The sequence below is a fragment of the Uloborus diversus genome, chromosome 1, assembly GCF_026930045.1.
Source record: "Uloborus diversus isolate 005 chromosome 1, Udiv.v.3.1, whole genome shotgun sequence".
Lineage (NCBI taxonomy): Eukaryota > Metazoa > Arthropoda > Arachnida > Araneae > Uloboridae > Uloborus > Uloborus diversus.
Window position 1 is genome coordinate 3,233,627 of NC_072731.1, and position 144,179 is coordinate 3,377,805.

The 144,179-nt window shown below is 33.9% G+C and overlaps 3 protein-coding genes across 3 annotated transcripts; 2 read left to right on the forward strand and 1 right to left on the reverse strand.

The window, feature by feature from the left end:
- Positions 1 to 3,252: 3,252 nt before the first annotated feature.
- On the forward strand, positions 3,253 to 20,795 carry LOC129227700 (xaa-Pro aminopeptidase 3-like). Its single transcript, XM_054862304.1, has 5 exons — positions 3,253 to 3,303; positions 3,395 to 4,354; positions 10,146 to 10,387; positions 14,416 to 14,536; positions 17,878 to 20,795. The coding sequence occupies exons 1-5, from the start codon at positions 3,288 to 3,290 to the stop codon at positions 18,048 to 18,050; spliced, it is 1,512 nt and encodes a 503-aa protein (XP_054718279.1). The 5' UTR covers positions 3,253 to 3,287; the 3' UTR covers positions 18,051 to 20,795.
- Positions 20,796 to 21,616: 821 nt separating this feature from the next.
- Positions 21,617 to 75,976, reverse strand: LOC129227693 (amidophosphoribosyltransferase-like). The gene is made up of 7 exons (XM_054862291.1): positions 75,759 to 75,976; positions 45,144 to 45,411; positions 44,173 to 44,431; positions 33,785 to 34,018; positions 32,448 to 32,575; positions 26,575 to 26,796; positions 21,617 to 21,984 (listed from the first exon to the last, which is right to left on the reverse strand). Exons 1-7 carry the CDS (start codon positions 75,902 to 75,904, stop codon positions 21,727 to 21,729), a joined length of 1,515 nt encoding a protein of 504 aa, XP_054718266.1. The 5' UTR covers positions 75,905 to 75,976; the 3' UTR covers positions 21,617 to 21,726.
- Positions 75,977 to 76,092: 116 nt separating this feature from the next.
- On the forward strand, positions 76,093 to 100,843 carry LOC129227709 (bifunctional phosphoribosylaminoimidazole carboxylase/phosphoribosylaminoimidazole succinocarboxamide synthetase-like). Its single transcript, XM_054862314.1, has 8 exons — positions 76,093 to 76,498; positions 77,787 to 77,984; positions 81,535 to 81,713; positions 83,157 to 83,361; positions 84,489 to 84,658; positions 93,797 to 93,974; positions 98,589 to 98,747; positions 100,415 to 100,843. The coding sequence occupies exons 1-8, from the start codon at positions 76,489 to 76,491 to the stop codon at positions 100,570 to 100,572; spliced, it is 1,257 nt and encodes a 418-aa protein (XP_054718289.1). The 5' UTR covers positions 76,093 to 76,488; the 3' UTR covers positions 100,573 to 100,843.
- Positions 100,844 to 144,179: the final 43,336 nt, after the last annotated feature.

Sequence of the window (144,179 nt, forward strand, 5' to 3'; positions counted from 1 at the left end):
CACGTTACTCGCTATCAACCAATTGCAAAGAGATTTTGACAAACGTAAGACATTGGATAATGTGACCACAACAAGCAATCTAGACTGCAGAACCAGAATCAAGTGAAAATCTCCCAACCAAAAGAATAAAGAATTTTATTGAAATATTCAGTACTGTAAGAACAAAACTAAAATCCGTGTCTCTCTTGAAGAAAAAGGTATTTAATGGAAATATCTGTTACACTGTTGCAACGAAGGTAAATCATCCCCCCCTCCCTCACCCGAGGAAAAAAGTATTGTCATTAAAATATTCACTCCAGTTGGATACGGATCTGCTGAAACCACACATATATTCCAACAAAAAATAATCACAGATTTTATTTTAAAAAAAAACGCTTTATGTATGTAGAAACGCATTTTTACTGTGCCTCTAATTTCAGTGAAGGGCAATTCCACGAAAATGACAACTTTTACGAAGAACTTTTTTTTTTCATTAACTTTTTCGGAATGATTTTGTAAACGATATCACTCAATATGCCTCATTCAGTACAGCGTTAGGGGCCTTTGCGGCTTTGTGGTAGAAACTATCGAGGCAATGGCTCTCAATCTTTCCATGGTTATTAACTATGGACACGTAAACAACAATAACAGGAGCGTCATATGAACCAAAGGCAACGCTTTTTATTTAATTAAAATATGGTCATTTTTATAGTAATAAATGGACCTTAAATGTTTGTCACTCCACCACAGTCATTCCATCACACAACGCATAAACTTGAGTTTGTCAACCCAATGCAGGAAAAATTATTAAACTTAAAAGTTTCTTATTGTTACTTCTCTATCATGAAATTATTCATCAGTTGAAAGATTGAATTAATAAACGTTTCAGAAAAACATCGTTTTGTTCTTTGTTTTATTCTAAGCAGTCCAAAAACTTGGTTCAAAAAAGCGTCATTTTGTTCAAAGGCCTGTTGTTGGTCGTCACATTTGTATTTGTAAATGGACAGTATTCACCTGACGTCACTGCGGGTAAAAACCCTCATGCAGTGCATTGTGGGAACTGTAGCAGACGAAAATCCGGTAGTACAGCATATTCACCAAATATCCTAAATAAACAAACAAACCACTGACGTAGATCGGAAGTAGCGAGTCTTATTTCCGGCTAAGCGCCAATCTCCATTGCTAGAGATAGGTGTTCATAGCGAAAGCGATTTTGTTGTGCTTCTTTAAAAAGCAGAATAATGTCTTCAATGCATTAAATGAGAAAAACAAACTTAGTTATTGTTAAAAATTATCTTTCAATGGCTGTGACCTTACCGATCCTTTAGTAGATGGATGGCGAATCTATTGCTAACAATTCATGTTTACAGTGTTCAGGCAATTTTGTTTTCTTTCAGTTCTAGGTAGAATCATGTCTTTTGCATGCATGAAATGAGTATAGTAGGCTTTGTTATTCTCAAAAATTGTCGATCCTCGGATCTGATTTTCCTGATCCTTCAAATACAGAAATAAGAAAAGAAAAAAGAAAGAAAAAAAACGAGTCTTCGTTTGTCGATCATTACCGCGATTTCAATGATAAGCATTTATGAATACCTCCTAAACAGAAATAAAGTTGATACAAAGTCTGCTTTCAAGAATCACAAATCTACTGGATTGCAAGTACGTTGTGAATTGTAATTCCTATTCTTAAGTTGAAGCTATTTTTTCAAAGATGGATGCTTTTCTGCACTGTGTTCACACAGAATGGCTATGACAGGGAGTTTTGGTGTCATATTCAATCAATTCTCCTGTTGTAGCTTTTCAGTTCACACACACTTATTGGTTTACAGTTGCTACCTAATTTTCAGGTTTGATATTTAATATATTTTATTACATATTTGTTCATCATTTTCTTTTTTTTTCTTTTGTTTAATCAACTTGCTTCTGTAGCAAGATTGATAGGCATAAAAAAAATTGAAAGATAACAAAATTTAAATTTAATCTCCGAGTGCTTTCTCCAGCGTTAAAATTGCTTTGAATGTAATACCAATAGCTGTACTATGATACTATACTAAAACTTTAATTAATGTGTTTGTTTACCGATTGTCGAATGTCTAAATTTGTTTACAATAAGAGCGCCTAATATTAAAGTACCGTCAATAACTCGAAGTCCCAAGAGACGGGCTAAATGGTTCGAGTTATTGATAGTTCGAGCTATGGGAAGTTTTTTTTCTCATGAGGTAATGAATAGTGGTTTTTTATTTTAATCACACAAATTAAACTGTTTGAAACCCGTCAAAACACTGGAAACTTTCAGCTTTGCAGGAAGCAAATAAAAAATTGTTCAAGTTGAGTTTTTCTAATAATCAATTTAATATAGATCAATATAGATCTTCACACATTACAGTAAAAATACAAAGCTGATGAAATTAAGGTGAATGTTTCCAGCTCGTAAATACCTCGCACAAAGTGTGTTTACCACATAATATTCATTAAGATTCAATCCTTTCGCTTTAAAGCATTGGCTTTGATTCGACGATCAGGACCTTTAGAAATTTGAACATCTTTATTTCTGACATCTTATTTGCTCCTGTCCTCATGCTGTACCCGAAAGCAGAACACCATCCGCTCTTTTTACGAAAATTTTGCGCCTTTGAAATTCATGATTAATTTAAAAAATTCAATCAAATTACAGATACGTAAACAGAGCAATTCGTCGTAAGAAGCAATACAAATAAGACTTCCGCCGGAAGTTTTGAGTGACCCCGTGCAGCCCTGCCACCTAGTGTTCAAAAGAGTAAGCGTGGCGTGGAATTTGGTGAATAATAACACTTGCTTTTGTATGGCCTATAAACTCTTTTTTCTGTTCAAAAATGGGAGGTTTTTTTTATTTTTTAACTAAGAAACGTTTCATAAAGAATGATGAACGATTCATTTGATACGAAATACTCTCTCTACTATCGTATTTTCATGGGTTTAAGCCTCTTTGGTTCCTTATCAGAAACATGGTGAAAGCTCGAATTCTCCTTTTATTTTTTCCCTTTTCTTGGTATTTTCCATGCAGTCTTAAGTCTTTTTATACCCTAAGCATGTTCATTATGCGCATGAAGTCCAGCAATCCTTAAATAAAACGAGTTTTTTTAGCACTACCCGCAGACGGACAGCTGATGGGATCGTTTGCGCTATGCGAACGTAGCCTTTGTATCTACCGAAATGTCACTTTTTGCCATTTCTCGATTACTTTATCGTGACCGTAACTGGGAGAATCAAATATAAACAAAACCATGCCTAAGACTGTCCTTTAATTCTCGCTGTTGGTATTATCGAAGATGAACGCAATGGCGGGTAATCTTAATTTTTTTTAAATGCATGCGTATTAAGTATGGAACAATGTACCATAGTTTTGGCATTTAATTTTATTTATTTATTTTTTTAGGTTATGCCTCTCGCGCCTTCTGGAAACGTAAATGGTTTTCTTCATCAAATATGAAATGGACATTTTTAAGATACTTTTTCAATGCTAATTACTTTCTAAATGCTCAACCTACTTCTAAAACACACAAACATTTATTAAAATCGAATGAAATAAATCCAGGCTTATCAGTGGATAGTTTTCATGAGCGGAGAAAGAAACTTATCGAGTCAGTTAGAAATGATGATAGTACTTTTGTAAAAAATGAAGACTCTCATTTAATAGTAATTCCATCAAATTCAATCGCTTATATGAGTGACAATATACCCTTCCCATTTCGACAAAACTCTGATTTTTTGTATTTAAGTGGTTACAAAGAAGCAAACTGTGTTTTACTTTTGTGCACCTCTGCTAATGAAAGTTATGACAAATCGATTCTATTTATACCGAAACCTACTGCTCATTCCGAGCGATGGGAAGGAACGAAAATGGATCTGTCAACGGTATCGGACTTCCTCGGTCTCGACGAAGCCTTTTATTTAGGCGATTTAGAAGTGTATTTGCAATCTTTTGCCCAAACAAATAGAAATTTCACTTTATGGTACGATTATCTGAATTCGCCTTTCCAGCAACTCCATCAAATCATGAGAGACTTCATGGCAGCCTACAAGGGGAAAATTTCCGTGGAGTCCCCTCGTTCAGTTTTGCACGAAATCCGTTTAATAAAATCAAAGCGGGAGATTGATCTGTTGAGAAAGTCGTGCGACATTGCGGCCGAAGCGATGACCGAAGTCATGAAATTCTCGAAACCATCGATATCCGAAGCTCACCTGTTTGCCAAGATGGAGTTTGAGTGTCGTATGGGTGGAGCCGATCGACTCTCCTTCCCTCCCGTCGTTGCCGGGGGTGATAGAGCCAACACTATTCATTATATTGATAATAATCAACTAGTAAATGATGGAGATATGGTTCTAGTGGATGCAGGTAAGGTTCCAGTTACTGTTAGAAATCTTTTAAAAGATTACTTTTTAAACTTTAGTTACTTTACTTTTTAGAAAGTTTAATTTTTTCTTTAAGACTTATGTGAAGATGTACGCATCGATAATATGTACATAGATAATGAATGATAAACTTAAGGTTAACCTTTTCTTCTCTTTTCTAGGAATTAGTGCTTTTCATAAACAAAATTGATTCTCACTTGCAGGCCCATGTCCAGATTTTCATAAAGGGAGGGGTTTTAATCTTACCAGGGGGGGGGAGAGAATTCAATCCCTCACAACCTTTATTAGTTTTACTACAAATTATTGATCCCAGTATGGCGTTTATGCACCTGTAAGTACTGCTGTACCCCCCTCCCCCCTCTTCCTCTAGAAGAATAATTCTGGCTGCTGAAGTGACCAAAGTATTCCTTCATTTTACTGATTCACTTTTATCAAACCTTGTTTGTTTCTTTTTAATTAAATCTGTTAACTATGCGGTTTATTGCAACAAGTATTAAAAACTCTCCACGAGTTCTTTTTATGTAAGAGAATGCATATCAGATTTTATGTTCTGAAATAATGCTTAGAACGAGCGTATTGTAGATGCAAATTACATTACTAAACACAATCACTAATACATCTTCATAGCTGCAACTCATGCCAAATTCATCATTACCTCCTTACAATAAGCAATATTAATGCTTTCTATTGGTAGGTAATTCAACGGTTCTACCACCAGTTTTTCCAAAACATTATTTCAGTCGGCAAAGCTTTAACAGTTGTAAATTACATAACATTTGAATGTTATGCAAAAATTTTTAAGTTATAGGAGAAAAAAATGCAAGCGTTTAGGTCCAACTGAGTTGAATTAGAGGGGAAAAAATACAGAATTACAGAGTTAAAATTACAGAAAAACTTCAAAGAGAAAGGGGGGGGGGAACGTTCAACGCAGGCTTTCACATTAAAGTTAATTTAAGTCGATCGTTTTCGTCATTTGACATACTTTTTTCTTTTTTCAATGGGAGGGGTTTAATCCCTAAAACCCTCCCCTTGGACACGGCTCTGCTCACTTGGCTCTCCAGAACTAATTTTTCATCAATTCCCTTTTATTTTACAAAGCTTGAAGTTTTTTTTTCATCACTATATTTCATTGTTGTCCCCAGGCCCGGCTCTAGGGGGGGTTGGCGGCCACCTGGGGCGTCAGATCCCTATGCAAGTGCACACGAAAAATGTAATTGAACCTTACTTTTAGAGAACATTCCTAAGTTTCAGTTATGGATATGTTATGCGTATAAAGTGAGAAGACAAAAATAAAAGTATGATTAAAGGAATGAAATAGAATTTCAATATTTAAGAGTCGACTCTTTTTAATTTTTTATTTGTACAGTAGGCCCTAAAAAGGCCCTTTAAAAAAAAAAATCTGATTTTTACTAGTCCTGTTTGGTTTTATTTATGCAAAAATTAATTATTGTAAAGTTTGAACGTTTAAAAGTAGCTGAACATCTTCAAAGTTTTTTTTTTTTATTGTACACAATAAATACAAAATAGAAGAAAACTCAGGCTAAGAAAGTAGTACAATTTTATTTCATTAAAATTTCGAATATTTTGTAAGTTGAAAATTACAATACAACAAATATATTTAAATCATTATGAATGTGTTTGTGCTGCTACCTTTCAAACCATTTTACACAAATACAGCAATGTTTTTGGACAACTTGCAACCAGATTTGAAATTGATCTTCAATGGTTATTGTTTTCCAATTAAATTCTTATTATATATTAATTCCTTTCAGCAAGATTATTAACCATTGGCCTCTTTCAATAATTTTTAGTGCTTTGTGATAATCCTCCCAGAACTCACAGATTGGTTTCATCTACAAAATTTTGCATGAAGAAATGCATTAGGTAAATCTATTCTTTCGAGTAATGAAGCTGATCATGTAATTAGGAAGTCCTCAAATTTCATGATATTTTTAAGCATCATCATTTCCTACTTTACTTCCGTAACAGCTTTAACCAATTGTCGTTTATTCAACAGTGGTTCTTTTATTGTCGAAAAAGGGCCATTCAATTTTACTTACTTCTTCATCGATATTTTTAAGCTGCAATTAAGATTTCATTAAATTAAAATAATTACATAGTGCATTTTGAAGTATAGAAAATGATACCCAAGATTTTGAATAAACATATTCATCAAATGCAATGAAATCCCGTTACAACCAGGGTTGGCAGGTTTCTGCCGAGGCGGTAAAAACCACTGGTAGAAACCGGTTAAAACCGGCATGGCAAAAACCCCTTTTTGCCATATTTATCTTGAAACTCAAAAAATGACATAAAATCAAATCCTGACATACAATAGAAAATGTATAAGAAAAATAATTGAATATTAACCCAAATACAATTTTTTTACAACACTATCACCATTCAAAATCAAATTTTACATTGTTTTCACACTGCTGCAGCCTGTAACAAAATACAAGTTTTGATGCAGTTTCTAAACCTAAACAATTTCTCAATTTGTTGTGCACAAAGGAGAAATTTGAGAAGATACTTTCAATCCCAGCAGAACTAGCTGTCATTATCATCAAAGAACAAGAAAGATTCACAAAACTTTCATCTATAGCACATTTTTTTCAAACTGGACCACTATGCGGTCGCTGGAGTAGTTGTTACAACTTGATCGGAAAAATGGGTTTCGGGAAAAGGGGTCAATTTGTTTTGTAAAGCTATGGTATAAGTTACATAATCAGGGTTAATATTTGTGAGTAAAGTTCGGGCACTTTCTTATTGATTACATGATAAATTTACTACCAAATACTTTGGATGGAGCATATAGGCGAGTAAATGATTATCAGTAACTGCTTGATTAAGCTCTTTGAGATTAGTTTTATTCAGTTATATTAAGTGTAAAATGACAAGTTCCTGAATTTTAGAGTTTAATGAAATAAAACAAATCTGTATTTATTTAAATATTTGATATATTACACTTTATATTAAGTGCAAACAAAATAATTATAAACAACAAACTGAAAAATTTGTTACTTACAACATTACAAAGATAAAATTTCTAACGCATAGCAATTTCAACGATGATAAATTTTACTTTGCTTTGGAAATGTCAGTCTTGTTATTTAACATATTTTTACACTAATTATTAAATAACTATTATGTTAAGTTTTTGCAATGACAAAATATAGTTATAATTTTTATTTTACTTAATTGCCTGTCATTAAGTAATTACTAGAGCTATTAAAAACGTTTTCTAGTTTTTGCCAGTTTCTACCAGTTTCTGTCGGTTTTTACCGGTTATAACCAGTTTCTGCCACTGGCAGGGCAAAAACCAGTTTCTGCCGGCAAAAAGCCAACCCTGGTTACAACAAACTCCTAGGGACCCATAAAAGATTTCGTTGTAACTGAATTGTCTTAAAATTGGCTTTATTTTTATAAAAGTGTTAGTTTTGCAAATCTACACTCAAATATAATTAAATCTGCAACATTTACCGTTACTAACAATCTAAAATATAATTAGGTATTTATTCTGAAAAGACAAAGAAAAATATTGGACACTGAACTTTCATTCATTGTTCGTCATCACGAAAGATGTTGTTAATTTTCTTTTGAATGAGGGATTTGGTCTCGGAGGACATTATAAAAGATTCTGATTTATGAACATCACTTATACTCAAACTTGCAGGGTGCCTTACCTTTGGTGCACAGAAATCGACTGCATGGCTTGGTACTGGCTTTTGTTGTCCCACATCAACTTACGTTTCAGCATGAGCGGACCTTGAATGGCTCTGTTTCGAAAGTAAAAACGGAGTTTTCATGTTACAACTTGTGAAAGAAGTTTTTTGGTTTCTGAAAACAGCCTTAAGTATAAAATATTCAAATTAACGTTGAAAAAACATTTTGTTCTAATGAAGTTTTGAGAAATCACTTTGTTCGAACAAGATTTTTCATACATTGTCTTAATGGGTTTTAAAACGGGTTGTTTTCTTTGTTGTAACGGATATTTTGTTGTAAAGGAATTTCACTGTTCACCATCTCTTTTACAATCAATTTTTTTCTGCTGAAGTGATAGTGAACTATTTACTGTTAAACATTTATATTTTAAAACAGTACCAGATTTTTAATATCCATTGAGTTTGGGGCAAAGCTCTGGGTACAAAAAACCTTATTCCACGAAAAGGGGATTTATGCAGAACTATTAAAATTGGTTCAAGAGATTCTCGATAGTCATCCCTTGAGTGGGAGTCTTAACGGCAATTTTTTAGTGAATTGTATTCTATCTTCCTTAAAGTCAGTCCTTATTGAAAAGTTTTAATTTTTCTCTTTTAGACTTCTTAAAAATTGAAATGCAATGTTTCATTATTTTTATACAAATACAAAAGTGACGACCAGCAACAGGCTCTGTGCCCAGCTAGACTGGTCCTAGTCAATTTACAATCCCCAGTGAAGATCAATGGCCCTCTTAAAACTATCTACTGCTTTGCTCATTACCACCTCTTCCGGTAAGCTGTTCCAAGGTTCCACTACCCTGCTATAATAATAATTTTTCCTAATATACAAATAAATACAAATACAAATGTGACGACCAGCAACAGGCTCCGGGCCCAGCCAGGCCGGCCCCAGTCAATCAACCAGTCCCCAATGAAGATCAATGGCCCTCCCAAAGCCATCCACTCCCTTGCTCATCACCGCCTCCTCCGGCAAGCCATTCCAAGCGCCCACGACCCTGCCAAAGTAGTAGTTCTTCCTGACCTCCAAGCCAGCCCGAGACCCAAACAGCCCAAAACAATGACCCCCTGTCCCGCCCTCCCCGCAAAAATTCAATCCATTCACATCTTTCACCTTGACAAATTCAAACAACCGAACCATGTCCCCTCCGACTCTCCCCCGCTCCAGGCCATACATGTCAAGCCCACCAAGTCTGGTATCACAATCCAAATCCGAGAGTCTCCCCACCAACTTAGCCACCCTTCCCTGAACCCCCTCCAATACAAAAATATCTCTCCTCAGACAAGGCGACCAAAACCGAACAGCATACTCCAAACGAGGTCCCACCAAACTCCCATACAAAGGCAGAAGAACCCTCCCAGACCTGTCCGAAATAGATCCATTGACGAACCCAAGCACCCATATCCATGTTAGCCTGAGATTTAAATAGCTTAAAACAATGACCCCTTGTCCTGTTATCAGTGCTAAACTTCAGCCCCGTGACATCTTTCATTTTAATAAATTTAAACAACTGCAGTGGCGTAGCTAGACCCGACTTTCGGGGGGGGGTTACTTCTTTTATATATATCTATATATATATATATGTATAATATATATGTATAATATATATATATATATATATATATATATATATATATATATATATATATATATATATATATATATATATATATATATATGTGTGTGTGTAATCGCTTGGAATTTTTTCCTTTCTCTTCTCTCTTCTTTTTCTCTTTTTTTTTGAGACTAACTTTTTTGGGGGGGGGGTTTTTTTGTCCCCAAACCCCCCCCCCTTAGCTACGCCCCTGAACAACTGAATCATGTCCCCTGTCTCTTCTTTGCTCAAGACTGTACATTTTTAGCCTTCTAAGCCTGGAATCATAATCTGAATGAGAAAGTCCATTTATTAGCCTTGTAGCCCGCCTTTGAACCCTTTCCAATACATTAATATCTTTCTTAAGATAAGGAGACCAAAACTGAACAGCAAACTCCATATGAGGTCTTACCAAACTTGCATATTAATATGCTTTTAATGCATATTTGTCTTTCGAAATTAGGCTGTGAGTATCATGGTTACTGCAGTGACTTGGCAAGAACATGGCCTGTGAATGGAAGATTTACAAGTGCTCAAAAGGAACTATATGAAGTTATCCTCTCTGTGCAAAAAGAACTTATACATATGTGTGAACAAAAGCCCAGCCTAGATCATTTGTTTCGAAGCATGTGTCAAAGTCTGGGGAAACAGTTTCAAAACTTAGGCATCATCTCCAAAAGTGCCTCAATAGAAGATGTTATGCAGGTATGTAAAAGTCAGTGCCACTTTATTGTAGATGAGATAATGAAACATTTATAGGTTGAAACAGCTGCACATAATGCACACTTTTTCTTTAAAAAAAAAGGGACTGAAATGTGCGGATGTGTGTTACAAACTGGATATTATTAAAGAGATTGATAAAAAATAAGCAGGGTTGGAGAAAAAACCCTGTTTTTTATAAAGCCCAGCCTATCTGGGTTTTTGACCAAAAACCAGAATTTTTTTTCATATTTTTGATGAAAATCCGGGGCTTTTTGGATTTTTCTAGAAGCGTTTTAATCTCTATCTTTATTTAAACATTGTACGAAACTGGTGTTTTGTTACTTTACTTTTCATAGAGCTATAAATAATTTTAAATCATGCATCTATTTTTACTCAAATATATTGGAAAAAATGTCAAAATAAAAGAAATATGAACTTGAAAACAGTTGGATATTTATATGAAACATGATCAAATTATTTTCTCTCAAGCACGGGCATTTATAAAGAAAAACATTTACTTCTGTTCAAAAATGAATTTTGTGAGTAATTTTTTGAAATCCTAGAATGCAAAATGTAGTAACATATTTTTTTGCAGTTTCATAACTTATGACTAGGTTTTAAAATAAAAGGGGTAATATAAACCACAAACATGCATAATACCAAGTGCAGCAGAATTCATACACATCTCCACTTGTATTACTCATTATGTGATTAAATTGTTCAAGCAGAATTCAACTTTTTATTTGTACGCTTCTCCACGATTCAGACAGCGAAACTCATAGGACTTGGTCAAAGACAACAGAAATGAGTTGAAATCTGAAGAACTGCACAGGGAGTTGCAAGAAGAAGTGGTTGCAGCACTTTCTTCAGATGAAAAGGAAAGTAGTTAGAGAACATTCTCACTGTAGAAATTCAAGAACTTTGTTACCATTGTGATAAAACATAGAATGGTGGGAAAATGACATCATCCTAACTCTACAGTGGTCAAAGGAACATCAACTGGTTCACCAACAATGTTATTGGCCGTTTTAGAAGATCGTCAAAAAGACGGGCAAAAGAAATAACCACCATAAAGGAAGATAACACCTGGAGGGCGGTTATCTGATGTTTTTCTCGAAGATGATTCATCTTCCAAACAGTACAAAATGAAAGAAAGGGGGACTTAATCGAACCAAGCACTAGGACCAGATGCCTATTGTACTAGTTCCAAACGGTAACATCAGCATCCCTCTTCCCCCTCTCCACATTCACACCATCATCAGCTCATCTCGGTACAAGTAAAGTGTAGTCAAGGCATGGGGGGTCAGAGGGGGGCAATGCCCCTCCAGTTTTGGAAGGACTTTATGTAGTAACAACACATCTTCCAAAAAAATTTTAAAAAATCATTTTTTTTCTTTTTTGACTAGTTTAGAAGGACATGGGTGGATTTATAGGAGGGGGGGCATAGGGGCAATGCCCCCCAGTTTTGGGAGGACTTAAAATAGTAACAACACATCTTCCAAAATCTTAAAACAAAAAAATTATTTTTTTCTTTTTTGAATAGTTCAATGAATATGAAGAGAAGCGATTGTCCTTTTCTGATGTGAGAAAAGAAAAAAAAAGAACATTAAATACAAATAGTACAGCTTTCACTGGGGTGCTGAAAATATGCCTATATTCACTTTTTTGGACTGAAAACCGGGGGAGAAACCCCCGAACCCCTTAAAATTGGAGATATTCTATAATCCCACTTAAAAGGGAGCCCTGCGTCACTCTCTTGATACCAGTCACCTCTCTTTAGGCCAATTCAAAAAGGACAGCATGAAAAAAACACATTAATGAAAAATGACACAAAAAATAGTAAAGCATGGCCTTATACATCACAGAAAAACAGACCAAAACATGGGGGGCGGGGGGCATTTTAAAATGTTGCTAAAAAAATAATCCTGCCCCCCCCCCAAGAACTCAATCCTAAACCCACCTATAGTCAAGGCTTTATGCATTTCATGTTGTTTTTCATGGGTTTAAATAAGCAATCATCTGTAATCAGGAATGGATTTATGGAAGTGGGGGGAGTAATGTGGCGTACGTCAGAGAGCACATAACCGAACTTTGCTCCCAAACCTTGAGGTCCTTTTGGTTCAGTGGTTGAAGCACTGAACCAAAAAGGCAGCAGATGTTCTTAATGACGCATAATGTGTTTCAGTCAAAGAATCTGAGGGAAGAATGCAAATCAAGTTTTTTTTCCTTTTCTTACGCCTCATTTGTGGACATATCCCAACCCGGACATGCATTCATTATTCCTCCACATCGTCCACACCACAGATTAATCAAATTTACATTATAACTTATATGAAAAGTTATTCACCATTCGCACAAATCATCATTCACACTGACTTCTGGAATGAATTGTGTATGAGTAGTTAGGTTCCACTGTATTTTAAAATGAGTTTACTCGAGAAGTGGGAAGTAAAATTTTGAGCAATGAAATGTTCATTAAAAATAAAAAAATTAGTAATTACTAAGATAATAAATCTTTCATATAATAATATAGGAATGTGTTATTCAGATATGGTTCCAGTTTAAGGAATATAATGCTGTCATTACACAAGTTAGCTAATTTCATGTGATCTGACTTTTTCACTTGGCAAAAGTGTGTTTCTATATTATCATGTTTTCTAACAATGTAAAATCAAACAAAAGAATATTGATCAAAATTAATTATTTTGGTTAAAAGTTTTGTTTTAAATTGTGAAATCCATATTTGGTTTTTTCATTTATTTTACAAATGCCGGGTCAATTGGTCATTAAACCACGAACTCTCCAATATTTCCCAACAACACAGTTCAAATTAGTTAGTGAGAAGCAATTGTCGAGATGGGGGCATTGTCCATGACTTGTCCAGAGTTACGTAAAGTACAGGTCGGAGAATCCGTCAGATGAAAACGGTGCTAATAAGCATTGAGATAATCATGTCCTGTTAACAGTCTGAAAACAGCCACAGCAGCAGCTCGAAGAGAATTCAGCACAGGGTGTCTTGCACAGTTTTCTCCAGGGTTTACCCTCAGCAACCTGGGAAGCAACATGACGAAACCCATTTCTGTAAATTCTCTTGATCTCTAATTTAGCAGAGTGGAGTGGCAAGGCTCCACGAGTTTTTTTAGAGTACTTGATCCTTTCTTGGATGTCAGCCTTCTCATTTCCAGGCAGACCACAGTGGGATGGTACCCATTGGAAAAGCCACGGTTTCCCATTACCCCTCAGGAGTTTTTTGCAGCTCTGTATATGAGACCCCTAAATTTCATGGTGATTATTAGACAAAGCCTGTAAAGCAGAGGTCGAGTCTGAAAGTATTACTGTTTTTTGGAAGGGATACAGATGAGAAGCAAATTGTTGTAAGGCAACATGTATGGCTTTGAGTTCTCCATCGAAATGGGTTGTGAAAGGTCCAACATGTGAATAAAAAGAAAAATAGTCACAAGATATTCCAGCTCCTGCACCCCGAGAAAAATCTAACAGGGACCCATCAGTGTAAATGTGAAGCTAGTCAGGAGGGAAAAGAGTGTTAATTGTTTCCAAGGCAATGGCACAGAGTTCAGTAGGATTTAGGATCAGGTTTTTTTTTTTTTTTTTAATTTCTAATGTTTAATAAATTTTTCAGAAAGGAAGATTACATTTCTGGATTTGGTATTGATCAGTATAGTTATAATTAGTTTTTTTCTGAAGCAAATGTTTTTAATAGGCAGTAACTTTTGGGGGGAAAAAAACACTTTACCGAGACAGTGGATTTTGTGTAATGGGCCCGGTTAAAAAAAGTTTTTGGAGGTCCTCACTCCAGAATTTTGATATATATTTCCATATACCTTCTTATCACAATGTGTCAAAGTATACTTTTTAACATTTGAGGAAATTACTTTGGACACTGTTATTTGAAGCAAAAAAAAAATTATTCTTTAGTCTTTGAGGTCATGTTACATCCAGCTTGATTTTGTGTTGATTTTCTTATATCCATCAATATTTTAGCAGTTATATTCAAATATATTAAATTTCAGATAGCTTATAATTATTGCCCTCATCATGTGAGCCATTACCTTGGAATGGATGTCCACGATACCAGCCTCATGTCTCGTAGCATCAAGCTGCAGCCTGGAATGGTCGTGACCGTTGAGCCCGGTAAGACTTAGCACACAGAATAATTCTTTCATCTTCTATGTTGTTCAAGTGCGTAAGAAGTTACTTATGACTTCCACTCGGTGGAACAATCGGTACGTACTGGGTTTGAAAGCCCAAGAGATGATAACCTGGGGTAGAAAATAGTAGGATTTACTCACCACAGGTGAGTGACTTTTCTCATGTGTTGAGTGTAGTTTAAGTCAATCAGGTTTTTTAAATAATCTATACTAATAATATAAAGTTGAAGAGTTTGTTTGTTTAAATGCACTAATCTCGTGAACTACTGGTTCAAATTGAAAAATTCTTTTTGTGTTAAATAGTCCACTTATTGAGAAAGCTATGGGCCAATTTTTTTTAAAAAATCAGATTGACCAAAATATTTGTAATTGCAAATTAAATATTTAATTAATATTTTAGTTCTATTAATTCGATGGCGGGTAAGTTATAAAATCAAGAGAGCACTGGCCGACAGTGTCGATAGCTACACTATTGTTGGATTGTTGTGGGCAGCAAATTGATTTTTGCATGTTTTGTTTTAAAAGAGAATAAAAAAAGTAATAAAATAATTTTTGTTAATTTCTTTCTTTAAAAAAATTTTTATAATTCAATACTATCCATAAATTCACTTTAAAATAATACTTTTAGCGACAAATGCATTGAAAATAAACTGTTATTTTTAATGTTAGATATTACTCTTTTTAGATGCTTCTTTTCATTTGAGACTTTTTTCCAAGTATATTTTCTCCTCTTATAGACGCTTTTAAAACTTCTTCAAAAAAATATAATTCTAAATGTTTCCCCTTTGTGTTTGGTTTTCATCACTTGTTTAACCATGTACCAAGTAATTCCTTTCCTATTTTACCTTTAGAAACATAATGCATTTAAATATTTATTTTAGAATAGTTTGTCCTGAAAATAGTTAAAAAATTTAAACTTAATTTTGTACGTTATATTGGAATAAATGGTTCAGTTTGGGCGCTCTAATGGACGTTAAAACAGCATTGCATTTATGGAATAGGGAAGGGGATTTGATGCACCGGTCGCTATAACGGAAGGGTCGCAGTAAGAGAAGGTCGTTCTACAGAGCGTTGACTGTATTAGAATAATATTGGATTTGAGGTAGCAGAATTGTTTAGAGAGGTTCATTTGACCACTATAGTAAGAAAAATTGTTAATTGCAATGTTGTCATGCCCCTTTTGATCACTTTTATCAAAAATTAACTGTATAGGATAATAAATTAGTTTGTACTTGTTGAAATATTTCATATCAGATTATGACGACATTGAAAAAAGAAACATTTAGTCTTCAGAATGCACTTACACAGTAGAATTCCATTTTTACAAAGTTCAAGGTACCAGCAAAAACATGCAAATTAATGTTTTGACATAAATGGACCTGATTTTTGCTGTTTTCTCATATAATTTGCATTGAGTATGCACCCTCCCCCCTATAGAAAATCTAAATGATAGGCCTGAGAAAAACTATTAGGCTATTATAAAATTTCATTATTCTGATATTATGAATGTCGACGAAGTTCCTTTGTAAGTTGAGTACAGGGTTACTAAAGCCTTCTTTTGTGTATGAAAATATAAAAATTATTTTTAGAATCCTAATTTCATGAATTTTTGATAAAAGAAAGTTTTTGTTTAGGCCACTATTTTATGAAACTCCTAAATTGTGGGGAAAGACATAACCGAAAAACAAGCAGGAGTACAGTAGACCCTCGTTTTCGCAGTTTCGATTATGCACAGTTTAAGATTTGACACCTTTATCTTATTTTACACGGATGAGTTTCGGTTTTACGCGGATGCAGCAATGCAAACAGATAAAAATGTTCCCTCTTTCAAAATCCAAACTCTTAAAGATTGCAGATTACACGTAACAACCGCATTTTGGCACGCTAATAATCGAGCTTGAGCCACTGGAGACATTTTATGCGATTGGTTACAAAGCTCTTTCCAGAAGTAAAGTTATTAAACACACACAGTTCAGAACTCATTGGAAGAAGAGCTTTTAGGAGTGAAAGGAGGCCTAAACCATCAAGGATACCGACATTGGTGACACACAACCAAAAACGTTCACATTGAAAATTTTGAGCCATTCCTAGACAATAGAAATGATTTTTCTGATTTGTTAGTGAAGGAAGATTCTATCATGGAAATGACACAAGTGATCATGGATGGGTTAATGCTCTGCAAAGAATTTCAGAGAAAAATTCTTAATGACTACCAAAAGATTATCATAGCCAGCTTCTCTTTATAAACAGAACACGAAATTAATTTATGTTTTCTTTAAGCATGTTGTGCATAAAAGTCGATATAAGTACACATTAAACTTATTATACAATTAGTCATAACTAGAATGAAGTAAATATTGTTGCCTATGGAACCAAACTTCTATTTTAACACTAGTATTAGGTCTCAATTTACGCCGTTTCGATTTACGCAACATTTCCGTTAACACCCGCGTAAAATAAGGGTCTACTGTATAGATCTATCTTGCACTGCCTAAATGAAAGATGGAGGAAATTCGGTGTTATTGTTATCGTAAAAGATGTTTCGAAAACTGCGCTATGTTTTTTTTTTTCTACATTGGATTTCTTTTTGCAAAGAAAATTTTCCAACAATATTGGTAAACAATTTTTCAAAAAACTTCAGTACTTTTAATATGAAAATGTCATTGGCTGTTGAATTATTCAGGTGCTTCACATTAAATGATGTTTGATACATTTTCAGAAACCTATTCTAAGTAATTGTTACTGCACCTGTCAATACTGCAGAATCAACAAGGTATTTCAGTACCCTCAAAACAATAAAATCATTTTTAAGAAACACTATGGACTAGGAATTCTTCTATGCATTGGCAGTTTATTCAATTTGTATGTATCTAATGGTAGACTTTTATAATTTTATTATCTGAATTATTGACTTTATGACTCCTTCCCCGCCCTCTCCTATTTGTGTGCTCATACTTTAATAATGATCCCCTACAAATCCAATAACTGGATCCTCGGATGATTTCACCTGTTGATTATGTTTTGTTGGAAAGTAAGAAAAATTTATTGCATTTACTTGTTTCATTTATTTCTCTCTCTTTTTGCCTAAAAAGAAGAAAAACTTTCTCAGAAACCTATAGAATTTACAATAATCTCTTTTTAGTCTATTAGCAAAGTGACTGCAAACGTAAACTTCATTAATAAATATACAGTTAAGAAAGCTCGTTGAAGATGTTCTTTGCTTAAAGAGCATTTATTTAATTCCTCTACAGTTTGAGAGTCGTTTGAAAATGAAAATGTTTGTTTCTTTACCTAACTTTTGATTTTCTCTTTATTTTATTACAGGAGTGTATATATCAAAAACAGATAGTAGAGTCCCCGAAAGGTTCAAAGGTTTTTGTATTCGGATTGAAGACGACATTCTAATAACTGACGAAGGATATGAAATTTTGACAGCCAATTGTCCAAAAGATGTTAGTGATATTGAAAAAGTTGTTGGTTGCAAATCGAAGGGATGACATGGTGTGTGTGCATTTTAAATTATTGTTCTGTCAATTTTATAAGTGCAATTTTCAAATGTTCAAACTTAATTTTTTCAGTGCTATTGTTGTGATACATTTTAAGTTTTACCCAGACTCGAGCAGTGTGTAATGAGATCTCATGTCCTGACAATCCCAGCACCCACTCCAGTAAGAGTCACTCCGTGGCTCGAACTCAGCCTCGCTCGAGTCCAGTTGTGGCTTAACTTGATGTATAGTTGTATAAATACTTTGAAAGTATTACTACTTACATATTAAAAAACTTTATTTTATAAAATGCCATCATTACTGCTATAGAAATTTCAAAGCAGCCACAATTATTGTTAAAATATACAGAACATTTTCACAGCATCACGACTTAAATTTAGTTTAACATTTACATAGAAGAAAATCAAAAACAAAGACAATTTTTTTATGAAAAAAAAAACAAAAAGCAGTTTATTTTCCAAATTTGATTTCCCCGGAAAATTTTTTTTGAAAATAAAACAGTTACAAGGTCGACAATAATTATACCTTTTGCGAATGGGGTAGAAAGAAATCTTTATTTGTTAGAATTAAAACAAAAGATAAGTACTTTTTAAATACAGTCAATTCGCGAGAACTTGAATCTAAAGGGACCGACAAAAAACTTTGACTTATCGGAAGTTTGACTTACCTCTAGTTTCGGTTTCTGACATTTTAATAATAAAAATCATCGAATATTTTAATTGTACATATAACAGAAGAAATTACAGAGCTTAAAAGTTTTTAAGCACAATATGCACAGTTTAATCAAATATATTGATAGAAAAAAATCAAAAGCATGGTTTTGATTTCAATACTGCTGGAACCACATGAATAGAGCCGATTCTACTTCAGGAAAGGTGCACGTCTTCGTTCGTTTCAGATTCATGGATTCTTCCGCTTTAGAAGTTTCTTTTTTCTTTTAATATCACTGACAGAGTACATATTTGCTTAAACATCTTTAATAGTAAAGAAAACTCACTCTGTCTCTCGGGAACTTATCAGCAAATAATCGAACTAAAGAATGAATGGGAACGCATCTTAACTTAGGTCAGCCTTTGAATAAAGGTAAAAATCAGTTGACTTGACAGCTTAAAAGCAAATTCGTTGTTCAGCAACATGTCAAAGTGTAAACAGTACAGTACAACAAAAGAAAACTAACTCATTTCCACACGTGTAACTCCTTCATCGCACATTGGCTCAACAGGTGCTCTTCTTGCTTTAGAGGTCTATTGTGCAGGAATTGCAAGTGAAGGTCAGTTAATTTTTCTCTCATAATCACTTGTTTGTTTCATTTTTTTTTTTTTTTTTTCGTTATTTCAAAATAAATTTTGAGTCAGCTTTGAAAAAACTTAGAGTTAAAGGAAGTTAACTTCGAGATATTGAGAATAATTAGCATAGAATCAAAGACAAAGGGGTCGGGATTTGATAAAAACTTCAAGTTATCGCGAATTGACTGTATATCCAACTAACATTAAAATACAATGTTGTACCAACAATTTCATCTAAAAGTGATAATCTCTTTTGAAAAAATAATCATAGTTTAGCAGATGTTTTTTGGACACGAAAAAGTAGTTGAAAATCTGATCACTTGAAAATCACTTGAGTAAAATCAAAACACTTCATATGTCTTTTTCGTCAGACTAGAATCATTCTGAATAGAACTTTGTACTTACATCACATACTATATTTTTCACAGAGAAAGCATTTTAAACTGTAACCATTTTCTGAATAATTATGAATTCTTGGGAGGAAAAGTCTGGGAAATGATAAAATTAATGAAAACAAAAGCAATCTTTTAAACCATGTAGGGCATAATTGAAACTAAGTCGATAGTATGCGCTGTTGTTGAATGCATAAAGCAATGCCATTTAAATACAGTCATTGTTTGAAACCGTATCCATTACGGGAAACGTTCTCTCACAAGATGGGGGCCAGACTAAAATTTCTTTGAATAACTGTGACCATGTGTGAAATGGGATCCTAAGAGGACAACAAACATGGCACATGTGTGAGGATATAATAAGCAGGGCTTGAAAATTATATTGCCCAACATACCCGGGGCATGTAAAAAATCCGACCGGGCATGAATTTTTTATCCTTACATACCCAGCTGGGCATGTAATTATTACAATTTTTAAATTAAGTATTTTTAATTTTAATGACTTATTATGTACTATTTATTTAAACTTTTTTTATGTTGTATATTGAAATAATTCTTGATTCAGATATAAAGCTGTGAAATTAATTTTTTGTGTGATTAATGCTAGACAACAAACTCGAATATTTTTATTATTATACAATTAAAAAAGACCTGGGCATGTAAAAGTTTACTCGGGCATGTACCTTTTAGACAAATATGTGCGGTAGGACATGTAAAGTTTTTAAGATTTTTCTAGTCCTGATAATAAGTAGCTGAAAACTTTTGTACATAGATCTAATCTGCAGAGTAGTGTGGTTCAAAAAAACTTTTTTTCAGCTAGAGTCGAGGGGACACCCCCTATTTTTTTTTTATACTTACTTATAGTACTATGCTGTAAAAGTTTTAGCTTCTTACTCAAATTTTAAAAGGGTGCTCAGTGACCCTTTAATTTAACATTAGCCGCAGCATAGAAAATGTCACAAATTTCGAAACATTAAATTTCTCCAGCTATTCTTTCATAATTATTTTATTGCAATGTATATCAATATTACTAGTGTATATTATAATATGCAGCATTGTTTTTTCAGTTCAATGTATTTTTAATCCCTCTCCCCATTCTTAAGAGTTTGGGGGAGGGAGTTGAGCACCCTCTTTCAGTTGAAATAAGAAGCTAAAATTCTTCCAGTATATTACTATCCACAAGCCTAAAAATATTGAGAGGTATCCTATTCCGGCGATACACAATACAGTTGCGACATTTTACATTTGAAAGATACTATGTGATGTCTTTTTTGTTTATTTGGCGAAACATTTTCAATAGCAGAAAAAACCGCTTCACTCGCTAAAGGGTAGGGTTACGGTAGCGTGGTTGCTTCGCACGTTAAGCAATGAATGTTATCTAGGCGGAACTTTTTTTTTTACATGTATTTTTGAACCACCTTACTACAAAGTTCAACTTTGTAGAATTTCTATTTGCAGACCGTACGGGAAATTAAATGCATCTCGGACTTTTCCTGCTTAGTGGAGTTGGTTGTAATTGGCATCGAGTTGAGTTACTTTTGTAGTTATTTTGTAGTATTCCAATCCAAATCCACAGCAATTCCCTTTTCCTATTACACCAAAAAAGAGGTAACCATTGTCATTGTTGGAGACCAACTTACCAAAGTAGTAGTATTCAGCCTCTTCAAGTAGTTTACCGCATTATGAACGCACATTGTGTAACAGAATTACTTCTTTAAATGGGTAGTATATATTCATCAAAGCTTTTCCCCAAGAATTCAATCTTCAGTAAAATCCATCTAGTTTCACAGAAATAAAATCTTGAAAACACTTTAAATATGTGAAGCATGAAGGTCCTTTCAGTAATTTTTCTTAAAACATGTTATTTCACCAAAAAAAAGTGAAATAATACACGTTTGGAAGACTTAATATATCTAGTAAAATTGAAAACATTCATATTTTTTACATATGCCCGTAGAAAAAATAACACATCCACTGGAATCTGAAGAACTACCATTCCAGTTTAACTGGGTAGTTTCCCGTCAAACAGGCCGTGCAATGTCCGACCGATTTTCCATTTGATTTGGCATTTTCCTTTACAGCTTTTACTAAGTTATCAACAGTCAGATAGATCAGGCTGTCGGCTCCTATTTTTTTGGCTAGCTGACTGGCATTCAATTTATTGGCGATAAGCTCTTCTCTGGTAGGAATGTTGATGCCCATGTAGCAAGGATGATGTAACGGGGGCGATGCGATTCGAATATGAACCTGTAAGTGAATTTCTATCAGAATGCTTGCTTGAATTTTTACATGAACGAGCATTTAATGTTATGATTTAAAAACAGCACATACAAATACAGTTTGTACAAAAGTGTATCGCGTGAAACTGCTCAGAGGCCACTCCTATCCAAGGGCCACCTCTATTAAAGGTCAATATTTTTAAGAAGGAAATTTTTTTCCGCTAACATAACATCAATTTACCCCTGTTAGAAGATCACATTGCTGCTTCAGAACAATTACTCTGAGGCTTAGATATCTGACTGTTGCTCTGAGGCAACAGCATGTTTTTTGTTTCCTCTCATTTTTTTCTGAAAAAAAAAATTGCTTTGTCCCTTAATTTTCACATTTTTAAAATCTTAAAACTGGCATTTTAATCTCTGAACTAAGAGATTCCAAGTTAAGCCCAAAATATTAGTCCATGGGAAAAAAAAGCTGAAGGGGGATTTAGTAACAGAATAAATGGAAAATTAATTTGTGGTGGTACTCCTTGCACTTTGTTTGACCTTTGACTTTTGGGGGTTGATTTGTAGTAAAATTTTGACTGTTTATTGCAATTACAAATTCAGATTGGGAAAATTTTACAAAAAAGGAACATGCCCTTAAGCACACATGTTAACAGGTGTGAGAAATACAGTTTTGATAGCAAGGAAAAAAGATTCTGAAACTCAAAATGCATACTTTAACACAAATTTCACAAAAAAATTTCCACCTCAAATTTACACAAAATTATATGCTCGCCGTAGAGATTGTAAAGTAACTAAATAGGATACAATTTATGACAAAGTTCTAAATAGGTGCTCTCTAGGTACCAACTAAAACAACCGACTTGGTTTTACACGGGATCTTGCAACTTTTCAGAGGTGGAAGAGAGATTTGCATTTTTTTACATTTCATGTTTTTTTTTATTGAATATCATTTATTTTTGTAGTTAGTACTTCCTAATGCAATAGATTGAGAAAAAAGCATAAAAGGTAATATTTCTTATTGGAATTTTGGCTTGACTGCCAAATTTTGGAAAACAAATATTTTATTCTGTCAATAAAACATAGGCCGAAATACATTGGCTCTTATTTAATCTTTCAGTGACAACAAGGAAAATTGCCAAAAGTCCCAGTTATAAAAATTCCCTGTTGACAGAGTAGACTTTGGAAAAACTAAAATATCTTCGTACTAACTTCAAAAGTATATTTTAATAATTTACAAATGGGTGTATTTGTCCAATTTTATTCATCGACATTTTCTGCATATCTTGTATCCATTAATAAATTAAATATAACTATGCCGAGCACCGACTGACTAATGAAGGACTTCTTACTTGAAAGCGAGAGCTGTTGGATAAATAATTAACAGTAATGGAAAGTAGCTGTAAAACTATATCACGAGACTGAAATTTTTAGATGTCTCATTTTTTCCTTCCTTTAAATGTTAAATACTAACCTAATTCAAAGTTTGAAGCTTGTGTGCCTGTTAAAAGTACTTAAGCTTTTTGATGCTCTATTGTATGACAAAATACCAGAACTTTGACTGGCAATAGCGCATGAACTATAGGTATAAATCGTACGTTATTTGCAAATATAGCTTGTTAGAGTACGTCCTCTTACGTGAAATACACCGCCTGGTTACCCTGGTGTCTGGTTAGTGCTAATTCTATATTAACTACCAGTTTGTTTGGCCCTCTTGGCTTCCTTAAGAGGTTTCCCATCTCCAGCTCAGTCACTTTCCTATGCCGGGCTGATGAGTGCTAATAAGCATGAAACTGCAGTCCTCAGCTGGAAATGACTGAGCTGGCGATGTATTTCATGTATCTCTGCCTGTGCCCTGGCTATAGGGTGGTAACTTACTGAATACGTCCTCTTAGTTTCTAAAAATTTAGGCTTCTTGCTTTATCCACAGCAAAGTTTCAGGGGGCTCAAAAGTACCTGTACTGGCTAGGATAGTATGGCTATTCTTTTGTTTTAACTCGACTTGTCTTGCTTTTGTTCAACTTGGCGAGGGCTCTATATACTTTGGGGCCTATAACTTTGTGTCCTCAGACAAAGTTCATGCGCCTGTTCTGTTCATCTATGGGCATTTCAATTTGCTTAGGGACACAACTGAAGGGCTTGAGGAAAGAATGTGATATGCCACATGATTTTTTTTACGGTAGGCCAATTTCCAACTTTTGAAAAATTTTACAAATGTTTTAAAGATGTTATACATTCTATATTCTGCAATACTACAACCAAATACGTTTTTCTGATGATGACATAATCCATTGTCATGTTTATTTGAATTATCAAAGCAGCCATTTAGAACAAAAAACTCATTTTTTCAAAAGTGTGGCTTATCACATTCTTGCTCCGAGCCCTTCAACTGTCTATTTTTCATTGTGGAGTAAAACTTTAATGTAATTTCAAGGAGATGCGGCCAGAACATTTCTCTTTACATACATACAACAAAGAACGGGGCATTTCACACCGAAAAATGAATAATGAAATGTAATAGGCCTAAAAACAACAAAGGTATAAGATAAAGGATTTTTATTCCTTGAAATGTTGATTTTTTTTTTTTCAATGAACTAGTCATATATAGATTTTCCTTCTTTTAATTTTTTACAATTTTACTTTTTTATGGTCACCAAAAATAACGTCTAATACTAACAAATTCATGAATTCTTGACATTTAACCAAGTTCAACTGTATATATCGTTGGCATGATGCTAAACTATTGAAAGGGAAAATTGGCACTTTTCAAGAGAGCCAAAACAATATTTTTTCCCCCTCCTGACCTGTTTAGTCATTTTCAATGTTTTCATTTTTATAGATAACTTTAAGCGTAAAACTATCGTTTGAAGTTATTATAACCATTGAGAAGACATAAAATGGAGGGAGTGAAGATTTTCATTCGTGAAGCCAAGACTCCAAGTAATGTGATAGATTTTAATGCACAGCATTGGAAGAAATCAGGTTTCTTTAGCTTGTTTCACGCAAAATGTGCCAACCATTCGTCGTTGATGAGTCATGTGACTTGGGGTCTTTGGGTCAGCTTTTGCTAAGCCAATGACTGGACTTGCTCCCTCTATGTACTAATTCCTGCTCTAAGGTTATAATCAGTAGGTAGCCCTATTGAGTACTACGGCAAACATCAAATTTGAGAAATGTGGTTTTTCACATTTGTTAGCTTAGCATGGTGCTGCCAATATATTCAATTCTAACAAGTGATGTGCCGGATCATTAAAAAAGTAGATCCGCGGATACGGATCCGGATCATTAGTGTCAAGATCCACGGATACGGATCTCATTTTTTTTTAACCCAATTCTACTATCCAAGTGTAAAATTTGTTATGGAAGGTATTCCCGTCAGAATAATGGCAGTTTCTTCAAAAAATGTCAACTGCGGTAAAAACATAATCAAGACTATGATTTACTCTTTAAAGAAATCTCTGTTGAAATTGAGGGAGAGTTCGAAGGAATGGGTCAGCACTGCATTAATGCTTAGATGGAATGTGAAAAATTATTTCTAGCTTACTCGGTAGGTGTAGGATACAAGAACAAGAGTGTAAAGCTGCTACTGGACAGGTTAGAAATAAATTTCCCATTTTATTTCAGCATAAATGCAGCGCTGATCCAATCCACCGAACTTCTTCGACCGACGAAATACAGAGCCGGGAACACCTTTACAAACAGTAAATAGAGAATTTAATCTCGCTTTTTTTAAAGGATGCCGAGAAAAACAAAAATGAAGAATAACAGAAACCCCAAATCAATAACAAATACTAATATTAAATTAAAAAATAAAAAAGCAAAACATGGCCCAGAGAGTCAACCTCATATTAAGATGAATTTCGCGGGTCAGAATACACATTTGTTAACAAATATGAACTGACAACAGGTAAAAATTTTAAATCATTGAGCTTTTTCTCCTTATATTCCGACTATGAAATCGCGAATAAAGGCTTAGAATTGCATTTAAAACTTACTTAACAAGATTATAGCTCCTACTGTATATGAGTTGGAAGTTCAAATAAATATCAAACGCAGAAAACTTCGTTCTTTCAATTCGGGCCAACATTTTTAACGTACGGGTAAATTTTTACTACCATAATTGTGAAAAACGTTAAATCGGTTTTTAATTAATATCTCCAGAAATTAAAGTTCTACAAAAACGAGGCCAAGCTAAGAACACTTTCGATCAAGTTACCTTTTTAACGAAAAATGAACAATCAAAATCGGTTCATCTGCTTAGGAGCTACGATGCCACAAAAAGACACACTGATACATTTTTAGAACTTATTTCCCCTTCCTTTTGCAGGGGAGGATACAAATTGGCTTCTGAAATGATACCTTATAATTTAAAGAGGGAATAAAACCTAATTTAAATGGAATTTAAGTCTTTTATTCAAATATTTAAAAATTTTTAGAATAGAAATGATCTGTTTAAGATCCGTCAAAAAAGATACGGATATGGATACAGATCTTTATTTTTTCTCGGATATCCGGAACATCACTAATTCTAACTGGCATGAGACTGGACATTATATAAAAGTTATAAAAGAAACAGTCATACTTACTGAACTGTAAAATAATAAAAAATAGTTACCTCTGATGCTCCTGCATCCCTCAGTAACCTGATTATTGCCCCTATGGTTGTTCCACGAACAATAGAATCATCTATCAAAACTATTCTCTTTCCTTTGAAATTTGAACTCAATGGTCCAAATTTTTTCAACACTGCCAACTGCCGCAGTCTCGTGCTAGGTTGAATGAAAGTCCTTCCAACATATCTGTTTTTGCATAACACTTCTGCATATGGAATTTTTGACTGAAAAAAAAAATTACTCTAATTTATTTCTCGCATGCATATATGGGTCATATAATCACAGTACAACCTTGTTTATGACAACTCGGGGTTGCACTCTAGATTTTGAATTGTTACCCAGTAAATTAGCCAAATTTTAAAAGTGTTAGCTAAATTTCAAAAGTCTTAGCCAAAAACTAACTTTAACTGATTTTAATGTATTTTTTTCTGTAGAAATATTTAATTAGAGAATGGAGCACAGCTTAATTTTTGACAATCTTATGAGGATAAGGAAAATATATATATATTTTTTAAAATTTCGGAGAATTTTCTGTTTGCCAATAAATTTGTCAAATTAGACTTTTTTTCGCCGAATTTACGATTTTATTCCATTTGGCGCAGTTGCGAATGCTTAACGCACTCCCTGCAACTAACTGGGACCATAGACAATCCGGATGATCGGAAACCTGGCTAATGTGGAGAGCAAATCTTGACAAAAATCAAAGCTATTTTTCACATTTTTTTACAAACGGTGTTTTTCTGGTTTGTTTTCTGGTTCAAATTTGTGTCGTTTGAATCAAGCAGGGGTCTGGCCAGAGGAATTTGGGTCCGTTAACGGACCCTTCACAAAAATTCGATCAACCAAAACGGACCTTTCACAAAATCCCGATCAACCAAAACGGACCCTTCACAAAATTCTGATAAACAAAATGGATCTTTCACAAATTGTTTATTGAAAGAGTGATATCAAAATAACGCATATTTCCCGTGTTTAAAAACAATAATTTTTTTAACCTTTTTTAAAGTTAAATTAGAGGGATGAGCTTATACAAAATCTGCTAATTTTGCAAAAAAAAAAAAAAAAAATCGGCACTCTTGTGCTGCTCCTGCAAGCGATAAGTAACTAGTACTGCCAAATAAATATTGCTTGTTTGTTTCTTTGAAAAAAATTAACAGCTGAAAATCAGTTTGGTTTTAAATAATTTTGCTTGTTTGTATTGTCATAGCTATTTTGCAGCGGTGTTGTTGCAAACTTCTCTGCTCTGAAAAGGCAGCATAGTAAGCACTTTGCCTCCTAAGAACTTTTCTCCCTGCTCATTATTTAACACACAATAACAATTTATATCAGCAAAATGAACTTAGAACTGCAAACGGGTAGTACTGGTGGGGGAAAAATGTTATCGCTTCAGATAGGGTTACCAACTTCAAAATTATCGCCACTTAGCGTCTGGCGTTAAACCTTTATAGTGACTTGATTAGAAAATATTCTCACCTGCTTTGCAATATTTGTGTATCTGCGGTGCAATCTGTACGTGTTATTTTGGTAGAAAATTAAATGGGTTTGATTTTTCGATGCTAACAAGGATAATTAACTTTCAATTAATTCTTTTATTTACCGTTTTTTTTCTTTAGATGCCTACATTTTGAAAAGTGCAATCTTTTTACATCCGATATGAGAATCATATTTTATTCTTTTTTCAAGCGAACTTTGTTTTATTTAGGTACAAATAAATGAAAAGTATCTTTATTTTTGTTACAACGCTTATTTTAAGTTTTTAAAGCGATTTTTTTTTCTAGTATGAGTCAAAAAGTAAAATGTTGAATCAATGGTTTAATTTTATTATTGCTTCAATGTGTCGATAGATATTATTGATATGCTTATCATAGGCCTCTTAAATGCAGTTCTAAACTAATTTTAACAAAAAAAATTCTTTTACAAACCGTTTGTATACTTTTGATGTCATCACTTTTAGGATTGTAATCTCTTTGCATCTGCTATGGGGATGGGATGTTTCGACTTTTTAATGCTTAGTTCAATTTGTAAAGAGGTAAACAAGTAAAATATATTTTTATCTTTTATTAAAATCACGGAATTTAAAAGTTTTACACGAAATTCGTTGCTTTTAAGAGTGTCTTGGGCTAAAAAGTTAAATGCTGAATGCTTGCCTGAATTTTATTATTTTTTTGTTACAATTATTTTGAGTACTATACATACAACATTTCTCATGTTTTTTACCCAATGTAGATGTAGAATGGTATATAAATATTGATTCTTGTTGGGTGCCCATCTCCCTGAGAGCGATGCCCCCCCCCCCTCCAAGTACTAGCAAAACATTCAATAATGATTTTCTCAACAGAAAAGAGAAAAACACTCAAGTTTAAGTTTTGATGATGCAGTATTTGCGCCAGCAAAATTATGAAATTTTGTTTTTACAAAAAAAAATTTTTTTCTTTGAATAGTTTTTTGATTTTTCACAAAATTACTTGATTTTTCACAAAAAACGGACCTTGTGAAAAATCCTGGACAGACCCCTGTCAAGCAAGATCAGCCAAACCTTTTTTCGTTATAGTCCAGCTGCAATAGTGTTTGTTAGATTACCTGAATTTATTGCACAAAATATGCAGGAGCTGTGCAGGGTGTTTAAAAAGCCCTCAACACATTCATAAAATTCATAGGGTTTTTACTTCAAAACAGAAATTACAATTTAGGTAACAAATAAATACCTTTGTGCTTGAAAATTAAATGAAAGAATAACCAACGTTTTAATGCCCAAAAATTGCAAATTACTGCAGACACGTGTTTCAGGGATACAAAAAACCGCTTTTTCAATGCAATTTGGATGAAAAGCCATCTGAGGAAAGACTTTCCTCTGCTCTTTTGTTTAACATTAGCATGTATGGGAGTAATGTAACTCTCCGTCTCAAAATTAAAACTCAATGGCGCAAAACCCATGGCCACCCCATCTACAGGGTTCATACACTTTTGGTTAAAAAAAGTTCCCTGACTTTTCCAGGTTTTCCAGGTTGTTTTTTAGAAAATTCCAGGTTACTCGCTTCATTCAAAATTTAAGTTTAAATAGTAATATTTTCAAAATAATTAAAATTGTTTAAAGTAGCGATGCAGAAGAACTAAAACTTCTCCCCTTAGAAAAAAAAAACTTGTTTTTTTTTCGTTTGTTTTCTCTGTCAAAATTTTAAGTTTTTTTTAAACATTTTGTTCGAAATTGTTTTATTTTGTTTACTATTTGTTGAAAACAGAGTACGTTCAACTTATTTTAGCGTTTCTTTGATGTCACGTGTAATATTATAGCATTTTGCTGTAGTCCTGCAGCAACCTTTTAGCATCCGCTTTTGGTTTACAATACTTTTTATTTTCTTATAAGTAGGTTACACGAAACATATTGAGCAAAATGCAATGCTAAATTTCAGTGTAAATATGATTAACTTGTTGCATCAATCGGCATACCATGTAATGCATAGTAACAAAAATCAACTCTGCCAATCATAGGCCAATGCCAATAATCTTTTTTTTTTTTCACATATTAAAGGATGCTTACATTAAAATTTCAAACTTTCTTTTCCAGAAAGTAATAGTTAATTTTCAAAAATTCATAACTTTTTGCACATTTAATGTTATCTTCAATATTACACATTGATATAAACGTCCAATTCTGTTTCTGGAAGTTTAAGTCTACTTCCATTGTGCAAACGATCAAATATGGCGACAAAGTGAAAAATTTAAAATAATAAGTAGATTTTTGGATTTGTAGTATAAAAGTAGTAATAAATAATTAATAATCCTTAAAAAACTACAATAAAAGCAAAATAGTCAGTATTTAGCACATAAGAGTCTAAATCAATTAAAACAAAAAAAACGGTATGAAGATTAAATTTTGCATTTTTCCAGAAAATAATTACAAATTATCTGGAAAAAAGGGCACAATTTGTGTTGTTTTCAATAGTTTGCATTGCAATTAACATCCAATGCCGTTTTCCGGAACTTAGGCACTTGAAAAAGTCTTGTGTACTTCCATCTTGGGAATGACCAAATATGGCGGCTATACCCAAAAATAAGAAATAACTTTTTTTAATTTGTTGCATGAAGACAATTAAAAAATAATAAATCTTCATGATACTACAATTCATTGAAAAGTTTTTATCACATTTACGTCCGAGGCAGTGAGGATAAGATTAAGTTTTAAGAACAAAATTTTTCATTTCTCAAGAAAATTATTACAAATAATAATAAAAAAACAATTTGCAGACCATTTTTTGTTGTTTTCATCAGTTTTCAATTGAAGAAAACATCCAATTCTGCTTTGTTTTTAGAAACTTATGCATTTTTGGAGCGTATCTACTTCCATCTTGTGAATGACCAAAGATGGCGACTACGTTTCACACGTAGCTGAAATGGTTTTCCGATCAAAAAAAAAACGATTTCCCCCCGATCGACCCTCCCATCTACAGGTTGTGCTTCCGAAGCAGTAAATTGTCTTCTTTCCTGTTGAGTTTGCATAATTGCTGTTCACCTGATTTTTTTTCCCTTGGGAACTACTGAGAGCCAAAAATGGCAGCTGCTGAAGATTTTTTGGGTCGCCACTTTTTTCATTGCTTTAAAATTGTTACAATTTTTTTTTAATACATCGATAAAAATGAAGATTAGATCTTATAAAACGAAATTCCCTGGGAAAAAAATTGGGAAAAGAAAAATTTTGGGGACACATTTGGAAAATTCCTTGACATTTTTGACTAAGTCATTTTCCCTGATAATTCCAAGTTTTCCCGGAGCGTACGAACCCTGAACCGAACAGAATGTTGTGGCAACCCATCTAAAACTTTAGGCAGTAGAAAGAAATGCGTTCCCCTCACTGACTCCATGTAAGAAAATCTTCGCTCTTTTGGCGCATTTTTCGTTGTGAAAAAAAACGTTCATTTTTCGATTGCAGTTTTTAAGTGTCAGCGTCGGTTTAGATAAAAATTTACAATTTTTTTCGTGAAATCACAATAAAAACGAAGACTAGATCTCATAGTACTTAATTCCTTGGGAAAAAAATGGAAAAAAATTTTTTGGAGGACAAAATTTGAAAACTCCCTGACTTTTCCCTGACATTTTTGACAGTGTTATTTTCCCTGACAATTCCCGGTTTTCCCGGAATTCCCGGAGCGTACGAACCCTGATCTAGCTTTACGAGACCGAGGGCTCTGGGGTGCGAAGGCAGATGTTCTTGTTAGGTGTGTCACCGAACATGGAAGCCGCAGGGTTTTGTTGCCAAGCATGCTTGGTACTCATTTCATCGACCCACTAAAGGGATGAGAGGACTGTACTCAGCTCAGAAATTGAACCCAGATCTGTGACATGGAAGCCACTGAGTTAAAAGGCCCACTGAGCCGCTGGGTTTTCCCTCTCAAAACTTATTCCATTACCCCCTGCAAACATCAGAACCAGAACTGCCCTTGGCCTCACTTGATTTGCATATAGCACTTATTAGAAGTGAAATACGAGAAATACACGCCAGCTCAGTCATTTCCAACCGAGGACTGCAGTTTCGTGCTTATTAGCACTCATCAGCCCGGCATAGGAAAGTGACTGAGCTGGAGATGGAAAACCTATTAAAGAAGCCAAGAGTGCCAAACAAACTGGTAGCTAATATAGAATTAGCAGACCAGACGAGTGACCGAAGCAATGGTTCGGTTCAACTTGAAGATTGAACGCAAGGCAAGTTATATTCAGTAAATTAAAATTAATAGTAATTTTGCGCTAATAAGCACGAAACTGCAGTCCTCGGTTGGAAATGACTGAGCTGGCGGTGTATTTCTCGTATTTCTGCTTTAGCCCTGGTACTTTAATGAATATAGAAGTAAAATGTTTGAATATAAAACTGGATGCCTCTCACTTGTTCTGCATATCCAAGAGCGGCCGGAGTTGCGGATTCGGGAATGGCACTGACGACATCTACATCCACGGAGGCCTGCCTCGCAAGTTGCCTTCCGCATTCCATTCGAGCCGTGTACACCATTTGCCCTGAAAGCAAATTATATGTTTTCTCAGTTTCCAAAAGAAAAAAAAAAGATAAATAGATAACTTCATGCAATGAGTACCACCGACTTATTTAATTTTCCATACTTAAAGCAACCTATTATGGAATTGTTGTGATGATTGAAAAAATGTCTTCACTTCTATGATATCACGGAGATATGTCATGTTTTTTTAATGATAATAATAACAATTAATCAACACTTGCATAAATAATTAAATCAGGATTGCCATTTTGTCTGCTTTTTTATAAAAACTCTGGGGCGGCAAGAGAAATTGGACAAAATGAAAATCAACTGATTTCCCATATGTTTCACATATACAATTATTACGATGATGTAATAGAATTATTATATAATTTGATTACATTATTTATCAAAAAAAAAAAAAAAATCTTCAAAATGAATCATTCAGTAGAAACGTGTTGAGTGTATTTTAATTTAATAAATAGACCAAAACAAAATGTTATTTACGTAATTGTGCAACAATGTTTAGGCAATTTTTTACTGTAAAAGCAATCAAATGTAACAGAATGAAATAGCTGTTAAACATAATTTGCATTATTATATTTACGGTAATTGAAAAAGAAAGTTTTTTTAATTACATATTATATTTAAACTTTATTTATTTTATTTAAAAATAAATAAAACATTAAAATAATAATTAGTTAAAAACAAACACTGTCGTTACTAGCAAAGGATAACACTCTGTTAAGGTAAATTTAATGAATACTGTGTATACAACATTGAACATTTATTTTCAAAAAACATAGACAAAATAAGCTAAGTGTGCTCCTTCTTTGAATCACAAAGTTGCAATACATAGTCAACAATTTCAAAAAGTCTTTCTGCTGAATTTTGCTTACAACTTTTAAAACTCAGATTTGCATCACAAAAGTTTGTTTGGGCAGTAGTTTCCGCTTGCCACCTCAAGAAACCACCCCACTTTATGAAGCAATTTCAATCTAATACATTTTGTAAAATATTAAATGTTTGTATGATGGCATTTGATGAACTATTATATTTAAAAATTGCTATAATTTATTAATAAATAAAAGATACAAAATATGCTATTGTTTCCCCCCAAAAAAATAATTTTTCTTTCCTTACGCACCTAAGCTACAGTTTTTCTTTTTTTTTTTTTTTCGCACCTAAGTGACATTTGGATTTTTAAAAAACTTTCAGTTTCTTAGATTACCTTCCATAATGCTATCCGGTCTTGCAAAATAAACATATTCAAATATGCAAAAAGCGGGAGCTCTACATTCATCTGGCCGGGGCATAATACATATGGACCGCACTCCATTTTTTGTTACTTCCACTATTTCTCCGGGTTCCACTTCTCGTAGCAAACGACCAGCAACAGATGGGAAAGCACAGGACTCGGAGGAGATGACATACCCATCACATTCGTCAATGGTATGATCTGGCACTGCAAACAAGATTAATATAGTTACTAGTTTCAGAAAGTAGTATTTAGGCATTAATTTGTGGCAAAACGCAAATATGAACAAACAGTCCAAAAATACATATAAAACTTTTAATTTGCCAAGAACAAAATGTGCATGGGAATATATTTTGCAACAAAAACACTATATGATTTTTTTGGATTTCCTTTTTAACCCGTTCGGGACGAAGGACGCGTCTTTGCGTCAGCGCAAGGTGGTTCTTCAGAGACGAAAAACGCATCCGTGCGTTACGGTAATTAGTATGCAGGCCGGCCTAACGTCGCTTTTCTGCGTTTTGGATTTGGAACAAAATGTTTACTATAAGATGGCGTTACTTATCCATGTTCAGTTCAAATGATTGCTCTCCTGCATTAGTATTTCTCTGTCTGATGTCAGAATGGGGTCTGTCAAGTGTCTGTGATTTATTGGATTTCGTGAAAGAAAATATATAAATATGTGCTCGCAAGTGAGAAGGGAAACGTATACTCATTTTGAACTGGCTCTTTTTCTAGTTTCGGTTCCATTTATAATGGGATTGGAGGGAAGATATTCTAGCAAGGGGTTTTACTTTTATGTTCATTTGGTAGCCATGGTGAACATGTTATCTTTCCCAGGAGGAAATATCTTAATTTATGACTGATCCATCTATGGATCTTTTGGGTCACATTGAAACAACTATAAATTATTTTTGTTGGAGTTCTTCATAAAGTAGTTACTTTCGAAAATCATACACTGAAAAAGAAGGCAAAGAACTTTGACGGAGATGTGTAATTTGCTCAAAGCAGAATAAAAGACGTAACACTACGTATGGGTGTAAAATGCTCAATGCATTTCCTACAAAGTTTGTTTGAAGCAAATTCGTCTCAAAGTGCGGCATTTATATTTGCCTTGAATTTCCCCAAGTTAAGATTTTTCGAACTGTTCAAAATTGAAGGAAAAATTGTTCAAATCAGAAAATGAAATACGGGAATAAGGTGTCCTCACCAAGATCTTTCTAACAAAAAAAAAGGTTCAAATCGAACTATTCTCTCAAAAGTTATTAGGTTGGGGGACAGACAGACATTTTTCCCCATCTGAATACCTTACTTTCCAATTTTTAATTATTCGATATTTATTTAATTATTTTTTTTTTTTTTTTTGCAATATTTTTAAGGTGCATTAAGCCTCCTTTCATGCTTTTTTTCTTCTTTCTCTGACTTTTACTGGGAAAGTAAGCTAAAAAGGGGGGGGGACAGGCAACATTTAAAAAGATTTAAGCGATTAAGAGCTTACATTTTTCTCAAACAGTCATGAATAAAAAGTCGAAGAATCTGATCCACACACACACACATGAACATATTGAAAACGTTACATAATTTGACTCTTAATTTTACTTTAACACTAATGTGCAATAATTCTCATCAGTAGGATGACTAGTAAATGAACACTTAATTATTTAATTTTCAGAAATTCATAACAACATAAAAACTTTTTATAGCTCTGCTTCAGGTTCTTTGGGGGCTCAAATAAAAAGTGCTGCAACAATATTAAATTTTCAAGTCAATAAACATGTTGTTTTTCACCAAATTTTCATTGAGACTTCTTCATATTCTTTTTTATTTTAGACAAATATTTTACTTTATACTCCCTTCTTAGTCCACCTCAGAATTGTTGGCATTCCTTCTGGGATCGGTCCATTTCAAAACCAGTTGAAAGCAAAAGAAGTGAGGGTTACAGCAATCAAGCCTTGGTGAAACATGCTTTTCAGTGAAGTGATGAAGTTAACAATATAAAACAAAATACAACTGAAAACTAAGGTATAACTCCTATTTAATGCATCAACTGTGGAAGTCTTGATTTGCCAACTGCAATTACTACCCTTCCCATTTCCAATCAACTTCATAGTTGTAACTTTTCTAGCAAGTGCCAACAATACTTTGGTAGACTATTGGTACAAATGGTGGCTACTTTGGTATAAATAAATTAGTTTCCAATTCATTCAAGGAAAAAACTTTTGAAATCTCGCTCTTTCTCTCTCTCTCTCTCTTTAGGGGGTGCCCACCTTAGGGGGAGGGGGGTCATGCCGCAGACTGTGCCATTGAAATTTTTAGGAAAAGGTGTTTTGAGGGGTATTTTTCACTTTTTATGGGGCTCTTGCTTTGGAGTGGAGGGTATTCTTGATATTTAGAAGGGGGTGCCTTGGGCAGCACTGCTTTCTTTTTTACTCATGAACTACTCACAGGGTTCATACTCTATTTGGATGAAAAAATTCCATGACTTTTCCAAGACTTTTTCATGACTTCAATGAAAATTTTCATGACCTCGTTACACAAAGAGAATAGCACTATTTAATCTCAAACTTGTTAATATTTGGAAATGAGCATTAGCAAAACGTCCCACAACCTCATTGAAGCACTTACTCGTTGTGGAAAAAATATAAGTGCCCACTTAAAAAACTAAACTATTATTATTTGTCTTCATCATATAAATTTAAGTAAAGTAAAAATACAGGGAAGCAAATATGATGATGCTTAAATGTATGATTTTTTTTAAAAAACAGGCAGAATGATATTGAATGGGACAAAGGTTGAATGAGTCATCATTAAGTTTCAATAAATTTGCTTCAAAAGTTACCTTTTAGTGTCAACAGTGTCTTTAATCATCCACATAACTTGACAGTATTTTGGTTCTTTCAAAGTAAAGCCACATAGTTTAGTTCTTTATGTTTCCAAACCAGATCGTTTTTGAAAAAACGATTCAGTAATGAATCAATTTTCTGATTCAAAAGTATATTTGTTTTGTTTACAAATTTGCATTTTCAAATGCATATAAATTAATAGGTACAGAAATTTCAGAACACGTTTAATTCCCGACATTGAACGTAGCAGTGGGTCGCATGGATTAGTTTAGCGTGCCGTATGTTGGGCACTACTGTTTTAGAGCATTCGAATTCCTCTTTTTCTGTATTATATCGCCTCACTTAATATCTATATTTTCTAAAACATCCAACAAATTAAGATAAACTCCGAAAAATTTAATAATAAAGTTCTTACAAGTGATGGAATCGAACTCGCATGCAACTAGTGATCTAAAATACCCGGGTATTTATTTTTAGGGGTAAATACCCAGGGTATATACCCGGGTAAATACCCAAAATGGGAATTTACCCGGGTATTTATTTCAAAAATTTATATTCAACTAAAATACTTTTCTGTATGTATTCTACTATATATATATATATATATATATATATATATATATATATATATATATATATATATATATATATATATATATATATATATATATATATATATAACCAACCGTATACAAAACAATAAATTTTTGTCCAAAAACTGCATTTTGATCACATATTTAAAGAATAATTGTGTGAAACAACTTAGCAATCTAATATGATATCAGGGCCGATCCTAGGGTGTCGGCCGCCCGTGTGCAAAGACCCAATGTGCCGCCCCCCAAGAGTAATTTGCATATTTTGACTAATCTTTGACGTCCATATAAATATTTCTTCAAATTTCAATATCGAGTTCTAATTTAAAAAAAAAACAGAATGATGAACTTATAAAAAGGAAGAAAAGTTTTATACAGTAGACCCTCGTTTTACACGGGGGTTACGTTCCACGAAAATGCCGCGTAAATAGAAACCGCGTAAATTGAGACCTAATACTAGTGTTAAAATAGGGGTTTGGTACCGTAGATGACAAAATACTTCATTCTAGTGATGACTAATTGTGTAATAAGTTTAATGTGTACTTATATCGACTTCTTTGCACAACATGCATAAAGAAAACATATATTAATTTAGTTTTCTGTTTATAAAGAGGAGCTGACTATGATAGTCTTTTGGCAGTCATTACGAACTTTTCTCTGTAATTCTTTGCAGAGCATTAACGCATCCATGACCACGTGCGTCATTTCCATGATAGAGTCTTCCTTCACTAACAAATCAGAAAGATCATTTCTATTGCCTAGGAATAGCTCAAAATTTTCAATGTGAAGGTTTTTGGTTGTGTGTCATCGATGTCGGTATCCTCGTTGGTTTTGACCGCCTTTGTCACTCCTGAAAGCTCTTCTTCCAGTTGGTTCTGAACTGCATGAGTTTAATAACTTTACTTCTGGAAAGAGCTCTGGAACCAATCGCACAAAATGTCTCCAGTGACGCAAGCTCGATTATTAGCACGCCAAAATGCAGTTTATTACGTGTAATCTACAATATTTAGGAGTTTGGATTTTGGAAGAGGGGAAAATTTTATCTGTTTGCATTTCCTCATCCGCGTAAAACCGAAACTCATCCGCGTAAAATAAAATAAAGGTGTCAGATCCTAAACCGTGTGTAATCGAAACCGCGTAAAATAAACTCGCGTAAAACGAGGATCTACTGCAGTAAGAAATTCCTTAGGTACAATTTATATCTTTGAAGAAAGTAATGAATACCAAATTCAATTAGTCGTAAAAACGCATTTTATAGCCTGTCTTCGGTGACATCAGAGAAAAAACGGAGGAGGGGGGATTGCTCCCAGAAAATTACCGAAATTGGCGTACGAAAAATAGTTTTAGTAATTTTTGGTTGTGTTTGGTTGCAAGGAGAAAAGAGTCAGGTATATTCAAGGTGCATGGAAGAAATTTTCAAAATTGACGTCAAATATCGCTATTTTAGGAACTTTTTCGAGACTTCAGGGGAAAAGTAATGTTGGAGTTCTCTTCTAAAATTCCTTCAAAATTGAAATCAATTCGAAGCTTTATTTGTGACCGTAGCTTAGGAAAGATCGGCACTCTTCCCGAAAATTTTCCGAAACTGAAGTTTTAAACAAGCAGATTTGTGTTATCTTTGTTGACGTTGCTAGAGGGAGGGAGATTCAATCACCTCCCATTGAAATGTTTCGAAATTGAAGTTTAAAACGCAAATTTAGGCTGTCTTTGGTAACGGCAGGGGAACTGGCGGCTTTCCTCCTGCAATTTCTCGACATATTGTTTCAAAAATCCATTTTTGGCTATATTTGAAAACGATAGGGGAAACGTGAAAATATTCCGAACCAAAATATTTTTCGGAACTAAAATCCATTTTAGGCTATTTTTGGGAAGGAAGGGTTTTGGAGCTCCGAAGCGGATATTTCTAAAAGTGCAATTTTATGCTATCTTTGGTGACGTTAACAAAACTGGGAAGTTTCGGCGGATCTTTCGGATATTTTTCGATATTAATATCTGAAAAACACAACTATAGACTTTCGTCCATCTCACTTCGACGATTGATGGGTATATGCCGCACCGGCGTGAAAAATTGCATATGGATTTCGGGGCCCTCCATCGCAAAAATTTCGAAAAAGAAATACGAAAAAGGTCCTTAAGCAATTTTTGATGACATTAAGAAGGACTGTCCTCTAAAAACACATTTTGGATTTTAAAGTCAACATTTTCAGGCTATGTTTGATTAAGTTAAGTTGGAAGGGGTGAATCAGATTTAATTGGGTCCTTAAGATCGGTGGTTCAAACAGCAAAATTTTCCGAAGTCCTAAAAACGCCATTTTAAACCTTCTTTAGTCTTGTCAAAGAGGTCATGGCATCCTTTTGGATCTTCGTTTTGGAGCTACGTTTAAACTTACTACCCGGGGCAGTTCATCCATGATTTTAACTCGAAAAAATGCTGTAAAGGGGGAAAATTACAAAATTTTAGTTTGTCATTCATATAGGTTTGACTCTCAGGGGAGTCGCAATTTTCCAGTCTCTCCACGCATCCGCGATTGTTGAAAACATAATTTGTTGTTCGAAATGCTTGCGAGAGTATCTAATCAGTATAGCTTTTTTAAAATATAACATAAAATGTGTCTTCATTGTTTAGGTCTATAAAAGCTTGGGGGGGGGGGGGTAAACATTAGTGGTCGCCCTGGGCCCTGATTACTCCTTTTAGAAGGCACCCTTTCATGCTTCAGGAGGGGGCCATTTCCCTCATCTCCCCTACCCTGTATCCATGCCTGATTACCGGTTCTGTCATAAATTTTGCAACCAAATGAAGCATGTGTGTAAAGAGTAGATATTAATGGACAATAAACCAACACAATGTTCCTTAACAATCTATTTTTCTTAAACTATGCTATGCTGTCGAAAAATCGGCACTTACTTTGATAATTGAACATTTAAAATTCAGCACATTTATTTGACTTATTATAAGTTATCTTTTGAGAAATTCTCGAGGAATTTCGCTTGATTAAAAGAACTATATGATGCGGCCTACGGCCGCCCTTTGTTTTGGCCGCCCTTGTGCGGTGCACACTCTGCACACCTGCTAGGATCGGCCCTGTATGATATTCACATGAAATGTGTTGGATATGCCTAATCAATGTTGATAGTCAAATTTCAGATATAAAAAGCCATTCTACAAAAAGTAAAAATGTTAACTGGTTACAAAAAAAAAAGCAAACATTAATTTTTTAAGGTCCTAATCTTTTATAACCCAGTAGTAAGTCCCTGCATGACATCAAAATGTAACAAAATGTCGCTCCCAATTTATTATTACTATTTATTTACTTATATCTTTTGTAGAAATTTCCTTCAAACCTAGTTCAAGTGTTCAGGTGTATTCTGCTGCTCATGTATATATAATGGCAAATAACAAAAAGGACTTAAGCATTTAAAAAAAAGGGGGGGGGGAGGAATAAAAAAAAATATATAAACAAAGCCAAAGAAAAACTGCATTGAGATTGAACTCATCCAGCATTGGAAATCTCAAAGTATTCAGTATCAGAACGAGGAAGCAACACAAATGGATAGTTAGGCAAATGCACTATAAATCCAAAAAATGCATACTTTGAAGCGGCAGCCAGATTTTGAAAAGATAAAAAATGGGGAGAGAATGTAATGAAAATACAAATGCCTGGTTTGGAAATAATCATTTACCACTGGCAAAGACAAATTCACGAAAATTATATCAAAATTCTCTTGTGAATTATCCTGTCATCCTATTTAAGTTTTAGAATAGTTCATTCTAAATTCAGAGGGTTTTTTTTTTTTTGATAAGATTTCACTAAGCCTTTAATTAAAAAAATTATAATATCTAAATTTTTATATTTTTAATCTTTTATTTTACGGTTTATGTTTTAAAAAGAAAATCATCACATTTTGATACCACCTAAATGTTTTTTTGCAAAATGCACAAGTACTAGGGGATTTATTATACCCTGCCTTCGGATAAATACCAAAAAATTATTTACCTTCCTACCCCACATCACTAATTCCGTGTATTAAAAATAGTTTGAATCATGAAGTACTAGGGAGCAAGTGCAAATGAGCAAGGCAACAGAAAACAATATTTTTATTATTTTTTTGCTTATTAATGTGAAAACTGTTTCTATATTTGCCACGTTATCACTTAAACAGCAATAAAATAAATAAATAACATCATAGTGTCTTAATAACTTCTCAATTTATTCTTCTAAACATCCCTCATGCTTCCTTTTTTTTTTCTTTTCATTTTGGAAATGACTAACCTAGATTGTGATTTTGAAATCCTGAAGTTCATCATTGAATTGTTTCTACTTCTCCAATTTTGACATTGAAAAGAAAGATTCTTTGGCTCACACGATATGTTTCTTTCATAATTTCATCAAGTCTTTCAATGAAAAATATTACAACCTGTGTAATACATATGTATGTATCAGTTTTACCAATAATTTTATATTTAGATTGAAAAAAAAATTTCCCATTCACTTTTTGCATTTTTTTTTTTTTTTTTTTGTAAAATACCCAGTTTTTGGGTATTTACCCAAAAAATATTTACCTACCCGCTGGGTATTTACCCGATCCACATCACTACATGCAACTGAATTGCTTTTTTTGAGTGGGCGTGGCAAAACTAAGAACGTGAAATTTTGCTACTACAGAATATGAAACATAAGAAGTGTTGAAAATAACAGAAAATTCAAAATAAATGATGTCCAGGCAGTAAAATCACATCGCAAAAAATGGCAAGCGGCTGCGACAGAAGTGGATGCAATGAGATTTCAAAATTCAGATTTGATTTTTGGATCGTTCAATTTTCCACTTTTAATAGCTTTTATGTGCTATGCTGTTAAATCACTCAAGATTTCTAATGCTCCTTTAGTTACTGTTCCTTTCTCTTTGTCCAGGACATTTTCCCATGACTTGAAATAAATTTCCATGACTTTCAATGAAAATTTCAATTTTCCATGACTTTTCCAGGTCTGAAATTCTGTTATTTTTTTTTCCATGACTTTCCAGGATTTCCATGACCCTGTACTCATTCACTGAGGTGTGTTCATTTTCTGGAAGGATAAATATTTTTTCTTCTTTTATTAAAAAATTATTACTAGTTGAACTTTGTTTGACCTGTCCTTACAAGCTGGGTATCTGCAATGGGTCGGGTTAAGAGGAATTTAAATAATGCATCATAACCGGAAAAACAAGTTTGGCTTTCCTTAGCTGAAACTGTTTTCTGCCAAATACATTTTTTGGTTTCTCTCAATTATAAAAGCAAAAGCTCTCTGAAATATAAAAAAAGTTATTAATAAGGCTTTATTTAATATTATTGAAAGAAAACAATCTTTACTTCTGCGCAAAGTTCCATGATATTACTTTACACACACATAATGCAAAAGCCAAAAAAAAAAAAATCACAGTATACCCTTGTTGTCTCCGTAACCATTAGTAACCGCACCATTTCCATTCAGCTGAATTAATTGCCGCACTAAAAGCAAGAGGGGAAAAGTTTAAAGCAAAGCACACAAAGCACGAGCAAACACACACAAACACATGGCATAAATCTACATCTAATCCATTCGTAAGAATCTGGCAATTATTTACGCAAAACAGGGTGGTTTTTTACAAGCAGTTTGTTCACTGAAGTAGGTTGGAATATGTACCCATGAAAACAAATTATTTCTTGGAAATTCACTCACAAGCTCTAAAGAAACTTCTGGTTTCAACAGCGAAAAGTGAGCTTTAAATTCTAACTGCACAGAACAAAATTTTTCTAGTAAAAATGCTGCTGTGGCTTAAAAAGTTGAAGTTCAAAATTAAGCCCTCAACATCAACAAGTAGATTTCTCCATTTATGCTTCATTGTATTAATTCTACTGAGATTTATGAATGGATTAGACAAAGATTAAATAAAACAAACTCAATGCACTTGAGTTGGGACAAAGTAAAATGATTTGGAAGATTGCAGAACATAATAGAAGCTACAAAAATAATTGTTTCAATGTTTTCCTTTTTTAAATAAAGCAGCAACTTATACATTAAAGTATTAGCAGGCAGACTTCAAAAATTATACATACACTTACACATGCAGACAAGACTTGCACTACATGAAGGAAAAAACACACATATATACACAAAATGGGCTTTCAAAAGCAAAAACAGAAAAATCAAAGACATGGCTTTAAATAGAGCTCCAATATTCATATCCAAGAATAATTTAGAAAGGGGGTCAAAATACTGAGCATCACACAAATGAATTGCCACTGGTTTTGATGTGATCTTAAGTTGAATTTATGTCCAAGGCGCGGAGACAAAGTGTATGACATGAAAAAAAAAAGCCTGAAACTTGTGCAGATCTTCATTTCACGAATAGATATAAATAATAGATAAAAATACTGTTTCAGTAATAATTTAAAGCAAAGTCTGTACATTTTTTAATTACTTCAGTCTACTATTAAATTACTTTTAACTTGAAATTAATTATGAATAAAAAATACAATCATTAAAATATTGATCAGAAGTGTTATTAATGTCTCTGCTCCATGACAAAAAGAAATGGAGGTAGGAATCAAATCATTTCTGGGCACATACTATGCTATGAATCTGATGAAGTTATTAAAAATCATTCAATGTACTTTTTGAAATTGAAAATAAAGCAAAATATTTTTATACTTTTAATAAAACAAGTTATTGTTTTAGTTCAATTTTAATTACACTTTTATCAGAAAAGTTTAAAAAAACAGATAAATTATTTAAATGTTCATTTAAAATATTCAATATGATAATACAAGTAAAATTAAAAACTTTTTTTCTTTGGTTTCCTTTTGAAGAGTTGTTATAAATATCAGTAGTAATTTTAAACTGGTACAACTTGGAGCCTAAAATACATTCATCTCTGAGCACATATTACTCATAAATTTGAAATTTACCCAGTGATCCTCTTGGTGGAACTAGTTTCCCTACGCAAAGAGGTCTGTTTCCAAACGGATCCCTCACAGCATAGATCTTATCACCATTCATGATCAATAAAGAGTACGAAGTCTTGGTTCGCCTCATGAGATTTTTTATCCTCGCGGGCCAGTCGGGACCATCGGATTCATCGCTGCTATCGGGAGGGGGCATGCAAAGGATCTGTACCATCAGTTCGCTGTCCGATTCTGTTGACAAACCCACACCTTTCTCGATGATCTGAAATAAATGCAACTTTTTATCAAGTTGGAATTTAAAAAGAGTTCTATGAAATAAGCAAAGCAGGGTGTCAACTGTTCTGAAATTTCAGTATATTTTCAGTATGACATTTTAAAAAATTAAAAATTCGGGCAACATTATTAAAAACAGAAAAAATGTTTAAAACTTTCATTTTTGTGATAAAAAGAACTACTTTTGGCCATTTTTCGTTTACTTATCTTTTGTAAAAAAAATCCTGTCATATATCAGAGCATATTTAGCTATCAAATATCTAATCTAAAACCCCTTTGGCTAAAGAACTTCACTGGGATTAATTTGAAAGCTGGAGGTTTTTTCTAAACTGATACAGTGAAACCTGTGTAAGTTGACCACTTGCGGTGGCTTACTTTAGTGGTCAACTTAAACAGGTGGTCAATTTACAGAGATTGAATTATATGATGTAGATCTAATTATGTGCCTGAAAATAGCGGTCAACTTAGCCAGGTGGTCAACTTTACAGGTTTTACTGTACTTTGATTGCAGACAAATTGATCGAGCTTAGAACTGATGAAAAAACTTTTCACAAAAGAAGTTTTGTGAGTGCTTTAATTTTAAGGCATGAAATTTTGTGAAGAGGCCATTTTTTTTGCAAAAAAGGATTTTGTGAAAGGGCTACAAAGCAGATTCAATTTGTGCCCGAATCAACCCCTGTTTTATTTAAGTTCTGAATTACCTCCTTTCGTAGTTCAGGCGCATTGACGAGCTCACCATTGTGAGCCACGGCAAGTACGCCATGCTTGGTGTGCACGACAAAGGGTTGAGTGTTGAGATGTTCTGTTCCTCCTCGCGTAGAGTATCTGGAATGGCCAATGCCCATGTTCCCCTTGAGCTTATTAAGATCATCTTCTGAAAATGCATGGCTCACGAGTCCTGCCGCCTTGTGAGTCAGGACACAGTTGATTTCACCTTTGCTGGTGGTGATTCCACAACTTTCCTGTCCCCTAAGAAGAAAAGTAACTTTGTGTTATACAGTAAAATTATGATTTTACAACATAAATTCACCTTTCTATGTATACAATTAGTGTTTTTGGAACAAAAAGTACATCTAAGATTGACTACTAAGTAGTGGGGCTGTACCCATGATTCTTTGACCGATGGTGCCCTGATGCCAACTGCTCATAAATTGCTGATAGCAACTTTTTTTTTTTTTTTTGAACGCCCGATGGAAAACTATTTCAAAACACTAAAACGTTTTGAATAATTAAAAAATGTAGTTTAATCGATTTTTTTTTTTTTGCTGCAGACCAAGAAAGAAATCAGATGACAACCAGGAGTGGATACATTCTCAGGAACAGATCCACGGGGGGAAGGGGGACGCCCCCCTCAAATCCCAAGTGTATCTAAAAACTTTCAGAACAGAGAAGGGGATAATAATTCTGATTTTTAAAGGCGCCAGAAAAAGTGAAGAGAGAATTTCTTCACTTTTTCTGGAAGAAGCGGATCCAAGAAGGGGAACTGCTGGAATGTCCCCTCCCCCTTGAAAAAAAAAACAAGTGTGTCTAAAGCTGTTCAGAAAACAGAGTACACGAAAATGTTTAAGTTTTTTAGAATGTAAACTAAGGCACCAGGAAAAGCAATCAGGCAACAGTAGAAGCGGATCCACAGAGAGGAACTGGGGGAATAATTTCCTCCCCCAAAAATCCCATATATACCTAAAAATTTTCACAACAGAGTGTAGGAAAATTCTACTCTTTTATAGAACTTGAAGAAAAGCTCCAAAAAAAGCAATCGGAGAGCAGAGGCAGATCTACAGAAGAAAACTTGGGGACTGTTCCGCTCCCCCTAAAATCTCCTGTGTACCTACTTAAAAATTTTCACAACATAGTACAGCAAAATTCTGTCAGTGGTGGCTCGTGGGAGGGGCCCAGGCCCCATCACTTTTTTTCAGACAATAATTTATAACTTGTAATTTCTTTTTCTTTTTTTTTTTTTTTTGTTCATAGGTGCTTGAAATAAAAGATGGATTGTACCGTATTTCCTGCATATAATCTGCAGTTTATCCGTTAGAAAAGAGTGCAGGAAAATTCTTTTGTTTAATAGAAATTGAACTTGAACAAAGGAACAGGGAAAAGCCAGAAAATGAAACAATTTATTAAAACATTCTCAATTCTAAAACACCAGTAAAAAGGTAAAAATTAAAGTTTGTAGAATCTAAACATGACCCACACCTTCATAAGTACATAGCAGTTGATAGCGGTCACATCTTGGAATGAACTGACTCGAAATAATTTTCTTCCTGTATTAAAACTTGGGTTTGCCTTTTTTTCTTTGTCGCCAACTGTTGGTATAATGGTAGCAGTTCGGTGGACTTGGCTTCTCCTTGCAGTGTCCGGTGGTGGTCACTGCACACTCCCCTACAGTTCCATCAAATTTGCCGCATCTAGCGGGTTGCCGAACTGTCCTTCCAAAGTGTGTCACTACATTAGACACACACAGATTGTTCCGCCCTTTTCTTAAACACAGGTAAACAGCCTGTAGACAAGAAAGCTGGTTTCAACCTGTCGATGGATATTGTCTGCTTTTTTCCTTCAATTTCCAGATCAAAAGTTTTTTTTTTTTTTTCTGATATCACTCGATAAGGTCCATCATACTATGGTTGCAGGGGTTTTCTTGCTCCGTCGTTGCGGACAAAGGCGTAAGAACAGTCTTTTAGATGCGGATGTACAAACACGGACTTATATCCATGGCAGCTTGTTGGGATAGGTTGCATGTTATCAAAATGTGCCTTGAGTTCTTCCACCAGCTCCTTCGGGGTGCCATCAGTATCCGTCTTACTTTTCAGACAGTCGGAGCGTCCTCCCATATACAAGCTCTGCTGTTGTTGCACCAGAATCTTCCTTAAACGCAGACCGGAATCCAAGAAGAACTGTGGGAAGTGCATTTGCCCACTCTTGAGTGTTATATATGCCTTTAGAGGGACCTTTAACAGTCTGTGAAATTCTTCCACTTAGCCATTTCCTTCTGGGTGGTATGCAGAGGACCGAACTCTTTTGATTCTCAAAAGGCACGAGAGAGCGTGAAACAATGCGCTTTCAAACTGTCTACCCTGGTCGGTAGTTATACGAACTGGGCAGTCAAAATGAGCAATCCAGTTTACAAAGCTATACTACACTAAACATCTTGCTAACATCTGTGCCGATATATCTCGAATCGGCACAGCCTCTGGTCAACGTGTACACCTATCTATCATAGTTAAGCAATAATGGTTTCCTTGCAAAGGGGGTAGAGGACCCAGGAGGTCGAGATGCACATGTTCAAATCTCTGATTGGTCCGAAAACTTCCCCAATTGGTGATTTGTGTGTCATTCGTTATTTTCGTGAGTTAAAAATTACTTTCGACCTGAATAAACCACAACTTAATTCCAGTTTTCCAAAATTTGGAATCTTTACTGCTAATTGTGATATTTGTGCCGTTTCGCTGAAACTATTGTTGTCTGCTACACTCATGTTAACTAATTTGTGCGACCAAACTCTTATCTTAACTAAATGCAATTGGGAAAGGTTTTTGAGCACGAGGGATATCCTAAAGCAAAACAAGACAAACAACACTTGCTAAATTCCTGCATTTCCTCTAATTGTACCAAACAGGTTGACCAACCACAGAGAATCGAACAAAAAAGAATCTCAACCGCATGCGTACCTCTTTAGTAAGAATTCCAAATCTATATCATATTTCTCAATTAGCTTCTGTCCGTGTCACCAGTTTGTGGCACTCCGAACGTAAAATAGCAAGGTAAAATAAAACAATTTATCAACACATCTTAATTCTAAAACACCAGTAAGAGGGTAAAAATTAAAGCTTTTAAGATCTTAAACATGACCCACACCTTCACAAGTACATAGCAGTTGATAAGCAGTCACATCTTGGAATGCACTGATTCAAAATCATTTTCTTCCCCCTGTTAAAACTTGGGTTTGCCTTTTTTCTTCGTCGCCAACTGGCGGTAGAATGGTAGCAGTTCACTGGACTTGGCTTCTCCTCGCAGCGTCCGGCGGTGGTCGCTGCAGATAGTTATATTATAGAAAAATACAAAAATTAAATGCTTTTGTCACAGTTTATAAGTTATGCTAAGTTATACGACTAGGAGAAGTTAACTACATAAAAACTCGAGTTCGGGGACTGAATAAATATTTTTCATCGTACTTATTTTTAAAGACTCATCGATATGGTACAATACATTTTTCCAGTTATAGTTCAGTTTATTCGCCTTTCCACTTAAGGGCCATTTCAAGTCTCCCAAATTTCTGTACTTGCTATTTGTATCTGTTTTCCAGTAATCTTTAAAAATAAGCTTCTTTGAACACAAGCATGTTTAAATTGTCTTTTGCATTTGTTTGGTGTGAGGTTGATATTTAAAGCTTCTGCAGTTCAGTGGCGCAACCAGAAGCGGGGGGGGGGGGGGCACAGGGCGATAGGGCCCTTGATCCCCCAGAAGGCTGAGCAAAATGTTTTTGTAAAACATTTCGTATAATTAAAGAAAAAAAATAGAAAGTACCTTGAGAACACAAGGTTATTTTAATTCGGGGAAAAAAAGAATGTCGCGAAAAATATAAATTTCTTTTGAAAAGAACCTTGAAATAAAAATTTTCAATCGTGGTGGATCTTCCCAGTCGCCCTTTTTTAGTCGGTCTAAAGATAAGAAAGTCTTATTCATAGTGCTATTTATTGATTTCCAATTTGTTTATGATGGGGGAAGGGGGGATATGAAATTTCTCATGAAAAAATAACCATAATTATTGAGTTTTACAACGCATCTTTTGCTTCTTAATGCTTCTTATAAAAAAATTTATGCATTATAAATTCTACAAGTACAGTTCTTAGATAATTATTTTAAAAAGTTGGTTAATTCTTCTATTTTTAGGTGCTCAAAGGAAATAATATTTGCAGCAGTGGCTAAACCAGAAAAAATTTTAGAACGGGCACACTTAAAATTTTCGGCATCAAAAAATTTTGAAATTTTAGTCTTATGAACGCAGTTTTAGACGGTCTCTGGCGATATTACGAGAAAAAAAGGTTCGGGGGCCGTTTGCGGAAATTAAAGTTTTAAAAATGCGATTATAGGCGATATTTGTTGATGGTAGGGAAAGAGATGGGACTTTTTTTGGGCTGCCTCCGATCGATTTTTTTTTTTTGTAAAATAGATCTAAATAGATAATCCTTCCGCTAAATTTTTCGAAATCGAAGTTCCAAAAACGCAGTTATAGACAAACTTTGATAATGTTTCGAGCAGTACGGTTCTGGAGCTTTCCCCAAAAAATATTTCAAAATGAAGACCTAGAAAACGAAGTTTTAAAGCGATATTCGGTGATGAAAGATTTAAACGCGCTCCGCATTAAATTTTTCAAAATTGTAATTTTTTTAAGTTCAGATCTTCTACAGGAGCATTCGGGACCTTGTCCGGAAATTTTTCATTATTAACATCTTAAAAACGTGACTGTAGAAGACCATATTTGGTAACGTGAGAAGTTTGGCAATTTTTCAAAATTGAAGCTCTAAAAAAGCTATTTTAAACGATTCTCGATGTTATTAGAATGCGAGGTGTTAGGTAGTTATCTACCCTTTAAAATGTTCGAAATTGAAGTCCTGAAAACAAGATTTGAGATGCGCTTTAAAGGTATTGGCGGAGGAAGCTGACTTCCGAAGCGAGAACCCCATGACCCTCCCCCTGAATCCACCTCTGATACAGCATTATCAATTTCGTCCAAATAGAACGGAAAAATGTAAAACAGAACCTAAAGCTCTCCCTTTCCCGAACATCAAAGATTGTCCAGAATTGGGTTTTGAAACTTCCATTTCAACAAATTGCCACGGGAAGACATAAGTTTCGAAAAACTTTCAAGGAAATCTAATCCTCTCCTCAACTCCCATCATTGAAGATCGTCTAAAAATGTTTTCACCATTGCAATTAGGAAGAAAGTCCAGTTGACTGCACGTTATTATAAGAATTTAATATAAAGCTATTTATAAGCAATTAAATAGAAAATTTAACTTTTGTTCCGAAACAGAAACAACAATTATTAAAAATTGTAATAGCGAAAACAAACCGAAGTAAAAAAAATCGCGTGCAAACGAACCATTCTTATGTACGAGTATGAAAATTATGCAGTTCCTATTTAAATTCAATCATTTGCCTTTTTGAGCAATGATGAATTTCTTATCTATCTCATCTGACCGTTTATTTGATGTTCCTATAATTTTTCAGATTACCATGACGACGAGAATAAGTCAATCTCATTGTTTTTAATATTTGTTTAGAGAGATTAATTTTCGTCATCATGGTTACAAATTGTCTGCGTCAGGGTTGGGTTTTTTGCCGGCAAAAAGGTATTTTTGCCGGGACAGTGGAAAAAACCATGGCAAAAATGGAAAAAACCGGCAAAAATGGAAAAAACAGTAACCTAATTGCAAATAAAGTAGCATTATATTGTTAATCAAGAAATAATGACAATATAATATAAATAGTGCACTTTAATATTTTAGTTATGTCTCTCCATGTTACTTCTAATTTATAAGGTGAAAAATAAATAAAAAACATATGTTGGGATTGCAAAACTAAAGATTTTAAATGTTTGCTAAAACAATTTTTTCAGAATGAGCCAACTTTTATTTCTTTAATTTTATAGTTGCATCTCAATTAAATATATTTTATATAGATATTTAGTATTCTGTAAAAAATGCTATAATAAACAAGCTTATTACATTTTCATCGTAAGTTAATTATTTGTCTTAGATGTTACAAACTGAAATTTTATGTTAATGTATAAAAATTTAAAAGTAAAAATGCTCCATAACTTTAAAAGTAAGCTAAACCTTAATTTTTTTTAAACTATAAAAATAGTTAAATTAAAATTTTATCAAAATCTTTTCATGCTTTTACTTTGATATAAAAAGGAAAAAAAAACCGTCCGTAAGTTGTTAACACAAAATCTATTTTTGCCACTTTGGCAAAAACCTATTTTTGCCGGGCGGTAAAAACCTATTTTTGCCGGGCGGTAAAAACCTATTTTTCCACCCCCGGCAAAAACTTGCCAACCCTGTTCTGCGTTTATTCAAGGATTAACTCAAGCAGATTTTACATTAAAAAACGCTTCACTCCCCCTCCCCCTTCCCTTTTTATGAATTTTCAACTCTCCTGATTTTTAACCGAATCTTCCTCCCACTTACAGTTTATTTCTCTCGATATTTTCGGCGGCAATTTAGTTGATTAAAGGAGTTAACAATTGTATAAAACCTCTACATTTCTTAATTTTTACTTATTGCTTTTAACAGAGCCGATCCTAGGGTGTCGGCCGCCCGTGTGCAAAGATCTAATATGCCGCCCCTCAAGAGTAATTTGCATATTTTGACTAATGTTTGACGTCCATACAAATATTTCTTCAAATTTCTACATCAAGTTCTAATTTAAAAAAGAAAGAAAAAAAAAACAAGAATGATGAACTTATAAAAAGGCAAAAAAGTTTTATAATAAGAAACTCCTTAGGTACAATTTATATCTTTGAAGAAAGTAATAGATACCAAAATTTACTGGTTGTAAAAACGCATTTTATAGTCTGTCTTCGGTGACATCAGAGAAAGGACGGAGGAGGAGGAATCAGGGGAGGGGGGATTGCTCCCAGAAAATTATCGAAATTGGCGTACGAAAAATAGCTTTAGTAATCTTTGGTTGTGTTTGGTTGCAAGGAGAAAAGAGTCGGGTATATTCAAGGTGCATGGAGAAATTTTCGAAATTGACGTCAAATATCGCAATTTTAGGAACTTTTTCGAGACTTCATGGGAAAAGTAATGTTGGAGTCTCCTAAAATTCTTTCAAAATTGAAATCAATTTGAAGCTATTTTTTGTGACCGTAGCTTAGGAAAGATTGGCGCTCTTCCCGAAAAGTTTCCGAAACTGAAGTTTTAAACAAGCAGTTTGGGGTTACCTTTGTTGACGTTGCTAGAGGGAAGGAGATTCAATCATCTCCTATCGAAAATTTTCGAAATTGAAGTTTAAAACGCAAATTTAGGTTGTCTTTGGTGACGTTAGGGGATCTGGCGGCTTTCCTCCGGTAATTTCTCGGCACTATTGTTTCAAAAACCCATTTTTGGCTATATTTGTAAACGATAGGAAAAACGTGAAAATATTTCGAACCGAAATATTTTTCGGAACAGTCCTCGGATAGAAAAAGGTTGGGCACCACTGGTTTAGTGCAAAACAGATACTTTAGTTGAGCAAAGCTATGATACAAAGGTACCGCAGTAAATTTTTCACCGTTTAAAAGCAAGTTGCACTGGCAGAACAAGGCAAATAATTCTGCTTCGGGAATTTCTGGGTGTGTTCAGCACCACTAAACTTTCAAGCTTTCTTCATGTATGTTTTATTATTCAGTGCAATATTTGCAAGCCGAAATCTGTGATTTCTAAAACGCTTATTGAGAAAGCAAATTCCATTCAACACGCATTGATAGACTTTTAGTCGATAGTTATTTCCCGCTTTTTTAGATAGTCCTTTCGAAATTTGTGTGTGATGCTTCATTAATTAAAATCTATACTCGTGGGATTTTTTTACTCCTTTATTTGCGTTTTTCAAGTGGTGACACCATCAAAATCCATCTCGGGTGCCACCAGGGTTGCCAGACGTCCCGGCTTTCAAGGGACAGCACCGTATTTTGAAAAATTGTCCCGCGTCCCGGGGAACATCCATACGGGACGGCTAAAGTCCCGTATTCTGGCTAATAACAGTATTTTACAAAACAAGACATTATTTTAGGGGGGGGGACTACATTTGTGAAGTAAAGAGTAAAACGAAAATTATGTGGCAACAAATGCAAAAGTTGTTGTCGTTTTAAATTGATTTGTATGTTTTTGTTTTGGCGGCAGACCATGAGGCTTACTCAGTCAAATTTCCCCATTGGCTGGTGTGGCATTAAAAAAACAAATTTTGCTCCACGATTCCTTGCATTACTATTTCCGATAAAGTAGTCACATTTAAAAAAGAAAATTTTTCGATTGCACCGTTTCTCTTATAGCAAACGCAAGTAAAAAACTAATTAGCACCTGTTCCTATCAGCGTCGATCTGTATACTGAACATCGTTTTCGTTCTATTGCTTGCTTTATTCTCTGAGATAGAGTTCGTCTAAAATTGTGCTCACCCACAAAACCTGAGAGGAATCTTCCGAAAGCTATAAAAACATGGTTGTTTATCACCCCTTAAAAATACACCATAACCAGTAATTACACTCAATCTCAAAAATATCCCCCCCCCCTTCACTCCTAGAAACCTGTCCCGTATTCACTGTTCTTAAATCTGGCAACCCTTTGTGCTATCCATGCAGGGGTGATTGTGAGTTCATCAAAAAATACCTGAAAGTTTCAAAGCGAGAACGAGGGGGGGGGGGGTAATCACTTAAGAAAATCCCTATTACTTAAGTGCACCTTTGCCAGAATATTAAATAGTTCTGAGTCAAAATACTGTTTGTCCATTTGATTAAATTTTTAATGGGTTACAAAGTTACTTTTGAGCTGGTGTTATACATTATCTTGACATTTGTCCATCTTAAGGCTCTTCTAAACCTCTCCGTAAAATCTGGCACGGCGAAATCACGAAATCTGTGGCAACACAGAGGGTGTATCTGGGAGGGTCTAACTCGATTTTTTTTGCTCTGCTAATTGGTCAGATTTCATGATGGACAGCGTCAATCACTGAGTACGTGAATGGACAGCCATAAATCTAAGCTGTGCCCGAAGGTACTGTCTTTGCGATCGGACGAGGGCAGAGAGAACTGCGAAAGATTCGAAGGATCCTGTTCCAAAACATGTTTCCCACCCGGCCTGTTTCCCCTCCGTAAAAGTCAGTAAACATGTGTTTTCGTTTCAAAGTGTTTCTAGAACTGACTGCTTACGATTTCCGAGAATTTGCTATTCAGCGAAAGGAATAGCAGGGAAAGCTGTCTGAGTTGTCCACTCAAGTTCTCCCGCCAAAGGGTGACAGAAGAAAAGAAGAAAGAAGACCATGTGTCAGGAAATTAACTTATTCTGCAAACTAGAAAATTTGCAGAATGCGTACAAAATAGAATTGAGAAATGAAGGCAGAAAAAAAAGAGAGAAAAGAAAAGTTATAACATAAATTCAAGTGCTTTATTAATCATCTAAATTTCAATATTGAACATGGTGCGCACAAATGATGAACAAAATTTTTAAAAATCGAATTTCCGAAACTACTGCAGATATCACAATAAGTGATACTTGAGAATAAATAGGAACATTCTAAGGTTTTTTTTCCCTTTTCAGTTACAAACAGGCAGGGTTGGCAAAAACCCGGGTTTTTTTAAAAAAGCCCATGGACCCAGGGTTTTTTGGGTTTTTTTAAATAAAACCCAAAAAAACCCAACTAAAGTTGGGTTTTTTTAAAAGAAATGTGGTTTTTTTTGTCTTTTTTTAGGGAAAATGTGGGGTACTTGTATCATATTGTAGCATAAGTATATGGACAAAGTGCAAAAATTATCTTCGGGTAAAAAGCTGGAAAACTAGTTAAAATTCAGAGTTTTCTGAAGAAAAGTATAAAAGACGAAAAAACCCAAGAATGTTAAAGTTTCGGATTTTTTAATTTTCATTATTACCAACAGTTAAGGCAAAGTTACTTCTCGAGTGATAAAATCTATTGTTCGTTTTCAATTACTACATTTTTTTTTGCATTTTACTTTATAGTATTTCATTTTGTTATGCAAAACTACTGTAGAACCTCAATTAGTTTAAATCCCTTTTTACTGAATTCCAGCTTAATCAAGACATTTCTTTGAATTTTATGTTGCCTGTTTTTCTATTTCTGTGTACAGGGTAAGAAATATTAAACTTTTTTGTAAAATAATGAAAATACTGTACCTGTTCTGTTTTCTGTCGACCGTTTGAAAAATCTGTTTAGTATTTCTAAAAAATTTACCTTGTGTTTATTCAAGATTTGTGACGTGTTGGTTAGAAGAAAATAATTTACATGAAAGCCTTTTAGCTAGATTAGTTTCCCCTGTACAATCTACAAATATTGAGAAAATCAGACGTGACAGGACTTAGTCAAGATAATTTGAGTTATTTATTGACCAGTTAAAGAAAAAAGTTAAATACATTTATTTAAAATCTTTCAAGTATATTTTTAATGCCGTTAAGAGTTAAGAAATACTATTAAAGCTCAAAATTCATTTTTTATGTTCATTGTCTGTGGTGAAGAACAAATAAAAAAGAAGTTTAAATTGTGAAAGTATTTAAATTAATTAATTTTTTAAAAAACTTCTCACAAAATTTTAAAAAACCCAAAAGTGGGCTAAATAATGGGTTTTTTTAAATGGGTTTTTTCAAAAAAACCCATTGGGTCCAACCCAATTGGGTCCAATTCGGCCAACCCTGCAAACAGGGGCGGAGGGCGGGAACAGAAATTAATGTTGCGAGGGGGGGGGATGTATAATAGTCATTGAGATAAAAGGCGCAATTTCAAGAACTATCACTAACAAAAACAAAAACATATTCCACTATAAATATGGATGTTATTCTCAGACATTAGCCATTCGCCCTGAATAAAATTTTATCAGTTCCACAATGCTACAAGTTAGAAATAAATTCCCGTTCCTTGAATCTATTTTTTCATATCAACTGATGTATTTGACTGTACTCGGGTTTTCAACGCAACATTTCAATCCGAAGAAAGGAGTAAGTAATAAAAACTACCTAATAACATAACATAAAATCAAGTTACATGATATAAAGTGGAAACAATAGATCGCAATCCGACGGAAAAGGTATTTCTACTTCTTTCATTCGATTTAAAACTGCTCAGGGTTTGAATTTTTTAATGCAGTAATGAAAATAATTGAGATCAATATCATTAAGTACAATAATGACACCTTGAGAACAAAAATTAACATTACACAAAAACGGTGAACTGTGCACTGGAAAATTGTTAAAAGCCATTTTATAACTGCCGAGCACAGACCAGGCATTAAAACAAAAGGTTCGCGTACATTCAAGGAGGATATGATAAAAATTCTAATTTTATCAACCCAGTATGTCGAAGGGAAACATGTTAGGAAATATTTTTTTATCATTTCATTTAACAAAAGAACCTTTCAGTAATTCATGCATTAGAGACGTACCGAGTAGCACTTTGGTCGAGTATCAAGTTCCAAGTTCCAATTATGTTTTAAGAAGAACCACCGACACACACGTGACGAATTTTGAACTCAGTGGTCAGTGGAAGAGTAGTATATACCTCCATGTCCACACACACACACAAATAATAGTTTTAAAAACAAAATTCCAGCCGAAATTTAACTGCGCATTATTGAAAAGATTTGTTTCTGTCAATAATTTTGACAAATAAGTTATTTTTTAAATTAAAAATAAACAAATACATAAAAGGTAGTGTTAATCAAGTTGGAATTAAAACAAATTATATCAATCCATACTTCTAGTCCGCCAAACGTAAATAATGTTTAAAAGCAAGTAGAACAACGTTAAAAGCACAAATGTGCAGGAGCACTGCAGACACGTGTTTCTGCATCACAAGGAACATCTTTTTCAGTGCATAAAATGTAAGCTAATGAATGTTTAATAATACGACTTTTGTCGGATGTCTTCAAATCCATAAGCTCACGTTTTGTGCATTGAAAAAAGCATTTCCTGTAATGCCAGAACACGTGTCTGCAGTATTCCTGCACATTTGTGCTTTTAACGTTGTTTTATTTTTTAAGAAAAGGTACTTTTATGCTGCAAAAATCCATTTAATAACATAAAAATTTCATATTTTCTGTACTTACCTTTTTTGCTCCATTTTTAATAAATAAGTTTCATTAACTTTGGGTATTAAAATATAAGATTTACTCCATTGAAGCATAAAAAAATTCATTATTCTCAAAATTTGAATTGTAAATGATTGCAGTATATATATGCTTGCACTTTTTTATTAATTGTAAAATCTGCTTTGAACAATATTCAATTTTTTACAACTACGCGGTATTGGCCGAGTTCATGATCAAAATATGGCCGAGTACCGAGTACTCGATGCGTCTCTAGCATGCATGTTGCAACAGGGAAACTGACAAATAAATTTTTTTAAGTTAATGACAATGTCTGAAAAATATCTACTTCACACTCTTGCAAAACTCTACCTCGCAATAATCTATTCTGTTGTGCTAGTAATTAAACTTTCCATAGCTGTAATTCTGTGATCAAAATATAAATGTGCTACAATCCTACAAAGCTTTTTTTAAAAGGTTTCTTTTGGTATTTCTGCTTTATTTTCGTTCACGTGGAATAGGAATGAGGCTCTTTTCCGTTACGATTAAAATTTGTAATTAACATAATTTAAATTCAAAATTTCAAAATTCAAATTAATTTTAAAAAAAAAATTTTTTTTGTTTTGTTTTTTACTTTTTTCTATATCTAATATATAGAAGAAAGTATTGGATTCGTGCAAATTTTCGAATTTCGAATTTTGACGGATTCGAACGTTTTGAGGTGTGCTGAGTCCATTTCGACTATTTTTGGAAAATGTCTGTCTGTCTGTGTGTGTGTATGTGTGTGTGTCACGTCTGTGTGTGACCAGTTTTTTGTGGCCGCTCTACAGCAAAAACTACCGCATGAAATCGAACGAAATTTGGTACACATATGTGCCCCTATGTGAACTTGTGCCCATTGGTTTTTGGCGCGAATTCCTCCAAGGGGGGTGGAGCAATGGGACGTTTTTCGAGTTACGCGTGCTTGCTATTCCTCAGGAAGTAACTGGCGGAATCAAACAAAATTTGGTCCATATGTTGGTATTAACAGGAACAGGTGCTGATTCAGTTTTGGTGTCAATAACTCAAACGGGGGTTGAGCTATAGAACGTTTTTCGTCGTCAATTGTGACTGCTGTATCTCAAGAAATAATGAACGGAATGAAAGAAAAATTTATCGGCAAGTAGTCCTTAGTGGGTATAAGAGCTGATTTTATTTTGGTGTCAACAGCTAAAAAGGGGGTAGCGCAATCGCCCGTTCTTTTTTTCCATTGTGAGTGATCTATCTCAAGAAGTAATGCTACGTTCTGGTTGAAATTTGGAATATATGTGAATCCATATGTAAACAGGCTTTGGTTCAGTTTTGACGCCAATCGCTCCAAGAGGCATTGATTTTTTTTTTTTTTTTTTTTTTTTTTGAATAAAAATAGCTTTATTAATGCAACAATAAGAAAGATAAATCGTAATAGATTGTCGTCTGCGTATTTCCCGTGATTTTAATTGTATGGAAATGATCGGAAATATTATCTCAATGATTTAAAATTTTTAACTGTTGCCATCTTATGTTTGTTAACAAATAAAATATTTGTAATTAATTCAAGCAAGGCTTTTAAAATAACTTTCAATTATCGCTCTTTGCTTTGCTTTTGCAATAATTCAGACATTGGGATGGTCGTCAAGATTTTGCATGTGTAATTTTGTTTTCATTGGGAATATTGCTTCCTCGTCAAGCATGGGGAGGGATCAGAAAAAAAAGAAAAATATAGAAGAAAGTTTCGTGATGGCCACAACATACTAGTTTAAATCTGGTTTCAATCTGGCCATTGTTGGTGATATTTAGAGAGTTAACTATTGAATCAAATTAAAATTGCCAATAATGGGGAAATAACTTTAAATTGGTGTAAAAGGAAGTCATGTGATGCACACATCAGCTCGTTTCTTTTAGTGAAACTCGAAGGAAATGAATGAGCTCTATCGGTGTTTTTCGCGGGCTTTTGAATGGCACCAAAATCGAACTGATAGACTAATTATTTCGGTTAGAGAGAGCCATTTAATGCCATTTTCAGGCTTTAAAATTAAAATTCGAAAGGTTCGGTACTTTTTGCATTCAAAAACCCTCCTACGTTCCTTCTCGGGTGCCCAAGTACCTCCCTGCCAAATTTGGTCGAGATCCGACGTAAACTGTGGATTTGTACAGGTAACATACACACACACACATATATAAATATATTCTCTGTTTTATTTATATAGACTAGCTGCATTTCCAGGCTTTGCACGGTATACCTCGAAAATATAAGTTTTGTCAAATGACGCATGTTCAACAATCAGGCTTCAATTAGAGAAAAAAAAATACTACAAAATTTCCCATCAAAACAATCATTCTCAAAGATAGAAAAAAGAAAACGGGAAATCAACAGTTCCCAAAAAAATTAAACGCAACCCTCCAGAAATACAACTAAAATCCTAAAAAAAAGAAAGAAAAAAAAGAAGACTAATCGCCTAATAATAATCAAAAGGAGAAATTTTTACCTCAAAACAAAAACAGAAAAGAAAATTTTATTTAGTCACAACCGAGAAAAAAGAGGGGTAACCTTCTGAACGCTAATTTAAAATGAGATCGCGCAAACGATAATTTTCCGACTTAAAATTTCTGTACCATATATCTTAGCAGTGCTTTTTAATGTTTTCAGGGGATTTTACAGAATTTTTTTTTTTTTTTTCAAAATTCGAAGGAAATGAAGGAACTCTTTGGGTGTTTTTCGCAGACTTTCGAATGGGACTTGAATTAAAGAAATCGGTTAATTATTTCGGGTAGAAAGAGCCATTTAATGCCATTTTCAGGTCCTAAAATTAAAATTGGAACGGTTTGGTTCTTTTTTTTGGCGTTCCAAAAACCACCTACGTTCCTACTCGGGTGCACAAGTACCTCCCTGCCGTGTGTGTGTGTAACGGAAACAAACTGTTGATTATATATAACTAGCGACGATTATTCATAATTTTCAATAGACTTGGTAAATATGATACATTATGTAATGTTTCTCAAATTTACTAGTTTATTCACATAATTTCCTATTCTTCGTGGATAATGCAATAAATTAGGATTATTTGTGGAGTAATGAGATCTTAATTGCAAAAACGGAACATTTTCAAGCAACACAAAAAACCATAGACTAATAATAAGAGTAGACTGAGCTTTCTCATTCTTGCTGATAAAGAAAATTGGTTCATAGATGTATCATGTGACTAGTGGAAGGGCTTGGCGAAGACTTTGGCAGCATGGTTGCTAGATGGCAGCATTATCTATAGTTTGGCACTCGACATGTATTTTAAGACAATGTGTTTTCTTTAAAAAAAACTTCCAGGTGCAGAGATTGAACTGTTTTTCTTTTAGTTATGCATTATTTTGACATTAGTAATAGTTTTTGATCAGTTTTCGGTAACTTTTATTTCATTTGGAGCTGTCAGCGTTGGCGTGAACGAAATGGCGTAAACGTTTTGCGTTAACGCAAAAATGTACTAATCGGTATCTTAAATTGAAACTGTAGGTAAAAATCTTACCGTTTGCTGATTCTTCTTGGTCGCTTGCATCTTTTATTGCTTAGAGAGTTATTGAAATTGACTAAAGAAAATGCACAATTCTATCTAAACGAAAAACTCACTATATTAACAAAATATTTACAACTTAGAATAACAAATTTACAAATCGGACTCCATAAAAGATCCGTGTTCCATCAATTCTATTTATTTTATTTCGCGCTGGCGTTGATCGTCTGCTACGATTAACGCCCGCTGTTGCTAGGATATCCACCAGTCACATGGTTTGGTTTATGAGCAGCAAAAGGGTTGCCATAGCTCGGTCTACTCTTATTATTAGTCTATGCAAAAAACTCAATCGTATAAAAAAAGAAAAATGTCTCGGTTGCAATTAAAATTTCTAATAATATTTCAATTAAAAAACTGAAATGTGCCTTTTTTTGTACATTACTTTCATTTCTTGCCTTGGAAAATGTATATTAGATAATAGTATTAATTCTATAAAAAAAAAGTTTATATTATTAACTATTTAATGTTTACCTAAACAAAACGGAACTTCAAATTTAATTACATATTTAGAATTCTATATAATGTCAAAGTCTTGAAAATTAAAGATCTGAAAGTAAATGCATAACACACAAAACCTCCATATCAAAAAGCAAACCAAGCCAATATTCTAAAGAAAAACATTTTCTTGTAAGATAACCTATTCAGACTCATTCTGCTGTGACTTCCGAACCAACTGTTTTACTAAACTTCATTTTCAAAGGCATCGTTGTGTGTGATATATCTGATCCTTCCAGAAAGAGACGATTATTTTTAATTAATATTGCTAGTTCAGGAACATTGTCAAGCAAAATATTTTTTCTATACAAATTAACCTGATTTTTAGTAAAGCTATGGACTTTTATTGTATTCACCACTACGAGTCAAGAAATATATTTGATAAATATTAAATAGTAGTCGTACCCACACGGCTTTGCTTGTAGTAGAAAATTAAAAGGTCTTATGGTTCGCCTGTATAATTACAAAAAATGTATGGTGAATTTTTCGCCTATTAGCTTACCATATTATGGTTCCACATTATGATAACTTGGTAATTTACTCGTCCGTCGTATGATAATTTTGCTCGGGAAAGTGTTCTTAAAATTGGAGTAGAAAAAGAACAAAATCGAATTTTCGAAAAATTGCTTCGAGGTGCACACCCCACGCTACAAACTAACTTTGTGCCAAATTTCCTGAAAATCGGCCGAACGGTCTAGGCACTATGAGCGTCACAGAGATTCAGACAACCAGACATCCTCCAGACATACAGACAGACAGACTTTCAGCTTTATTATAACAAAGACTATTTCCCAACTTCAGTGGCAATGGGGTTGTTTCCAAAATTAAAAGTTTTTTTTTTTCTGAAAGAGCATGCTTAAAAACATTCGCAACTCCAATAAACTATAGGGGGCGCTGCAATCACTGTCTAATGGTGGATGAAAAAGGTAGAACAAGCAGATGCCGTAACTTATAACCTGCTTTGACGGTGAATGACAGTAATTTTTGATCGTGTTTGTGGGAAGCTTTCTTTTCTATTCTTCTGAAATTACATTACACAACAAACTGTCTGAAGCCTGTAATTTACCCCAAAGAAAGCACGTGGAATGGAATGTTTTACCTTTTTCTTTAGTATTGTTAATCACCACAAGGTAGCGTATTCGAGCTCTGGAGTTGCAAATAGAATCTGACCGTTCTTTAAATAATTTGACTAAGTTTAATAATTTTAAAAATTTATTTTAATCGGTACGCTTTTATTATGTACGCTTCTGCCGATGACATCACAAATGATGAAATACCATTCACTGTTGCCATTCGTAGAGCGTAATATTTAATTCGCTTCTATATTACAATAACGTGAAAACGCAATACACAGATGCGCCTAAGTACATCATTTGTGACGTCATAAAGACCACGTCTTATTTTCAAAATCGGACATGTTAAAAAATAAGCATCTGGAAATAAAAGTTTTTTCTCGCTTCATGTTTTTTTTTTTTTTTGCTTATTCTATCAATTTCAATGACTAAAAATAGTACTTTTGACTGAAGGAAACAACCCCATTTTGAATAATCTCTGCGGAATATGTATAATCGCCAGATTAATCTCATTCTACTGCACATACACTCAGGAGTGGGAAATTTCATGATTTACTCGCCACTTTTCCCCTAATGTGGCTAGTGTATTTTAAGTGAATTCGTTTATATTTTTGCAAATTTCACATCGAGATATAAATCGCAATCACTGTACTTGGCTATATATTTTTTAAATTAATAATTTAATAAAGAAATACATAAATAAAAATGGCATTTCGAATTTTTTTCCCATTATAAGATGCGGTAATTTTCACTGATTTTTCAAACAAAATAACTTCTACATTTAAACGGGGGTACTTATATTAAAACAGCATTGAAAAATATATCACCTAAATAATTTCAAAAACTTATCGAATAGAACTCGAAAGAAGAAAAAAACTGTTCTTTTTAGAACGAGTTTCTTCGATGTCACAGAAATACAAGACCAACACACAAAACGACAAAGAATGAATGGTCATTAGTAGGAATTCAGTAATTTATTGCCTGCCATTGAGGCAAAGCGGAGGAGCGGAGAAGCAGAAGACAAGACCCTGAAGACCCTGGGGGAGAAGAGAAAGTGGTCCCTCAAAGTGGGAGGAAATGGGTGTGGTCTGGTGAAAGGCGTGTTTTTCGCAGTTTTTCACAATTTTTCGAAAACAAGGCTTTACTCGGTGGAGAATATCAATAGAACAAATTGTCTCAGAAACAAACTCAAAATATGTTTTTAAAGAGAAATGTTCAATCTTTTGCGCTCCTTTTTCAGTTTTTCCATATCATTTTTCAAACGTGTTAAAATAGTCGTTTAAAGTTTTAAAATGCTATTAAAAAAATTTCAAAATAACTACAGAAAAAATAAAAAAGCGCATATCTAGTTCTGTGTCATAGCTATCGTTTAAAACAAACCGCATGAAAATATTCCAGTAATTTCTCGTGTTATGCTTTGCATAGGTAGCAGATTTTCCCGTAGAGAAAGCATTAGCGTCGAAAACCAAGATGGACGGTATAGAAGAGCCTTAAGGGATAGGTGTCCATCTTAAGGCTCTTGCAGGTATATTTGATGAGTGTTATATAATTTTAAAAAATTGCGGAGGTAAGGAGATAAAAGCATAACAAAAAAAAACATAATTCCGGTATTTTCGGACATAAAAATACCGGAAATTCGGTAAAATACCGAAACACAATCACCCCTGGTCACCCATGTTATGCCACTGGATTTTTAAAACTACACATCCTATTCATTCACACACAAACTCATCTATACGCATCCATTCATATTTACACAATATCCAGTTATGTCTTAATACAACTTTAGACCTGACTGGAACATTCAGTGTAATGCGCGTGGATATGTTATCGGTCATTTAATCAGTCCCATTAGAGAAAGACCGCTTACGCAATCGGTAGCGTGGTTTCAGTTATCCATCCGTCTGTGTGCTATCTCCCGCACCGCGGTGAAGAAAGGACGAACGATAAAAACATTATTTCAAATTTATCAACTAAGTGAAAAACATGACGCAAATGTTTCAGATGTTACGTTTCTTGAATGTTAAGTATATCTCCTGAGTTATTTAATGTCAAGGGCGAAAGTAAAAAACTGGCTTTTACCGGATGTCTTTTTTACATCCAAGAGCTCACTATTTTGCATTGAAAAGGGGTCCCTTAAAACTCTGAAACACGTGTCTGCAATAATCTGTAATTTTGTGAAACAAAACACTGATTATTACATTTTACTTCTCTGCCCACAAAGGTATTTATTTATTTCTTAAGTAAAATTGGTTACAGTTAGGTTGGTTGTTGGGAGCTTTTCTTTTTTTTTTTTTTAACTTCCTTTTACAAAAAAGGAAGTACTGTATTCGCGAAAAAATTTTCACTCGAAAATTGGCCTTAATTTCCATTTTTCTCACCCCCGAATGAATGTTGAGTTTTTTTTTCCAATCCGACCACACGTGGATATATGCCTAGGAACCTACAGACACCCGAAATATCCATTTTGACGACCCCCGAGTTAATTACAACGAATTTTCTCGTGACGTCCGTATGTACGTATGTATGTGCGTATATATCTCGCATAACTCAAAAACGGTATGTCCTAGAAAATTGAAATTTGGTACGTAGACTCCTAGTAGGGCCTAGTTGTGCACCTTCCCTTTTGGTTGCATTCGGATGTTTCTAAGGGGGGTCTTTTGCCCCTTTTTGGGGGGAAATCATTGTTAATTTCGATGTAAACTCAAGTGGTGTTAAAATTTGTCGGACACTTGGCAATATATCGCCAGTCTTTTGGTCGCCAAGTTTTCTCGCCAACCTTGGCGACAAATTTGGTGATTTTTTTTTTAATTTGGTTTCAATTTGGCCACTGTTGGTGATATTTAGTGAGTAAACAATCAAAAGAGAATAGAGAGAAAGAGAACTATAAAATAGACTATAAAATAGATATCGACGTCGTACTGCACCGCTTCTTTTGAGGAGTCTGTCTTTTAGTTCATAAATGACATGAAAGAAAAGAATCTACAGTGACTCCCAAAAGTGTTAGTACACTTTGAAATTTTTTAGTAAAACCAAAATAACGCAAAACTGACTTCGAATATGAAGTCCAATATTTTTTCACAGCATTCTTATGTCATTCTAAATAAAGCCTTTACTTTTTTCAAAATATTGACGTATCATCTTTTTGAATTGGGTCAAAAAACGAAGAGACAGAGAAATAATACGCCACAAAAGTAGTCATCGTACACTCAAATATTTTCGAATAAATTCATGATTACAAAACTATCATATGTCGTTTTTTTTTTTAATTTTTTTGCATTGTGTTGACCCTTAAAAAGTCATTTAGCTTTAAGATTTTGTTTATTTATTCCTTAATATTGTTACAAATTCTGTAAATAGTAATTATTGTAGTAACGTAACCTGTAAATAGTTTCCCGTAATGAATATACAACCCCTTTTCATTCGGCTAAAGTATACGTCCCCCCTATTTCTTTTTTTTGTTCATTGATAAAATTTGATAACGGTCTACTATTTTCTAGAAGCGTTTGGAATATTTGAGAGATTTCTTTCGATGTTTATAAAGGCGTCCTGCGTGATAAAGAGTTGAGTTTCGATTGAGATGTCGAACTGAGAGCGTATTTGCTCTGTTTATTGCGAGGCATTTCGCTGTGTTGTTTTCGTATTTGGAAGTGAATACGTGTGTAAACGTGTTGAGTTTACGGTGTTGAGTGATATTTGCTTAATTGCTGATGATTAATTTAGCAGTTGTTAACGATTTCTCCTGTACATAATGTAAATAAAGCTCCTGTGTTTTTATCAAGAACTGTGTCTTCATTTCAAGAAAGTGGAAGTCGCACCGGATCCGTTACAATATTGTGCTTATTACTTTAAAATGGCAGGTATTCGTAAAAAACCACAAACACCATTCGAAATTCGAATTTTTTCCTTACAGTAGCAGTAAATTGGTTTGAAATGTCTCTAAATTAGTTAATTTATTCCATTCCATAGTGAAGTGCTTGATAAAATGCTTTAAAGAAAAGGACAACCGGCGAAGGTGACAAAGCGTGGTCGGAGATTTACAGTTTAATAATTTATGAAAAATACACATTTGAGTGCTGCAAAAGTTTCTGCAGAGTTAAATGAAAATTTTTACATTTAATTTTCACCTAAAATTGTTCGCCAAGTTCTCCGATTAGCTGGATTAAATGGGACCTATTCCCGCAGAAATTTTTTGGCTGTGCGAAAAACAGAAAGCTTACGCTTTTCGTTTTAGAATTACGTCTTACCTTACAGATAAAAATGAGTTTAACATTTTTGATTAAATTGTTGTATAATTGTAAATAGAAGACAAAATGAGGAACTTAATCTTAAGAACTTAGTTGGACCAGTTAATCAGGACGGTGAAGGTGTTCTTGTGTGAGGGTGCATATCAAAATCAGGACTTGGTAATTTAGGATTTTTTGATGAAATAATAAATCATGCTGTTCATTTAAATATTTTAAAAACCAATTTTAAACTCTTAGCCAAAAATTTGGTCATCGGAAACAACTTTGTTTTTTATCAAGATAACGATAAGAGTACAGTTTTCAACGTTTGCGTCTAGTGCCTCAAAAATTGGCCTAAAGTTTAGAAAATACCCCATCAAAGTTCAGATTTAAACTTAGTGTAACATACTTAGAGATATCTCTAGGCTATATTACAAAAATACGGCTTTGAAGTGAAAATAGAGCTAGAAACAGTGAGACTCGAAGTGTGGTTGAACACTTGTTACTCAGAAATTACGCAAAAAAAAGAAAGAAAAAAGAATGAAATTTATTCCCAGACGTTTAAAAGGCGTTGTTGATACTGCATGATATTCTACTAAATAATAACTTAATAAAAAGTTAGATTATTCAATAATAAAAAGACATTTTTTAAAGTGTACAAAGACTTTTGTGAGTTAAAATTTCCGGCATTTTTTGGTTTTTGATTTTTAAAAAATTAGGTTTTAATATTTGTTTTTTTAATTTCATGTAGTTCTGTGGGAAATTGATCATCGATCTTATAATTAAATACCTATTCCGAAATATTAATTCTAACCAATGGATAGGGTCCTATTTCATCGTTAGTCGTACGCGTACGAACACATTTGGGAGCCACTGTATTAGTGTTTCCCCCAGGCGTTTTAGGAGGGCACACCGTCCTGACCTTTTTAAGGTTAGGTTCGATAAGCCCTTCCAGAACCTTTTGAAGCTTCCACGAAACTTCATCACAAAAGCAAACTTTTTCAGAAAGGTCATCAAGCATGGCCCTTGAAATGTAACTCTCACGTTTCCGTTACAATTTTACTTAAATATCAGTCTGAATTTTCTTAATTTTTGGCACAATCTTTTAAACTTATCATCAAAATGTTTCTCATTAATTATTTTAAAAAAATACAATAGTAAATATTAAGAAAAATAACATCCATTGAAAAATAATTCCTTTCTACTACAAAATTTCTATTCAGAAGTGTTCTTTTTCTCGAATTAAAAGTGTCCTTTTATCTAAAACTGTCATAAGATGGACGACTAAATTGCGAAATTATCATAACGTGGAACCGTAAAATGGGCACAAGCCAACTGGCGAGATACGAAATTATCATAACGTGGAACCGTATTATGGGTACAAGCCAATTGGCGAGAAGATTCATCATACATTATTTGTAAATATACAGGTGAACCAAAAGACCTTTTAATTTTTCTATTACGGGCAAAGCCGTGCGGGTACCACTAGTGAGTAAATAAATTGACAAAATGTACCGACAGTGCAAAATGTAGTTTCGATTTTATACCCTTTCAAAGTAGCTGGAAAATTTAATAAAGACCAGTTTCCTGGGTTGCTCATGCCCCCCCCCCTCCACTCTGCTTTTCTAATGGTGTATTTTAATACCTCAAGAGCTCAGTCGACACCAAACAAAGTTTATTTCATGTAACTTTCCGTGCAGAGCACTTAGAAGAAAAAGTGCCTTCGAGAGTATCTAATCTCGCTTGACTCGATCCGATTCACTTCACACCGCCTGAATCGGCACCTTAGAAAAGAAGACAATTTGCAATGAGTCAACAATGCTGACTTACCCCTTCTGATTGTTTTCAATCTACTAATCTGATTGCACAAACATCAGATTCGTAGGGCAAAGAGAATAAAAAAAAACTGGAGATAACTTTTTTTTTAATCAGCTTTAGCTATTGAACAGAGCGAGATAGTACCAGGGCCTGATTACTGAATAGGCCAACTAGGCTGTGGCCTAGGGCCCCCAAATGACCTAAACTGTTTTAGCCAATGGTTAAAATTGTAAGGATTGACTGCATAACATAACCCCCCAGGGCCCCCTGTCCCTTGATTTGGTGAGGATTGACTACAGAGGGGCCCTGAAAACCATTTGGCCTGGGGCACCCTACTATCTTAATCGGGCCCTGGATAGTACGATGCTTATCCCTGGCCCTAGCACCTAGCAGGGCTCTTCTGGAAAACTTCTAATACATGCCCTTCCCCTAAATAAGCCCTTGTTTAGATTGCCATTCAATGGAATGGGTTCATAACGCAACAACCAGGTAGGCGTATTATTAACCGAAATCAAGGTGGGAACTTTATGTGAATGACTCAAGCTCAAATGCAACAAATATGTACACTTAAAATCAAACAAACGGATGTGCTTGCAATAAATATTGAGGGCGCGGGAGATAGAGAGAGCTCGAAAACGTTAACATTTTCCCGATTTTAGTCCAAGCCTTTTAAACAGACGCTAAAGTAAATTTTTGCACATTCTGTTATAGTTTTAAATTCCCTCATTGAAACAAAGACTAAATAATTAGTTAAAAGATCGTCTACGCGAAAAGTGCGGGAATAGTCGTATTCGCAAATTTTCACGATTAGTCAAGAATTAATGCTCATTATTTCTTGAAAATAAAAAAAAAAAAGACGAAAAAGAAAAAAAAAAGGTTAAAGCGCAAAATTTTATTGATATTGATTTAGAATAAAAGCAAAAAGTAACAAAAATCGTAACAGCAAAATTAAACCCTTTACAAAAATCGCGATCGTAGAAATGAGCTCTTTTTGTACAAAAGAATAAAAATCGGAAGTTTTTTAACATAAGAATGTTCTTTCCCAGCCTACTTTCCCAGTAAAAGTCAGAAAAAGAAGAAAAAAGCATGAAAGAATGCTTAATGCATCTTAAAAATATCCCGAAAAACAAAAAAAAGTCAAAAATAAATAAAATAATTAAATAAATATGGAAAAATTAAAAATTGGAAAGGAGGGTATTGAGATGGGGAAAAATGTCTGTCGGTCTGTCCCCCCCACCCCCTAATAACTTTTGAATGAATAGTCCGATTAGAACAAACTTTTTTTTGTTCGAAAGATGTCGGCGAGGACACCTCATTCCCATATTTCACTTTTTGATTTGAACTATTTTTTGTTCAATTTTGAACAGTTCAAAAAAACTTAACATTAGCGCCTACGGGGAAATTCAAGGCAATTCCGAACTGTGAGGCGAGCTTGCTTCAAACTCTGTAGGAAAAAGCGTTTGATGAAAAACTTGTATATAAAATATCTTTTTGATTTGAACAATTTTCCGTTCAACTTTGAGCAGTTCAAATCCCTTAACATTAGCGCCTACGGGGAAATTGAATAGTCCGGTCAAAATAGACCAAAAAAAAAAGCAAAGTTCGGAAAAATTCCCATAAAGCTGAAAATTGGTACAGACCTTTATAACATCATTACACATGAAATGTCAAAAGTCCTCATCGATCCGGGTGGAACTAAAATTTTTATTCAAGGTCAAAGGTCAAAAAATCAATTTTTCACATATATACAGTGGCTCCCAAAAGTGTTCGTACACCTACGACTTTCAATGAAATAGGACTCTATCCATTAGTTAGAATTAATATTTCGGAATAGGTATTGAATTATAAGATCTATGATCATTTTTCAACAAAACTACATGAAATTTTTTTTAAAAATATTAAAACCTAATTTTTTAAAAATCAAAAACCAAAAAGTGCCGGAATTTTTATCTCACAAAAGTCTTCGTACACTTTAAAAAATGTCTACATATTATTGAATAATCTAACTTTTTATTAAGTTATTATTTAGTAGAATATCATACAGTATCAACAACACCTTTTAAACGTCTGGGAATAGATTTCATTTTTTTTTCTTTTTTTTTTTTGCGTAATTTCTGAGTAAGTGCTCAACTACACTTCGAGTCTTACTGTTTCTAGCTCTATTTTCGTTTCAAAGCCGTATTTTCGTAATCTAGCCTCCAGATATCTCTAAATATGTTACATTAAGTTTAAATCTGGAGATTAAAGGGTTTTTTTCTAAACTTTAGGACAATTTTTGAGGCACTAGACGCAAACGTTGAAAACCGTGTGCTTCTTATCGTTATGTTGATAAAAAAACAAAGTTGTTTCCGATAACCAAATTTTTGGCTAAGAGTTTAAAGTTGGTTTTTAAAATATTTAAATACACAGCATTATTCATTATTTCATCAAAAAATTCCAAACTATCAAGTCCTGATGCTGATATGCACCCTCACACTAGAACACATTCACAGTCCTGATTAACTGGTCAAACTCAGTTCTTAAGATTAAATTCCTAATATTTTCTTCTATTCACAATTATACAACAATTTAACCAAAAATGTTGAATTTTTCTTCATCTGTAAGTAAGACGTAATGCCAAAACATTTTGAACTTATTTATCATTGATTTTGCGACGAAAAACGTTAAGCTTTCTGTTTTTCGCACGACCAAGAAAATTTCTGCGGGAAGAGGTCCCATTTAATCCAGCTAATCAGAGAATTTGGCGAACAATTTTAGGTGAAAATTAAAGGTAAAAAGTTTCATTTAACTCTGCAGAAACCTTTACAGCACTCAAATGTGTATTTTTCATAATTTTTTTAACTGTAAATCTCCGATCACGCTTTGTCAACTTTACCGGTTGACCTTTTCTTACCTTGTTTTTGGACCAGTTCTTATATTTGAAGCATTTTATCAAGCACTTTACTATATAATGGAATAAATTAGCTAATTTAGAGACATTTCAAACCAATTTACCACTACTGCGAGGAAAAAATTCAAATTTCGAATGGTGTTTGTGGTTTTTTACGAATACCAGCCATTTTAGTAATAAGCACAATATTAGGGAATAAATTAACAAAAAATTAAAGCCAAATGGCTTTTAAGGGTCCACACAATGCAAAAATAAGAAAAAAACGACATATGATAATTTTAATTATGAATTTATTCGAAAGTATTTGAGTGTACGATGACTTTTGTGGCGTATTATTTCTCTGTCTCTTCGTTTTTTGACCCATTTCAAAAAGAAAATCCGTCAGTATTTCGAAAAAACTACAGGGTTTTATTTAGAATGACGTAGGAATGATGTGAAAAAATATTGAACTTCATATTCGAATTCAGTTTCGCGTTATTTTGGTTTTACTAAAAAATTTCAAAGTGTACGAAGACTTTTGGGAGCCACTGTATATCTCTTAAACGATAATTGTCACCGAAAAAATGGAGGTTACAAAGTTTGAAAGGCTCTGCCAATTTTCAGCTCTGTGAATTTTTCCGATTTTTTAATTTTTTTGTTTATTTTGACCTTTGACCTTCCATAAAATTTTTAGTTCAAGTGGAATCGATGAGAATTTTTTTATATGTCATTCACAATGATGCATTTAAAGTCTGTACCATTTTTCTGCAATGTACGAATGTTTTCAATTTTTTTTTTTTTTTTTAATTTCAATTTTGACCTTTGACCTTGAATAAAATTTTTAGCCCGACTGGGATCGATGAGGACTTTTGAGATTTCACTCATAATGATGTTCTTAAGGTCTGTACCAATTTTCAGCTTTATGGGAATTTTTCCGAACTCGAATGTCTATTTTGACCGGGCTAGAAAGTCAATGTAGATTCCGTACTTGAAGGCGGATTTACTTCAAACAAATTTTGTTGGAAATAGCTCTTGACGCCACACACACACACACAAACTCCAGACTTCGGCTCCGAGAATTTAGGGGCACTTGACTCCGACTCTTGTGCCCGACAATTAATCGGACTCCGACTTCGACTCTGACTTCGTAGCCTTGGCAAAAATTTATACAAGGAAGGACAAATGACTGACTCCGATTCTTAGATATTCGACTCGATTCCTTTACCCCAAAATGAGATTGACTCCGACTCCGCAGCTATGGTTTTGACTGTGAAATAATTATTGTTGATCTGACTTGTTTTTATTTTTACGCTAAAGTTTTAATTTAGGTATTCAGTTTTCGGCGAATAAACTCGAAGTCATTTAAGTTTCTACATAAAGATATGCGCAGACGATTTTTTTTTGGACAATGAAAATTATTTCTTTAAGTTGACATTTTATTGTTTTTATTTATTTTGGTAAGTGCATTAATTCATTTAAAAAATTGTTTTTGGCAACAGGGGAAAAAGAAACGATTTTTTTTTTAATATGATGTATTTATTTTAATGAGCTTATGAATTTTAATTATAATTTTTTCGTTTTGAAAGCTGTTAAAGATTTTTTTAATGGAAAAAAGTGTATTAGCTGCTTTGTTTAAAAATTGCTGCTTTTTTTTTTACGCATCTATTTTTTTAGATGAGTGAGGAATATTTTATTCCTAGAAATCAGCTTAAAGTATTTTAAAAATATGTTTGAAAAAATTCGCTATTTTTGAGTATATTGATCAGGTACTAGAAAGTAGTATGGGTATACGGGAAAGTAGGCTCGTCTAGTTCTAGACAGAACTTCTGGTTTACGTTTGTACATGTTTCTAATTTTTCATTAGAATAAGTAATATAAAGCATTATTTGGAAGAAGAAAAAAAAGGCATGCCCTACAATTAAGTTAATGTTTGTAATAACCAACTGATATGATCAAGCATTAAATCATAGAATTATCCAAAATAAAGTTTCTACTATTTAGATTTTGCGTTAATGTAAATATCTAAACATTCTTAAAGCAAAATGTTTTATTTTTTGATGACTTTGTAAAAGTAATATCATGCATTCTTTCCTACGAGTTTATCATTTAGTATACCTAAAACTATTAAATTTTTAAAAAATACAAAAAATTACTTAAGGATGCCCATTAGTCGCCATCATATCCGCCTTTATACATAAATAACATTACTACTGTAAAAAGTTTCAAAAAGCTAGAAATATTTGAAGAACACAGGGGTGCCCGTGGGGGGGGGGGGGGGTCATGGCACAGATTGCGTCATTGTAATTTTTAGGAGGGTTGTTTTTAGAGGTATTTTATCATTTTTAGAGGGAGCTCTTGTTTTTTTTTTGGGGGGGGGGGGTTACGATCTTTAGGGGTTGCACCCTTGCTCTTGGGCACCCTGCAGCCCATTTATAAGGCTTCATTTTAAAACGCAAAAGTATTTTAATAAAATTATAAACTAAATATAATGTAAGATAAATAAATACCTTTGTGCTGAATAGTAAAGTCAGACCAAACAACGTAAGTAGAAGCACAAATTTGTAAATTACAGCAGACACGTGTTTCGGCGTTACAGGGAACGCCTTTTTCAATGCAAAAAATAATGAGCATATGGATGAGGCGTTCCCTGTAACGCCGAAACACGTGTCTGCTGTAATTTACAAATTTGTGCTTCTATTTACGTTGTTTGGTCTGACTTTAAATATAATGTAATCCAACCTTCAATAAAATACATTGCTAATAAACGTTTTACTGATTGTTGTCTTTACTTTTAAAACAGCAAAGGACAACTTTCTCCCGCTCTTCTCTCTGACCTTGGCGACAGCCCTGGTTCAAATGTTTTGTAAAACACTTTTGCATCAATCAAAAAGTTATGCCTAACTTATTTACTTAATTTCAGAACAAAGTATTTCCAATATTTTATTATTTGCACAGTTCAAAAAATTTAGTTCTGAATTACTACTTTACACATAAATTGATAAACATAACTCTACCAAATGAATTCAAAATCCAAATGTATGTCTTTGCATACTTGTTATACTTGTTTTTTTTTTTTTTTTTTTTTTTTTTATGATAATGTTATAAAGCAACTATTTAATAACCAAAAAAAAAACTTTAATATTTTTTTCACAATGTACTGAAACCAGGGGTGCAAGTGGATTCAAGTGAAATTTCTAAAGACCCCCCCCCCCCCCCCTTGTACTTCAAATATGCGGTAACCTAAAATTTTTGGAAATTTCGGATCAAACACCCCCTTTGAAACGAACAAAAATAATAATAATAATAATAAATTTTAATAGTCTTGTTTTATTGTACTGCTCAAGACATTTGGAAGTTTATTTGTTTTAGAAAGGGAGTTTATTTGTTTAGAGTTCTGCCCTTAAATGAAAAAAAAATAAAGAAGAAAAAGAGGAAAAAGGAGTAAGGAAGAGAATGGCAATTAGCAACTATTTCAAAAATGCCTTCTCCAACCGCCCCCCCCCCTCGCATTGTGCTCAAGGAGCGGAAACGTTAAACATCTGAGGCGGAAGCGAAACGAAAAGGAATTAGGGGTCGTCCACAAATGGTCACGTTTTTTTTAACATTATGTTTTGCAATAAAGCGTGACATGCGACAAAGGAGAGGGGGAAAGGTGAAGTGTTACAAAAGGGAAATTTATGCAGGAAAAACAAGCGTGATATTAGCGCCTTATTACTCATAATCCCCCCCCCCCCCCACACACACATAAAATGAAAAGCATTAAATTGTTTTTTGTTTGGAAGGGAAGTATTCATTCAAAAACAAAATGTTTGTAAATTGTTACCAATTCACAGGGGTGCCCCCCCCCCCGCAGGACCATATGACGCACTTAAAATGAAATTAAAAACACTCGAAAAAAACCCTTAAAATTACAATAGCTGTGACTGCGCCCTTCCCTCGCGAGCACCCCTGAAATATAAACCCACTAAATTAAAGCAAATTAAATTTATAAATAATATTCCATAATATTGCGGTGATGCAATAAAAAATATTTTGAGAGATACAATAAGCGTGTAAAAGTTTTACTGACAATAAACTAATTATCCATTTTTTTTTCGCTAAAAAATATTTACGTAAAATTTTGTATGAAAACGTTAAAACTAAATTAAAGATAGCAATGATTTTCAAAATAAAAAAAATGCATACATATTAATATAAAGAGATAAAAATCCGTAAATAACACCGATCGTGTCCCCAAAGTGACAGAAATCATCGTCCCAGACTTCGTACATAAAATATAGTGACCCCGATACACGTGCTCATTCGCACATGTGTTTACCTTGGTGTTTACATTCATTAAACGCTGATCAGACGCTCATTATTTACTATGCACTTTCACACATCTTTTAAACGTGTGATAACGGTGATGCAGTGCATGCTTTCGTAAGCTAAAGATGTATTTCAGGAAGAGAAGATTTCAAAATTACCTGTGTTGCAAGGCTATGAGCCCCAGGTAAATAATGTGTGCGACGTCCAAGTTGGTGGGCCATTCGCCGCTCGCTACGCATCCAAAAAGTCCGCACGCTTCCCTCAGTTCAAAATCTTCCTCCTTCCCTTCATGATTTTGATCCATATTTCCACGATTTCTAAAACGTTTGGAGCAACAAGTAGGATGGAATCTTGCGAGAATAATTCGAAGCGGGCGAACTTTGCGCCAAGCAGCGTCACACGCGAGGGGACGGGGACCACGTGATCTCTTATCTCCTCTAAAGATCTCAGATGTTCTTTGTATTCATGCGCTCCCGCCTTCTCGATGTAAACAAAGCGCACTTTTTAAAAATAATTATGATTGGGATAGACACAAATCACCAAAAGTCAACTCAATCAATCAATCAATCAATTATTATTCTTTCCGCTGATTTTTCTCGTTCTGATCGAAATAAGGGGCACGAACAGAACCTGTGAATGTTAAGAAATTATTCCCAACTCCTTGTAAATTATCTGTTATCTCTCATATTTTCCACTAGAGGTGTTAAGCAAGATCATTGATAAGATTAATGTTATCTTTCTGTTGTCCTCGGAAAGAACTGATTAAGTATTTTCGAAGATTACTTTTTGACCTTCTTGATATCTTTCGAAATTTGCTTAGCTATAAATCTTTAACTTGTACTATTTCCCAGTATTCGCTCCACCCAGTATTTGTTATACAAGACAAACATGCCTTCTGGTAAGTAGTTAAATGTGGGAAATGATTTATGACTTGGTTCGGAAACTTTTACAGCTCAAAAATTGGAAAATCATACGTAAATTGTCAGAATGTATCAAATTCAATGAACTAGATTTTTATTTATACAATATTTCTGCTAATTTGTACTGCACGTTTTCACATTAACGAATGGAATGCAAAAAATAGCTACATTTCCTGCACATGCATGGCAGAAAAACACTTAAATTTCACCCCAAAAAAGCAAAATCAAGTTTTTAAAAAAAATCCTACTTTTATGACGTGAGTTAGTTTAAAAGCACAATTTAGATTGAAGAATTTTTGTATGTACAAAAGCATTAATCACATTCTAAAATATTTTCTTTGCTCTTTAAAATTCAATTTTGGTTAAGTTGTATTAAAAATGAAATGAGTTGTATTTAATTGCATATAAGTAATGATTAAATGATTCCAATATGAACTTTAACATTTTTCATTGGCATGGAGTGGAAAGGCATTAACTTATTTGTGCTAAATTCTTCTCAGAAGAATTAAGAAAGATGTGTTTAAATTTAAAAAAATATATAGGAAGAAATTATTAATATCATGTCTGGACTTAAGTAAGCTTGAAATTTTTGATTCCTAACTGTTGATCAAGAATGTGAAATATAGAAACTTAAATACATTATTCTTTTGACCATTTTCATAAAAATTATTAAGACTACAAGACGGGTTGACAGAATAATAGGTTTCCCATGAAATGTATGAATGAAATAGTTTCAGTTTTTAAGTTTGCATGAAGTTAGAATATTTAAGTGTAATGTCCCTATTTACAGTTTAAGTAGAGTGTGTGATTTAAAATAATCACTAATAGCCTTAAAAGTTCATTACTATTCAAGCAGAGTTGCAGAAAAACATGATTTTTTTTCTCAATTTGCCATAATAATAAATGCATTTATTGGGTAATGCCCATTAAAACTTTGTATTTAGGCACTTAATAATAATCTTTTGCTTCCACTCTCAAATCATACATCATTTTTTGTCTATTCATTTGAAAAAAACGCCAAAATGCCTTTCATCTTTTCTCCTAATCAGGATAGTATTTCTGCATTTTGTAAAAAAATGCGACCGTAGCGGAAGCCCTGCTGTTGCAGAATACTGCAAAACATTCTAGAGTAAGACTTTGAATGATATTTGTGCAATTCGTTTTGTTTTAATTGTTTAACATATGCTGTACTTTAAATAGGAATTTTCCACTCTTTTATTTTTATTTAAAAAATGCTGTAGTTTATAAAATTGATATCCATTATAGATCTGAAAACTGGCAGCTTGATTATTGAAGGGAAAACTAAGAAAATCTTAGAAATATGTGGGGAATCCGACAAAGTGCTGATGGTGTCCAAAGATCGTATCACTGCCGGAGATGGAGTGAAGGCTCACGACATGGAAGGCAAATCGGTTATTTCTACTGCTACTACTGCCAAGATTTTTGAGTACTTGAATGAAGTTGGTAATTATCACCATTTTCGTGTTTTCATCCAAAGCTATGGGTACCAGGTTTCACACCCTGGTTCAATTTTGAAAAATATCCTGACTTGAAGCTGGAACTCCAAAGTTGAGACTTTGTTTCAAACTGGGAAATTCAGCTCTGTGTTATCTTACTCACAGCAGATTTTTTGGGTTTTTAAAAATACATTTAGTTTGGTATTACTTGCTGTGTTTGCTGTTATATATCAGGACCTATATCACAATATCAGAGGTCACATTATCAGGGGCATGCATAGAAATTTTGGGGCCCGTCACAAATGACTATTACGGGCCCCCCTCCATATTGGTTTTACACATTTCTCTCACCCCTCATTTAAAAAAAAAAAACGTGGTCCCCTTTAGGCTCAGGCCCAGGCCAACAGGTGTCCCTTCTCTCTCCCCCTCCCTTCGTGCATGCCCCTGCACATAATCAATAAAATTCCTGAACATTTTTGCATCTTCTGAAATTGGGAGAATTCAAGATCCTTCATGAAGTATTTTATTGCAAAAACAAACTTTTCTCTTAATATTTAATCTGATTGATATTTCAAAAAATATTTCATTATTAAAACGGAGCCTTCAGAATATTTTTCATATTGTAGCAAACTTTTCACAAAATTCTTCCTCTGAAAAAACGAACCGTTTAATCTTGAAAAGAAGGGGGTGCCCACCTTGAGGGGGTCATGGCACAGACTGCACCATTGAAATTTTTTTTTGGTGGTGGGGAAGGGGGGTATTTTTCTTTTTTGTTTAGAGGTCTTAGTGATATTTAGGGGGAATCATTCCTTTGCTCTTATGAGGGTGGGCGCCCCTGCTTTAAAACAGATTTTTCATAACTCTACCTAAGAGAAACTTAACATGCCTGTGAAATTTCATGCACGTTTTATCTGTTTCTTACCCCGCTATCCCGATTATTTGCAAATTTTGACATCAGTCTGCATTTGTTTCTAGGAAACCCATTCATTTAAATTTAATATGCAATTTCACCACTTGAAAATCATCGATAATTTTGTTTTTACCATTGGTGTAAACATTATTAATTTTCTTTTGTGCATGGAAAACTTGTAGACTTGTCATTTTACGAAGTCCATTCAAAAATTTCAACCCTGTTACAAGGGTGCCCATATGCAAAATTGTAAGTTAGGGCTCAGATATTTTCCCCATGGTTTAACAGGATATTTTCCCCATGGAAACTGCTTTTAGTGCAGATTAGAGTTATTAAAATTTCATGTTTTTAATAACTTATTCATTAACAGCTGGAGAAGAAATGTTTTCAGATTTTTGAAAAGAAAAAAATACCAAAAGCAAGGAAATTCTAATTTCAAGGGGGGAGGGCTTGAGCCCCCCCCCCTGGCCCCCTATATGGGCATCCTTGCTCTGTTACATCTGAATAGATTTTGATCAATAGCATTCTTGAAAGTTAGCATCGATTTTTATTAGGCTTTATCTTTGGGTTTATGAAGATTTTGAAAGCTTAAATTGATCTAAAACATTGATAAAGATGTTCAGCGTAACATAAGAATCCCAAAATCAGGAAATCCAGCAGATCCAATGAACGCAAGCGAATGTCAAAAATGATGTGAATTGCACTAAGCATTTCTTCTTCTTCTTTTTTTCACTGTATTTTCAAAATTTTTGCTATGATGTTAGTTGTAATAATTAAAGTATAATATGTATTTTTTAATGTATATTTATATATAACAAGAAGTTCCATCCAGAACTAAACGAGCCTACTTTCCCGTATACCAGTATATCGATTTTCTAGAAATAAAATATGTTTCATTCATCTAAAAAAGTAGATGCGCATAAAAAATAATAAACTAACAAATAAAAGAACAGCACCTTTAAAACAAAGCAGCTATACACTTTTTTCCATTTAAAAAAAAAAAATCTTTAACCACTTTCAGAAAATTTGCTTTCCCCCTGTTGCCAAAAAACAAATAGTGTACTTTCAATATAAATAAAAAAACCACAAAATGTCAACTTAAAGAAGTAATTTTTATTATGAAAAAAATAAATAAATAAAATTTGTCTGAGCATATCTTTATATAGAAACATAAAAGACTCCGAGTTTCTCCGCCAAATTTAGCATGAAAATAACAACAAAACATATTAAGAATAATTATTTCAAGGTGTGGCTGTGGAGTCTGAGTCTATCTCTTTTTGGGACAAAAGAGAAATCTTCGGGAGGCCGAAGGTTTTTAACTCAAAGGCTCGGAATAGGAATCTCACTTTCCCTCAAAGTCTGCAACTCTGCCAATGTTTGTGGAGTCAGATTTTGGGATAAAGGAGTCGCAGTCGAATTTTCAAGAGTCAGAGTCTCATTTTTCCTCTGTGTATAAATTTTTACCAAAGCTAAGAAGTCGGAGTTGGAGTCCGACTAATTTTCGGGCACAGGAGTCAGAGTCAAGAGTTGTTCCTTGAGAGCTGTTTCCAAAAAAATTTGTTTGAAATAAATACGTCTTTAAGTTCAGAATCTATATTGACTTGCAGTTTTTCCATAGGCACTAATGTTAAAGGATTTGAACTGTTCATGGTAATTGAACAGAAAGTTGTTCAAATCAAAAAGCCATACATGTTCTTCATCAAAAGCTTTTTTCAATAAAGTTTTTTGGAGCAAATTTGCCTCTTAAGTTTGGGATTGCCTTGAAGTTCCCCCATAGGCGCTAATGTTAAGTTTTTTTTTGAACTGTTCAAAACTAAACGAAAAATGGTTCAAATCAAAAAGTGTGATATTGGAATGAGGTGTCCTTGTCGAGATCTTTCAAACAAAAAGACTTTGTTTGAATTGGACTATTGACTCAAAAGTTATTAGGGGGGACATACTGACAGACATTTTTCCCCATCTTAATACCCTACTGGCCAATTTTTAATTTTTCGATATTTATTTAATTATTTAATTTATTTTTGACTTTTGTTTTTGTTTTTCGCGACATTTTAAAGATGTATTTAGCCTTCTTTCATGCTTTTTGCTTCTTTCTCTGACTTTTACTGGGAAAGTAGGATAAAAAATGAAGGAAACATTACTTTTGTATGTTAATATACTATAATAATATCAGCAAAATAAACAAAAGTGATTTGATGATTCAATTACTATATAAAGACTTTAGTTTTCACTGATTGAATATATGTAAAAATATTGGATGTATGTAAAAATGTGATATTTTCAAACCCTGATTACTTTAGTACTTATCAAAGTATGTATCATTTCTTTTCCTATCATTATTTATGTCATCATTAAAAAGTTAGAACTTTAGTGAAATTAATCATTACTATGGAGTTTCCATAATTTCATTCTTCCCAAAATGAATTGCATGCCTAAAAAATGTTGACTATTTTCACACCTTAAAAACTTATAACAATATCCCCGACAACATTATTCAACTTCCTTTTTTATCCAGCTTTTTTTTTCTGATTTTCTTCTAATATGCTTGTTTTTCTTAAAATATTGATGTATGATTTTTGTGATTATCAAAATGTCTTGATTAAAAAAGGAATTTTCTGCAAATGAACATATTTCTCATTTTTAACAGGCATAAAAACTCACTATATCAAGCAGTATGATGAAAGATCTCTTATAGCGAAAAAGTGTGACATGATACCCATTGAATGGGTGTCACGACGTCATGCAACGGGGTCTTTTCTCAGAAGGAATCCCGGTGTCACCGAAGGTTATCGTTTCTGTCCGTTGAAACTGGAGACGTTCTACAAGGTATGCAAACTTTCTATTTAATTTTGGTGTGCTTAATTTCTTTGCAGTTACAGTAGAATCTGTAAAATCCAAGTCTTGACAGTCCAAGGGCCCGTATAATTCAAAGTGCTCTATTTATATTTCAAGATCTATATTTTTGAGGGCTAAAAGACGATGTGCGTCCTTTTTCTTAAAACTGCGTCTTAGGTTGTGAGAACAAACTGCAAAACATATATTACTACATAATGGATTTCGGGATTATAAGGAGCCCCTTTTTTTTTTCAAAATGTTGTTAGCAAAATTCATGCATTTTTTTTTTCTTTAATGTTACACAATGTATTTGAGTATGCATGATTTAAAATTATATGTAGCTCTATGGAAAGTAAAAGTAGCAAAGCACTAGTTTGGTACAAATACAGATTGAGATTTAAATTATTCTTGAAAAAAAAAATTTCGGGGGGTTTTTATTTTAAAAAACCTGGCTGCTTGATCAAAACCCCAGGTGGGCTGGGCTTCACTATTGAAACTTGGGATTTCCTAAATGTTCAGGTGCGATTTGATAATCTGAAAAAGAATTTCATATTTTTCTTCATCCAAATACCTAACTAAATCAAGTGAATTCTCATTGCCCATGGGAATGTATTTATTCACTTTCTTTTTACTTCTATTTACAAAAAAGGAAGTATTGTATTCGCAAAAAAATTTTCTTTAAAAAATTGGTCTTAATTTCAATTTTGCTCACCCCCGAATGAATGTTGAGTTTATTTTTCAACCCGACCACACGTAGATATATGCCTAGGAATGTAAAGACACCTGAAATATCCATTTTGACGATCCCCGAGTTAATTACAACGAGTTTTTCGAGATGTCTGTATGTACGTATGTATGTGTGTATGTATGTCGCGTAACTCAAGAACAGAATGTCCTAGAAAGTTGAAATTCGGTACTCGAACTCCTAGTGGGGTCTAGTTGTGCACCTCCCTTTTTGGTTGCATTCGGATGCTCCAAAGGAGCTCTTTTGCCCCTTTTTGGGGGAAAATCATTGTTAATTTCGATGTAAACTCAAGTGGTGTTATAATTTGGCGGACACTTGGCGATATATTGCCAGTCTTTTGGTCGCCAACTTGGCTACAAATTTTCCGATTTTTTTTTAAAATCTGGTTTCAATTTGGCCACTGTTGGTGATATTTAGAGAGTAAACTATTGAATCACATTAAAATTGCCAATAATGAGAAATGACATTAAATTGGAGTAAAAGGAAGTCATGTGATGCACACATCAGCTCGTTTATGATATTTTACGGAATGTAAAAATACATAAGTTGCAATTAATTAATGTGGAATCTTATATGTCTTAGAGTAACCCCCCCCCCCCCCCATGACTGATTTGAAAAATCCGTATGTTGAATTTATGAAAAAGAATTTTATTCTTCACTTCCTGGAGTTAATATTTTCTTCCTCCTAGGATGATGCTAACCATGATCCCCAGTGGTCGGACGAACAGCTGATTTGTGCCGAGTTAGTAGTCGGTGGTTTGAAGATTGGAAGATCAGAAGTAGAGATCATGCATAAGACAACTGCATGTATATTTGAAGTGCTTGAAAAAGCTTGGGCTTCTCTAGGCTGCAGCTTGATTGATATGAAGGTGGAATATGGAGTCACTACAGAAGGTAAGTTCGTGCACTGTACAATGTAGCATGTAACTTCTTTTGGTACTTTTCCGTTAAAGGTTGCTTGACATTTTTTTAAAATTTTTGTAAGCTTTATTTACCACTGTTGCAAGCTAAAAGTTTTGTAGTTGCTGACATTGAACAACTTTAATTTCCCAATTCTTGGGTTGCCATATACTTGTAGCTTGCCTCAAATACCTACCCAAAAATTGGTGCCAGCTCTTAGACTATGCAGACACTCTTCTTATGCGGACAATTTTTAATTCCCTGATTCCAAGGCAAACAACATTAATAAACCCCTATCCTGCAGTCACCCCTCTATTGCGGACAAAAAAAATTGTCCCCTTATGTCCGCATTTGAGGGGTTTTACTGTATATGCATAGTTATCATTCAACTACATCTCTTTTTGGTTCCGATTAATTTCTTTTGAAGAATGCTTATTGTTTCTGTAAAAAATTGCCTCTTGAAAAATTTTATGTAGTGTTTTCCTGGGATTGAATTTTTCAACTTGTTTTGTGAAGTTTTATGTATTGTCAGCTATTTTATGTATTGTCAGCTATCTAGCTAAGTTAAGGAAACCATTTGATGGACTATTGTAATCCATAATAATTTGATACAGAGTTTTTTCCTGACATAAACTAATTATGTAGATGCTTAAGTATACCTTCTGTAGGAGTTAGATATCTGTAAAACAATTTTCAATGTTTTTGCTGTGATTCAAATGATAAAATCTCAGAATTTTTTGAAACTCTTAGTGCATTTGCTTTAATGCTACAAACATGAAGCCTGTATTGAAACGCTACTACACAACAAAACTTTCTATGCATGGATTTGTTTCATAAAGGAAGTATTCTATTTTTCTTTTATTTCTGATTGATTGATAAAATTTAAATATCAAGCAAAATGAGCAGTTAGGCTGACTTGATGGTTGTTTTAAGCTACAAATTAACAAATTTAATTTTCTTGAGTTAATTTCTGAACCTTTAAAACTGCATGGTCTAAAATATGTTTGTTTCTTGTTAGCAAAGTTTAAAATAATGTAACTGCATCAAAAAGCATTGCTGTATTAAAGGATATGAAATGTCTTTGTTAGTGATTTTTTTTTTTTGCTTTCAATACTTTTCAGGTGAACTTGTTTTGGCTGATGTTATCGATAGTGATTCTTGGCGACTTTGGCCTTCTGGGGACAAGCGATTAATGGTTGACAAGCAGGTTTATAGAAATTTAACTACTGTAACTCAGGAGGATTTAGAGAAAGTGAAAAGAAACTTCCAGTGGGTAGCTGAAAAAGTGAAGGTTTGTTATTGTTTTTTCTAGAAAAAATATTGATTGTAATTTCATATCTGAGTTCATGAAGTCTTAAATTCCTTTTAAAAGCTTTTGTTGTTAAGTAAAAATGTAAAATTTCTGCAAATTTTGGAACTTTTGGGAGAAGAAGCATTTTTCCTGGTTTCTTTCTGGAAAAAATAGAAAAATTGAATTTTTGCGAATTAAAATATATGTAATAGCTATATTTTCTTAGAAAACATGAAAAATCATTAAAGATATATGCAAGCATAACTTGTTTTTTGTTCAGAACACCAAAAATTATCTTTTTTAGCCAAATCATAAATCAGCCATTAATTTTGAGTAAGATGTGATTTTTGTAAATTATTAAATCAAATTTTTTGGCAGATTTTTTTTCAGTTTGTGAGATTTTAAACTAAGTTTATTTATTTTTTAAAAAATTTGTTACGTGCATTTATATATTTGTGTGTGCATGTATACACATGCATCAAATGAAAATGTATCAACATATTTACTATCCGATATTATACTAATTCTGTTCCGTGTATACATTCATTGGCCAAGAGAACTAAATGACACTTTGGTGTTCAGGGGGAAAAAATTAATGTTTTCATGCAGGATATTGATTATTGAAAAATTATTTAATCAAAAGATACAATTGAAGTGTAGTTATAATAAATTTCTTAGCACATAACTGTATGCTAAAAATATCAAAATTTTAATTTTTTCCCAAGCAGAAATAAGCACTATCCGGAGCAGGGGGGGGGGGGAATGATTTATTTGTCAAAATTGCAGTTTTTCCCTTATAATTCCTATCGTTATTTTTTTGCATAAAGTTTGTCAAATGTGCAGGAATTAGTTTAAAAATATTTCTGATATATGCACAGGGGAAGATGGTGTACCCATGGATGTTGGACAGAATATTATGGGTATTGTATCAGATACAGGAAAATTATGGGTACAGGAAATATCTTGTTGGGGGAGGGGGGCTGAACAGGTGCCAGCAAAGGAGCAAGTAAAATGTGATTAAAAACTTTTTGCTTTTGCTAGAGTCTAAATAAAAACAAACATGGGCCTTTTTTTTTCTTCTGTATTTGTGGTTTGTATTATTCGTTATAGTTGTATGTATCATGAGAGTATAACTTCATCATCCATAAGAGGCACATGCTGATTTCCTAGGAAAAAGGCATTTAAATATTTTCTCCCGCACGGGCATTGCAAATGGTTTCTGATGTTAACATATCACAGCCATCAACTCTCCGGATTCACTCGGAACACTCCCGAATTTTTATGCCTTCCTCCGAGCTTCCCAATGAAGTAAATGACTCCTCAATTTCCACTAAAACAACGAAATTTCCCAAAAGAGGGATTTTCCAGTGATTTGAATTTCAGGAACACTCCCTTCCGTAAAATTATGCAATCGTAAAAACAAAACATTTTCATATTGGAGTATGAAAGTTGTATATGTCCGAAGATTTTTTGAAACATGTTTATTTCAATGTCCTTCTTTTAAAAGATTTTATTCCCCAAAAGAATGAAGTAAAAAGTTCCCGATTTTTTTCCTGAACTTCCTAAGTTTTTACCTGCTGCAAAAACTACTTATCATTACTTATTAGAAAAAAACCAAACTTGTGCCAAAATTAAAATCTTTTGTTAACCTAAAAGTTGTTTCTTTAACTTAATTCTATTACCAAATTTATTGTATATGTTAGAAAATGTTGTTCATATTCTGTATAAAGTTTGAGCTCTCAAATAGTCACTTCAGGTTTTGTGATGCGTTGGTACAGTTGTTGAAAGGGGAAGAGTTTAAAACTAATATGAGATGCAAATTTTTATGTTCTGAAAAGACTTGCATATTTATTTGTAATAGAAGCTATCGTTAAAACCAAGTACCAGCCAAAAATGTGTGTGCATGTTCTAACGTGACAGGAAACTCCCTTCTTCAGTACATATTAAAAAAGATTTTTTAAACTGATCTAAAAGGGGGGTTTTTTTCTATGCCCTTTATGGTGGTCCGAAAACAAAAATTTTCTGAAATAGTATTCTTCACAAGGCTTGCCCTTGTTCCATGTGTTGTTATAGAATCAGAGAAAATAATGGGGTGAACTGATCTATAATTTGAGGTTGCAGAGATTTAGCACTTAAATATACCGATTTAAAGAGGAAAAAGTGGAGTTTTTAATAAAACAATATTTTGGTGAACGAATTTCACCAATGATATAATTAAGTAGAGAAACACTGAAGAAGAGGTATTATGCATTTAAATGAATCATAATACAGGTTTCTGAAATGCTATTGTTACAAACAACATTCCCTTTTGCTTACTAAGATTTAACATCATTGGCCATTAGGGCACATTCTTGGGTGTTGAATGTTTTTGTCAATGCAGTAAAGCAAATAGAAGAATGCTCAAGACATCTCTTAATAATTTTAGTAATTTGTAATGGTAAATTGATTTGTTTCAAACACACCTGTAGATGGTGAACTTGTAAAAACAAGCAATAAAAGTTTAAAATTTTCAAATTGTTGTGACTCCTAAACTTACTCCAACTGATCCAAATTTTGGTTTGGTAATTTCCTTTGCTTTGTGGAACAGAAACCATTGTTAAATCCCTTGCATATATTAAGGTAGAGGGCGCGTTGGCAGTGTGCGTCAAGTAGGTGCGCACACGTGCCCCTATGTCATAAAAACTGATTTTGATTATTTTTGCCTGTTAGTTGTTAGTTTTTGTTGGTTGTTGTCAGTTGTATTTTCTGTTAATGGTTAGGGCTGTGTTTTCAGTTTCTTAAGTTCATTATATGATTTTATATTTACACGTTTTTAATAAATGTATTGTTTTGTTCGAAATGAGTTTATTGCCTATTGAAATACAGTCCACATAACCTACACAAGAGCATCGTACAGTTTGGTCCGTGTGACCAGGATTGAATTGCGTTAAAACTGAATTGCGTTTCAGTTGTGAACTGCCTTTGAAATTTGAAAGAAATTGGAAATTTGCAATGACGGAACCTGCAACGAAAGTTTCTGATTTAACAATACTGAATAGAAAACGAGGAGCCATCAAAGGCCAAATTACTAGGATTGAAAATTGTGTCAATGCTGAAACTCCGCCCGATTCGAAAGTGTTAGAATTGAAATTGTCTTCATTGAACAACTTGAAGGAAAAGATAAATTCCTTACGAAATGAAAGTTTTTGTAGTCTTCCAAATGACCAAGACATGGAAGATTTTGTAGGAACCTTAACAGAGGTCGAGGATTATCTAGAAGAAACTGAAGTAAGTATCTTCAATTTGTTAAAGATTCAAAATACTTCAAGTAGTAAAGCTGAAAAAGTTAATAGCGAATCAATCGCGAATGCTAAAATCAAGTTACCAAGTATTTCATTACCGCATTTTTCAGGGAAATATACCGAATGGTTAACATTTAAATCGCAATTTATTACTTTAATTGATAGTAATAAACAACTGTCGGATTCCCAAAAACTGTTTTATTTGCAGTCGGCGTTGACAGGAACGGCGAAACAACTGCAAAATATTGATGATTCATATTCTTCTCTGTTTGAAGCATTAAAAAATAGATATGAAAATAAAAAATTGATTGTTCAGAGTCATATATCTGAAATATTAAATGCCAACAAATTAAAGTGTGAAAATCCTAAGGATTTGCGTTATTTAACGGATAATTTGCTTAATAATTTAAGAGCTTTAAAACAGTTAGATTTGAATATGAATGCTCTATCAGAAGCAATTTTAATGAATGTTATGCTGCAAAGGCTTGATGAAGAATCAAAAAAGGTATTTGAAATGTCTTTGGATTGTAATGATCTGCCAAATTGGGAAAAATTCATTGAGTTTTTATTGAAACGTATTCAAGCGCTAGAGAATGTTCAACGTAGTGTTCCCGTTGCAAAATTTAAACAAGAATGTATACCTAAACAAAAAAGTTTCGTGTTGCAAAATAACAATGTTGTTTGTCCTGTATGTAATGAGAATCATTTAACTTATAAATGTAAGAAATTTCTAGATTTACCTGTCCAAGAAAGATTAAATTTAGTTCGTAAATTGCAATTATGCTTTAATTGTTTAAGTAAACATAGAAGGTCAGAATGTTCTAGGTTAGATTATAAATGCCGAATTTGTTCGAATTCTCACCATTCTATGCTTCACGGAGCTAATTTCGCAAAGGTAGATTTTGATGAAAGTAAGAATCCCAAAACGTTTGTGAATAATTCCCGACATAACGTAAATTCGCGTTCAGAGCAATTTAGTACAGTAAAGGCATTAGAATCCGAGGAACAGGTTTCGAATGAAGAAAATAAAATCGGTGCATGCGGGAATAAGTCGGGATTCGCAGAACTGTTTTACTCAATGGGGAAGTCAGTCAAATGTTCTGTTGTCGACTGCAGTTATTTATGCGAAAACTGCAGACGATTCCTTTTTGCCCTTTCTTACAATTTTAGACACAGGATCTGAAATTTGTGCCTGCACACAGGAAGTTGCAGACTTGTTAAAATTAAAGAGTCGGTCGGTTAACTTTTTAATTACGGGATTGAATGGAGCGGATTTAAAAGTTAAAAAAGAAATAAATGTGATTATTTCAAATAAAAGTAAGAGCTTTCAGAAAACTATTAAAATGCTGGTAATACCCAAAATTACGAATTTGACCCAATCCAAACATCTTGATATTTCCAACCTTAAACTTCCACAGCATTTAATGTATGCTAATCCTAACTTTTTCAAACCGCAGCGCGCTCAAGTTTTGTTGGGTGGCAATGTATTTTATGAGTTATTGCGAACGGGACAAATTAAAGTGAAAGACAGTTCGGTAATTTTGCAGAATTCAGTATTCGGCTGGATTGCTACGGGAACACTTAACTATGGGGAAAACAGAAACTTTAAATGTTACGTAGTAGAGGATAAAACTGAAGCAGCTTTAAAGCAATTTTGGACTCTTGAATCTTTCGGCATTAAAGACGATTCAAAACGCTCAGATGAAGACGCCGCTTTAGAAGTTTTTAATAAAACGGTACGCTATAACAACGAACGATATGAAGTTAGTTTTCCTTGGAAGAAAAATTGGAAGGAATTAAATGACAATTTTGAGGTAGCAGAAAGGCGGTTTCAAGGTTTAGTCAAGAAAATGAAACGCGATAAGACTTTGTATATTCAATACAGTGAAATTTTGAAAGAATATTTAGCGAACGGAATAATTGAAGAAGTCAAGGAACCTGAAAAACGCATTGATAGACCTGTTTTTTATCTTCCTCACCATGCAGTATTCAAGCAACAAAGTGTTTATACTAAATGTAGGATAGTTTTTGATGCTAGTTCAAACGACGTTGGACAACTGTCACTAAATGACTGTCTTTGGTCTGGTATAAATTTGAACCCGCATATTTTTCAACTGTTGATTTACTTTAGAATTAACAAGATTGCCATGTTATCGGATATAGAGCGTGCGTTTTTGCAAATATCTCTAAACGAGTTTGATAGAGATGTGGTTAGATTCCTTTTTGTTAAACATGATCCTAGCAAGAATGACAATGTAGAAGTAGTAGTTTATCGTTTTTTACGTCTGACATTCGGAATAAATGTGAGCCCTTTTTTGCTGTCTGCAACCATTAAAGAACATATCAAAAAGTATGAAGAAGCCTATCCCGTTACTACTGAAGTACTCAATACCTGTTTTTACGTTGATGACCTTGTTACTGGTGCAGACAATATAAAGGATGCTTTAAAAATTTCTATTGAAGCAAATAACATAATGAAAAAAGCTAGTATGAATCTCCGCAAATGGATTTCGAATGATGAAGTGTTGATGAAAATGTGGGAAGAACGAGAATTTAATATTTTACCGAGTAATTTCTCAAATAACTGTAACGAACCAAGTAAGGTTCTCGAACTGCCGTGGGACATTAAGGAAGATACTTTCGCTATAGAAGTAAAGGATTTGCTTGAATTTATCAAGACCGGAAAGAATACAAAACGATTTCTGCTGCAAGCAGCAGGTAGAATATTCGATCCTCTAGGATTTGTGACACCATACACCATCAGAATTAAGTGCCTGTTTCAAGAATTATGGATTCGAAAAATTTCCTGGGATGCTGAGCTGCCAGATGACATTTTAAAAATCTGGAATCGCTGGTGCTTTGAACTTCCTACATTGTTAAAACTCCAAATTCCCAGAAACGTCCTTGATTGTGCAGAACTTTCAAGTTGTGACATAGAATTGCATACCTTTTCGAACGCCAGTCCTAAAGCTTACGATGCCGTCGTGTTTGTACTGATAAGATCTGATGACAAAGTTATTGTGAACTTTCTTACATCTAAAAGCCGTGTGGCTTCGTTAAAAAAGATTACTCTTCCAAGAATGGAGTTGCTAGGAGCTTTACTTGCTGCTAGATTAGCAAATGAAGTTGCAAATGCGTTGAAGCAGAAAATATCCCCTGCTATGTACTTTTGGACAGATTCTCAAATAGCACTATACTGGATTAGAGGTTCAGCTTTGAAGTGGAAAACCTTCGTCTGCAACCGTGTGAAGGAAATTCAGGAACTTACAGACCCCGATAAATGGTTCTTTTGCGTAAGTCGTGACAGCCCATCTGATGCTTTGACGAGAGGTATCAGTATCGATCAGCTGTTAGAAAACACAGCTTGGTGGTATGGCCCTACATTTCTGAAATCCGTGAACATTTATTCTACTGATCATCTTTCAGTGGTTCCCGAAGAGGGAGCAATCGATAAAGAACTAAAACCGAACTTAAAAACTGAACCAAATGAACATTTAATGAACTTGATTGCGAGAAATGAAAATTCTGTTTTTGATTGCATACTTAATAAGTCAAATAATTATATGAAACTTATTCGTATTGTAAGTTTTCTTTATAGGTTTATTTATAATTGTAAAAATCCAAAGTCCAAGAAAATAGGTCCTTTGTCTATTGATGAATCTGCTAATGCAGAAAATTGGTTAATACGTTCTCTCCAGGAAGGTGAGTTTTCTGATGAGTTTAAAAGGTTAACAAATGGTAAACAAGTTCACAGCAGAAGTAAACTTTCCTCTTTAAATGTGTTTTTGGATAAAAATAAAGTAATGAGAGTAGGGGGGAGACTGTCCCACGCAGATTTATCTTATGCAACCAAACATCCTATGGTTTTACCTGCAAAACATCCTTTAACAAGTATAATTTTAAGAAATGTTCATCTTAAATATCTTCACGTAGGTCCCCAAGCTCTTTTACATCAAGTTAGACAAAAATTTTGGCCGCTAAATGGCAGGAATAGCTGTAGGAAAATTGTTCGTAACTGTGTGATCTGTTTCAAAAACAGACCTGTTACTGTTAGTCAAATCATGGCTGAATTGCCTAAAGACCGGGTAAATCCTAGTTATCCCTTTTTTGTCACTGGGATAGATTTTTGTGGTCCTTTCTTTATCAAATTTAAAAATCAAAGGAAGGGTGTATTAAATAAAGTGTATGTTGTTGTTTATGTTTGTCTAAGTACTAAAGCAATACATCTGGACTTTGTAACTGATATGACTACACAGGCTTTTATAGCAAGTTTGAAACGTTTTTTCGGCAGGCGAGGAAAATGTTCAAAAATCATTACTGATAATGCTAAAACGTTCGTTGGTGCCAATGTCGAAATCAAGCGATTGCAAAAAATGGTTAGAATTCCTGATGAAATTTTGTCAAACTATTTTCTAACAGAAGGTATTCAGTGGAATTTCATTCCTCCTAGATCGCCCAATTTTGGTGGCATTTGGGAGGCCGGGGTGAAATCGTTCAAATTCCATTTAAAAAGAGTGATTGGCAGTCAAAATTTAACTTTAGAAGAATTTATTACAATTTTGTCAGAAATCGAAGGTGTTTTAAATTCCCGGCCTCTCATACCAATGTCATCAGAAATGGACAATTTTGAAATATTAACACCAGGTCACTTTCTTATTGGCAGACCTATCACTACCCTTAGTGAACCACAATTGATTGATGTTAAGGAAAACACCCTTTCTAAGTGGCAAAGGATTACCAAATTTAGTCAACGAATTTGGAAGTTATGGAAAAGGGATTACTTAACCCATTTACAACAGAGAAATAAATGGAAATTTAGCAAAAATGATGTTAAAACAGGGACTCTTGTTCTCATTCGAGAAGAAAACTTGCCATCGACAAAATGGTGTGTTGGCAGAATCATTGAGACGAACATTGGTCGTGATAATAGAGTTCGAGTAGTAAAATTATGTTTGCCAAGTGGAAGCACACTAATAAGAAATGTTAGAGATGTTTGCATTCTTCCAGTTGAAGAAACTATTTAATTTTTATATATAGTTTTGCAACTAGGATGTTTACTATTTTTGTGCTTGAGTAAGTAATGTATTATTTGTTCTGTTATTTTGAACTTTATTTGTTTGGAATGTTATATTGAAATAGTAATTTCAATTGCGGGGGAGTGTTAAATCCCTTGCATATATTAAGGTAGAGGGCGCGTTGGCAGTGTGCGTCAAGTAGGTGCGCACACGTGCCCCTATGTCATAAAAACTGATTTTGATTATTTTTGCCTGTTAGTTGTTAGTTTTTGTTGGTTGTTGTCAGTTGTATTTTCTGTTAATGGTTAGGGCGGTGTTTTCAGTTTCTTAAGTTCATTATATGATTTTATATTTACATGTTTTTAATAAATGTATTGTTTTGTTCGAAATGAGTTTATTGCCTATTGAAATACAGTCCACATAACCTACACAAGAGCATCGTACAACCATAGTGTGGAGATAAATATTTTTCACATTTCATTTTGGACCACTCTAATTACCCTTCTTTTTTGAACACGCAGTTTAAAACCTGAACCTGAGAGCCAATTTGTTCTTCAGTTGTTTGAGTTAGGAAATCTTTGTTTAAATGATATGTATCAAAGGTATAATTGTATGTGAAACATTGTTCGCTTTTTGTTCATTTATGTTGAATATGAGTTTGAAAAGTTAGTTCTTCAAGGTTTTTTTTCTTTTTTAAATGTTTTTTATTTATTTATTTTTTTAATCCTCATAATGCAAGTTATGTATTGTGAAAAATAGCTATGGTATTTTTAACAGTTATCATTGTTGTATGTAAAGATTAAAAAATATAAACAATTGAATGTACTAACATTTTATTTCAGGAATTTTTACCAAGACCTAAATCACAAGTAGTGATTCTGATGGGATCACCATCAGACAAAGGTCACTGCAGTAAAATCAGAGAAGCTTGTGATAAATTTGGAATCCCATCTGTTCTAAGAGTAACATCTGCACACAAAGGACCCGATGAAACTCTCAATATAATTTCTCAATATGAAGGTAAATTATGAATCAAAAGTGATGCTCATAAATGGGAAAAAGTACAGACACGGCATCCACAAATGTCACGCTTTGAGGGGGAGAAGATTCTTAAATTTGTGACGGTTTGAGCCAAGATTTTGGGAGGGAATAACAAGAAGTGCGACTTCATACGTTTTAGTTGACATAGAAACATTTTTGTGGAGATATGTTTATATAGCATGTGAGGGTAGTGGGACACTTTGTGAAAAATAGAGAGATGAGTCAGATGGGTTGAAAAAGTGACATTTATGACCAGCCCCAAACAGAAACTGTAGTCAAATCACACTTTGTCCCAAAAGTCCTAAGTTTACTGATTTATATAAAGAATGGATATGTTTTTATGAAAAGCTCCAATAAGATTAGATTGTTGTGATACTTTACTTTTATCAGGAATGTGCCAGCTGCGCTAATTGCTCTGAACTGTGCTAATCGCCGATCCTGCTTCAAAAGACCCTTTTCTGCGCCAAAACTGGACAAACTTGCGCCAAAAGGGCGGCTAAAGTGAAATCTATTAATATTGCAGTTCCTTCAGCATACTTGGCAGTTTTTGCAAATTATCATCAAGTTTATGCATTTAGAGCTTGTTTTTATGATTTTTTGACTTAGTCCCGATTTTTTGCGCATTTCAAAATCCGATTGCATCTGCTTTTGGAAAACGTGATCGTTTTAATTTATTATGTGATTCTGTTCCGTTCACTTGAAAAATTTTGTCTTGACCATTATTTTCAACCATTCTTATCTTTTGTTTTCTGAAGACTTGTGAGCTTGTCTTCTTGCGACGCCCACTCGAAAATGTCAATCCATTTGCATCCAAACTGATCTAAGCAAATGCCATCTGTAAAAATTTATATTGTTCACCATTTTTTAATCTTATGTTTCTTAAGTTTTTAGGACAGAAAATTGATTTTTAATTTTGGTTGGAGATACTTAAGATAGTAAAAATCAGGAAATACTCTAATGTTCTGGTAATTAATCTACAGACATTTCAAGTTTCTCAGTTTCAGGCATTTTTTCCGTATTCTCAGGCTGTCTTTTTTTTTTTCTTCTTCACATTTTTCATATTTTTTTCACGTGTGGTTTAAAAGTCCTTTTATTATTTCTAAAAAAAAATTTTTTGTTGTAACTTCATTATTTATTTTGTGATTAAATATTAAACAGTTAAAAATAAAAGGTTTTAATGTTATCTTTGCTGTTTGTTGTCAAGTACAGTGGTGGACATAATTATAAGACAAATATCTAATTTGAGAGATAGTGAAAGAAAAGATTCAGAGCTTAAAAATATTTTATCAAATACGTCAAAAACATCAATTTATAAAACATTATTTTAACAATTATTTCTGTTATCCCATTTAATTATTTTATAATTATGATATTTTCAAGCAATTTAATGAAAAACTTAAAAACATAATTGACAAAATTATAAGACACCAACCGTTTTTTCTAAACACAGTGGTTAACATAGCAGACACTGTTGATCTAAAAGAAAATCCTCTAACATGGTTATTCAATATTTGGTGGAGCCGACATTGTTTTTATAACAGGAAAGATGCAATTCGGCCTTGAATCTATCAATTTGAACAAAATATCGCAAGACAGTTCTTCCCAAGCACATTTCATAGCATTCTTTTGGTCTTCGACACATAAACTGACTCCCATTTTTGTGAACCGCACGAGCTAAGATCCCCCACGGGAGAACATAGATACTTTGCTCTGAAAGTCACTTTTTTGTTTCGTGTAATGCATGAATCCGCACTTTATTGTGCTGAAAGTGTGGTTTCCCCCACAAGAAGTTCACCGTATATAGCTAGTGGATCTTCAAGAAAATTCTTATACTTTTCGAAAGTCATTCTTCAATGCACAAAAACAATATCCATTTTCACTTGAGCCAAAAAACCAGCTCAAACCATTACTGAGCCTTCACCTCAGGCACCAATGAGACAGCTCATTAGTACATTAGGAGACTTCCGTAAATCACGCTAATAATATTGAAACCCTTCAGGACCATCCAGGTTAAACTTTTTTTCATCAGAAAAGAACACAGAGTATCGTTTGGAGGTCCAGGCCATAGTTTGTTTAGTGAAGTTTAGACGGTTCATTTTAGGCCGGCTTAGAAGTGGTGGTTTTTTTCTTCATTTTTTAAAAAATATTTCACATAATAACAGGGTTGGCTTTCTGCCGGCAGAAACAGGCAAAACTTGAAAAGCTGCTTTATTAATTCAAGTAATTACGAAATGATATTTGTTTAAGTAAACTAAAAAATGTAATTCCATTTCATCATTGTAAAAAATAAAACTCATTGCCCTTGATTTAGTTTGATCAGAAAGAGAACTATTTAACTGCAGATGCTCGTAACATTTGGATTAATCTAAAGGACGAGAATCTGAAGTTACAGATTTAAACAGGCAGTTACTGTTTGTCATTTGCTAGCTTATACGCGTCATCTAAAATGCTTGAGATTAAAATTATCATGTGTTCAAGAAGAAAATGCCAGAATTTTACTTGCCAATAGTAACCTCGATTTTATACCTAATGTCACAGCTTTACAAAACAAATTGACCCTATTTCCCAAAACTTATTTTTCCAGTCAAGTTTTAAAATCACCTCAATTACTACATAGTGGACCAGTTTAAAAAATATATACAATTGATGAAAGTTTCATGAATCTTTGCTTGATCCTTGATGGCATTGCCATCTAGTTCTTCTGTTGCGAGAGTATTCTGTTATTTCTCATCTATTCATATTAAATTAAGAAATCATTTACATTTTTAATCCACCTTTTCTTAGAGACAGCTGCAGAGTGCAAAAAACATAATGTTTGATTTTTAATGATGTTGTAATTAAATTGTGCTTTGGCTAACATTTCATTATTTTCCCATACTAAATTCCTATTGGGTATCAAAGATTTCTTTTATGTCATTTTTTGAGTTTTTGCCAGTTTCTGCCACAAATGTGGCAGAAAAGGGTTTTTGCCATGCCGGTTTTAACCGGTTTCTACCAGTGGTTTTAACCACCTCGGCAGAAACTTGCCAACCCTGCATAATAAGCATTATGCAACACTCTGTGAATCGTCCTCCTTAAACAATTCAGTTTCAAAGAAATGTTAATGCCTATAGTGGTCATTTTATTCTGTGTACCGAGCGAGAGTACATGGCGTCTGTCTCTTGAGGACAAACAAGGAGTTTGTCCTGATCTTTTAATCATCGATCCATTAATTCCTCTTTTAAAAACATTTCTAATGGTGCATCTAGAGCATTTAATAACTTTTGAAATATTACTAATTGAAGCACCGTGCCATTTAATCACCAAATTTTACGAATTTCACTTTCTTTTAATTCTGCACCTTGTGGCATGTTTGTAAATGTGTGAAATCGGTTCTGACGCCATAAAGCATGCAGAAGATTTGCATATTGCACATTCTTTTCGAAAAAAAAGCAGGTGTTTTAATTAAAACGTTAGGGTGTCTTCTAATTTTGTCTTAGGTATTTTTATTTTTTTCTTTAATTAATCTGTATTAAAATATCATTACTGTAAAACAATTACGTGTGATAACAGAATAAATTTATGTTTTTGATGCAACATTTTTGATGCAACATATTGTTACATTTGATGAAACATTTTTAAGCTCTGAATCTTTTCTTTCACTATTTGTAAAATTAGATAGGTGTCTTTTAAATATGTCCACCACTGTAGTTCAATATATAATAAAAATAAAAGTGAAAAATATTGAAAAGATCACACCAAAAGCCCATAGATATGCAATGCAGCAAAACTAAAAAGCCAAGTAAATATAAAATGAGCAAGCCTAATTCCAAATATTATCTTTTCCAACCATTTAGGCCCTTTTCCCCCTAGGGACAAACTGAAAAGTGTTGGGAGCTTTGCTTAAACAATTGAAATCTTTATTGCACTGTAAAAAGAACCCATATATAATGCTGAAAAGATTTATCACAAAGACTGATTTTTAACCCCCGACACACAAAAGAAGGGAGTTATAAGTTTGACGTATCTGTGTGTCTGTCTGGCACTCTAGCGCCTAAACGGATGGACTGATTTTGAAAAAAAATTGTTTAAAAGGAGACTTGATCAACAGTTTTCTTATCTAGGTTGCATCTTTGGATAACATTATTTAACGAAGATATTAATTAAAAACCTCTAAAAGGTTTTTGTTTGTTTTTTTTTTTTTTTTTGCAGTGAGAACAGTTAAAAATTTTAAAATTTAATACCAAAATAAAGAGTAGTTTTTTCCACGTCTGATAAAATGTGTATGGAACTTCAATGTTTCATAGAATTCGAATTATAATATTTTTAAAGCAGATTTCAATAACAGCTAAGTTTTTATCAACGCGATTGATAACCAAATTCATTGTTGGCCGACAAGGAAATTAAAAGCAATGATTTAAAATTTTTATCTGTTGCCAATTTCTATTTGATAGCAAATAAAATACTTGAAATTGATTTTTCATAATATAAGGCTTTTAAAAGGATTTTCAATTTTCCCCCTTGATTCTACAGTTGCAACTCAGTCGGGGTTTTAAAATTTTAAATTTTATCGTTGTAATATATTTACCTTTATTTAATCTGTGTTATTTGCAGGCCATGGTCAGCCTACGGTATTTATAGCAGCTGCTGGAAGAAGCAATGGTCTTGGCCCCGTCACGTCTGGTAATTCTGCTTTTCCAGTTATTAATTGCCCTCCTATCACTGCTGATTGGGGGCAAGAAGACATTTGGTCTTCCCTTAGACTACCTTCAGGTAAATATATACAATTTAAAATTAAAAAAATCATGTGGGCTATCACAGAGCTCAGAAGCAATTAGAAGTTTGCTTATCATGTTTGTGTAGCTTAAGTATTGAAAGCTGCTGATCTAGTTGAATTATTAAGATGGCCAAAGTCATTCAATAATGGAAAATGGGGTTGAAAAACTTGTTTGTGTTCTTTATATAAGAAGACTTTTCATTTTACAGTATACATTCAATTCAGAGTGCAAGAATTCAGTCCCCACATCTATTGTGAAAAGCATTTGCATTCTGCAAAAACGCCTTATCCATACAAAAAAACATCTTGACCAGACCACAAACAAAAAGCTACTATCAGTGTGCATGGGAAATTGAAATAAAAATGACATTTTTTTTTTAAATATAATGTTACCAACCAGTGGAAAAAATTGTATAACGTTTATAGTATTTTAAGAATAAAATACTTTTTAATATGTTGGGTGAATTTTTTATCACTCTGTATATCTAATACACTATTCAGTAATATTAACTAATTGTTGACTTTGCTTGGACAATTCAAAAGCACACATGCATGTTATTTTTGTCACCATTTGATAGTTCCCATACCATTAGATAGTAAAAAATTTCCATACTCTATCCCAAAGCTTAAGGCCATTAATGGGTTACATGTTAGTTTTTGATTTAGAGGGGGGGGGTTTGAGCAATCACAATTGCTTATTACTTTCATTTGACTGTTTTTGGCGTTCCTATCATTTTATTTTCCCACCGCCACCCTCCGCACCATCACCGTCGACCGGCTCCTCACGATGCTGCTCCTATAGCGAAAGCCGTCTCCAGGTTGCATCCATGTCCTACACACACGCATACATACACAACCAAACACACACATGCATACATACAGACACCTACACATACACACACACAAAAACATACATACACACACACATAACTACCCACACATTCATGCCTGCACACAGACATAAACACATATGCCTATACACATATACACATACCCCCTACACACAAACACACATACCCCCACAAACACACACGCCTACATACACATACTCGTGATTGCGAAAAACATAATTTGAATTCAAGATGTCAAAATTCAAATTAATTTTTTTTTTTGAGTAATCACGATTGCTTATTGCTTTTATTTGACTGTTTTTGGCATCCTACCATTTTATTTTCCCGTCACCACCCTCTGCACCATCACCGTCGACCGGCTCCTCACGATGCTGCTCCTCTAGGGAAAGACGTCTCCAGGTTGCATCCATGTCCTACACACACGCACATACATACACAACTACACACACATATGCATATCGCATACATACAGACACCTGCACATACACACACATACACACAACTACCAACACATTCATGCCTGCACACAGACACATACACATACCCCCACACACACATTCATACACACAACTACCCACACACTTATGCCAGCACCCAGACACAAACACATATGCCTACACACACATACCCCCTACACACAAACACACATACCTCCCACACACAAACACACGCCTACATACGCACACTCGTGATTGCGAAAAACATAATTTGAGTTCAAGATGTCAAAATTCAAATTAATTTTTCTTTTTTTTTCTTTTTTTTCTTTTTTTTTTTTTTGAAAATATTGCCTTACTTACAATATTTGTTTTTAGGACTTGGCTGCACCACTGTTCTTTTTCCTGAGGGAGCTGCTATTGCCGCTGCACAAATATTTGCATTGAATGACCATGTCATATGGAGTCGCCTAAAAGCAAAGCAATTGAACACTTGGATTAGTCTTAAACATGCTGATAAAAATATATCTGCCTAAACAAAGACAATTTTACTTCTTTTTTTTTTTTTTTCAATGCTTTGGACAGTCTTTACACCAATCTGTTTTTTCAATTTTCCGATGCCGTAATTGTTTCATGACTTATGCAGCAAACTTCAAATGCAACTATATCAACTAAAAGTAAAAAATTGATAACTGAACTGAACTGTAATCCAAAAGCAAGAAATCAAGATGTTTTTTGAAGCATATCTGAAATGTTTATAAAATGTTTTAGATTCTAGCTATTAAAATATTTTTTATTTTGTCTAAAGTTTTGTATTCTCTTTGATTTCTCAACACTTATCTTTAACTTATTTCATAACATTTAAAGAGATTTAAAAATTAAAGAAATATGTCCTATTGCAACATATCAGGAAGTTGACATTGAAATAGAGTTAAGTAAACAAAAATTTACAGGAAAAGGGGAAATGTTAGGAGTCATTTAAATAGCTGCTTAAGCCACACTGATGAATCATTTTTAGCCTCTGCAGTTTTTCTTTTTTAACTTTTAATAATGAGACTCAGTATGGTTTTAGCAGTTTTGTGATTGATAATAGTTTTTTCCTTCTCCTGTAAAGTTTTGTTTTTGTCACTTTACTCCTTTTAAACATCAACTCCTCAAAGGGAAAGGTATTTGGGACCCTCTCCCAAAAAATGTTTGTAATTGAACTCTTAAAACTTTTAAGCTGTCTTTGGCAATGTCAAGAAGGGAGGGGAGGTACTCTTTAGGTGAAATTCCGAAACTGGAGTCTTAAAAGCGTAACTTTAGACTATCTTTAATGAACATAGAGGGTGGGTCCATATATCGGGTCCCCCTTCCCTGATATATGCTCCTAGAAGAGAGAAATCGAAGGCTTTCTCTTAATAAGTTTAAGAAAATTAATTCTTAAAACTTCGGTGATGAAATCGGAGAAACACAAATTCAAGTCAAATTTAGTGAACTGAGGGGAAAGAGTTAGGGGGGACAAGGGGAGGAATATTCCCTTGAAAATTTCTCTATTCTGAAGGATTGAAATGCTTTGTCCACTATTTTTGAGTGAGTTAAGTGTTCAGGGTTTTTTCTTGAAACATTTCGGAAATTGAAGTCTTAAAACTTTGGGTTGTCTTTAACAATGTGGGGGGGGGGGGAGTTGCTCTTTCAATAGAAAAATGAATCTTAAACACAAACTTACACTGCCTTTAGTAAACGGAAAGAGAAGGGGTATTCCGCCGCTCAGACTGAAAATTCTTTGTTTCTGAAGTTTTAAGAACTCTGTTTTGGGCTATCTTTGGATGAGTTACGGCGGAAGGGAGCCGGAAGCATCTGGCAAAAGGTTTCCGAAATTAAAGTATTAAAGCTTTTAGGTGGTCATAAGTCATGTATGGGATGGTCATGGGAGTGTACTGTTCCTTAAAAAAATTTAGAAACTCAAATTTAGGACATTTGTGGTGAAGGTAAAAGGAAGGGGTTTGGTTCTTTTGAAAATTTATTCGATTCTGAAGTATTTAAAAGGCTACTTTGAGCTATTCGACGGCATTCCCTGATGTGAGGATTCAGTTCTCCTATTGCTTTTTTTAATTAATGAATATTGGAAAGTGTACCTCGTTTAAAAAATATATCTACTTCATTAAAGTTGTTTTTTCATTGTTCATTTTACCACGTGCTATCTTATAAAAGAATTCTTTTACAAATGAAGACTGGGAGAATGGTGCCAGTTCATTATTTAATCATACCCTTCACCCACCTTTCTTTTTCTGGTAAGTTCGCACTATCTGGGGTAAACTTTCCAATCGGAACTGATTTATGTTGCAAAAGTAAAGAACTTATATGCCAAGCAATTTTATTTCTGCAATAAAAATGTTTACGATCGGCAAAAAACTAATGGCAGGGAGCCCCGATCACTTTTACCCCTAATATCATTCAACATCGTGTAAAATTACGTTTTTGGAACTTCAGTTTTGAAATGTTGCCGAAAGAGAGTTCCTGGACTTGATCTCTTCGATAATGCATTCAAAAAGCGTACTATGTTCTGAAAGATGGAGTACAATTTCGTTTTTAAAGCTTCAATTTCAAAATCTTCAAAGTTTCAATTTTGGGGAGAGCTCAGCGTCCCCCCCCCCCTTCCCATCCCTCTTTCACTAATATTTTTGAACATCGCCCAATATTGTGATTTTGGAACTATCAGTTTGAAAAAATTGATGTAAGAGAATCTCTGAACCCCTCCTTTACCTAAACTTTACCAAAATGGCCTACCATTGCATTTTTTGGACTTCAATTTAAAAAAAATTCTGCAGGAGAGCCCGCAGGCCTACCGTTATTGCCAGTTTTTAGGTTTTTGGAACAAAAATACTAAAATGCTTTAATATTACAATTCAAACTAGGTCAATGTTATTAGAGAAGTCAAAAGCTTAAAATCAAATGAAACACAGATTCAAAAACTGGCATAGTTGAAATCTACAACATTTATACACATAAATTTTTCCTTAAGCACGCTAGTGTGGGGGGGGGGAGGGCTCAAAATATTTTCCGTCTTGAATGCATCACCAAACTTGCACCATGCCTAGTCTGTTTGAGTCCCCAATGAAGATCGATAGCCCTCTTAAAGACGTCCACCGGCTCGGGGCCTGATTACTAAATAGGCAATGTAGGCACCCGCCTAGTGGCTCCAAGTTCAAAAGTGAAAAAATAAAAAATGGTTTTCTTTTCCAACCAAAGATTTTCAGGCATTCAAGGTGAAAAAGTTAAAACTTCTTCATCCCCACACCTGTTCTCTTCTTCTTTCATTCCACTATCTCTTCTTCCCAGTATTATAGGGTCCTTATCTTTTTCTTCCTTTTTTACTGCAGTCAACCCTTTCAACCTAAAGTCCCCCGACGGTCGGATCACAAAATGTTTTACAACATGTGGGACTCTGGCCATGTGTGGCACTGTAGACAGGTGGGGGAAGGGGGGTTCAACCATAGTACTCTGTAAATGCCCTGAACGGTCCGTCACATGTGGACATTCGTAGTTCCTTTTCGTTCTTCTTTGTTAAAATAATGAATGGAGATTCTGTTTCTTTTGTCGACACTCCTTGCTCTTGGAGACATCAGTATTTTTTGAGAGAGCAAAATATTGTGTGTAGAAAAAAAGAAGGGGCATTGGAAGCTGAATTCAACATATTCCTGTTAGTTTCATGTCTCCAATTGAAGTAGTCTGCTATATAGATACAAAAATACGTGGGAAAGCTTTCAGGTGTAGTGCAATATATTAATAGTGTTGTGTTAGGTCACACAGCCAAGCCATTTCAGTATTTTTCATCCTGTTTGGATCACATGTCTGTTTTTATCATAAAAAAGGCCAGACTGATTTGATTACTGGGGGCCATATTTGTGTCATTTTTTTAATCTTTGAGCAGTGCCTGGGGTAGGATACCAGTGTGCAATTATGAGCTTTACCTTTTATAGTGTTCCCTTTCAAATTCCGAAGAAAGATGCTTTTGTTCTAAATTTTTAAGGCAATGCATAAAGACGGTTTCGTTAAGGGGTGGTCATTTATTATGGCCAGAGGGGTGCCGGAAGATGAGCATCCATTTACCGAATAAATTAAGTGACCCCTCTATGAAATTCTAAATATTTTCATGACCCCCTCCTCCATTTACATAAAAAGCATTTTTTTTTCTTCTTTAATCAGCCTATAACTACATATAACTTTTTTCAGCGAATAAATCATAGCATTGAGCAAACCAAAAACATTCATTTTATTTCAAACTAATACAAATAAGTACAAAAAGAAAAAATATTGTGAAAATGAAAAGAAATATTTAAAAGCTGGGGTCACACGGGGGAATATTGGGTCATTTTCTTTCCGAGGTAAATAATGGTCATTAACATTTTTCTGCTAAAAAATATTTTTATAAAACAACTTAAACTATTTTATACATTCCATTTTTCTATATCAAAATAAAAAAACAATGACACAGGTAAATATGAGAAAAAATTTAATTTTCACACCTGTTTAGAAACATCTTAAAAAAAGATTGTTGCCAAAAATGATAATTTTTTGGAAGATTCATGTCACTTACGAAAATATTTTTTGTTGGTGTTGTTTTTGAATCGCAAATATTCTAACATTTCCATACCTACATACATTTTTTCTTATTTAAAAAAAAGTAGTGGTGAAGTACATTGGTTTATGCCCCAGTTTACTGGGGTAATTTCCTAGTCACCACTAAGCATTTCAATAATGTTATGCATAGTAAAAACAGCGTAAGAAATGTTTATGTAATGCAATTTTTGTTTAAAAATTATATAACTTGAAAAAAAAAAGGACCCCCCCCCCCCCTCTTTTTTTTAAGTGCCATACCTTAAGGAAGGGGAAGAGGAATCTCTCTACCAATTCTCGCCAAAACCATACAAAAATAAGTGAAATATATTAATTATCCAGGGGTCGATCCAGATCGAAAATGGGTCTGCCTTCCGGCCCCTATAACTTGAAGCTTTTATCCGGTCCCTTGAGACTTCGAGTTATCGTGACTCAACTGTAATTATATTTTTAAAAACTATCTATGTACTTAAATTGTATGAATTTCCAAACTGATAAAATTTATTATTTTGATAAAAATTAAGGCTCGAGATAAAGTGATTACAATCTGTTGTTACTACATTAAATTTTTGAAATTTAATGACGGAAACGACTCACTTATAAAACTTCATTGCAAAAAAAAATTGAGTAAATGTTTTGAGTAGAAGTATAATAAGCATGCCTACCACACATACTTCATAACATGCAAAATTACGAACTGCGTTCCTAGAACTGTCAAGGCAGATAGTGATTATGAGCTATTGAGCGGGGGGGGGTTCCGTAATTTCTGAGGAATAGGTGCTGGGGAAACAGTTGCACAACCAATATCTTTACAAGAATGTGTGGTGAATATTGCTTTTACAGATTATAATGCTATTATACAGGGTTTGTTGGTTTTTAGCACATAACAGTTTAAGTCATGGTTTAAACAAGCACATAAAAATTTTGTAAAAAAAAAGGTTAGTTAAAAAGTAGAAGTTTTTTAAAAGAAAGGATGGCATAAAATTATGTAATGTGTTAAGTAATTTAAACTTGTGAAATAAAAAAATATATTGAGCCTCAAATCACCATTAATGCTGCTAATAGATAGCAAAACATATGTAAAATGCACATTATTCAGTATTTAACTTGAATATAATATTAAGATTAAGAAGTTTAGGATAATGGAACTCCATTTAAAAGTACTATAAAATATACCTGTGATATTTCGATAATTTCGAATCTGGCGCGGTCCTCTCATTTTTAGTGTAAGTAATTTTATTTTGGTATCCCTGCTGATTATAGTAACATTATGTGAATAGATGTTTCCAGTCTCTTTGTTTAGATTTGCGAAGAAAAATACCTCTCGCGCAAGCGCTGGAGCCAACAATTGACGCCAATAAATAAAGATTGCCAGATTCCCAATTATCGAAATCTTCCCAATATACCACATAGTAAATATACTGTATAACACTTTTTGAAACAAGAAGTTCCGTCAAGAACTAAACGAGCCTACTTTCCCGTATACTCATACTACTTAGCAATTTAGCTAAGTAGTATGAGCTCTAGTAGTACATATTGCTTTGAGTAGTATATGTTGCTCTACTTAACAATTTAGCTGATATACTTGTAAGGGGAAATTATTCCAATTGGAGCGAGGTTTTAAGCGGGGTTCCTCAAGGATCAGTGTTAGGGCTTGTTTTGTTCATTGTTTTTATGAACGATATTTATAAAAATATTTCTGGGAACATGAATTGTTTTGCTGATGATGTCAAAGTTATGGGGAGTGTAGAAAATGAAGAACTAGCAAATCAGCTGCAAGAGGATCTAGATCATATTACGGAGTGGGCTGATAGATGGAGTATGGCTGTTAATGTTGGGAAATGTCAAGTGCTACATTTAGGGCATGGAAGTAAGTGTACAAGTTATTATTTGCAAGGTTCAGTCATTAGTCAGGCAGAAAAAAATACTGATCTGGGCGTTTTAATAAGTCAGGATTTAAAGTTCAGCCAACAGTGCAGCATAGCTAGTAACAAAGCCAATAAGGTGTTTGGGTTTATCAATAGATCTATTTCAAACAAATCTAAAGAAGTTCTTCTGCCCTTATATAGAAGTTTGGTAAGACCTCATTTGGAGTATGCTGTTCCGTTTTGGTCTCCTTATCTTAAGAAAGATATTAATGTATTGGAAAGGGTTCAAAGGCGGGTTACAAGTCTAATAAATGGACTTTCTCATTTAGACTAGGATTCCAGGCTTAGAAGGCTAAAAATGTACAGTCTTTTGAGCAAAGAAGAGACCGAAGGGACAACTCGATCTCGGTTAATAAATTTAAACAACATGATTCAGTTGTTTAAATTTATTAAAATGAAAGATGTTACGAGGCTGAAGTTTAGCACTGAAAACAGGACAAGGGGGTCATTGTTTTAAGCTATTTAAATCTCAGGCTAACATGGATATTAGGAAAAATTATTATAGCAGGGTAGTGGAACTTTGGAACAGCTTACCGGAAGAGGTGGTAATGACCAAGGGAGTAGATAGTTTTAAGAGGGGCCATTGATCTTCACTGGGGATTGTAAATTGACTAGGACCAGTCTAGTTGGGCCCAAAGCCTGTTGCTGGTCGTCACTTTTGTATTTGTACTTTCTAGTAGCTGATCAATATTCTCAAAAATAGCTAAAATCGCAAACTGACTCATTTTTTAATATTTTAAGCTGATTTCTAGGAATAAAATATGCCTTCAAAATTCATCACAGAAAACTAGATTTAAAGCATTTGATCAATAAGATGAAAAACGCTATAACTAGAAGAACATTATTCAAAATTGTTGATGTTTTGACTGCAATCAACTGGGTAAAGGTAAAGTATGTATAAGCTTGGAGGAAATTGAAAGTGAAACAATAGCAAGTTGCTTTCATCACTTTGAATTCGAAAAATGATGTGCCAAAGTGAAATTTTGTGATAAGAATGAATTCGAAAATCTACTGTTTTTAGTACATCAAGCAGGGCGATTGATATAACATAACCAGATAAAGTTAGACTCATTCTGAAATCAATATATTTAAAACTATAAAGTAAACTAAACAGTTATGGGGCCATTAATATGTATAGTTATAAAGATATTCAAGTTGAGAGTAAAAAAATAAATAAAATTATTAAACCCATGTCCTGAGGACACCTCTTGATTACGGAGAAAAATGTTTTCCCTGTTAGTGTCAGAGGCGCTGAAATTTCATAAAAGCAGGGGGAGCTGGGACTCATTGTAGAAAGTACAGTGCCCGCCGCTTATTAAAATCATATTCGTCCTGAGGACATTTGATTTTATAAAGTGGCTGATTTTATAAACCGGCATACCTTTAAAAAAATCATTTTTAAAAAATTAAAGGTTTTGAAGTTTCAGTACTCGAAAAACGAAATAAATTACTTCATTTCTAAGTATTTTAAATACAGTTGTCATTTTAACTAAACATTTTCTTGTACTTCCACGCAAAGGTCTTAAAATATTGCGTATTGTTGTTTGGTTTACAGAACTGCAGAGCAAAGATTAATATCGTTTGAGAGTTTACAAAATGTTTCGTAAAATTCAACATTATATTTTTCTCTTTGCTCCAGGACATCGTATATCAACAAGCACTTTTCTGACATCTATTGAAGAGGCAAATTTGGCACTGTGATTTCTTCATCTTCTAAGACCAAATCCTTCACTTCTTAGTGCTTCTTTACCAATTTTTTACGCTTGATGTCCGAAAGTTGATTTTACAAAACGGCGATAGTGATTTTATTAAAGGATGATTTTAACTTGTTTTGGTCTTGCAATGATTCTGTTTTTTCAGATTTGATTTTAAAAAGCGGCTGATTTTATAATCCGCTGATTTTATTAGAGGCGGGCAGTGTATCTTGGATCAAAGGGTTGAAACCCTTGGTGGGGGTCTCAAAATTCAATCTATCGTCTATAATAATGACCGTCTCTAAAAAGTTCTGAACATATCTTTAAATTTAAATGAAGTTTTGATTCTAATTATATACTAATGTTTGTGAAAACGAAACTTGCAGAAAGTACAAAGCAAGCAAGGTAGGATATTCACACTGCAAAAAATAATTGTTGTTTTTACAGTAATATACTGTTTTTTCCTACAGTTTAATACTGCTCAGCTAAATAACAGAGAAAAACTGTAAAAATATTTTAGATTGCGCAAAACGATGCGCAAAAGGTGTTTCTTTCATACGGGAACAGAAAGTAATGAATTCAAGATATTGGCAGCCATGTTTTTCGATGATTCGGGTGTGCTGAGGCAGGACTTCTGAGACTGTAATCCATGTTAAAGGTAAGTGCTGATTATATTATATTCATTCCCTTTTCCTCAAAATATAGTTTCCTTTATCATCGAGAATGTATGTAAAATAACAGTTTATTTTGAAATCGCAATTCGTATCCTAATATTCGTTGATGCTGACTTTGCAATTTCTTATAGTTGCTAAGTTGTAGCGATTGCTTTCTAGCAAAAATCCGAGTAGTTGTTGTGATTCTGAATATTTTATTGCATGTGTGATAGTTTTTAAACATTTTCTGAAACTCAAATTTTATTTAAAAATAAATCAATTCCTTTCTTGATCGTATTTAAAGTTATTAGAACATTAAACTTTGTGTACGATTATATTTTGTGTTATATACTATGTCAGTACTTAAAATTTAAATTTTTATTTTCTCTAGTGAATTTTTAACATATCGCGATTGACTTCTTTCTTCTGTTTTTTTTTCTTTCTTATGTTCAGTTTTAAATTCTTTAACATTTTGCATTTAACCATTTTATTGAAAAACTTTACGTTATAGCATCAGTAGCTTTTATACATAATTCGATGAATAAAATGAAAATAAATAAAATAACGTGACAGAGAGACATGCAAACAGTATACAATTTACTGATATTTTTTGTTGAAGAATTAGACACTGTGGAAATACAATACTCTGATGTCTGAACGACTCAAAATTCTCTGAAATCTGGAGCCAGCTTTCATACTTAACGGTCGAAAGTAAAATAATAATAATTGAAAAAATCATCAATAAAGAACTCAAAAAAAAAAAAAAACTCAAAAAATAAGCATCTTAAAATACAAACACGAAACCCTTGTGTTTTAAAAGTTTTATATTTGCGTCAGCAGGAAATTAAAGTTTTACTTCAGGAAAATTGCACTAGTACCATTGAAACTTGGGAACGTAAAAATAATTTTAGAAACTATATTCAAAGACACTCGATTGGAGGTCACGGGAAGTCTCTATGACCTCCCCAAAAATGCCATACTGGGAAAATTTTGTCTGGCTATTCGGCAAATTTGGGGACATAATTGTAATGTTGCAATTTTTAAATTCTCGAATGTGCAAATTTCATTAGATATTGTACTTAATTGTGCGTACTTAATGTGTGAATTTACCAGTATTTTATCAATCGGCAAATATTTAAGTTCCATTTGGTAAATTGAGATTATACGCCTTCCCAACATATTTAAGTTCAGGCCGTGCCTGGCTATATTTTAAAATTTTCAGCTTTTCATTTCTGATCTGGCAGTGTTTCGTTCTCGTCAAAATTACAGCTTTTAAATTTAAAGTAGAATATTTACATTATTATGCATTGTTTGTCATATTTTATTCGCTTTGAAGGGCATGCTCATTTAGAAAAGTAGATGCTCGAGAACTACAGTAGAATTTGAAACTCTTACAACCTTGAAACTCATCAGTTTCCTTACATTTTAACTTTTAGAACACTTTGAGTCTTAAATTTTGGCATCAACATGTTCAGGATGAAGACAAAAAGTATATTATAAATAATGAAAAGTGTGATTCTGTACTTCACTGTCTTTCACTGCTTATCAAAAGTAAAAATATGTCAGATTGTTATCCGTGTAAAATGAAAAAATCGGAGAATTTCGTTTAAACCTGTAACGGAGATTCAAGCCAACACCCGGTAAGATCTTTTGCATTTGAATACGATGGGTTCCTTAGCAGTTGAGTTCTTTAAAGTGGGGGGGGGGGGGCGATTATTTTCACAATAATAGACGATTTTTCAAGAAACTCTCCAGTTTATTTCTTTAAGAAGAAAAGTGAGGTTTAAGAGCATTTTGTCAGGTTTCAAAAGATAAGAGAGATTTGTGCAAAGCTCCGATAACGGAAAGGAATTTCTGAACTCCCGGTTTGAAATTTACCTTAGCGACCAAAGCATAAGAATCGAAAAAACCAACAAATCCTCTAATTAACAAAGTAGCGTCATAGAACACTATAAGTCAACATTAATTGAGAGCGGCTTTAAAAGGAAAAACCAAACCCTTTTTTGAGCTTTTTGGGGGAAGAAAGCCATCTATTAAACAAAACCTATTTTGAGCTATTTGGGGTAAGAAAGCCATCTATTAAACACTCCCGGTTTTTTTTTTTTTTTTTTTTTTGGATGCATTTCGTATATTGGACTTCCAAAACAGAAAATAAACAAATTGGATATGAGAACTCAACAAGGAGTCATGGTAAGATATGCGTTTCATACGAAAGGTTACAGAATTTGGGATCTCAAAAATCGCGAAGTGACAGAAACGCTGAATGTTAAATTCGATGAAAATAAATTCTGGACGAACCCCCCCCCCCCCCAGGAACGAGAAACAGAGGGACACAGTTTTATTTCACTACTGAGTAAATCTGAAGTAGAAGAAGAATATCCTGAAAATTATAAAATAGCATGTTGAGAATTAAATGGGTTAAAGCAAGTCCAAGGCAAAATAAAGAATACAGGGATAAGTATTATTCTATTGACACGACGGTTCTAAAGTCCGAATCGTGAAGCCGAGGTTTATTGTTCTGAAAATAACATTGAATATGACACAAAATATTTTAATTTCACCTTGTGATGATAATTCAAGAAAAGTATAGGATTTTTATGAAGATAGGGGGGATAATTCAAGTATGCTAGACGCTAACATTTCCGAGATTTAAAATTGGCAAAACGGAATGGCTCAAGAAATTCAGGTGATATGAGAAAGAAACGTTTACGTATTGGTTCCACTGAATGAAAGTTTTAGAAAGAAAAAAGGGTACAGATCTTTTTTTTTAATTTAAAAACAAATGAGCAGAATGAAATAATGCGCTTCAAGACCAGACTGGTAATTTTAAATACCCACCAGGTGGGGGGGGGGGGTACTTTTCGAAAGTGTTCTCTCCAGTAATTTCCTTTCCTTTGATTAAGGCTTTCTTTTCAATTTTTGTGTATAAGCTACATTGAGTCCATTTCCATGTAGATGTTTGCAATGAGTATCTATATGCGGATGTAAAAGAGGAGATTTGTGAAACAACTTGAAAGGTTTCTCCGTCCCTGAAATCTAAATTTTGTCTGTAAATTGAATAAATCATTGTCATTCTGATACAGATTACGCCTCGAATCACGACGACCGGATTTCAATGGGGGGGAAGGGGGCTTGTAGTGTTTTTGGATAGGGTACGAATAATATGGTGGTACATTCAAACAAAAATGCGTACAACTGTCAACGATGGAAGCGGAGTATATTTCAATTAGTGAATAATCTAAGGATGTGATTTAAAGGAATTTTAAATCAATTGGCTACGAAAAGAGTTCAGAATTTTAGATTGTCACAGTACAGAGTACTATTAATCAATCTAGTTGCAATCGATTTTTCTAGTTCTGCAATAGAAAATTGCAGAACTAAGCAGATTGATGTGGGGTACTATTTCCTAAGGAATTTGATTGATAAAAATGATTTTGGAATACAATTTGATGAAACTAAAAATAATGTAGCTGATTGTTTTATGAAACCTTTCTCTAGGGAAAATTTACATAAAACTTGAATTGCAATGACATATTTTTCTAGGGTTTTTTTTTCTTTTTTTTGAAATGTTTCAATTATTCCATTATGTTTAAGTTATAATTTGTGCACAAAAACGGATGGCCTGTAATATATTTCTATTTTTTTTATTCATGTCTTAAAGTATTTCATTCCAGCCGCCTGAATTTCCTTCACCTAAATTTATTCACTAATGCAATATTATTTCTATGAGTTTAGTGGTATGCAAATGTAAAGAACTACGTAACTTGTGACCAGAATTGAATGGGTGGTCTCATTTTATCAAGATGGCAATTCGTGGTTGTGTTCCGCTTGGAATTTCAAAGAAGCCTCTAGTCTGAACGATGTTGCGATGATTCACTTAGTGACATGAATGCCGGTAATGGAAGTTTATAAGTACCTTTTTCATTTATATTTTTATGTTTCAGGATGTAATTTGTAATCAAATGCTTTTGAGCTTTAGAGCGTTCTTAGCCACTAAAGCCTATCCTACGGTCTGTGTGCCATATTGGGCCCCTGAAGCTGATTTTTGTGTGCCCGTTGTCAGGTTTTATGTTACAATCAAGAACTATGTATTGGAACAAGATAAACTAAATTTTGTTTTGATTTAAATGTGATGGATCATACAATTCATTTACGTCTGGGTTTTTTAAACTTGTAATTCAATATTGGTTTTTATGGGTAGTTGAATAATATCATTTCAAGAATCACCGGAATATAGAAATTTCTGTTAGTGCTAAATTGAATGTAATTTATTTCATTATTTATTTATTTTTTTATTTTTACTTTCCAGTAAATTTTGGAGCACTGATTCTTTGTTTTTACATGTTAGTAAAATTGAAGAAACCAAATCAGAATGTTAAGTACTTTATTATTTATTGTACGTATGTTTGTAAAAATTTAAAGAAACAAAACTTAAAGTCAACTTTATAATGAGAGCAACAATAAAGATTAGAGTTTAAAGTACGATGTATTACAGCGTATGAAACTTTCTTCGTATATTCAGACTTGTGACACTTATCAAACAAAATTATAGATTATTTTTATTGTAATGTAAATAAAAAGCAGTTATTTTGCAAATGTGAGCATATTTAAATTTACAGTTAAAAGAGGTGCGGTCTTCTGGCAAGCATTTCCAAGAAGGGTAGCATTGTTTACAACAAGGACGGCGGGCCAAATGTGGACTTGCAATTTCTTAATGATTAGAACTGACAGTATCAGATTTAATCTATTTCTTGACATGTTTGTCGATTTATTCTTTTGTTAAAAACTTTCAACTTTTCTGATCAATTTTCACTTTTTACTGAATTGACTTTAACTAAGTCATCTTGATTTGGGAACATAGAATTGTTTCTTCCGAGTTTCAGGTAAATTCTGAAAAACTTAAAGATAAATTGTCTAAATCATATCAAAAGAAGTAGCACTTTAAAAAAAAGCCGCTGGCGGATTAAATGGGGATATCGATAGCTGTTCAAAACGGGGGGGGGGGGGGCGTCCACATTTTAAAAGACATAAAATATAAATGAAACATCTTAAATTATGCTTAAATATTAAGACAGATATAAAATAGAATGCTCTTACGGTATTATTTTATTTCAACTCAAATGATTTTTTTATGCAGTTCCTTAGTACTTAGAAAAAAAGCTCCAAAAAATTAAATTTAAACAATATAATAACACAATTGTGGGACAAAATATATGAAAAAAAAATATTTTAAAAATTACAAGTAAAATATTTCATATTAAGTACAGAAATCTAAATTATTTTACATCACACATTGTTTCATATTCAGATTTCTAATAATGGGCAGCTGTCGAAGAAAAAGAATATGAAGCTGGTATCAGTTGAACATAGCTCGAGCTGTTAACAAGTGTTGGAATGAAATATGAGTTAAAGAAAAAGAAAGAAAAAACATCTACGGTTTTCAGTGCCACTATAGCAACTCGGGGAGGGGGGGGGGGGGGCTAAAAGAGGCTACATGCAGTATTCATTATTTTAAATGAATACCTCAATATTTCCCAATTGGTTGTCCTAAACGTCGACCTTGCTCCATTTTCTAAAAAAAATAATTCTCTACCGCATCCTAATTATTGCTTTGAAGTAAACATATTGCAATCCAATAATCTGGAGCCTATTATAAGAAGAAACTAGTTTTAAGTTTTATTATCCTTAAGATATATATTCTCCCAATCACCGATCACTTCAGTTATCCGATTGAAAAAAATAAATATTACTCTTAATCAACGGTCTCCTATGTATTACAAAATCCTTCAAAACTACTGAAAGTTAGAAGGATTTTTTTGAATTGTATTTCAGAAACCAGTATAAATGCATTTCTTGACATGGAAGATAAAATGTAAGATTATGTTCTTTCTTTTTTCTTTTTTGAGTTCTTTTGTAAAGTATTCAGATTAGGTCTATTTTAATTAGACACTAATAAACCACCGTTTCAATTGCGTAGTTTCCAAATTGCTGCACAGCAGTTTTTTTGCTCCTTAAAACAACATATTTAGCGCTTAACTGGTTCCTGAAATAAACGATTCAATTACAATTTAGGTATATGTTAAGCGGTTTCAAAATAAAAGCAACTCCCAAGGCAATCTTAATTTCAGATCATTCAGAGTCATAATTTTAATCATTTTAGGGCGTATTTTTATACCTACGTAATTTGATTTTTCCATGAATGTTTTTTGGTGTCTACAAGTTTTATGAGATTCTAACAATTTTTATTTTGACAGATGCTTTCATGATATAAGGCCTAGTGATGGCACCTAAGTCGGCAAAGATGTCACAAAGAAGAATCAAGTTTGTAATGTAAAAACATTGGCCTTGAAAAAATTAGCATTCGGTTTTAAATGAATTTCTGCAATTTCACTGTAAAAACTACTAATCGATATTTATAGGTGATGTATACGAAATAAAATAATTTGGCAATTTTTAATGGTGTGAATGTTTCATTTTTTCTCATGAAAACAGTATAACATAATATAAAGTTATATAATTTTTGGAGTAGTAAAACCAATTTTTAACTTTAATACTAGTACTCATAAACCTGCAGATTTTATTATACCGAGTGAGATTTTATTATACCGAGTTTCTGTTTAGTAGCTCTGAAATTTTAAACCGTCACATATTTATAGTTTTTATCTATGTAAATTTTAAAAGGTTAATAGGATAAAGTATTATCTAATCTATAATAATCAGTTTAGAATAAAAACCATTCTGTGCAGTCTAAATGCTGTATACTGCACATATGGTGTGAAATAAAATTAGTTTGTTACTAGTATTTTTCAAATAAAGTAGGTCCAAATGCAACTTATAACATTAAAAAAAGAAGAAAACCATAAAAATATTCTGTTTTACCATAAAAGAAAAATAAATGCATATAATTGCATGCATCAAGTTAAAATAAACTTAAAGGTTTAATGGATTGCATATTGAAAAACATTTCTCACGTTATGCTGCACATTTTAGCATTACAATAATGCTGGAAGTGGAAAAAAAACTTTTAGTGAAGATACGATGTAGTATTTTCAGTTATATATAAAAAACCTTTCTCATTTTTACTACCTCCATGGATCAAAAAGTTTTGTATTATGAAAAAGCTATAACTGTTCTTAAAATAAAGCTTCAGACCATATTTTGCAATTTCCTTCAATTTGTAAATTTTTAAGTCTGTAATAGAGCTAAAAGTTTTTTGTAGAAATGAAAATGCACCACTTTTTCTTCTTTAACATGTGTTTATAAAATATTGAGATGGGGCATTGATTTATTTTGTGTACAAGGAAATTAATATCAATAAAACATATATTTAGCAGCAGTTAACTATTTTTATGTAAAAGTGTTTTATATTTCTTTATTTGTCGCTTTTCATAGCCTAAAACATTATTTTTGTTGTTGAAAAACTTAAGAAAAGGAACAGATTTCGTATGTAGGCTGATTTATACAACGTACATACTGACTCAATTGCTTTACTTTTCGATATTGTTCTTCAGCTGTAAAAGCAGTGATTTCGGCTATGAAAAGAAACGATAGGGTGAAAAAACCCTTTTGCATAAAAATTGATAACTTCATTTTATGGTTTACTGCTGTTAATTTTACTGTACAAATCATTTATAAAACCGTATACTACTGCTGCTTTTATGGCACAATTCAGTTGATTCCGCAGCATAATACTGCTAACTTTACAGTTTGATACTGTTAATTTTGCAGGGCAATTCCGTTACAAAACAGTATATAACTGTTAATTTTACATATTATCTCCGTTAAATTTACAGGTCAAGTCATTCCTAAAACAGTATATTACTGCTGATTTTACAGTTTGATACTGTAAGTTTTACAGGGCAGTTCTATTAAAAAGCAGTATATTACTGCTAATTTTACAGTTTGATACTGTAAGTTTTACAGGGCAGTTCTATTAAAAAGCAGTATATTACTGCTAATTTTACAGTTTATCGCTGTAAATTTCACAGTAAAAGTCTGTTATAAAACAGTATATTACTGCAAATTTTACAGTTTAGAATTGTAATTTTTGCAGTTTTTCTTTGGAATGCGAGCTGCCAGTATTTTACTGTAAAAACAACAACTTTTTTTTGCAGTGCAGACAGTTAGAAATAGAGTGCTCGTTCATTTATTTTTGAGAATTTTCTCATTTTACTAACAAGACTCTAAAATAGAATCATATTAAATGATAATCAATTAAGCCAGAGATGAAACATAGATATGACAAATAAAAACTTGATTTGTGGATAATTCCAAATTTAATATTCAAGATTAAAATCATCTCCTACTCCAATTTACAGGGTTCCCCTCTTCAAAATGTAAATCAAGATAAAATAATTCAAAGCACTCAATTCATTTTTTTTTTCAACTGCTTTATTTTCTTTGGGATCGTGGAAAAGCATTATTTTTGTATTTAATGTATTATTCCTGATTCCTGGAGATCCATCCCAGTAACGAAGGGGCAAAAAACAAAAAAAAATATAATATTGTCTTTACCAATAATAAAGCTGAAAGTCTCTCTGTCTGGATGTCCGGAGGATGTCTGTATGTCTGGATCTCTGTGACTCTCATAGCGCCTAGACCGTTCGGCCGATTTTCATGAAATTTGGCACAAAGTTAGTTTATAGCATGTGGGTGTGCACCTCGAAGCGATTTTTCGAAAATTCGATGTGGTTCTTTTTCTATTCCAATTTTAAGAACAAAACTATCATAAGATGGACGAGTAAATTACGAAATTATCATAACGTGGAACCGTAACATGAGCACAAGCCAATTGGCGCGATACGAAATTATCATAACGTGGAACCGTAACATAAGCACAAGCCAATTGGCGAGATACGAAATTATCATAACGTGGAACCGTAACATAAGCACAAGCCAATTGGCGAGATACGAAATTATCATAACGTAAAACCATAATATGGGTACAAGCCAATTGGCAAGAAAATTTACCATACATTATTTGTAAATATACAGGCGAACCAAAAGACCTTTTTATTTTTCTATTACGGGCAAAGTCGTGAGGGTACCACTAGTAGTAAAATAAAATGAAATGAAAAAAACTAGGGCTGCAGCATAAACGCATATTGAGAGCAAAAATACAAAATTTAAGCTTTGCGTAGGATTGCAAACATTTAACAAGTGATTTGGAAAACCATCTACCGTATTTTGATGCGCTTTTTTTTTTTTTTTTTTTGATATTACAGAGCGGCTTTCTACACTGTGCATATAAATGATTTTTAAAAAAATAAAACCACTTACCTAAGGTTTACATTTGTGTTTTGATAAAATCTTAAAACACTAGCATGAATGTAACTATTAGTATTTAATTAATAAAACTAAGTATAAACAACTCTGAGTACAACTTTGATTTCTCAAATTTACACATGTGTCATTATAAGGATAAAATAACAAAATATAATAATAATATAAAAGACTGAAGAGTACTAAAAGTTTTGAAGTTAGTTCAAGTTTTAAAACTCTAATTATCAGTGGCGGCTCGTGCCTTGAAAAAGTGAGGGGGCCAGATCATCGGTAGACTCGCACTCCTTTCCCCCCTCCGGATTTTTGAAAAAAAATTAAAAAAAATTAATATTTAAACTTTCTTAAAGTAATTATTTACGTTAAATAAATAAAATTAAATCCTTAAACACAGGATCAAGCTACAAAAGTACTTAAACTTCTAAGTAAATCACGAAAGATATTAATATCATGTTTATGTCCATGATTGCCGGCAGGGTGGTGCACTTTCAACCACTGACTTTCAAAAATAAAATTTAATTAAACAGATAAGAAAAAGCTACAAAATGCATCACGAAAATTAATGTCACGTTTATGTTCAGTATGCTTTCCGGCGTTGCAGTACGCCTCGCGGTAAGGAGCTGCAATGGGAAGACATTTTTTTGAATTAAAAAAAAAAAAAATCTTGTGACGAGAGGCATACACGTACGTACAACACAACACACAATGGTGGCGCAACTAGAAAATAATTTTAAGGAGGGGAGGGGGGCACAATAGAAAAAAATTCTCCTCGGTTTGATTGATTTGATTTGTTTATCACACCTCTCAACTTTGAAACTTGTGGTTTTAAAAACGCAATTTTAGATGCTTTTTAGTGATGTTAGGAGAATGAACGGTACAGGGGATTCCGCGGAAATTTGTGGAAATTGAAGCCTTTAATCGCTGTTGTAGGCCATATATCATCAAAAACAATCCTGTTGTAAAAATTTCCCTACCAAGAAAACCTTTAACTTTCCGCACAAAAAAGAAAGCCTTCATCCTAAACCCCAAAACCCTCAGCCTTAAAAAGTTATGATATCTAGTTTGCCCGCCAAGTATCTGCCAAACTACCATCCTCCCTGTTCTCCTCTTTCATCACATCTACTTCCGTTAGAACCTCCTCCCACCTTCACCTCTTCAGAAATATGGATAGATCCTTTAAATTGTTTATCCTATATGGCGAAAAGCTTTTCAAAGTGAAATGGTTGCTTTGTGAGCAAAAAGCTTCCCGCCAAACAGGATAAACAATTTAAAGGATCTAACTACATTTCTGAAGAGTTGAAGGTGGGAGGAGTTTCTAACGGAAGTAGATGTGATGAAAGAGGAGAACAGGGAGGATGATAGTTTGGCAGATACTTGGCGGGCAAACTAGATATCATAACTTTTTGTGCTCTAGGGGTTTTGCGAGGTGCTGCGAGGGTTTTGGGGTTTAGGATGAAGACCTTCTTTTTTGTGCGGAAAAGTTAAAGGTTTTCTTGGCGGGGAAAGTTTTACAACAGGGTTGTTTTTGATGAGATATCACATCTTATTGCATTGATATTATTACTTTGTCTGTATTTTTAAAATTGATAACTTCAAGTCAGAAAATGTTCAATTGAAACTACCCTGTTTTGTGTTTTTAAGGAACAATAATGGCAAGCCTAATTTTAGGTCAAGTTATTTTCTGACCATTTAGATTCCATGTTCGTTTCTGCTATTTTAGGAAATTTACCAGTGAGAGGGGAAGAAAATTTTAGCAAAACGGGGGATAAACCAAGTTGAATTGATGTTTTTATCAAAGTTCAATGATTTAATTACTTTATTAAGTAGGGTCTGGTGGGGGAAAGTGGTCAATGGGGTAAAGTGGTCATTCGTCAAATGAATGGCTATAGCTTGGAAATAAATGTTCGAATGAATGTGAAAATTTTATTATAGAGTAGGACAGTTAGAAACTACATTTTGAATACAAAATTTTACAACTGTCAAAATTTTATTTGGTAAAAAAAAATATTTTGTGTGAATATGAAAAGTTTTGAAATCTAAACACCTCTTTTAACTTCCTTGGGAAATTTTGCTTGTTAGAATTATGAACAGATTGACTGCATAGGAAGCTTCCTACATGTCTCAAGAACTCGTTCTGATTCGCAGTTAGCTGAATCTCTTTTAGATAATTTTTTAGAACAATTTAAGTAAGATGGGGTAAAGTGGTCATAATATTAGGCTTAACGAATATTGTTCTTCTAATGTCACTTAATCGTTAAGTATAAGGCAGCTATAAATTAAATATTAATTTCACTTAATATGTATTGTTTATACAGTAAACGGGGTTGAATATACGAGTATATGCATATGCATACGCATATACTCGTGTAGGCCCGTATATAGACGTATTCACATAAATGCACCAATAAAAACGTATATGGGTATCTGCAAGTATTTTTAATCTATACAGATATACATTCGACTATACACGTATAAACTCACTTGTACTCGTATATATATAAACACTTAGATACTCGGTGGTAGAGACGAATATACGCGTACGTACTCGAGTAGACACTTACATACAAGCATATGATATACAAGTAAACAGGGTGAGTTCAAACTTTTGGGCAAATTATTAAAATGTGTTGGAGGAGAGGATAAGAAACAAGAATCATAAGGAACATATGGTCACAAACACAATGCTGATGCACTACATGCACGCAAAGCAGGAAACTGAAGGATGCAAAACGGGTCACAAATTTATATTATACACAGAAAATTTTAAACAACATTTTTGGTCTCAAGAAAGTTTTAATGTGATTGATGAAATTTGTGGCCTGCAGCTTAATACATGTGCGTTACAATCACAAAGCACTCTCTGTTGTAATAACGAGACTTTTGAAAAAGTTCCATTTGTCGCTGCGCCTTTGTTGCGACTACAGGCCGTAACTTTTAACAACTGCTCTAAATATTTCTTAAAAACTAAAATGTTGGGTAAAATCATCTTTGTGTAACAAAATTGCGATTTGTTTGCATTCATCAGTTTCTGGCTTTGTGTGCATGTATAACGCGTCAGCTAACGTAAGTTCCTTATAATTCTTTGCTTCTTATTCTCCCTTCTTACACTCCTTAGATTTTTACCCAAGAGCTTGGATTCATTCTGTAGGCATACATGTTAAAAAACATATAAGCTTAAAAACTCGTGTATACATACATGTACTGATGTATGCACGTAAATGTACGTATATACGTCTATACAGGTATATAATCGTGTTTGCAGAAATAAGTACGTATATACTCGTGCTTCCCAATAGATATTTTTGGGTTATTGATTTATTGATTTAATTGATTTGATTGATTTATTGATTTAATTGATTTGGGTTATTGATTTTGGGTTATTGATTTAATTGATTTTTTGGCCACTAGAGGGCGCCTGTGATGCAGGGAGTGTTATTGCTGCTAATTTGATAAGTGTTTTCTTACTATAGTTTTTCATTATTACTGTCTAGTTTTAGGTTTTTTTACTTCACTTTATCATGTAATTTAGTTTTATTGTTTTTGGGGGCTCATTTTTTGCTGTTATTGTATTCTTGAAGTGTTTTTGCATTTTTTGGAGCTAAGCCTAACATGTGGTGATCTCCTGGTTTTTGATCTTGTGTGCTTTATTGGGTGTAGCAACTCTGTTTATTTACTGCTGTTTTTAGTATTTATTCTGTGTTTTTTTGCATTTTTATCTTTCTGTTTTGCCTTTTGGAACATATTCACTGAGTAGAAATGGGTGTTATATGCATTATGAAAGAGGTAAAGAGTGGGAAGGGGGACAGGTGGATCTCTTGTGATTTATGTCATATGTTCTGCCTGTATAAGGGGGAAAATGAGTCTGTTTTTGAGGAGGATTATATTTGCACTAAATGTGCTGAACTCTCAGAGTTAAGACTTAAGATGCTAGTTTTGGAAGCCCAGTTAGCATTAGGGTGTACGGGTGTACGCCAGTTGTGGAGGGTATAAATGTTCCAGAGATTCAGGGAGAAGTTTCAAATGAGGAGTTAGATTGGGAAACTAAGGGTGTAATTTTGGGGGACTCTATGGTAAAGGTGGTGGGTAACACAGTTGGGAGAGTAAAGCGTAAGGTGGCTAGGTGTTGTTTACCAGGGGCTCGGGTAAAAGACGTTAATATGGTTGCTGAAAAGAAGGGAGTATTGAATAAGAAGGACATGGTTACTTTGTGGGTGGGAACAAATGATGTAGGCCACAGTAAAAATGAGGAGTTTTCTAGGGAATGGGAATCCCTGTTGGATAAAGCAACCAGCTTTTCGACGAATGTCCAAGTGGTATAGGCGGATTTAGGCCGAAATATTTGGGGGTGCAACAATAACAGGGATCTGAGGAGGGGAGGGGGGGGGCTATTTCCGGAATAACAAGGCCTTGGCGAAATCAGAAAATAATTTTAAGGAGGGACACACTTTTACGTCTAAAAAACGCGATGTAAACCATATTTAGTATATTAGGGGATGGGCAATTCTTAACATTTCAAACTGCAGAAAAAGTCTTAAACGAAAGTCGATATTAGAAGCAATGGGTGAATCTAGCTACTGGTTTGGAGTGGGATTCACGCCCCAGAAAAAAATTGAAATAGTAGTTTTGAAAACGCAGTTTTACAGTTCTTGGTGATATTTTAGAGGCAAGAAAGGTACGTGTGGCTCCATGGCTATTTTTAGAAATTTTAGTCTTATAAATGTGGTTATAGTCCATATTTATAGTTTGGGTTATGAATGAGACTCATAGACCGCCTCCAATCGATTTTTTGAAAAGCAGATAGAAATACGTAACCCCCTCCCCCACGCTACCTCTTTAACTTTTCATAGTTTAAGTTCCAAAAATACTACGGAGGACAATTTTTGATGCTGTTACCAGACGGGGTGTTCTGGTGTTCTGAAGCTCTCCCCTGGAAAATTTTCGAAATTGAAATCCTAAAAATGAAGTTCTTCTGCAATACTCCATGGTATTAAAAAAAATGGATTCTCCCACTTAAATGTTTCGAAATAGTAGTTTTAAAACCAAAATATTAACATACTTTGATGATAATAGAGAAAGGGGGGTCAGAGGCCCTTGTTCGAATATTTTCCAAAGTTAAAGTCTTAAACACATGAGTGTAAGACCATATTTGGTAACGTTAGGGACACTTCAGTTTTTCAAAACTGAAGCTCCAAAAACGAAATTTTAAACGATTTTCGATATATTTAGGTGATTAGAAGATCTTCCTTGGAAATTTTTCGAAAGTGAAGCCCAAGATTTGGAGAAGAAACATTTTGAGGACCAATAGAAAAAATGAAAACGAAATAGAAAAAAAAAAGGGGGGGGGGGGAGGGGAGATATGAAAGAAAGAGGATTGTGCGAGAAGGCACACAATTCGCCGCCAATGATCTGAAGCTGTTGAAAAATTTATATGTCAATATTTCTTTTTGAAAGAGAAATTAAGATTTTTTCACAACCTTCTTTTTTTTCGTAAAATAACTGCGTTTTCCCAAAATGAGATCTTTTCTTCTCTTCAATAATACAGAATATTTTTGTAAAAACATCTACTCAGCATTTTGTGGGGAGGGTCACCAGTCTTGTGCCCCTTCCCCCCTGGATGCACAACTGCAGTAAAATGTCCGGAAGTCCTCGTTCAAAAATTTTTGATATTTTACCTTAAAATTGTTGATTTTCGGTTGATTTCGGTGTAGATTTTATTGATCAAGTTTCTTGCAATAGCCATGTTCTTTTTTTTTTTTGTTTTTTTTTTTTTTTGACTTTATTAGCCATTGTTGTTTTAAAACAGAAGAATTTGTATTGATATACGAATAAATACCCAATTACAGAACATGCAATTATTCTACAGAATAACACAGCACTGAACAATAAATTGTTTGAGAAGTTTCTTTATTTGCATGAAATTATTTTATTAGTTTTTTTTTCCTCCAAATGGATAAATTTACTTTAATTCTTAATATGAGCACAGTTATGTTTTTCTTTCACTAGCGACGTGTGGTAATACATTGGATTCATGTAAATTTACTAGTATAGCAGCTATGATTTTTTTCCCCCAACTGCGTTTCTGAGTGAAATATACTAAACTATTTTTTTTTTCAAATCCCAACCAAAAATTTTGGAGGTGCGGCGCACCCCCTGGCACCCCCGTAAATCCGCCTATGCCAAGTGGTTGGTTTGCTTCCCAGGTATGGAGTGCTGGCTAAATCAACGTGCGAGGTGTATGAACTTGCTACTGAAGTCAATTTGCGAAAAGCGCAGTATCAGGTTCATTGATGTATGGAGTCATTGTAAACGGGATTGGATTGCTAGGGATGGCCTGCATCTGAGCTCTACAGGGGTCAAAATAGTGGATTAATTTTAAGGGCTTCGGAGTCAAAAAACTAAGTTGGAATGGGGGGCATGGTTCAAGCATCAGGTATCGAGAGAATGAAATTTTTTTGGGTATTGCTAGAAATGGAAATAAAGTGACGAACAAGAGTAGTAATGTTAACAATTGTAATTTAGGAAATTTCAGGGTGTTAAATAAAAGCAACTTAGGCATGCTTAAAGTTTTCTATACCAATGCTCGCAGTATTAGGAACAAGATGGATGAATTGAAAAGCATAGTTATGGATGAGAAGTTGGATGTTATTGGAATTACAGAGACATGGGCTACCGAATCTGATGCAGAGTTATTAAATATTGCTGGGTATAATTTGTTCAGACAGGATAGAGTAGGTAAAAGAGGTGGTGGGGTTTTATTTTATGTTAGAGACAATTTTATTTGCAATGAATTGGTCATAAATGATAAGCCTACTGATATTGATATGGTTTGGCTGGAGTTGATGAGCAGTAAGGGCAAAAAGCTACGCTTTGGAAACATTTATAGGCCACCTAATTCAAACCAGGGACAAGATGAACAGATGTACCGTATTATTAGTGACATGTACAGTAAGGGATCCGTTATCATAATGGGGGATTTCAATTTTCCGGGTATTGCTTGGAATAATTTTTATCCTGGTAATGGCAAAGAAGAGGAATTTTTAAAAGTAATTGGTGACTGTTTCTTAGATCAAGTTGTAACTCAGGGAACTCGAGAGGAGGCGATTTTGGATCTAGTTTTTTGTGACATAGGTAGTTTTGTTCAGGGGTTGAGTGTAGGGGAGCATATTGGAGATAGTGATCATAACAGCATTAGGTTCCGGGTTAAATTTGAAGTGTGCAAAGATGATAATTTTAGGTTTGTGCCCAATTTCAGAAACACTGATTTTGTTGCACTTAGGCAGAGCTTGAAAGAGGTTTTTTCGTCTGGGTTGGAAAATAGCGACGTAGATCAGCAGTGGACGGAATTTAAGGATAAACTTGCTAAAACCGTTGGGGACTATGTTCCATTTAGGAGAAAAGGTGTTAGTACCAAACTTTGGCCCATGTGGTTTTCCAGGGAGACTAAAGAAGCTCTTAATTCTAAGCAAGCCACTTTTCGTAAGTTTAAAGAAACTGGTCAGAGTGCGGAGAGGCTCCAGTATGGTAAGGCAAGGCGAAATTTTAAGTATTTGTTACGGATTCAGAAAAGGGAATTGAAGCAAAGGCTGGCAGATGACATTGATGGGAACCCTAAGAGGTTTTTTGCTTACGCTAATTCTGGGAAAGCTCGAAACAGTCAAATTGGGCCTTTGGTTGATGAGTATGGAAATTTAATCCAAAACGGTAGGGATATTGCAAATGTTCTAAATAACTTTTTTTCCAGTGTGTTTAACGATAACTGTATCTCAACAGTTGACACTAACAAGACACAAGCTATTATACAGCTTGAGGATTTTGTATTTTCCAGGGAGGAGGTTTTATTTCATTTGAAAAAGATTAAAGCAACTAAAGCTCCGGGACCAGATAATATTTATCCAAAAATTTTAGTTGAATGTGCAGAGGAACTAGTGGATGTTATTTTGAATATTTTCAATGCTTCTTATAACTCGGGGACGGTGCCAGAGGACTGGAAGCTGGATAACATAACGCCACTCTTCAAGAAGGGGTCTAAAGGTATTGCTGGGAATTATAGACCTGTAAGTTTGACTTCGGTGATTTGTAAGATTTTCGAAACTTTGATCAAAATTAAGATCATGATGTTCTTAGAGACTAATAGTCTGTTGACTAGTTTGCAGTATGGTTTCAGGAAAGGTAAATCCTGTACTACTAATTTATTGCATTTTTACGACAAGGTTACCTCAGCTTTAGATAACAAAAAATGTGTGGATGTTGTTTATATTGATTTTCAAAAAGCTTTTGACAAGGTTCCGCATGTTGCTCTTCTCAGCAAGTTAGCTGACATTGGAATAGGAGGAAAAACTTTACTTTGAGTTAGAAATTGGCTTACTGGTAGGAAGCAAAGAGTAGTTGTGAGAGGAAATCATTCTAATTGGAGTGATGTTTTAAGTGGGGTTCCTCAGGGATCAGTTTTAGGGCCTCTTTTGTTTATTATATTTATGAATGACATCAATGAAAATATTTCTGGAAGCATGAATTGTTTTGCTGACGATGTAAAAGTTATGGGGATTGTCGAAAATGAAGAACAAGTAAAAGAGCTGCAAGAGGATTTAGATCGTATTACTAAGTGGGCAGATAAATGGGGTATGGCAGTTAATGTAGGGAAATGTCAAGTGCTACACTTAGGTCATGGGAATAAGTGTATGAGATATCGTTTACAGGGTTCAGTCATAAATCAGGCAGAAAATGTTATGGATCTGGGTGTCTTTATAAATCAGGACTTCAAGTTTAGTCAACAGTGCAGTATTGCTAGTAACAAAGCCAACAAAATGCTTGGGTTCATCAATAGATCTATTTCAAACAAATCTAAGAAAGTTCTTCTGCCTTTATATAGGAGTTTAGTAAGACCTCATTTGGAGTATGCTGTTCAGTTTTGGTCGCCTTATCTGAAGAAAGATATTTTTGTATTGGAAAGGGTTCAAAGAAGGGTAACTAAATTAGTAAGGGGACTCTCAGATTTAGATTATGATACCAGACTTAATAGGCTTAACATGTATAGCCTGGAGCAAAGGAGAGTCAGAGGGGACATGATTCAGTTATTTAAATTTATCAAAATGAAAGATGTAAATGGATTAAATTTTTGCGGGGAAAGCAGGACAAGGGGTCATTGTTTTAAGCTATTTAAATCTCAGGCAACTTGGAAATCAGGAAAAACTACTACTTTAGCAGGGTCGTGGGCACTTGGAATAGCTTACCGGAAGAGGCGGTAATGAGCAAGGGAGTGGATAGCTTTAAGAGGGCCATTGATCTTCATTGGGGACTGATTAATTGACTAGGACCAGCCTAGCTGGGCCCAGAGCCTGTTGCTGGTCGTCACATTTGTATTTGTATATATATGTGAGTAGACACGTACAAACACGCACTGGATGTATCCACGAATTAACTCGTGTATACTCGTATATGTGTGTATGTACACTTATATATGCGTGTATGCGTCTACTGTACACGTATATACTCAGGTATGCACGTATGTACTCGAGATACTAGTGCATACACGCATATGATGTTCGTTAACACGCGTATATACCCGTACGTACACGTGACACGTATATACTCGTGTAGACACGTATACACTCCTGTAGGTAATCACGTATACATGCTTATATACTAGTGTATACACGTATATACTTGAGTAGGCACGTGCACGCATGTATCTGATGCGTACATCTACTCATATATGAACGTGTTTACTAATGTTTACACGACACGTATATACTCGTGTATACACACGTATGCTTTTGCATATACTTGTAATTATAAAAATAACAGAAATATACAAATATTAGGGTTGTTTATAATGGCTTTGCATCTATTTTTAACTATGACCACTTTACCCCATGCTATGACCACTTTCCCCCACCCCATGGGGTAAAGTGGTCATAAATACAAAGGGAAAAGAAAGTGTTATAAAACTACTTAAATCAATACTTATTTTCCTAAAACTCAGTGTACTGTGTTCTTTAATAACGCAATGTAAAATAAACGCATAAAAAGTTTAAATGTCTAAAGAATTTATTGTATCTATTATTCACATAAGTTGAAAACCTACGATTTTATGACCACTTTACCCCACCAGACCCTATTAGTGGTATAATGTTGATTTGATCAATTATCGTTCCTTCACATTGGTAAATATTTTACTCAATACATACTATAATAGAAATCCCATAACTTTTAAATTTGAAGGCAATGTTTGAGATCTGAAATTATTTCAAGTGCGTTTATTTAAGGGGCACGGAGGGCACCCGTGCACCTCCCGAAATAAGTAAACGGTAATGAAGGTGAATAAGGATTTAAATATTTCAAGACATAAATTTAGAAAGTCTTTATAACAGTATTTGGCTTCAAGGGCACCCATATAGAGGGTAAGTGGGGGGTCAAGCCCCCTCTTAGAAATGAGAACTTCCTTGCTTTTAGTGCTTTTTTCTTCGCAAAAATGTACAAAAAATTCCTTTCCGGCCATTAATGAATACGTTATTAAAAATGTCAAATTTTAATATCTCTAATCTGTACTGAAATCGGTTTTCATGGGGAAAATATTCTGTTAAACCATAGGGAAAATTTTTGAGCCCGCCCCCTCCCCCCTTAAAATTTTGCATATGGGCGCCCTTGTTTGGCTTAGGCTCGTCATGACGCGCACCTGTTTTCGGTGAAAGTTGTTTGGAACACATCACCCTAGTCCCTAGCCTCGAAAAAGTATAATAATAAGCAACGCACGGTTAGGAATACTAAATGTCGCAGCTGCTCGCTTTTAGAGGTCATGCAGCGGCTTCAAGAAAAGAGGCCTTGCCGGGTAATCTATTGTATACGAAGGGAAGTGTGGAGTTCAACCTCCCTTAACAACATCGGCAAATGGCATTGCACTGGGTGCGGGATTACGTCTATGCGCAAGTGTATCATAGCACTTATATTCTTCTCCTAAGCAGGGGCGTGCACGGGGGGAATGGGGAGAAGGGACATCTTTTGGCCCGAACCTGAAGGGGGCCCAATATTTAAAAAATGAAGAGTGAAACGTCCAGGTTTAAACAATACGGAGGGGTACCGTAAAAACCATTTGTGACGGGACCCGCAACTTCTGTGTACGCCCCTGCTCCTAAGTTTCCAATTTTTGCGGTGTTCAAGTTAAAGGTCCAAAGGGAGAACGGGTCCAACAGAGGGTAGCACTTCAAAATTTAGTTTTTATGAAAATGTGAGGAACAAATTTCTTGAGCACATGATGACAAGAGAAAAGAAAAGAAAACGAGCTGATGTGTGCATCACATGACTTCCTTTTACTCCAATTTAATGTCATTTCCCCATTATTGGCAATTTTAATGTGATTTAATAGTTTACTCTCTAAATATCACCAACAAGTGGCCAAATTGAAACCAAATTTAAAATTAAAAAAAAAAATCGCTGTATGGTGTGTATGTGTGAATGTATCTCGCATAACTCAGAAACGGTATGTCCTAGAAAGTTGAAATTTGGTACGTAGACTCCTAGTGGGGCCTAGTTGTGCACCTTCCCTTTTGGTTGCATTCGGATGTTCCTAAGGGGGTCTTTTGCCCCTTTTTTGGGGGAAATCACTGTTAATTTCGATGTAAACTCAAGTGGTGTTATAATTTGTCGGACACTTGGCGACACACATACGCACTTACATACGTACATACGGACGTCACGAGAAAATTCGTTGTATCTTACTCGGGGGTCGCCAAAATGGATATTTCGGGTGTCTGTAGGTTTCTAGACATATATATCCACGAGTGGTCGGGTCGAAAAAAAAATTCAAATTCATTCGGGGATGAGAAAAATAGAAATTAAGGCCGATTTTTGAGTGAATTTTTTTTTTTTTTTTTTCGCGATTACAATACGTCCTTTATTGTAAAAAGAAGTAAAAACAACTACGAGTACACAACATCCAGAATCCCCAGGCAATCATTTGACTGTTGACATCTTTGAATTCAAATTATGTTTTTCGCAATCTCAAATTACGGTAGAAATTTACTCGTGCCGAAATAAATTGTGAAAAATCATTTCCAGTTTGTCCAGTAAACGCACCAGATTTAGGCCCTCGCTGCTGCATTTACTGAACAAACTAGACAACCTATGTCACATTTTTTTTTTTTTTTTTTTTTTTTTTTTCAGAATAAATGCAACAGTGTCCCATTTCCTTCCGACTCTTCCCTACCAATCTAACTTTTAAGGGGCATACAGGTATTCAACTAACAGAATTCGATCGAATCAAACATGATTTGTTGTAAAGTAAGAAAAACGTAAAAAGTTTGCCAATTACAGAAGACACGTGTTTTGGCGTTACAGGGAACGCCTTTTTCAATGCAAAAAGTAATGAGCTTATGGATGAAAAGACATCCGACAAAAGCTTATCCAATCTTTTGTCGGATGTCTTTTCATCCATAAGCTCATTACTTTTTGCATTGAAATAGGCCTTCCCTGTAACGCCGAAACACGTGTCTGAAGTAATCTGCGAATTTGTGCTTTTTTTATCGTTGTTTTTCTTACTTTACTGTTCAGCAAAAATGTATTTATTTATCTTATGATTATTTGTATCTACCAAAACCATTAGAGTGGTCAGAAATTTACTTTGCTCCATTAAGAAATAAATTTTTCGCTTCGCTACTGATAGAATTCGATCGAATAGAACACAATCGAGTTGGATAAGCCTATAAGATAGACCGAATAGGCTCGATAGTTCCGAATATTTTAACATATTGCTTTTATTCAATTTTTACGAAGATTAGAAACTTACGAAGTGTAAATACATAAGAAATGTTTTCACTGCGTAACACACGTAGTAATTTTAACTTTGTTGATTTATTAAGCTGAAAGCTGGCTCTTTGCCACGGGGCCAGGTTTTATATCGTTGCGGGTTACTTTTGGGCTGCGGGCCAAGTTTGAAGATCTCTGGTCTAAGACCATGTTGCTAATTGAATAGTTGGGGGGCCACGGGGGAAGAAACTGCATTTTGTGATAAAATTTTGAAACTTGGCATGTTTGTAGACATTGTACATACAAATATTTTAGGATGGGGAGGCATTTCAAAATCCCCCCCCCCCCAAAACACCCCTAGCGGCCATTTTTGGTCAAAAACCAAAAAGGGCGATTAAAAAAATATATATATATATAATTTTTTAAATCATTGGTTGTATTACTCCATAGATGTTAATTATATTTTTTACCTTTTAAAGCTCCATTAAACGTCTGATTTGAAAAATAACTTCACAAAAAGTGGTTTAAAAAAATCGATATTTTTAAATTACAAATTATCAGACGTGAATTTTCCACACTCATAACATAATTACTGGTTTCTGAATTTAAAGATACATTTAATTAGGGTTGTATTAAAGTAGGGTTCCAGTTATCCGAACTCTAACTGCCCGAACTGTCCAATTATCCGGCCATGATGCACCTCGTTTTTTATGACTTGAGCACACATAATTGAAATTATTTCCAAAGAATATAAGAGAATGAGGACTTGAAGGAAAATGGGTGAAATTAATGTCAATACAACATATTTCTAATAGAGAAAAATTTAAAGTTTGAATTTTAAATTTCTTCTTCTTATTACTATTATTACTAATGTTGCTGTCGTTAATTCTCCGTTACCCGATTGATCACTAGTAAGCTTTTACTCATTTTATGAGAAAAAAACATACCTGAAGTGTATAATAAAATGTCTGTAACTACTTCTTACAAAAAGATTCACATCGATGCAATGTTGACACTTTTGACAGAGAAGTTTTTATAACTTAAAAATCTGAGAAAAAAAAACACCATCCCTAATGTTGAAATTTTAGAGCACTGTATTAAAGATGGGGCTTTTAGTGTTAATGTTGAATAGATCACAGCTTTCAACGAAGTTTATTACTGAAACTTTGAAGGAGTTGATTCTGTGATCTTTTCGCATTTTATCGCTATACTAAACGATGTACATTAGGGTGTCCCAAGATATATTGGCGAAAAAAAAAATTGTGAAATCAAATACGCATACCCTCCAAATTTTTTCCATTTCACCTTAGAAACATGAGAAAAAAGTTTCATTGCAATAAAATAACGGGAACCCGTGCCGACTTGAGGTCAAAGTTGGACCTGAAATCCTGTACGGCGACCACAGTGGAAAGATTGCAAACTGTATAATTCCTTACTACACACGGCATCATAGACTACAAGAAACATTACTGCACATATTTTTAATTCAATGTTTGCTTTTTGCAGTCAGGATAGAGCTTCCACTGCTCTTGAACGCAACATAACACAGATTGTTTTTGTTCCTCATCAGCTGTTAGCAAACCATGAAAGTCTTGCATCATTTTTACCGCTCTTTCAGCTGCATCGTTTACTGCTTTAAGCATTGAGACAGTCTTTTTCACATCAAGGAATGAAATATTATTGACCATACCATAAACGCTGGATGAATTTTTGTAGAGCAGCTTTTGAGATAATTGGGTCCACATTTTCGTACACTTTTATCAAAAAGCACAGATCTTTGTTGGGTGCTTTGACTGCCAAAATGCATTGAAGCCATGGTTTCACGTATATTGTCGCTACAAGCAAGCAGACATCATACAATGCTTCATTTTCCTTCGTATCTAATTTTAGTTGTGAACTAAATAGTAATAGTTCATGGAGTAAATCGCTCGAGCTATCCATCGAGCTTCGTGCATGGCTCCCGGTGGTTTTATTTTAAATTCATTTTCTGTATCTCCGCCTAAAAATATGATAAGTAGTTCTATCAACTCTTGATAGTCATTCCTGACCGTAATATTAGTAAGTTCAGCACAGTAAAAGTCAAGTAAATTTTTCAAGTTAGGGTACAGTTCGGAACAACTCCGCAGCTCCTCTTTAGCACTGTATTTTAGTGGGATAGATCAGTTCATATATCAGTTCAAGAATAGCCCAAGAACCACTTAAAGGAGCTGTAGTATCACAACAGAGAGTTTTATCTTTGTCTTCGAGATTCCAAGCTAAAACTGCCTTTCAAACAGCCTTTGTTTGTTCTTTTAATGTGGAATTTTCCAGTTTAGACTCAGCAATGAATTGTTCGTCACATCCATATAAAAAAACTATATATAAGCGATATTCTTTTGATTTTTGAGCACTCAAAACAAGCAACAGTTTCATATCCCAGGGTAAATTCACTACAGATGGTACCTCGTACTGAAAACCAATTTTTATTCTTTCCTCGTGCTCCTTCCACTTTTCAGTTCGAATTCTTTGAATTGAAGATTTACTTATGGGAAATTCATCAATGATACACCCAAGTGCATCAATAGTAGCTTCAAGAATAAACACATAATCAGTGGCGGATCCAGCCGATTGTTTTGGGAGGGGCCATCCGAAATTTTTGAACAAACTTCCCAGGGCCGAATTTAGCTTCATGCCACCCCCAGGCAAATTTGAAATCTGCTGCCTCTCCCCCTCCCCCCTAAAAGAAGCAAAATATCCTTGACTCAAAAAAACCTAAAAAAGTATTCCCCAGATTCAAACTCGCAAACTTATGAAGAAATGATGGTGTTTCACATTCTGAGGCGCCCCGATGAAATCATCACAGTGTTCTCCCTAAAAAATTTTTATGCGGCAAATTTTGCTGACAATTCGGCAAATACAATGATTGAAAAACATTTGACTTTCATAAGATGTATGAAAGTAATCATTATTAAATTACAAGAAAAAACTCTCTCCGTGGAAAATGAAAGAATGCTAATATTTTACTTTCAAGAATTACAATTTAATTCAAAAAATGTGTTTTATAATAGCAAATTTGCCGCCCCTGAAAAGTTTGTCGCCGTAGGCAGCTGCCTACTCTGCCTATTGGGAAATTGAGCCCTGATAACTACCAGAAATTTTATTAAAATGAAGTTTTAAAAACTCAATTTTCGGGATATCGATGCATTAGGTACGGGGGGAGATTTAGGAATCTCCCTCAAAAATAAATTTCCCTCAATGTTAAAATTTCCAAGTAATTTTTGAAAATTAGGAAACTAAAAACGCATTTTGTCCATTTTTGATGATGTACGGAGAAAGGTCAGGTTTCGGGCACTGGCCCCAAAATACTTTTTGAAAATAAAGCTTAGAAACCAAAATATTCTGTCATTATACATTGAGAAGTCAGAAGAGGAAGTGTGCTCTTCTAGCTCTTCAGCTGTCCAGCCTAAAAGTGCACCTTTAGGTAATGTTTGCATACATTAAATTAAGTGTGAAGGTGCTTAGAATTCTTCCTTCCTGGAAATATTTTGCCTTCGAGGCTCTAAAAATTCGATTTTTAACTACACTTATACATATTTTAGAAAGGGATGTAAGATTCGTGAGCTCCTACAAAAAACCTCCTTCCTCATCACGATATAAACTAGGGAGTGAGGGGGGTCCTATCAAAACTCGTTTATAATTGGAGTCCCAAAAAAAATCATTTAAGTTGCTTTTAAGCAAGTTAAGTGACAAGGACTGGATAAGCTAGTTTCCGTTGACATTTTTTCCAAATAAAAGACTTAAAATGCAATTTTTTGCTACTATCAAATCGTTTGTGAAAGGGCGTGGGAAAAGGGGGTTCTCCTCCTAGTTTCGAAATTAAAGCCATAAAAAATAAAATTTAGGCTCTCTTTGGTTTTGTGAACAATAGGTATACTCTGAGAACCGCATCATTTAGAAATCGTCCAAGTGTCCGTAGTTGGAATCAAGAAATGATGTAAAAGATGGAGGAAATTTTTGGAAGTAAAAGTTTTGTTTTGAGGTCAGGAATATAATTTATCTCGAAATTAAGACCTATACTTCTTTTTCAGTAAAATACATGTGTTAAATTTTGTAATCTTCTCATAATATTTTTTTCTTTTTTTCCCTTAAAAAAATTCCTACAGTCACAAGACTTTGGGAGGGGCCATGGCCCCTATGGCCCCCCTCTAGATCCGCCCCTGCACATAATCTAGTATACTTGGACACCTGTCCAATGCAGCAACTGACTTTGGAGTAATAAAATCGCTCCTCATTACATATTTACTTGTTCCAGGTTCTGATAATACTTGTTCCAGGTTCTGGAATACTTGTTCCAGGTTCTGGAATGCTTGTTCCAGGTTCTGATATACTTGTTCCAGGTTCTAATATACTTGTTCCAGGTTCTGATAAACTTGTTCTAGGTACTGATTTATATGTTTCAGGGAAATTTTCTGAATTAATATTTTCACTAGAGCTCGAAGGGGAATCTTCTTGTACAGGTTCATACAATTCCGAGGATGTTGAAGCGGAATCGTATTTAATGCGCCTGTTTTCTTCTTGGACAGCTCAAAGTCGAGCCCTTTCCTCTTTGTCGGCCAGTTTTTATCCACTCCACCTAAAGTGACCACGTCGGTCGGGCTCTCTTTAAAGTTGCAAGAAAATCCCAACTTCCTCTATTTTGATTAAACGAAATGCATCAGCGTGTGCAATATTGAATAAAGTGTTTAAATTACTCTTAAAGTCTTGTTGGCGCTGCCTGAATACTACTTGCAGTTTCTTTGCATTTTTTTGTAAGTCTCTTCAAATTTGATTCAGGTTTTTAAGTTTATTCACACAATTTGGCAACGATTTGGTGGGAATGCGTGCCTTTTCCCAAAAGATGATGCATTCCCGAATAGCGAGATTTGCGCTTTCACTGATGGTTAAATTTACTTCTCGAATGTTATAAAACAAAACAGACAGAACTTGTCCGTTTGAGGGAAATTTCAAGCCCGTAGTTTGGTGTTATACGACTCCCTATTAAAAATATCTCTTTTTTCAAACTTTGCAATTCCACTGCCATGATTCGTTCCCTATGGAAGGACTATACTGCGCTCGCTGACCAGAATGTATTCGTACTGACATGTTTGACGGTTTGAAAATTGCCGCGGATAGCCCCCCCCCCCCCCCCGAACATATGTTTTCTGCTTTCATTTGTTTTCTGTGCGCTATCTACAGCTGTTTTGAGCTTCTCAAAGTATCGCGTCGCCAGCGTTCGCTTGCTTATGAATACACGTGGTATTTACACGTTTAGGCCTTTAGGCGCAAGTCGGCACGGGTTACCGTGCTTCAAATTGCATGAAACTTTTTTTACAACGGTTTTGATATAAAAGGAAAAAAATAAGAGGGTATGCGTTTAAAAAAAACGACTTTCATTTTTTTGGGACACCCTAATGTACATACACTTTTTAGTAACTATGCTCGATGGTAACCAGTTTTCGTAAAAGATCTTCTTTAATCCACAAACTTTCCAGGCGTACACAAAGGCATCGAAGAAGGAATGTTTGTTGTGAAAAAGACAATAAACGTGTCTTCTGTAGTTAAATTTGACCATGCTTACAAGCAAAACAATGCAGTGGTGAAAGGAAACGGGGGTGTAATTGGTGTATCACAGATCCAACTGCGTTAAGAAGATGGACGTTGGTTGGTCTTAAAGTTATCGGTTTAGTTAAACATTTTGAAAAAGTTACACCTCGACTCGTTTAAAGAAACGCTGTATATGCACAATGAAGAAATGTTAAGTTTCCGAAGCCTGTTCTCAAGAAAGGTCTTGATGAGTCAGGCCTTGAAGAGAAATAGCTGAACATGGAAATCCATTTTTAGAAACATCGAAGGAATTGTTCTCATAAGAGACGAATATAGCAGTAGACAAAAAATATGTGGAGCAACTCATGAAGATTGGGCAAGTTGGGAAAGAAACACTTACAACAAATTCATAGAGAAAGGAATTGTGACTCAAAAGTCACTTCATATTCACGGGTAGAAAAAAAAACTTTTTTAGCCTTTCATTTTTACAGAAAAACCAGTAAGTCTGTTTAATGAAAAGATTAAAATTTGATGCAGATTCATTTTCAGAGCTTTTCATTATTTACAATATTGTACATTTAAACCTGGATGAATTTCTCCTCTATGAAAATTAACCTCACCCTCCAGCGATTTCAATAAATGGAGCTCTTTGAACGGGAAATAAGTCTAGTCATTAACATTCCTGCTCAATGAATTAAGTAATAGTATTCCTACTGATGAAGACTACTCGAGAAAAGACAAAACGAGTTGAGAAGGGTTGCTGAAGATGAAAATGATAAATGCCATTTTTTTAGAATAAGTGCAGAGATACATTGTGATGCTATTGTCTATGATGGTTCTTTCATTGTTCACATAAAACAACATAGGACCGAAATTTTTTTGTTGGAGTATCTGAAGTCTATTGAGGATACAAATGCAAGACATATAAGAAGAATAGGAGAAAGATATTTTGGAGAAAATGGTTCGCTTCCTGAGAACTAGATCAGTTTCCTCCTGAATGCAGATAAAAAGACAAAGTTGTTTTTGTACTGCCTATACCATCTTATTTTGTTCTTAATGATTCGACAGTGATTTTCATTGAATACAACAGCTCTAGCTCCATCAAATCACGAGGAAGCTGATTGTAGGATCTTTGTACATGTTGCAGAAAGAGGATACAGAAGCATATGAGTAAGAACTGTTGGCCCCCGCTGTCATTTTAGGCATATCATATTTCCTTGAGCGGTACAAAAAAGGGAGAAAGAAGAAGGAGCTTAAATTTGTAGCTGGATAACATTTTTGACTAATACTAGTCTAAGATTTTGCTCACAAATTCGGTCAGCAGAAAGCAGTTGCTTAAAGAGGGTTCCACTCATTCTCAGGATGTGACACGACCTCTTTTTTTGCAGGTCGGGGAAAAGTGACGATGTGGAAAAAATGGAAAGACTTTCTTGATTGGGTGCATTTTTATACCTATCCCAACCAAAAAAAAAAGCATACCTGATTAAAATTTTCAAATATCTGAGCGAATCTTTGCTACTCGTCTTCATGTAACTTCCGTCCGTAAATAAAACTAGAAAATGTTTTTCCACCAGCAAACAAAGATGAATGATGAAGTTATCACATACAGCTGAAGCCCTTATGGAACTTAAACTTAATGCTTATCAAGGTAGATATCAATGAGACAGTATGCTTAAAAATTAAGCCTGAACTTAAATTCATGATTGGGGTTTACAGTAATTGATGAGAAGCACGTTCTTGTTTGTTTGAGTTTGCCCGCAGTTTCAAGTGCTTAAAGCGAATTTATGTCATGCAAGTGTAAAAAACAACTGCTCTCAAATAACTTGTGGGTGCTTCAAAAATAAACTTATCTGCACATCGATGTGTAAATACTGCAATAGAAAATGCTATGTATCTGTGTAAATTACTAGTAAATTCAATCGTTTTAAATTACCTTCTGTATAATCATTGTACGTATCACTTACTCAGATTTTTTTGTAGTTTTAGTTGTAGTTTTTGTAATAGTGAGTTATATTTCAATAAATAATAATTTTATTAATAATAACAATATTGTTAGCTTTATTAACATAGCACTCAACTTCTTATAGTAGTAATTAATGTTAGTCCTCTTACATCTTTAAGACATAGAATGAATGTTTCAAATTGTCTAATAAGAAAAGAAAAAACTTAAAATTTGTTTTAAAGCTTTTAATAAATAAGTTTTGGAGTTCTATGAACAAAACATTCGTGCCCCCCCCCCCCCCCCTCATTTTGCTAGTGCAAATATGATTTATAAAACAGCAGACTGTGAGTGAAACTTCCAACAAATTGCGAGAAAAGTGTTTGAAGTTCTTTTTTTTTCCCGATAATGAAAATTGTTTTCGTTTTAACTAATCAAGGTATTTTATTCATTCTTAAATAACAATTCAAATGTTTGTTTCTAGTTTTGAAAAAATTACTAGCTTTGTTTATAATTTTTATTTCTAGTTTTATTTTTAGTTTTGCAATCAGTTTTTATCAGTAATTTTTAAAACATATGTTCGGATCAGGGGCGGCAAATAGGGGGAGCGAGAGGGGGCAGTTGCACCCCCAAATTTTTTGCACAGAATGATAAGAAATGGGCAAATTTAGTTTACGTAAATTGCAAATCAGCGACCATATCGTCGCCTCAGAGCAACACTAAGACATTTAATCCCAGAAATAACACTAAGATATCCTACTGTTGCTCTGAAGCGACGATATGCCAAAGGTTTTTTTTTTTTACAAAACACGCCCACTGATTCTATAATAGTCAATGAATCTTGAGACATTTCTACTACACAAGCGGATTTTGCTATTTGGATGTAACTTAGAAAATTGTAAATCATTTGCAGCCCTTTTCAGAGCAGAAGAAAAGTGATGGAGAATCACAGTTTGTTTCAACTAAAAATGTAATTTCCTCGTGTGGACTAAATATTTCATACTTGTGCGTTCAGTGTTATGAGAGGACCAGTGGTGTGGCTGCACGATTTTACAAGAAATTCCTTAGTATTTTGCGTACGTTGTTACGCTTATATTTTAAATGTATATTTAGTTAGTGAGAGAACACCGATTCCTTTTGGTAGAAAAACATTTCAGCAACCCAATGCTTTGTATACATTCATAGAAAATTCTTACAAAAGACACACTATTTTTGAAAAAAGTCATTCATCAACAAATGCTTTTTCTGGTTACTCTTTAACTTTGTCATTTCTGAGTGACACAAGATATTCTTCAAAAGTTAAATTTATAAAAACCCTCCTTGTTAATTTTGGACTGTTTGAAAGCGACTCTTTCAAGGAAAAGCCGACGTCCTTTTACATGCGTATGACTTAGTTTGAATGTTTATTCGCTTTGTTTGTATTGTGGAGAGTTTAAAAAAATTTTTGTACTTTATCAAAACATCTTCAATCCGCTAACCTTAATTTTCGGACTGTCCATGCTTCAGCTAAATCTACAGTCGAAACAGTTAATAAATTTTGCTTGGATGTATATTTCAACCAAGAGCAAAACTTTAAAAAAATCTTAATTCGCGCCAATTTTAAAAAGGCGGAAAAAAAATCCAAATGAGTTTAGAAGGTGACAAAAATCAACATGATGATATAAAGTCACAAAACTGAATTAGTATTTTGTATCAGATAATAGATTGTTTCTAATAAAATTAAAATAAGATTTGATGGTAAAGATTTATCTGTATTGTTGACCTTAAGCTCAATGTTATATTGATAGGTTATTGAAAAGGAGAAATAAAATGTTTCAATTATAAGTAAAATTTATAGCACTGAGCAAGAAGAATTGTTTTGCAAATAGCCACTACACTATTCAATGATGAAAAACGAAGAATAGCACAATATTCAAAGTTACCTGGGTTATTTTCAAGAGAAAAATCTAAGAGATGTGTTTTCTAACTTTGTAGCTTCAACTGTTTTTCAACCATTCCAATTGGCTCAGCTAGTTGTGAAAGATCATTTTTGTGCATTAGGAGGTTAGAAAATTATCTTGGGATAAAAAAGACTTTCATCTTTAGTTATATTGGCAAAAAAGTACGACATTGCATATTGATGGAATAAAGTAACACGATTTCCAGATTCTAAAAATCGTTCATTAAAACTTTCTGAAAGGTAAAAACTAATATCAAAATATTTTCAGGAATAATTTATGATCAAATAAAACTATATTAATTAATATTTAAACTCTCTTAATAGCCTTATTTTTATAAATACTTAATCCATTTTATGATCCTATCTTGTTAACCAATATGTATTTTAATCCAAACTGAGATAACCCACATTTAAAAAACTCGATCCCCCAAATGAAACGTTGAAATGCCGCCTCTGGTTCGGATTTTCTAATGTTTCGGATTTCGGGGGTTTGGATTATTGGGTTCCACTATAAATGAATTGACTTTCTTTAACATAGCGCTTTAAAATGCATTAAAAAACATTTCTCAAACAACTCCTCCAGAAGTGTTAAAGACTTTAGTTAGTTTCGTTTAAAAAAATCAAAGTTTTTGAAATTATTATAAAAAATAGGGGGTTAAGACATATTTTGATGGCTTTTCACTCTTAAGTAAGCATAATATAACTCACAAAAGAAGATACAGTGGGTGTTTTTCTAAAAATAAAAAGTAAAAGTTGTTTTGTATTTTTGACCAAAGATAGCCGCCAGGGGGGGGGGGGTTGGGGGGATTTTGAAATGCCTCCCCTTCTAAAAATGTTTGTAAGGAGATTGTCTACATGCATGCCAAGTTTTATGCTTTCATCACAAAATGCAGTTTCCGACTATATTTTCTACCATAGCCCCTCTACTAGAAGGGGTTGCTTCAAAAAGGAGATAGCCCCAAATTTCGTTTTTGAAAGGTCTGTATTAAAGCTTGAAACACTAAATCATATTCTTAATGGTTTAAAATGTTTATGACTTTTCATGTTAAAAGAGTTATTAAAATGTGAAGAATAGGAAGAAAAAAACAAGCATTGGTGTTTTAAGCTTTAATGCAAATCTTTTGAAATTAGAGCTGCCTCCTTTTTGCAGCAAAAGCCCTTCAGTTCTCTTTCTCCGCTCATATATTTATGAAGCAACTCTCCTGATTTGTGTGCTCATATTCAAGTTCCAGGATTGCTTACCTAGGATGGGGGGGGGGGGGGACTCGCCGTTGAAGTTTTTAGTGGGGCAGGGTGTTTTGAGGGGTATTTTTTCTTTTTTGGGAGGGTCTTCGTGGCATTGGGGCGTTCTTGCTCTTGCGGGGGGGGGGGGTGACAAGCACTCCTGATAGTTATGACCTCCACTAAATCAGTAGCTTGATCTGCTCTGTCTCTCTTTCTGCATTTATAAGTTTGCGGAAAAAAAGAATGGTCGTCAAAATCATGTATACCATTAACATTAACCTTTTGACGGCCTTAGACCATGACTAAGGTGATGAAAATATTTCACTCATTAAACTTTTTTTGGAGTATACTCTGTGCAAAAATGTCCCTTAAGACAAGTGACATGGTCTAACTGAATCAGAAAAATTGTTTACCAATTTTTCGATTTATTTTACCTTGAAAACGTCATGTCACATATTGCTGGCTTGTATCAGGGCTGCGGAGTCGGACCGAAAATGGCCGACTCCGGCTCCGACTCATGGATTTCGAAACGTCCAACTCCAACTCCGATGCCGGCTTTTTTCTATTTTCTTTTTCCATATTTTCCCCCTCATGGGAAGGGGAAGAAACCTGATTGAAACACTAAATCTTTTTTATGAAATTTTCGAGTCGTGTTTTACTGTAAAACTAAGATGCATACGACGTTGGAAATTCAATTTGAAATTTTCCAATAGATTAAATTTTTAAAGTGAGATTACTCGAAAAAACCACTTTTTAAAAGAAATGAGAAAGGTTAATTTGCTCCCCTTTTAATGTTTAACAAATTAATGTTGATCAAATTGTGTGAATTCATTTTTTGAAATCCTTAACTTTAGAAATAGAAGCATTCTTGCAGAGCGCCAGGCAGGGGCGGATCTTGAGAGGGGCCATGGGGGCCATGGCCCCTCCCAAAGCCTTGTGATTGCAGGATTTTTTTAAAGAAAAAAAAAGAAAAATATTATGAGAGGATAGCAAAATTTAACACATGTATTTTACTGAAAAAGAAATATAGGCCTTAATTGGGAGATAAATTATATCCCTATCCTCAAAACAAAACTTTTATTTCCAAAATTTTTCTCCATCTTTTACATCACTTCTTGATTCACTACAGAACTTGAAGTCACTTGAAGTCACTACAGACACTTGGACGATCCCTAAATGCTGCGTTTCTCAGAGTATACCTATTGTTCACAAGACCAAAAAGAGCCTAAATTTTCGTTTTTATGACTTTAATTTCGAAACTAGGAAGAGAACCCCCTTTTCCCATGCACTTTCACAAATGCCTAGATATGTAGCAAAAAATTGCATTTTAAGTCTTTTATTTGGAAAAAATTTCAACGGAAACTAGCTTATCCAGTCCTTATCCCTTAACTTGCATAAAAGCAACTTAAATGAATTTTTTTGGGACTTCAATTACAAACGAGTTTTGATAGGACTCCCTCCTTCAATAGTTTATATCGTGATAATAGCTTTGAAAGGAGGTTGTTTGGAGGAGCTAACGAATTTTTCATCCCTTTCTAAAATATGTATAAATATAGTTAAAAATCGAATTTTTAAAGCCTCAAAAGAAAAATATTTCCAGGAAGGAAGGATTCTAAGCATCTTCACACTTCCATTAATGTAAGCAAACATTACCCAAAGGTGCATTTTTAGGCTGGACTGCTGAAGAGCTAGAAGAGCACCCCTCCTCTTCTAACTTCTCAATATATAATAACAGAATATTTTGATTTCTAAGCTTAATTTTCAAAAAGTATTTTGGGGCCAACGCCCGAATCCTGACCATTCTCCGTATATCATCAAAAATAGACAAAATGCGTTTCTAGTTTCCTAATTTTCAAAAATTACTCGGAAATTTAAATTTTGAAACATTTTTGAGGGAGATTCCTAAATCCACCCCCTCGCCTAATGTCTCGATACCCCGAAAATTGAGTTTTTAAAACTTCATTTTAATAACATTTCTGGGGAGTTATCAGGGCCCAATTTCTCAATAGGCAAAGTAGGCAGCTGCCTAGGGCGGCAAACTTTTCAGGGGCGACAAATTTGCTATTATAAAACACATTTTTTGAATTAAATTGTTATTCTTGAAAGTAAAATATTAGCATTCTTTCATTTTCCACAGAGACAATTTTTTCTTGTAATTTAATAATGATTACTTTCACACATCTTATGAAAGTAAAATGTTTTTCAATCATGGTATTTGCCGAATAAAACTTCTTTTTGGGGAGATCACTGTAATCATTTCATCGGGGCGCCTCAGAATGTGAAACGCCATCATTTCTTCATAAGTTTGACAGTTTGAATCTAGGAAATACTTTCTTATGTTTTTTTGAGTGAAGGATATTTTGCTTCTTCTGGGGGGGGGAGGGGCGGCAGATTTCAAATTTGCCTAGGGGCGGCATGGAGCTAAATTCGGCCCTGGGGAGTTTGTTCAGAAATTTCGGATGGCCCCTCCCAAAATAATCGGCTGGATCCTCCATTGGCGCCGGGTCCGGGCGAAATCCATCTGAAGGGGGAGGGGGTACACCCCAAGCTAATTTAGGAGTTTATAAAAACATAAATATTTTTAT

Bases quoted from the DNA above. Each gene is read 5' to 3' on its own strand.
- LOC129227693 (XM_054862291.1), bottom strand. From the start codon at position 75,904: ATGGATCAAAATCATGAAGGGAAGGAGGAAGATTTTGAACTGAGGGAA. The intron at 45,412-75,758 runs GTAATTTTGAAA...TTTTCTTCTTAG, and splicing joins CTCATAGCCTTGCAACACAG to GGGACAGGAAAGTTGTGGAA. The intron at 21,985-26,574 runs GTAACTATTTTT...ATTCACTTACAG, and splicing joins GGGATGCAGGAGCATCAGAG to GTTCATATTCGAATCGCATC.
- LOC129227700 (XM_054862304.1), top strand. The intron at 4,355-10,145 runs GTAAGGTTCCAG...TTTCGAAATTAG, and splicing joins TATGGTTCTAGTGGATGCAG to GCTGTGAGTATCATGGTTAC. The intron at 14,537-17,877 runs GTAAGACTTAGC...ATTTTATTACAG, and splicing joins GGTCGTGACCGTTGAGCCCG to GAGTGTATATATCAAAAACA.
- LOC129227709 (XM_054862314.1), top strand. The intron at 83,362-84,488 runs GTAAGTTCGTGC...AATACTTTTCAG, and splicing joins ATATGGAGTCACTACAGAAG to GTGAACTTGTTTTGGCTGAT. The intron at 93,975-98,588 runs GTAAATTATGAA...TGTTATTTGCAG, and splicing joins TATAATTTCTCAATATGAAG to GCCATGGTCAGCCTACGGTA.